Source organism: Nipponia nippon, unplaced genomic scaffold, assembly GCF_047370975.1.
Source record: "Nipponia nippon isolate SJK-2023a ecotype South Korea unplaced genomic scaffold, ASM4737097v1 scaffold_2, whole genome shotgun sequence".
NCBI classification, from domain to species: domain Eukaryota; kingdom Metazoa; phylum Chordata; class Aves; order Pelecaniformes; family Threskiornithidae; genus Nipponia; species Nipponia nippon.
The window spans coordinates 34,399,131-34,516,276 of NW_028262336.1; the positions used below are offsets into that span (position 1 = coordinate 34,399,131).

The 117,146-nt window shown below is 43.0% G+C and overlaps 3 protein-coding genes and 2 long non-coding RNA genes across 17 annotated transcripts; 2 read left to right on the forward strand and 3 right to left on the reverse strand.

Annotated features, from left to right (window-relative positions):
* Positions 1-3,354: 3,354 nt before the first annotated feature.
* On the reverse strand, positions 3,355-25,247 carry LOC148055732 (histone H4 transcription factor-like). The gene is made up of 9 exons (XM_087757952.1): positions 25,119-25,247; positions 19,893-20,046; positions 18,548-18,771; positions 14,473-14,584; positions 9,377-9,454; positions 6,587-6,707; positions 5,408-5,546; positions 4,461-4,576; positions 3,355-3,814 (listed from the first exon to the last, which is right to left on the reverse strand). The coding sequence occupies exons 1-9, from the start codon at positions 25,164-25,166 to the stop codon at positions 3,382-3,384; spliced, it is 1,425 nt and encodes a 474-aa protein (XP_087614078.1). The 5' UTR covers positions 25,167-25,247; the 3' UTR covers positions 3,355-3,381.
* A 417-nt stretch (positions 25,248-25,664) lies between these two features.
* On the forward strand, positions 25,665-30,092 carry LOC148055733 (uncharacterized). Its single transcript, XR_015704805.1, has 3 exons — positions 25,665-25,803; positions 26,833-26,916; positions 29,963-30,092. It is a non-coding gene; the product is annotated as an uncharacterized LOC148055733 (long non-coding RNA).
* Positions 26,123-66,552, reverse strand: PRDM15 (PR/SET domain 15). Of its 10 annotated transcripts, none has more exons than XR_015704804.1 (26): positions 66,478-66,552; positions 61,282-61,327; positions 57,833-57,926; positions 53,832-53,985; positions 52,712-52,964; positions 51,400-51,522; positions 48,681-48,779; positions 47,642-47,866; positions 46,820-46,955; positions 45,539-45,720; positions 44,782-44,876; positions 43,764-43,851; positions 42,193-42,360; positions 40,808-40,902; positions 39,559-39,690; positions 38,436-38,570; positions 36,351-36,514; positions 35,810-35,889; positions 35,086-35,205; positions 34,226-34,357; positions 33,639-33,722; positions 33,266-33,441; positions 31,996-32,076; positions 31,404-31,616; positions 30,320-30,898; positions 26,123-26,140 (listed from the first exon to the last, which is right to left on the reverse strand). XR_015704804.1 is itself a non-coding variant. In XM_087757943.1 (25 exons), the coding sequence occupies exons 2-25, from the start codon at positions 61,316-61,318 to the stop codon at positions 30,422-30,424; spliced, it is 3,486 nt and encodes a 1,161-aa protein (XP_087614069.1). In that variant the 5' UTR covers positions 61,319-61,327; positions 66,478-66,552; the 3' UTR covers positions 28,086-30,421. The 10 variants fall into 10 exon arrangements, 7 of the variants coding, with proteins under 7 accessions (XP_087614069.1, XP_087614067.1, XP_087614068.1 ...); XR_015704803.1 differs by lacking the exon at positions 26,123-26,140 and adding an exon at positions 26,159-26,238; XR_015704802.1 differs by lacking the exon at positions 26,123-26,140 and adding an exon at positions 28,086-29,358.
* Positions 66,553-67,765: 1,213 nt separating this feature from the next.
* Positions 67,766-71,405, forward strand: LOC148055734 (uncharacterized). The gene is made up of 2 exons (XR_015704808.1): positions 67,766-67,829; positions 68,711-71,405. It is a non-coding gene; the product is annotated as an uncharacterized LOC148055734 (long non-coding RNA).
* Positions 71,406-73,610: 2,205 nt separating this feature from the next.
* On the reverse strand, positions 73,611-111,381 carry C2CD2 (C2 calcium dependent domain containing 2). Of its 4 annotated transcripts, none has more exons than XM_087757946.1 (14): positions 110,951-111,377; positions 108,750-108,848; positions 98,463-98,582; positions 97,970-98,071; positions 94,002-94,124; positions 93,579-93,699; positions 90,374-90,482; positions 87,230-87,291; positions 84,685-84,824; positions 84,222-84,393; positions 83,333-83,446; positions 80,800-80,927; positions 79,344-79,656; positions 73,611-73,981 (listed from the first exon to the last, which is right to left on the reverse strand). In XM_087757946.1, the coding sequence occupies exons 1-14, from the start codon at positions 111,233-111,235 to the stop codon at positions 73,755-73,757; spliced, it is 2,115 nt and encodes a 704-aa protein (XP_087614072.1). In that variant the 5' UTR covers positions 111,236-111,377; the 3' UTR covers positions 73,611-73,754. The 4 variants fall into 4 exon arrangements, with proteins under 4 accessions (XP_087614072.1, XP_087614075.1, XP_087614073.1 ...); XM_087757947.1 differs by lacking the exon at positions 73,611-73,981 and adding an exon at positions 73,996-76,804 and having other exon boundaries at positions 110,951-111,381; XM_087757948.1 differs by lacking the exon at positions 73,611-73,981 and adding an exon at positions 77,487-77,527 and having other exon boundaries at positions 110,951-111,381.
* Between the last annotated feature and the right edge of the window lie 5,765 nt (positions 111,382-117,146).

Here is a 117,146-nt window from a genome sequence, read left to right on the forward strand (position 1 = left end):
GCACAGTTGTTTCTGTGGTATTAAGGAAAAGAATGCCTAGTCTTAAATTTTCATTCTCAAACCTCTGAGAGCAAAAAAGGTGTTCTGCATGAGTTCCTCAAGCTCCGTCTTGCTCTGCTTCCTGGCAGACACCATCATTTTTTAGGTACATTTTTTCCTGCTGTTAGCTGTGCTGCAGGGCACCATCTCCGAGGTCATTATCAAAGGGTTTCTTTGTCAGCCTGGCAAGCTGTCTCCTCCTGCCTCCACAAAGCCAAGGGCTAGTCCGGTCCCACCGAAATCCACAAAGGTCCCGTGCCAGAGCCACAGTTAGACATTATGCTGGTTTTACAGACTCGAGTGGACCTGTGCCAGTTTACCTTATCTGATGATCTGGCTCCATGAGAACAAGTCCCTAATGACTCACGTCCACCTCATACCTGGTGTGCACGGGAAGAAGTTGTTTTTCAAGCTGGGTCCCACAAATCCCAGCAAATAATGTCTAGTTTCTCGTAGAGCTTCTTTCTTTTAGGAGGCGCTGAATAAAGTATGTGTTCAACGAAAATATTTGCTTGACGCATACCCCATGTCACACCGTGTCATGGGACGAGGTGGCAGGGTGGGTCAGAGTGTTCCGTCCGCAGGCACCGTCTCTAGGCTCTTCTGTGGGGCAGCACTCGGCAACGCTTGCTGGGCAGAAAGCAGCTTCAGAATCACGTTGAAAATTAAGCAGAAACAGAAAGCTAGTTTTTGAAACTGAATAGATTTACATACAGTTATTTTAGTCCAAGTAACTAACATGAAAAATTTATAATTTGGTATCAAAATCAGAAAAAAAGCCTCTTTTCACCAAAGCGCTTTCATTCAGATGGATATTTTATTTTGTTCTGTACATGCAAACCAGCATGTATTCAATAGGCTCACACGAAGTTGTGGCAATTCAGAACTTGCAGGTCGTACCCTTGCCCTGCAAGTGTGGTTCCGCAGCTCAAGTACAAATCTATAATGCCATGTTTAAATCTATCATGTGAAGCCCTGAATGGGCTCCATGTAAATTAACCTTGGTACCTGAAAGGCAGCAACCTCCCAATCAGACAGGCATGGGGATCTGCCCAAAGGAGTAAATTGTTGGATATTGGATTAGAGCCTTCTGGTAAGCTGTTGTAAAAGATCTGGAAAAGACTCCTCGGTATTCTGGTTGACTAATACTTTCCATTATAAAGGACTCTTTCTTTGGGAAGCATTAACACCTCTGTTGTTTGTTGCAGGCCTTTGATATTTAGCAGGGGAAATCCCAGAGGCTATAGTGGTACCTATTCATTGCCCAGAGAAACGTGAGTCAGTTTTACCCATATTGTAAAGTATTAAAAATGCTGGGTCTCTGATTCATGCACAAAGGCAGATGAAAATCAGGCTGCCACCCACATCTGTCTGGCCTGCCCCCACTGCACAGATGGCTCAACTGCTCTTGAAACATCAGCTGAATTGCTGCAAATTACAGCCCGGCATATTTAATAACACTAAAACCTGAGTGCAAAGATCTCAGCTGCCTGCAAAGCAGGACCTTACAAGGCAGTAACAAGGTGGACATCTATGGGAGGAGATTTTTACAGCCATCACTTTTAATCTGCCTATATTTGTGACAGGGGTCTTAAATTTCTTTTCTGTCTCTGGCCAAGACTGCTAAACGTTGTAGACAACCTGGCCTAGGTGGTTAGGCTGAAGCGCAGTGAGCACAGCTGCCTGATCACAGGTGCACGGTCAGAGGTGTTACCTAGGGCTCCCTCTAGCAAGCCCCGCTCCCATTCATAATGCACCTGCAGCAAAATGGCACAGACCCTTCAGTTGGCTCGCTCTCCCCATGCTCTCTGTGACAGCAAAGGTAGGAAGCAGAAGGAACAGCTCGTGCTAGAGCGTAACAGATCCTATGCTGATACCACCTTCTCACCGGCTCCTACTGGCCTTCCTGAGGGCCCTGGGCAGAGCACTGTGCATCCCCCCAGCTGTGGGGAGGAGAGGGAACGAGTCCGTCCTTCCCCTCACCCCGCACACAGGCCCAGCGTGGCCTCGTAGTCCTCACGGGCAACAGCAGCCAGCAGTTAGATGATGGGGGGCCAGTTCAGGGGAGACAGTTTTCTACAGAAGATGCACAGTGTAAATCCTCCCAAAGAGAAGTGCCCCAGAATCCCCGAGGTTACATGGCAACCTCACTTCAGACAGCCTTTTTTTGTTCAAACTCTTCCCAGTCTGCCTGATACTCCATTCTGGTTGGCCGGGGTCTCACCCATGTGCAGGGTGATTGCTTGTCCTGGGCTCTCAGTATCAGTTTGTCTACATAAAAGAATGAACATTCAGTAAGCGGTGGTGATGCAATACTGCTCTGCGTACCCGCTGAAAGTTGCTTTCAAAGTGGCACAGCAAGCCCTCCAAGCATACCTCCGGGTCCTCAAGGGACGCTGGCTTGTAGTAGCTGATACAGGGTAAGTTAGTCTTCTAGATGACTTCTCATGTGTGTAAGTAAGTCTGTCTTACATATTTTAGTTAGAGGGCTCATTCAGTTCTTGTTTTAAAAAATGTTTCAAACGTAATTCATTTTTACTGTGATGAAAGATACCTGTCTTTTTGTCTATTCCCTTTATACAAGAATCAATAAAATGTCTTTGCCAAGTGCTTTTCCTAACAGGTCAGAATAACTATGGCTATGTGGAATTATTTATGAAAATACAGTTAGGCACATTTAGCTATGCTGCCAATAGCATTCATTTATTTTCTTGTCATTGTACCTGCAGCACCCAACAAATAACTATAAAATTTCCATTCTACCAAATGGTATATAAATACTAAAGTCAGCTCTGTGAACATCTTTAACTGTTTTATTTAGACATAACCTTCTTTTTTATTTAAATGTATTCATTTAACAATACATTGTAGCTTAAAAATCCATTATAATAATAAAGTTTCTCTAATAACTCTTGAAATAATTTAAAAGTCACTACGTAAAGCTAAGAAACCTGCCAAAATTGTATATTTTTTATATACATCTCACAAGCTGTTATCTCATTTCTAATAAACAACAGAGTGGGCTAATAAAAAATGGGATGTTTTACCTACCAATTCAAACTGTTTCTCCTGCATTGGCTCAACACTTTCCCCACGGGCTATGTTTTTTAATAAATAAGTAAATAGACACGCAGGCATATATATGCTATATGAATATACGGAACTTTAAAGTTTCTTCTCCAAAAGGCTATAAATGAAAGTATTATATGTGCATAATACTATATGTATCTTGCAGGTATTTTATAAGCACATTAGAATAATTTAACATGAAAGCTGAGAAAACACAGTATTATATAAAAATTTTGACAAGGATAAAAGTGAAGACTTTAAAACATATTTTGTTTAAAAAAATAAACCTCTTCTGAAGAGTATACTTTTCAGTTTTTCTAGAAAGTACTCTAGAGTTCCCAAGCCCAGCTCCATTTCTACTAGTTTTTCCTTCACATTCATTGGTGTTGCTTCATCAGCTTTAGCAGAAGTACAACCGTTTGCAAACGGCTGTACAGCAGTCTGAAGTTCAGAATACACAGGCTCTGGTATAGAAGTCTCTGTTTTTACCAGAACATTTTCTCCAGTAGCTTGTGACCATGGCTGAAGTGGTGTGAGAAGTATTTCTGCTGTTGAAGTGTCTCTTTTACAAGAGTCCCCTCCTTCCCTTCCAAAACTATTTTGATTTGGTGAAGACTTATTTGTTACCATCTTATTATTAAGAGCCTGACCTAAACCCATGACTTCTAAATTCAAACTCATATGACCCTCATCATCTTCTTTATATCTAAGGGAATAAAATTGAAAATACTGAAAATACAAGTTACAAACACAGTGTTCACAGCAGAAAATAAGAATAACATCTAAATAGATTGCCAAAACTGAGCATGTGAGCAATTAAGAGATTAATTAGATTGCTATTTATTAGGTGGCACTCAAACAAAAGACACTCTATGTGAAAGGACACCTGCAAGAGGGTTTCAATAAGTAGTTTTTATCAAATATACCTTGTGTAACAGAAAATAAGAATACCTGTTCATGATTATATTTTATTTGCTGGATTTTCTTGTCCCAAAATGGTAAGTATGGCTTGTTTATACTACAGAAGCTGTTTATATATTTATGTACTCTCTTTGGTGGATACAACTTGCAGGCTCAAAAAATTTCTTTCAACAATCATCTAGGTTACAAGATTTTCACAGTGGTAAAAGCTATAAAAGCAAAAAGACCTTTTTTTTGCTTGCTTTAACCATCTTTACACTAGATTTTCCATCATGATAGTGAAACCTAAGTAGTAAATTGTTTCACACTCGGAATGTTTAAAACTGAACCAAACTTAAGATAGCATTTAATTAAATATCTGGATCTCTTAAACAAAATGTTTAAAAACAGAAACCCTTTATGATCTGAACAAGAATCAGCTGGTAACATACCTGAAACGAGAATGACTGCTGAGTTTATGAGCTTTTCGAAGATGTAGGGTCAATGTATAACTCCAGGAGAAACATTTCTGACATATGTGGCATTTGTATTTCAGAATGCCATTATTCTTGGAAAGAAAGACAGTTAAGAGTCATTGAAGGCTTGCACATATATGTGACAAAAAATAATCCTTTGTTGAAAAGGGGAAAACTACACTAGCTAGCTGAAAACCTTTTTGAAGTTAACTTCCTAAAATGTTTAAAATTTGTAGTTTTTAGAACGTGTCTGATTTGGGAATTCCAGTGAACATGGAAATTCTCTTCATTGGCCATCAGTACTGCAGCTACCTCCATTAGCAGTGTGACACAAAGCTTCCACTAAAATATATTCATTTTACAACATAGCAGTAATCCTAACTCAGAAAGTTGAAGAAACAGGCAACAAGCATGCATAAACTACAGCAGCCCAAACTATATTTTAATGTTGTGGCCAGACTCACCCAATTAAAAGTGATGTAAGCTTTACACACTTTATAGTTTCTCTATTTTCAGGTAACATATTAGTTCTAAGGATGGAGTACCAACATGAGGAGAAAGGTGACACGGGATTTTAATCCCCAAAATATTTTGCTGTTGAGATTAGGATTGGCATGTTGGTTTTTTTGTTGTGTTTTTTTTTTTTTTTAAAAAAAAAAAAGGAGGGATGGATTTGGCCAGAGTTCAAGACTGTTCGTATGCAACTGCATGCACCTAAGGTAAGCACACAAAATCTATAGGTGAGGATGAGTCAGTTATTTGCATAATACTTGCAAAAGTCCTAGAAATGTGTGCAAATAAATACTTGATTAGATGCAAAAATGACACATTTCATTAATTCACAAGAAATTAAATGCACATAAATTTGAAACTTTAGTCTCATTTATAGCAATACATTTTATTCTGCTATTTAATATACTCACCAGATGCACGCTCTTGTAATGCTGTCTCAAAGTTCGTAAAGTCCGTGAAGTAAAACCACATCCTTCAACATCACAGCTGTAGGCATCTGAATCATTGTGTGTTTCAACATGTTTATGCAGATCATACGCGTTCTTAAAACTGAAAACAAGGTAAAACAAATAACAGATATAATAGTACAGAGGAGTAGTCTTGTGGTTAATGTTTAGGACTGGGAGGTAGTAATTTTTGGCTCTGCCAATGACAAGTGAAAGCGGAATATGTGTAAATCACTTCTCTACCTCAGTTTTTCCACCTGTGAAAAGGGGATAGTACAGACATCTCTTTGATGTGCTCTGGATTTCATTTTCCATTCCCTCTTTCTTCCCACACATCCACACCATGCCCAAATCTAGGTCATTTTTCCACAACTGTGTTGCAAGGCACCACCCTCTCTTTCTGTTCACATAGAGAAAATTCTTGTCCATTATTGATCAGTTACTTCATCCTCTCTGGTCTAGAAATTCAGATTATTTCCTTTTGTTCCCCCCACAGCATAAACACAAAAGTCCTTAAATATTTGTTCACTTTATCCCACTTCCAGCATACAAAAGCTAGACCTCTCATCTTGTCTGGCAAAGTTAAACATAATTTGCCAATGCTTATATATGCAACTTGGTCTATCACATCACAATGCCACTTTTTTTTTTTTATTATTATTTCACTGCTGTGTGGCATCATATGGTGAAAGCAGAAAAGAAACCACCACAGAAAAATGAGAGCGCAAGACAGCAGAAGGTATAGTAAGCCTGTGGCAGAAAAGTCACTCAAAGACGACTGTGACTCTCCCAGCAAACAGCCAGAAATCACTTAGAATGGCAAACCGCACAGTTTAAGGCACTACTGCTGCACATCTCAACTTGTCATGATGACTATTTCGTAGTACGCAGTCTTGCAAGAAAATTCACCTTTTAACACATCAGTCCTACTTGCACCAGAAGTTCATGAACTACTGTTCGTGTCTCAGCACTGTTCGTGTCTCAGCTGAAGGCAGATGAACAGCAGGTGAATCTATTATAGATTTCTTCATTGATTATTTGATTATTTTTGTGGCTGAAAACTTTTCTTTCTTTACTAACTCCTATGTAAAATCCTAACTTGGCAGTTCTGCTCATATACTTAGGCGCCTCAAATTTTCTCACCCGCTGTCACAGAGGTGACAATGGAAAGGACGTTCATCACAGTGTCGGAATCTGATGTGTGCTTTCAGTGAGGAGACACTTGTGCATACCGTATCACAAAGGGCACATGTAACATGATTAACTAGAAAAGATAGTAGAAAGATACTTTCAGTTCTGTATCACGACTTCACCAGGACATTGTCTGCTATGACATGTGACCAAAAATGTCATATTAAAATTAACAGATTATAATACAATTGGGAATAAACTATACAGAGAAAAAAAAAGATTAAAATGGCGTGCAGATACAACAGAGTAGTGAAATAATGGTCAATCTTACAATGTTTCAAGTTACTTTCAAAAAATAGATGGTAAGGGAAAAAGAGGTAGAGGATCACGTTTCACTCTCTAGGCTCTAACAAAAAGGATGATTATCGTCTTGCCCTTGGCACTTTGGGAGGATTTCTAAAAGGTGGATGTTGTCTGGAGGCCTTCTGACAGACAAGCACTGGCAAATCTACTTTTAGTGTTTAAGGTATTACCACTCTTAAGAAGGTGGCAGAAAGAATACGTGTCTGTCCTCCGCCCCTCCATTTCATATTTGGATATATTTGCTTAAGGCATAATAATGCTAGGTGCTTGCTAAGCTGCCAGACTACAAACTGCAATGGCTGAGACACAGTTTTGCTCTAATGCCTCTGGACCTGGGGAGAACCTCTGGCAGGTTGGCAGGCAGGACTGTAACATCTTAAGCTGAACAAACGCTTCCTTTCCTGCATGTGAATCAGCAACCTGATGAATGCAGTAGGAAGAGTCTCAATAAAGAAGTTGTGGATTTAGACAAAATCTGTTATATTTAGGACTTTGAAACAATGCATTATCTTATAATCAGCCCAGTGCTTTACAGGTGGCCAAAGAAAAACATGCAGTTGAAGTGCTCATGTTTTCTCAAAAAAAGGAAGTATAATGCACTGTAACTATTCTGGAATCGCTCCCTGCATAGGCATGTTTCCTCATTGTGTTAAACCAGGAAAATTTTTTTTTTTTTTGTCCTCCCAAAAATAAATGGCTTCATGTGGAAAACTAGTCTGGAATAACTTAATCTGCAGAACTGCATCAGTGAAGTTCAGCAGTCTTTTGAAATAGAAGTATCCAACAGTTTACTTAGTTGTCTGGCATGTAAATATGTCCATGTAGGGAGTGATTTCAGAATACCTACAGCATTTGCGTTCACATCACAGCTTATTTCAGAATAGTTTCTTATAGGTAGGCAAACTCTTTAAAAGAAAATTTCAATATTTATCTATACCAGCAAGCTATTATGAAATACGCTGGGGTAAGAATCTGAAAATGTCATGTCTGCACTGGCAGTCCGCACTCACATGCGCACATGTATGCTGCCAGAGTTTTTAAAGAAAGCTGAACCATGAACCGGGGAAGTAACTGGCTCTAATATCCAAAGGGATTTAGATTGTGCCTAAACAGTTGGACCCAGGAATGCCTCCCAGCTCCCTCAGCCAAGTTCACATTGCAGCCGGTTCGCTGTGGCTTACTGGGGCATGACACAGGTTCACATCCTCCTTGTTCCCAGGTCCAGCCACCTTGTGATTTTCCCTGGCTATGCAAGCAGAACACAGTCTAAATTATCAGGCGACAAGGACAGCCAGGCACATTGTATGGTTCACAAAGGTTTAAGTGCAGCCAGAGTGACCAGAAACAAATAGTTCAGTTAGCTATGTGCTTTACTTAATATATCAAATCTATCTTAATGTGTGTTATGCTTTAATTTTTAAAAAACAACAGCATATTTAAACTGCTTCATTAGCTAATAAAAAAAACAAAAAAATATTAATTTGTGTTTATTTCCAATTTCTATCCAAAATCACCTTGAGACAAAGGAATAAAACTAATCTAATAAACAAAAATAATTGTCTATTTTCTAATATAAAATATAAAAATTAAGATATTTTCATCAGATACATGTCAACTATAAAACCATTTAAATACGAACACGGTCAGTCCTGGTAGCTCACGGTAAGCTCCAAATCAAATGCATAGTTGTTAAGCATCAATGTGTTGACTTGCACACAGTGAAAAATCATGTTTCCTTAAGAATGCAACGAGAAAGTAGAATCTACCCTGACTGAGCAAGTCTGCACAAAGCTACTTGGATGTTTATACAACCTAAATGACTGCTGCCCAGGTCTGGCTACATGGTTCAAATACTCCTATTCCCAAAGCAAAGACCCACCCGCCTCTCGGCTTCTGCATTTCCTGTATGTCCAACAGCAATATCACATGTTTCCTTGTGCTTAGATGCCGTGGGATTCTTTCCCAGCAAGTCATAGCTGTTGTAGTATAACTTGTGGGAATAATTTGGGGACCTCAGGGAGATTGTGGTTAGGTCAATGAAGGACTACACGATTTGAGTGAGGCTGATGATGCACTGCAAGGTGAGCAGAGTTGCAGCCCAAGCTAAAACATAGCTTTGGCTTTAGCCATGCCCCTAGTCATGAAAGCGAGTAAACAGAGATGCAAGTGAAGAGTAAGCATCTGCACAGGAGCTACTGCAAAATAGAAAAGCCCCTTAAACTTTTTGATCAGAAGGCATGGAGAAGGGAATTTCCATGCTTCAGAGGGACTGGCAATAATATTCTTACTTTCCAGCATTTGTTACACAGTTGCCCTAGTTTCGTATATTAATTTTCTTAGCTGATATAATGATACTTCTACCTCCGCAGTTCATCAAAGCTGTTCGGTACAAGGTGACCTTGAGAAAAGTATGTTTTATTTTAAAAAGCTCTGACTTACCATGTCCCCTCATGTGATCTCGTAGCAGCCTTTCATTAGCAAAATGTTTCTGACAGTTCTGGCAAACAAATATTTGTTCTGAATTTAAATAGAAACTATTTAGTGGCAATACAAATAACTTACGAGAGATTTATTAATTGATAACCTATAGCTGTCACTTTCATGAATAAACTAATACAGCATTGAGGCAGTTTCAATATTCTTTTTCATTATCAATACTCTTCAGAAGAAAATTTAGTTTAGGCTTAATGAAAAGGATTGTTTATCAGTAAGTTAATTTTATCCTAAACAGAATAACAATCTGTTCAAAACACTAACAGTTTGAAATTTGAGCTCTTCTGTTACCTAGAATGCACCTACTTTCCATCACCAAAACATCCATGATTCCTAAATATATTCCAAGCACTTAAAAACAGAAAAAACAACCACCTCTCCCGTCCTCTTCAGCATGCAGGAAAGCATGCCAACTAATACACAGTTGGTTGAGGTAGGGAGTGTTCTGGTGGAGAAAATACTTACTGGATAAGCAAAGCTGAAGAGAAAAAAATTGCCTTTTGCCCTGAAAGTAGTTAAATGCTCATTGGGATTACTTGCAGAGATTTTGTAATCCAAGCCTGGCTCTTGTGGAGGTTCTCTCTTCAATAATCAAAAGTCTTTCCTATTCACAGGCAGTTCCCCAGCGTCAGTGGAATGTCACGCTGTGCTACGGGCACCAAGGGAAGAGAGGCAGTGTGATGCCATAGCTGCCAAGTGAATAGCTTTTCTGCTGAAACACGGATCTGAGGGTGTTCTGTTGCTCACTTTCATTACCCTAATTAATCAGACATGCAAAGTTGAGAGAATTTCTATGCTTTATGAAAACAACTGCCTTCCTGGAGTAAACCGTGCTTTCTTGCTATTGACTTATATGAAAAATAGAAATATTTATGAAATTACACATGCATATTATCACAAAGCACCTTAAATTAAAATCTCTTAGAAATATAAACAGAAATAAGAGCATATACACTTACTACTTTCTGAAATTTGTCTCTTTGCATGATCAAATAACTTAGTGTTATTGGAGAACATTCCTCCACAAGTAGGACATGCTACAACTCTTTCTTGCGTGTGGGTTCTTAAATGATCCCATAGCTTATGCTTTCCTTTAAATACACCTAAACAATCTAAACCAAACAAACAGAAAAAAAGCTGCACGAGTACTGTACTCTTTCTTATGCAGAAACAGAAAAGGCTATTACATACTTATGTCTTACTGTTACATTTTTAGAAACACACCAAAAAGCTTCTTCTAGGAAAAAAAAAACCAGACTGGTACTATTACAAACACCACGTGACATTTAACCCCACAAATATCCATGCAAAAGCCAGATTATTTGTCAGTAATCAGGTTTCTTCAAGACACGTTGGGCATGTGTGTCTCTTACAAAAATTTCAGTTTTTAATCAGCAGAGAGCATGCTTCTATACTTTCCACCCTCATGTGTGAAAGTTTTTGACGCCACATGTATGCTCATACAGTAGAATAGAGATAACGTTCATGGCTATTTCTGTTGTGGTATTGTTCCCCACCCCCCGCCCCCATCACAGAACTCCAGCAATCTTCATGGTCTCTGGAGAACCAGGAGGACAAGATGGGGTAGTGAATACATGCCTACTGTACATCTCCAAGAACTCTGCTTACCGTCCCCTTTTTTTTTAATCTTCACATTTTCTATCTTTCTTTCTTTACATCTTTCTTTCTATCTTTACATACACATTCACATAGTGGTTAACCACAAGCAATCAGCTATCCACCAAACAATCTTTGCATATAAATAGCTATGTCCTCAGATCTCTTGAGCTCAGGAACAGTCCGGTACTGCGGACACAGTGCAAGTTTTAACAGCACAAGTAGAAAGCTCTGGCTATTGACACGTGACAAATAAGGGGAAAATCCCTAGTAGGTTAATGTACTGGTGTAAATGGAGCTAAAGAACTACTTTCAGGAGACAACTTCAGTCAGATGTGAAGGAATAGCCTACCCTCTCCATAAGGAGAAGCAGCAACGAGTTTCTCTCATCTACCTAACAAAGGTAACAGCTATGCAGAAAGCTACCTTTTTAGAAAGGTGAAATAATAGCCCGGATGCAGTCAAAGACTCTTAAGAATCAAGAGGGCTAAATTCAAGAGCAAGAGGAAGGGGAAAATAAAAATATTCTTTTGTGGATGGCACATGATAAGAGTAATCAAGTGAATCAAACTCAGTGACAGGCTGGATACCTTTAGGTCTCAGAAATTAATAGATTTAACAAAATTCATTTAACATTTTTGTTCATTTAACAAAAAGGATTTGCCTAGTTCATTTAACCAAATAGGTGCATCGTGAGTTCCATCTCTACAATCCATCAGGACATTCTCTCAAGTCGAACAAGAATGCAATAGCCTTAATAGCAACCCACATCCACTCCAACGGGTAGAATATACGCAGCTTGTTGGAAAGGAGTTCTGAGCTCCAGATTAACGTACTCAGTAAAGGGACAGAACTCTAAACTCTTTATTAAAAGACAAAGGAAATCCTAAAACCTCACCTTGCCTACAATGAGGAAACAGGATCATCAGTGTCTCTTTCACCTCTACTGTGTACAGGATACTACTGATCAGGAGGGGCCATAGAAAAAGGACAAGCTCCCATGTCTAGATCAGAAGCTGGAGGACTGATTATTCTTCTAGTGCAACATGAAGATTTCTGTCTGGGTTTAACCGCAGATGGAAAACGTGACATACAGGACCTCAGATTGAATCTCCCTTTTACATCCTTCCTTTGTGAACTCTGCCAGGGCCCTGAGCATACCCAGAGCCTCTGGTTGCCCTGACCACCCTGTAGCCATTGTTCTCTGTAATCCTCCTCTGCAGCCAATTCCACCCCACACATCTAAGAGATGGTTGCCTGTGTTTGAGGTCTGCTCTAATATGGTGACACTGTTCAAGCTTCCATCACACTTCTGTGAAAAAAGGTAAGTTGTGAGAAAGAGCAGTGAGAACCCTCATCTGGGGCCTCCGCTCACACACCCTGTGCTCTCTGGCTTGGGAGCTGTAATTACCCACCCCATAGGCAGGTATGCTGCGCAGTGCCTTACACCTCAGGGGCCCTGCCTCTTGACTTGCTCTCTGGACTTCCTGGCTTGACCCGTCTTGTGACAGTGGACTTGGCTGGTGATCACTGGGCTGCTGCTGACCCCAGCTTAGCACCACCAGACCTGCTCTGTTCTTCTTGTTCAGGTTCTGTGAGACTGCACCCTGTCAGCGAGGTCCCTGCCTGCCTGTCACCCTTCACTCCCGGTTTGCCTTCCCTTGCAGAGCAGCCTGCTCTTGCTGTGCCCTCACAAATTCAAACCAACTCAGACCACCAGCTAGTATACTGAAGGTCCCTACAAAATACTGATCACTTTCGATCTGTTGTCCCAGTTCCATGACAACTGCTTCCCCTCACAGAGGTGAGCCCTTACTGGCCTGTGCTTGCTTGTTAAGTTAAGGGTGTGAATGAAAAGCTGTTTTTCACTGCCTGGACATTATGATTCTGCATATCACTTTCAAGTGTATAGCACCACCCTGAATGTCAAGATCACAGACTACAACAGACCCTATAAAACCCAGGACCTATTCTTTTGTTCCGAGGCAGAATCAATTATACCTTGGTCTCAGAGGAGGTCTTCTCAGTTCCCCAGTGACAGACAACCTCCATAGTTTCAACAGGCAACTGCTACAGTATTTTAAAATACCCTATTAAAATGGCTTTCCTAAGTTATAACTTGCACCTCTCTTGTTGCAACTGAAGCTCGTTACTTCTCATCCTTCCTAGTGCAGACATGGAGAACAGATGCTTTCTCCGTTCCTAACAGCAGGGCATTTCTTAAAACATATTTGAAGACATACCATATTCCTTTTCTTCTGCATTTCCTTTTTCTCCATTCTGTTATTTAGGCTATACAGTCAGAGGAGTCCCTTCACCTGTCCTGATGGGCTATGTTTTCTAAAGCTATGATCAGACTGATGTGTGATTTTGGTTCCTCTAAGGACTACAGATTCTACGCTATCAGGTCGCGGGAGTGAGTTCCCCAGCCAAAAAATAGTGCATCTGTCAGCTAATCTCAAGAGGGAAGAGGAAAAAAATTGTATCGCCTTGCATCCACTGATGGGATTTTTTCATCATTGCAGTGAACAGCTAAGGCAAAAAGTAACTTTAACCCATAAATTGAAAAGACACCTATCTAGGGGGGGTTCACCAAGAGGATTCCAATCAAACCTGGACTTTATTGACACACTTTACAAGACAGAGACAAATTGGTTTAAAGCAAGCACAGAATGATCTGTTCCAGGACCCGCAAGTTGTCTCACTACTCTTCAGCAGAAAGTCTTTTCTTCTGGAGAGGTTCTGCTCATACACTTTGTAGGTCTCAAGCTGAATGGCATGCATGTCAAATGGCAGTCCATAGTTTAGCCCTTACTCAAACAATCAAGACATCTGCTATGAAAGACTGTCAATGGAATGTGGCTTCTACAACAGAGCCAAGGGCAGAACATCAGCTTTGAAGCCATGACAGTAATTTTAACACAAGAGGTGGCTAGCAATAGAGAGAATGCATTAAAAATGCTCTTTCTCACCACAGAATTGAGAAAAACTAGGACGGCAACAGGTGTACTTCCCTTGATTTGAAGGGAACAGGAGAGGGAAAGCAAAGATTAAGCTAACCATGAAAGATTATTGTGAGGGAGACAACCCTGATCCTGAGTGGTAGAATACAAGTGGAAAGTCTGTTTGAATGGTATATCAATTATCGACCATAGGCAGAATTATGAGGAAATCCAACCCTGTTCAGTACTGGCAATTCTCAACTTGGGAGTTGAGGGCGTTCAACCCCATGGATGATAGGAACTATTCTACTTAAATCATGATGCCTATAAAATAGAAATGTTTCTGCAACTATTTAAGATAGATGAAAAAATATCTGAAGATCTCTCACAAGTTCCTATGCAATATGTAGCACTAAGTGAATTTTATAAGAAACACTGCAGTGAAATACTTTTTGAAATAGATTTTTTTTTTATATGAACTACCTTTCCAGTGGCAATAAACAGCTTTCTTCTGATCTGTAACAGTTTCTTCCTCGGTAGCATAGGCATGAAGAGCAACATGTTGATAAAACCACACTGGGTTATTAAAGGTAGCCTAAAAACAAAATAGAAGCATGGAGAAGACAAGATAGCTTTGGCAGGAAATCAAGTGACAGGAACATAGAATTAAGTGTTTTTAGAAACCAAACAGACACCGGTAAATATTGCAGTAACGTTTAATTAACTCACCCCAACACAGAGACAATTACATCAACTACAAAAATGTAGAACATTCTGCAGAATCCACCACACAGACCAGGTTCTGAATTTTCACCTACCATCCAGGAGGTGAAAAGTTTGTCTAGACTAATTGAGTGAATACTACCCATTCTTTGGGGCAGGGATGTGTTTGTTAATGTATTTCTGTTGATTTATTTCTTTGGTATATTTTTACGTTCTCCCTTTCCTTCACTTCTGCTCACCTGCTCCTACTCACAAGAAGGCTATGAGGGCAGTGCAGGTAATTCCAACAGAAATGGGAAGGCTGCACAATGATTAAACTGAATTAGGTGTTATGGACACAGCACTCCACGAGTCAGTACTTATGTGACAAGGGGGACTAAACCTTAACTAGCCTCTGCCTCACTCCATAAAAATCCACACCTGCAGAGTGAAAGTAGACCGCATATTGCATTTTCTTCAAGTAACACAGGGTGTTCTTCAGCTGCATACTGTCATCAGTCGCAATTCAAAGTATTCCTCTCAGTTCCCAATAATTTAACCCCTTAACCTCTCTGTTATGCTGGCACAATTTTGTAAGGCTACACATTGAATTGGGACAAGGAATTGATCTGGCTTTCAACCAAACCAAAACACTGGGGAGAGGAAATGGGAAACAGGTGAAAGTCCTTAGGCTGATATTGCCACTGCCGATAACGTACAGTTGATTCAAATTTGAAACAGCACTGTTGTTTTGTTTTGGTTTTTTTTTAAGAAAAATATATAAATGAAAAAACCCTATTTATTTAGTATTATCTGGTTTTAATCATCCTAATCTTAGTAGAGTGAATTAAACTAAGCTGCTAGGCATTCTGTGTGCAGAACAGAGCATTCACATGAGGAGTTAATGCAGGCAAACTGCTGCATTTTAAATTCATACTCCAGTGTATTTCACAATAGCTCCCTCAGGGAGACAAGCCCTTATTTCCTCTGAAGGGCTTGAAACATGATCTGAGAAATCCAAGGTCTTGTGTATATGAAAGCATACAGGCCTATTAAGGTGAATCAACTAAAAGTATTGAGCTAGACAGTGATCGAAAGCCTTCTCACTTCTTAATCAGAATAACAATAATGGGTGTTAAACCCATTTTAATTTGTTGGCACCATTTCTTTAAGCGTTTTGCTGGAACTTTCTTGAATATATCTTTCTATGTAAATAGGAGAGAAGTTTTTGGGGCTGTTGCCTGAGTCAGAAGCTTTACCTTTGGGGAAACTGAATCTGACACAGTAGGAGGCACCACAAGAGTCAGGGGAAGATGTATGGGTGATTTTCAAAGAGAATTATATTCATAACTGTGGGAACATATTTGCAGGAGAGCGGGAAAGGTAAGCAGTTTTCCCTGCCCTCAAAGTTCTCCTCTTTCGCAGTGTGCCCTACCCCACCTCCTGGGTCTAGTCTAGCTTGCCTACTAAGTTGGGAAACATTCTTTTAATTAATAAAATTCACAACATAGTTTGAACTTGAAAAAACACGTATAAAAAGATTTAGCAAAATGCTATGGACTAAAGGATGCCACCAGCCAAAACTGCCCACTTACATAAATGAAAAATGGAACATGAAATCAATTAACGGGAAGCTTTCTCTTCTGTTTTTTAAGCATGTTTTTCAAAAGACTGTGCTTACTGACAGATGCCGCAAAATCAAAATCTGAGGGCTTTTAAGTTTTTCTGAACCTCTTCAATTTTAAAATAAGCAGACCAAACATAGCAGTATGCAAGTAAAGACTGATTGGTATGTATCAAAAAGCATTAATCACAAAAATAACTACTGTAAGAAATATGATTCCTATAAGCTATGAGACATAACAGTAATAAGATTTGTTTGTACCAACAGTAACAATTTTTGATTACAAACAATTGTTCGTATCAATCAAACTATGCAAGCAATCCAAAAGTTATCATAAATAATGTTCTGTATTATGTGTTTAGGCTTATAGCTTTAAAAATAAGAGAATAGGGTACTTCCATGCTTAATCCACTAGTAAATATAAGCCTTTATTTAGAGATACAGTTTCTCACAGATTGACTCAACCTCTCTCTATAAACTTCACTCTCAGATTTTTATGTCGTTCCTTATTTCATGTAAAGAAAAATTAATGAAAAGAGACATCAAAGCATTATATGAGTATAGATATTCTAAATTCAGAGCCGAAAGAGCCAAATAGATATTTCTAGACATTCTGTCCAGTAATAACATACCGATGAGGAGGCACTCATGGCACAAAAAATCTGTAAGCTGAAATGTTAAGAGGAGACTGGAAATAACTTTAGACCTGGTAAGGAGAAGGTTAGCAAAGCAGAGCATGGGCTATAACCACCATCAGAAAATAAAAGTAATTTCACTCCAACACTGCAGTATATTTACTCCAACATCATGCTGGTTCGAATTCAACAATATAAGGCACATGAGGGATACAAGACCTAAGTAAAGCACCACCAGTCTGACATTCCCTTGCATGGAAATATTTTCATCCTCATTAGTGTTTGTTTATAACCTCAAAATGCATAGTTTATGTCATGAATTAATTTTATCACAACTTTGATAGGAAAAGTCATAGATAATAGAGAACTAGGATTTAAGGATGATAACCCATGAATCACTGAAAGGCCTAGAGAGACATAAGGAAAAAAGGATCGAAGGCCTTTGAAAAACATTAAAGTTGTTTTTTTCTATTTGTAGTTCACCTTTACTAAACCTACATCAGATTTGCCCATATGAGCTTTGCAAAATTGTTTGGTTTTACAGTTTTTCTGATTTCCACAGTACAACGCATTTCAATTGTTTCTTCTTCACCAATATTTTGTTTTCAGTTGTATCATTTAACTCAAATGAAATAAAAAATTCATACAACATGAAAAAAATTAATGTAGACCAGCTAGACAATTTTCCTGCACTACTACTTTCTCTGAAAACTATCTTGCTCAACAGTTACACAAAAGGAGACGGTAAGATCTGCAAGGCATCACACTTGTGGATGCCAAGGTAATGCTCACTATCCATAAATAACAGCTGAGGTTCTCAGGCCAACAGTGACAGAGAAGGTGCTTCCTTATAATATCATATAAATATGAAGCCACTTCTGATCAGAAATGAACACCTCCAGGAAGCAGAAAAAAGATTTATATAGGCAATACTATTTATGTTAACATTGTCAAATAAATATAACAACTGCTAATCATCTTGGTTTACTTGATGCAGAAACAGCACAGTCGAAACTGAATGGATAATGATTTTATTTAATACAGGACACCAAAAAGTGGTCAAGATACAAACCATTATTAGTTGAAAGCAATCTTGGCCACATTTGGACATCAGACTTACATGAACAGCCTGTTGCAAATGTCTGATTTCTGTCCTAGTAAAAAAAAAACAAAAACATTTCCAACTGACCAAGGAAACATCAGATATTCTGTTGCCTTTCTTCAGACAGTAAACACTCTGGACCTCTCTAGACACTACCAAGTTCACTAATTTAACATTAAACTGGGTATATTAAAGTTTTGCATATAAACTCTTAAAACATAAGAAAAGTTTCACCTTTGTCAAAAAGATCATTTTAGTCACCACAAAAAGAAAGAAAATTTGAATTTAAGGTCACAGATGCTATGCAAATATGTTGTTTACATTTTTGTGAATGCTACCATAATAATTATCATGTATTACTTACAAAGATAGGGGGGAACATTGTTCAGAGGTAAGATTGAGCAAAAATTCACAATAGTGAGTCAAATCCAAAGAATGCTGAGGTGAAGTTAGGAAAGGAAAATAAATAGCAACATCTCAATGTATTTCACTTACATCGCAATTCTCCCAATGGCAAACAAACTCCTCTGAAGTCTTTGGTAACTGATGCCAGCTACAGCTGTTCCGCAAACACGCTGGCAAATCGTGGTGCAATGCCCGTAACTGAGAGCCTATGAATTTCAGTTTGGTGTGGTAACTGTGAAAATTGACATGCGTTATCAGCTCTCTGGGATCTTTCGCCCCGAATTCGCAACTTCTCCACCAACACCGGTACTGCTCTAAACACAAGAAAGAAGTAACATTTTACAGAACACTGCATGAAATCTACAGCCATGTGCCACAACAGTAAGAATGCTAATAGTACTTATATTTGTAGTAACTTCACAATCTGTAAGTAACCTTAGCAGAGAAGCTGGTAATTGCCATCTACTAACAATGCACTAGATAAAACTGGCAAGTCTCAGTGGCAAACAGATTTTCCACTGTCTCACAATTGCATCAATACTAGAGTGCTTTGTACCTTAAAACACAGCTTTTTGCAGAAAGGCACTTCATAGATTCCGTAGGAAAATTTTGTAAAAGTAAGTATTTTCTTAGGTATATACTATAACACGCTTCAGCTTAGGTCACAGAGACATTGTTAATGTTGGTCCAATTCTACTTTTTTCACCTTTAATTAAAACTCATTCACCTTTAATTAAAATGTCTACACCTGTAATTATACTTGATTACAGTGTTAAGAATAAAGAGCAGGATACACAAGAGCCAAAACAGCTATATTAAAAAGTCTAGTGTATTATTGCCATTACATCCACAGAGACTGCCTATAATTTTCTGCAGAATTGGATTTTTTTGTTTTTTTCCTTTTAAGTACATTTAATATTATTAAAGAGATGTAAAATACAATACCTGTCATAAAATAACACCAGTGTATGTATCCAAATAAGGCAAATACCATACAAACAATAAAAGTTTCCATTTTTCTATAAAGATTCATACAAGTGCTACTTTAAACTTAGAATTCTTAAGCAGTAGGCCAGTTCCCTGAAAGGGAAGAACTCTGCCATTAAAAACCAATTTGCTAAAATCTGTTTTAGACAATTGCATCTGCTGAGGCCCTAATCTTAGAAAAAAGTCCTCAGCAGAAGTTCTCGTGAGGTCACCTCTCTGGTCTCTTTCCATATTAGTAATTGCTATCAATACAAACGAAAATCCAGGACAATCAGATACAAAGCAAAAAGCTGGTATAAGCCCTTGTCTAAGGGCTTCATGCAGCTGGGCCTTAGAAAAGCTGTAAACATCTGCAGTGCAGGTAAACTGAAGTCAGTATTATTTTCTAGGCTAGGAATAATCTTCCAAACCACAATGTAATCTCTGTGACAGACGAGACATAAATGACCTGCTGTTTCCAGTGGGTGCTGTAGATACTCTTCCAAGTGTTCCGCAATGTGATTACAAAATTCCTCCATGTGTTTCCCTACAAAGCAGCATTCTTTCCATTCACATGGTAATATTAATTCAGCATTCTTAAATTTGCTTCCAGGGGCCATTGCCTAAAATTTTCAGAAGTACAGAGAAGTTTTAGTTATCATATTACATTTCTGTAAATTTCTCTTGTAAAAATAGCAGTTAAGATTCCAGGCTCCTAGATGACATGAACATTTCTTTTTTTGTTTGTTTCTTTTTTTAAAAATTACTGGATGCATTATTTTAAAGAATCTAAGGCCATATTTTGCAAACATTTACACCTTGCCAGAAGCCACAGTTGTAACATTTTCGTTGCAACCATACAGTAAGAGTCCTGTGATCACCATCCCAAACATCTGCTGAGGATGCCTTCATTGTAATTTAACTCCACGGCAGTACTGTGAAACCTCTTTCCACACAGAAAGCCAAAGTAACCAAGAGTGCAATTCCACAGTCACTTTAGCCTGACATAAGTGTGGGCTCCCACTGAACAGGGCTGGTTCCTTCTTGTTCTTCTCAAGATCCAGCTCTGGAATTGGCACAGCCAGCCACTAAACTGATGAGAAAACTGATCCAACTGAAAGCTAATTCTTGGGGGGAATGACAGACAGATGGCTAAATCAGTTTTCTGCTCAACTGGATGCATGTTTATATCAGTATAAAGGAAGCAAGAGGAATATAAACCAAGGAGAAATAGTTCTGCTGTTTTTTCATGACTCTGAACAGCTATAACAATAGCAAACTTCATTAAAAACTACTGGCCTGTTCTCAGTGGTTTTCCACCCCCCCGTGTTACGAGCTTCAAAGATCTGCCAGTTCAGCTGCTCAGAGGACCACTCCCTAACTTGCATTATTCCCAGCAATCTGAATTAGTTTTAAGAGTTTAAATAGCCTCCAAGCAGATCAGCTGAGGGATCTCAGTCAGCAGCAGACTTTGGAAGGAGGATGGTAACAAGCAGCTGGGAGGAGGTTCTTCATTTTCCCATCAACGCACACAGATCTGGAAGACAAACTCTGCCCAATAGCCTAAAGCATCAGTATAAAAGTCTGACTCTGTCTTTCCTGATGCTCTTACTGATTCTGTTGATTAAAAAAGTCAGGCACTGACATAACACTGGGTTAAAAAAAATGGCGTGCAAGTGGAAAAGCATGCAGGAATCAGTACGCCAACTCAGTGGTGTTAAGCAGACGCTGTCAACATAGCTGGCACTATCTCTGTACTTCCAGCTACTAAAAATACCAATTTGGAAGCATTCCCCCACCTGCAAGTTAATTACCAGAAAGCTTCTGAGAGAACCGATCATCCTACATTGCAAGTGGGACTCTTCTCACATCGCAACAGTTTAATCCAAGCTGCTATAACCAACCCTTTTATTTCACCAATGCCCCATCCTATTGACCTGGAGCAGGAAATGCTGACATCCCTAAAGACAGACTGAAAGGTAAGAAGGCTACCATTTATGCTACACATTAAATAATCCATTGTCAAGTACTTTGTTAAAGTTATTCCAGACACAGTATTAATACTACTGGAACAAAACATTCCAAGTTGTAATTATTCTAATTGACTAATGCCGGTATCCACAACATCCTAACACGCAGACTAGACTAGAGGCAAAAAAGACCAGAGAGAAGACTCGGGGAGAGACCTTGAAACCCTCCCGGCCGTACCGACACGGACCCTCAGCGCCTCCCCGCCCGCCCCGCTATCCCCGCACCCCCCCTCAGCCGCCCCTAGCTGCTTACGGCTGGGCGGCGGGCGAGAAAGCCAGCCCCGCCGGGGCAGGGAGGCTCTCTCTGCACGCCTGACCAAGGGCACTAACCGGCCCCGGGGCGGGGGGAACGGGGGGACGCTGCGGGGCGACACAGGTAAGGCCGCGCCCCTGCGCCAGCCGCACCCACCGGGGGAGCTGGCGGGGCTCTCCCCTCGCAGCGCGGAGGGAGCGGGCGCGCTCGGGTCACCGCCGTCCTTCTCCTCCAGGGGAAGGCGGCGCGGTGGCCGAGCCGAGCCTTCGGCGCCTCTCAGCCTCCCCTTCCGCGGGTGGGGCCGTGGGTTGCCCCGCGCTGTTATCCCCCGTGGTTTTACCTGAGGGCAGAGTTAGCGCGCGCGCGTGCGGCCCGGCGGCCGTTAACGGCCGCGGCGGCGATCTGCCCCCCGCCTCCCCCGGCGCGATGTGCGGGGGCGGCCCCGGAGCTTTCTTTCCCCCATTTCAAGCCTTCCCCCGTTAAGACGTTTCCCAGCCCCGAGGGGTGCGGGCACCTGCCCGGTGCGTGGGGACGTGCCTCCCCCGGGCTCGGGCCGTTTTGCTTCCTTTGGGAGGCGGGATACCGAGTCCCCGCGGCTCGCCAAGTCCCGCAGCCTCAGAGGGGCTCGGGGGCGGGCAGGGGCCCGTCCCGCAGGGGCCCCTTTCTGGTACCGGAGCCAAGGCTGAACTGGCAGAGCGCGAACAGGGCTGGCGGAGCTGCTGCTGGGAGGCGAACGTCCAGAGGAGAAGGGAGGCAGGCACTGGGCTGCAAGGGCATTTAGGGTGGTTAAAACACATCTTCCTATGACTGCTGTTGTAGCTACCACTGAACAATCCCACTCACCACCGCCCGCCCTCTAATCCTCCCGTTGATAGTGCTGTTAGTTTAGACTAAACCCCACCGTTTTCAATATCCTTCGCACCAAACACAGGCACCTTTAAAGGTAAGAGCGTATTAGGTGGTAATGCGTGCCACTGAGAGCTGGAAGCCTTTGTAGCCAAGTGTAGGAGACCACACGCATTCAGGTACCGTTTCCAGACTCTGATAAGTGTCCTGTGCAACCAGAATGTGTGACTTCTTGCAAGCATTCATTGATTACAGCAAGTTCTTGTTCTACTTGAATTACTTCTTAAACCACTCGTCATTTTGATAAAATGCTTACACTTAATTTCTAGACATTTTTTAAAGTAGGTAGACTCAGAAATACTGGCTATACTGCAAGAAGACAAAGTAAATTAAGAAGGAAATATTTGTGCTGTATAATTAGAATGACAGCTATCCCTTTGCTAACTAGAAATGCTCTCAGGGGTGACTGGATTACTTTAAAACAACAGCAGTAAATAGAGCACTCTTTTCCAAGACTTTTCTGCCAGGAACACCTCATATCTCTATTCAACCCACTTCTTACTTAAATAACCACACAAGTATATCATGCCTGGAGGAAAACTTAGTGCATGTTGGGATTTGCATGTATTTCATGGGAAAAAAAGTAGTGGAAGAGGGAGAAGAGTGAATGAGAAGTAGGTGCACTTGCCTTCAGGACAAAGTTTCTCATTTTTCTCTTTGATTATGCAATCTAAGCTCTTCTCTTTTGCATCTTTAAAAACTGTGCTTTGTCACCGATTCCACTGTCTCTTCAGCAAAAATCTTCTGTTTGCGTCAGCATGGACTTCACAGGAGGGCAATAAAGCAACTACTCATTACTTTTTAAGACACGCACCCCCCCCAAAAAGAACCTGCCCCTGCCCAAATGCCCCCGACCTATGTACCCGTATTTACTTCAAAAACCAATCCTGAATTCTGTGTCGTAACTAGGGCCCTTGGGCACAAGTGCCATCTGTACCTCAGTCAGACAAAGGTATTTATTCCTTTGAAAGCTCAGACCAGGGGCTTAGTGCAGGCACAGGTGTGGAGAGAAGGAACGAGGAGCTCACGCATGTGGTTGATTTATTTTTTACCTACTCACAACACAGCCAGTGTAACAGATGGAGAGCTATTCTTTTTTATCTCCCTCGCCTTGGCACAGCAAGGAACTGGGGTTAGAGCTTCCCCGCCCTTTCCTCTAATGAGCTGATTTGATTTGTTTTGTTTTTCAATTGTAAAGCACCCCTCTCTATCCCAGTGTCACCCCCTCGGTGGCACTCCTGTGTCCCACCTGCATGCAGATAGCACGTACACAACAGAGCAGGTCTGTTCTGTGCGTGAGAAAGGACAGTCGCTCTTGGGAAAATGCTGCCCACAACCTTGCTTTCGCTCTTCCCAAAAGTGATGAAACGTGGACCTGCTTCATTCTCTTATCATTTGAGCATCTTACCCTTTGGTTTCTGCACGTTGCTGCATATAACACACTGAGCGTGTTTTACGTTTGCATTTAATTTATGGTAAACGGAACACACACTGACACTTTCCCCTATACAAGTAACAGAATATAGGTTCTGCTAGAAGAAAGCAACTGAATGCAGTAATCACTAACATTTAGTTAACGGCCCTGCATCCACCACAACTTGCCACACAGTTCGGTACAGCAGGCTAAGTATGTGTTCTCCCAGCTTTTTTTTTTTTAGCTGTACTTCTAATGTGTTTCATTGCCTCTCAGCTCCCTCTCTCTCCCCAGTTTTGAATCTGTTTCTTGACGTTCGCTACACGTGAGGGGTACAAGTCTCAGAGACGCTCACGTTCCTGCGGGCTCTGTGAAAACAGCCAGCTGTGTCGGGAAGAGATACTGCAATGAGCACGTGGCTGGAGGGGAAGGCTGGCAGAAGGCGGCTGGTATCTGCTCTCATTAACAGCACCCAGCGCATCAGTCCCTACACCGGGAGTTCTGGCAAACGAGCCAGAGCATGTGTTGTCTCCTTCCTGAGCTCGTGTCACGGCAAGAACCTCAGACTCACGTGGGTAGGAGAAGGGCGGAAATCTGTAGAAAATTAGTATCATTAGTTTCTCCTAATTTTAATTCCTCATTCTGCCATTACGACACTTCTTTTTTTGTAGCCATTTAAATTTTTGCTGCATTTACTGAACACCTTAAAAACTTTTGAGAATCAAAATCCACAAGTAAACAGAAAAAGAAAGGAAAGCACTTGACTGACAGCAAAAAGACATTAGAACTTAAAAACTTTGCTTTAGATGAAATAAATCCCCAAATGCAGTATAATTGCTTTTGACATCAGCTGCTCTAACAGCCATTGCAACTAACAACCGGCTTCTCAAAAGCATTAGCAACTAACCAGGCACTGTAACTGGTCAAAACAGCTCATGGATAAGGCAGAAAGCAAAGAGCATTACATGACAGATGTTGATGAAATCCTGACTCTAGGGGCGAGACTGAAGTCTCCTGGACAAGCCTCGCCTTCCCTGCCCCACTCGAAGCCCACCCGCTCTGCCCCTTTCAGCTCTGCTGCTGGGAACTTACGTTTAGCAACAGCGAGCTGGGACTCTCCAGAACAGCGATCCAACCCATCAGCCCCTGTTGGGCTGTACTGCGGCGGCTCTCTGTGCCCAGTTCCCGTCTGAACTGAACTGTGCGCTTTGTAGCTGGCAGCAGGACACACGCAGAACAGCACTTGAGCACCCAGGAGGGAAAATAAATCCAGAACAGGTTTCTCGGAGCATTTTAGAGCAAGGAACACATTTTCCAACCATGGTTACACTGTGTGGTGAAGTACCTCTGGCTTTTTACAGTGTTCCAACATTTGTAATCAAGAAAATGTGACGGCTTCTTGCCATATACAGTGCAAACATCATAGTAGCATCTCAGTACTGAAGAAGATCGCTCTAAGATGAGTTGATGACAAACATGATGGAAATAATACTTTTTTCCTTTCTCCTGTTGCCTACAAGACACTTTGGGTTTGCTACAGGGCAAAAGCCCTTATGCGAAAACTAGCCTTGGTAACTAATCTCACAGATGCAAGTCACTCGGCTGCACCGTCTGTCTCCAAAACTACTTCGGGCAGAGCTTTGCTGTGCATCGTGATGTGGATCAGCAGCATCCTCCTCCGATACGTTTCCTTCTCCCTTTGCACCGGATGAGGCCAACGCACAACCACCGTGAAAAGGCATGCGAAAAACACAAGGGATTAAAGATTTTCCAACAGGTATGCCTGTATCAATAATAAATGTAAGGCCAAAAGTAATTAGAAGGCGTGACATTATTATTACTTTAAATAGCACCAAGGAAATCTCATTACTGAACAAGAATTCACAATGCAATACTAACAAAGCTATTTACCCCATCCATTTCCATGCAGTACCTATAGTTTTTAGGATTGTCATCTGGATGTATGGTATTTTTTCCACTCCTAGTTTTCAAGATGAGACATTCAGGCATCTTCATGTATGCAGAACACGAGCAAATCACTCTGACAAATGGACAGAAAATTCAGTTCTAGAAATAAATTCAACTGTTACCTGGCTGTTAACTTCAAACAATTTCTGGAACAATAAAAAGGTACAGAAACGTAGCCGGTTAGATTGATAGGAGACTGACTGGTAGGCTTCTGCAAAAATACTCACTTTTCATACTGGCACATCTAAAAAGAAAATTTTAATTTTAGAGAGCGCAACAGCACTTGACACAGTAGGTTTTCCTGAGAGAACTCAGCACAGACCACAGCCAAGAAAGATTCAATCTCCTCTGCTTTCTGTTATTATCCAGTAACAAGCTATAGAATAAATGTTTTAGGATGCTACCCCATGTTTCTGTATATTGTGGGGTGTACAAAGTTCTATGGGATAACAATTAAGGTTACCGCTTTTGTAGCAAGTCCACGTGATTTGAAGAAAAAAATGTTTGATGAGTTAATTAAGGAACAGAAGAGAGTAACACTGGTAGAGAAATGGTTCTGTACCTTGATGTTCCTTTACTTCAGAGCCCATGTGCCACAGACAGCATTCAATTAAATAATAGTCTTAGCAATAAACAATTACAATACACAGAACACTACACAACATCACTCCTTTGGCTCAAAGTAATTCCAGTTTGTTACTGAACAGTTGTTATGCAAAATCTCCAACACGTGGCTGAAAACAATAACCTTCACATCCTATAGCTGAAAAGGCTAGTAACAAATTGACAAAGGAAATTTAGATTGCACATCCCTTACATAGTTTTATTTCTTGTGCAGTTTGAAATGGCATCAGTATAACTTTGGTATTCATCTGAAAAAGGCTGAGTTGGGAGAGCAGCTGGCAGCCACTGCTTGTCCAAGGTAAGCTCTGCCTGAAAAGGCATCAATTTCCAACGTCTCCAAACAAAATAGTTTGTTTGAAACAAAACCAAACAAAATAATTTGTTTTGAAATTTTTCATGTTGCAGCACACCCAAGATACAGTTGTGTTCTCATAGGGATGTTAGTAACAGTAGTAATAATAAAATCAGGCTGAGAGATGATGAGGTACTATAGCAATGGTTGCAGGGAAAGTCAAGATCATTTCTAAAAGGAGTGCTCTGAGAAGATTAGCCTTTAGAGAACTTTCTATTGCCTGGCCTAGTCAAAGCCTTTCCAGTGGTTGTATTTTTCCCTCCTGAAGCAGAACATTATATAAGATAATTTTTACAGTAAGAACAATCATCCATTGGAACAACCTCCCCGGGGACACGGTAGAGTCCCTGTCACTGGAGGTTTTAAAGATGGAATTGGACAGGGTGCTAGATAATCGCATCTAGGCTCCCTTTCCCAAAAACAGTTGGACCAGATGATCTTTTGAGGTCCCTTCCAACCTGGGCTGTTGTATGATTCTATGACTTTGGAGATACTGAGAGACTGAAGAGAGACATTTCTATGTGACCACCAACATACAAGCCTTTATTGCGTGATCATTCCTTTTCAAATCCGCTAGAATCAATCATTATCAGAAAGGTAAGATGCTAACTTGCCTGGATGGAATTATGCAGGCCAGTTAGCGTGGGAGGGATGCTCAGCAGCGTAAGAGTGCAGAATATCAGAGGATCATGTTGGTATAAAGAGGTTTTGTGAAGTCAGAGAGGTCTCCATAATGGTTGATTACCTCCATATGCAATTCTTATCAAATAGGCAATTACCTATGTTAAAATTACTCAGGTTGATTCAATGCATCATGAATGCTACTATCAGTAGTATTAACATAGAGCAGATGTACTCACTCTGCAGCTAAGGCAAAAAAACCTCTTCTTCCCCACTTAAAAGTTTAATCACCATTTACACGTCTAAACAAAACCCTGATCTTCTAGAAACTCTATATGCAGCACTGTAACCCTCCATGTGTGTGTGTGTGTATATATATATATATGGATTTTTTTAGATGTTAGCCGTCTTTTATTTACCGTAACAACTTGACCTAGGACCTCTACATTTGCTTTCCTCCCCGCCCCCCCCCCCCCTTTTTTTTTCCCCTCCAAAGTACCCTGCCAAAAGATAATGTGCCTTTACCAATTAGGCACCAAACACAGGAAAAAAAAATTCAAGTACTTTCAAGTACATAACCAACATATTTAATAAATAAAACCTAGCTTCCTCTTGACCAGTGGGTTTGGTGTGAAGGGGAAGCATTTGTGGACAGGACAGCTGAGGAGAAACTTAACTGGCTCAAGCCAGTGGTGAAATAATCCAGGTGACTGAGAGGCATAAAACTGTACTTCTCAGGATACTGGGAGCCTAATAAAATTACAGGAGCCTAATAAAATTACCATTACAATCATGGTATTGTGTGAAAAGGATCTGAGGAAGACAGAAGAGGCTAGGGAATGAAAAATTCTTTCCCACACCCGTAAAATATTTTCTCTTTCTGATATGTATCCTTGTCCCATCAAATATAGGTCCCTCTGATGCATTTTATAGGCTTGCTGACATTTACAGAAAAGTAGTTCTGCTCCTCTGACACAAAAAAGCTGTCACCAGAAACCCCTTTCCTACTCATGTCCTCTTGCAACTAAGCTTTGCACAGAGCCTAACATAGCGAGCCTCTGGACACGGCTATGGCACCAAGAAAACCACTGGAGGTTAATTTTAATACCCAGACATCTATACTTTGGAATAATTTGTTGTAGAGATTATAAGGCATCCTTTAGGGGTCAAGTAGTCCATGTTAATACAGACTTTCAAAGCTTAAGTCACTCCTACTCATATTTTTGCTAATACATAGAATGTTTTCATAAATACGATAGGCACAGACAGGATTTTTACAACCATCAATCTATCTTCACTGCCAAACACAGCAGCTGCTTTATCTTCAGCAAAAACCTTTAGCACAGTTCTGTGGCTCAGTCTGCTGCCCCAAAGGACCTTGTTCTTCAGCCGTAGCTGGAAGGACAGATTTGCCTTTCAGGATTCCAGGCAGCACCATGTTTTTTTAGTTTATTCCTTTTTGATATCAGCTGCTTTTTCTCTGTGGGAAAGATACTATCTTCTTGACATGCAAAAGTCCAGACTGCACATCAATGTATGGAGAATGGAATGAAAGTGTAATACCAGCAATGACGTATTAGACCCAACCCACTATTTATATCCCCAACAGTCATGCAAACCTTGCCCATTATACGCTAGGGCATGCTGCCTCCACGTGGCAGAATATGCTTCAGACATTCTTTTTTCTTCCATTTCACACAACCTTGTGCGGCTATGAATTTTGGAAATAGTTTTGGAAACAGAAGGAATAGAATCCATACATTATTTCTGTAAGAAAGGGCAAATATGGGGATGAAAAAATTAATGCATCATATTGATAACAGTGTTTTTCACACAAATACTCACCAGGAACACACAGTAAAGTACAAAGGCTATATATATATATATGTGTGTGTATATATATATAAAAAGAATGCTTTCTCAAACGTTTATTACATGATGAAAGAAGACTAATTGAAAAAAAATTCACATCCTGAACTTGATCAAGGGGACTGATTGCTCTTCAGGCCTATTAGCTAAAAGCAAGATTGAAAGAGCAGTTTTGAAAAATTACATAAAACTTTATCACATTCTTTTTTCAGTTCATAACTGGTTTGATTCAAACTTGACTAGAAGACCATAAAAGTTGCCTTAGCATTAGACCAGCTATCTGATTCAAGTAGCACTAACACTGTGTTATGGGTACAGGGTTTTTCCCATGACTAAAATGGAAATACTTTGTGAAATTGGTATATTTTCTTCCACACCACACTCATCCCCACCCCAAAGCCCCAACCTCCACCTACTTTACCAATGTTGTTAGATACAAGACCTAAAGAAGAGAAAAAACAAGACAATTATTGTTTTGCTCATTTGTGTCTTTACATTTCAGTCTCTACCAGCTGACCACAAGTGCATTCCACCTCAGTGTGAACAAGATCTTCATATGTAATTTCCAGGCTGGAAAGAAGTGACATGGTATGGCTGAAAGGGTTTTGTAAATCACCAGTGTCATAATATTTAGGGTTTCCCTGCTTTGGTTAAGATGCATTATGATGCTCCTGTCAAATCTCAATCTTACTGCACAAAATACACAGTGCAAGGGGGTGTTAAATTTATGGTGAGATTTTTTTCCTTTTTTTTTAAGACAGCGCAAGGTCTAGAGACAGCGTGAGAATCTCAAGATTAGGGTGTTGCAGGGTGCTATGCCAATTTTAGTTTACATTTCATTGTATAAACGTTTTCCCACCTCTGTTTGGTATCCAGCAAACAATCCTATTAGAAGTTTTCCACACATCTGTGTGTTTTTGTCTCTAAGTACTGTCCATTTCAAAACTTTTCGAAGTATAAATTAGTAGCTATACATCTGTTGTTGTTGCTCTGTTTGAACCTGTTGCTGTCCTGACTGCTGTTGCGTTGGCTGTGCCTGGGGCTGCAAGACATCAGTCTGAGGCACTGACCTCCATGTCAGAGGATGCTGTTCCGTTATCTGGTTCCCTAGAGGAGCAATGGAGTTCACCAAGGTGGTCAGGTTTATAAAATGGGCCACAGACTGAGGATTGGCTGCCTCTGGCTGCGGCTGGATCTGAATGTCATTTTGGCGGTTGTGCAGCATGGCGGAACCACTAACGGTGTCAAACGTCACGGTGAGAATTGAGTTGTCCAGCTGTAACTGGCGTTCAGGTGCAGTCAGATGGCCCACAGCCACTGGCTGGAGGTTTGTGAACTGGGTTCCAGCTGCCGTCGTAATGGGGGTAACAGTGATATTTGTCAGCCCGACAGAACTGGAAGGGGCCGTGACATTTGGGTCGCCAAGGGTCACCACCACCTGAGGAAAAAGAGAACAGTAACCTCAACCTTATATCTGGCAGCTGACTACCAAATATCAAGCATCAAGAAAGACCACCTGAGTGCTGATGGGTCACATGTTGCTACTGCCAGCCAGAGAAGTCATACGCACCGAGGGGAACATAGAAAGCTTGGAATATAACAACTTCCACATACAGAAGTAAGAAGGTAATGGGAGGGAGGCATATGCAACATTCAAAACAAGCAGCTGAATTAACTTTCACACTTTTAGTCACAGCTTCAGTCAGTTCGTGGTATCTGGCAAACGACGAGATGGTAACACCAAAGGAAATGAAAACAATCATGAGGAGCTTACTGGTCCAGCTCCTTGTTTTTTTAAAGTCTCTCTTCATCTTCGTATTACCACAATTTATCAAATTAGTTCTAAATGTCCTGATCACTCTTTTGTGTTTGCTATTAGGAAAAAAGAAGGGTTATCCCTCTAAGCAATGCCTGCTACCCATCACCCTGCTACTGGAGCTCACCTGCTGGATGCTCTGTACAGCTGAATTAGTCTCATCTCCAACATTCCCTGTGAATTCACCTTCCTTCTCTGTGTATTCACTGAAGGCAGGGTCCTCAGGCACTTGAGCTTCCTCCTCCTCACCGGACTTTTGTTTTCGTTTCTGGCCACGTTTAGGAGCTTTCATATGCTGTTTCCCTTCTGGTAATTCTCCCTGTTCCAAGGCTAATTCCGGCTGGAGCAACACATTTCCAAACAAAACATCAAGTCATTTTGCTTAGTGAAGTTCCAAGCAAGAGGCTATCCCCTGAAGTTGGTTTACTGTCGATTCTCAAGCGAAGAAACAAACTTTATCAAAAACCTGATTTCAGGGAATGAGACCTTACCCTGTAATTACCTGCATTTTACCAGCACCCATATTATACCACAGAACAGATCAACAGCTTGCATCTGCTTATACACGTTAAGCTGGGGCTGACTCTCTAAAAAAGCACATTCCTTGCCCATCAGCCTATGCCCAGCTATGTTATGCACCAAAAAAGTGATGTCCCCACCTCACCCTCCAGTAGGCCTGGAACCTAGCTGCCACCAGAATTCTGCAATGACGAATTTACCTGAACAATCCCAATTGAGGAGGCATCAATGGTAGTTGTCTCTGGCAGCTGCTCTAAATCATCAATCCTCACCGAAAGAATCTGTAGACAAAGAGGTATCAGCTGGTGAGCTGCAGCAGTGTGTACCACAGTCAAACAATACGGCATTGCCCTAATAAATCCTGTCACAAAGCAAAAATGATGTAATCTAACATTTTACACATATCATTTCATACAAGGGGTTTAACCATGGCTTTTTTTTCAATAACCTTTTGGCATATAATCTTTTCCTTCTTGCTGAAAACCGGCAAAGTTTCAAGACAACAACAAGAATTTGTTTATTTTCATATTCTAGACAGAACACAACCCACTGGGAAGTGATGAGTTCTATAGAAGACAGACAGTGTGTTTGAAAAAAATATTATTATTTTAGCATTTCTGTTTATAAACCTATCAACTCTGTCCTAGTCCGTTATTTTCAGCTGAATCTATACATCTCAGCTTATAAAAAAACAGAGACAAATTGCCCTCTGGACTGAAGATATGTAGCTGCAATTTTAATCCAAAAATCAATAGACAAAGCTTTTTGTTGACATCCTTTCCAGTCATCATGATAAAAAAATATTCACGGCAAAGCAATACTAATGATAAATTGGTATTTAAAAAAAAAAAAAAAAGCCTCAAAGGGAATGGACAAGCGGACAAGCCTTAGTCAACCTAAACAAGAAATGCTGAGGAGAAACACAATAGCTATTCAGAAATTTAGAACACAGAAAAAGCCCCGTTGGGGTCAGACAAAACATTCCTCTAATCCAGATTCTCTGCAGTCAGCATTCATCATCTTTAATACTAAGAATAATTTTGTATCATCAGCAGATGCTGCCATCACCTTTCTATTTACCACCTCTTTCAGATCACTTCTGAATACAGAGAACACAATGGGGGAAAAAGAATCAATTATACTCACTAATGGATGAAGACAAAACATGAAAAAATATACATTTAAGATGAGGCAGAAAAAGAAAAGGGATTTAAATAATCAGAAGAACTTCAGTTTTAGGGACAATCAGATATGTTTATTACTGAAACATAACATAATGAAAGGGCTGTTTCAGTTAAGTGCATGCTTAACAGACACCACCTAAAATTGGCCCCAAAAGAACAGAAAAAAGAGAGAGAGAAAAGAAAAAGTAATTCCTTTCACATCACTGAAGGCCATGAACTTTTTTTTAAAAGAAACTAAAAAGTCAAACCCAAATGACCCCACAATCTACCTGCCAAACTAACTCACCTCTGGATGTTTACGCCGCATATGTCGACTCATGGATGCTCTGGTAGAAACCTTTGTCCCACACAGTTGACAGCTCTGGGCTTCTACCTTATCATGTGTGAGCTGGATGTGCTTCTGTAGCATGTAATCAGTGACATATTTCTTATCACAGACTGAACATGTCCACTGTTTTCCTACTGGTGGCAGATGGAAGGAAACACTGTTAGCAACAGCCCCCAAAGATGAGTACTGTGTTGTCAACATCTCAACAAGAATAACAATTTTATGTTGGTAACATGATGTGTAACACTAGTTCCAAGACTGGCAAATCTAAAGCAAGCCTAGGAACAAAATTAAGATGCTGTCTTTGGATACTGTTTTTTAGAGGACTTACCTGTATGAATCAACTTATGAGTCTCCATTGTATTTCTTTCACTAAATGTCTTGCCACAGAGCTCACACATGAAATCTTTGATTCCTGCATGAAGAGAACATTTAGCACCAGAGTGAAAACAGTCTAAGGTATCTGGGACAATTCTGAGTCTCATATTATTAAAAAAAAAAAAAAAAAAATCACAGCCAGACAGGTAGAAGCCCAGCTTCACCAACTGTTTTTAGCCATGCCACTATATCTGGCAGAAAATGAATCCAACAGAAATTGATGTGGGAGGTAAAATTTTGTTTTGGCAAATGAGAACCTGAAGACTAACTTAAAACAAAACCAAAGCTCTAGACCTACTGTAGACCAAAACAACCTCTCTTAAAAAAGCAAAACATGAAACCAACTAAACTATATATCTTAACTGTGTAACAGTTGGTCTTGGCTGATGAGAGGACAAAAATCTCTCTTTTCAAAAAAGCAGAATATGCATATTTTTTTAATTAGTGTTCCTCATACTCTCTCACTGTTCTAGATAAGAGTTCTCTCAGGAAGCATTTAACTGATTCAGTGCAAGTTTAGTACATCTTTAGAGACCTCACCCGTGTGTCTTTTGTAATGCTTCAGCATGTTGACTTTCTGTGCAAATTTTCGGTGACATTCCTTGCATTCATATTCTTTAATCCCTTTGTGAAGTTTCATGTGGTGACGAAGTGCATGTTTTGTCTTCATTCCTGTGAGACAAAAGATACAGCATGACAATTAGTCCATTGCTCCCACCTTCAGAGGAGAACTCAGGATGATCATGTTGTTAGCCAAGAGCTCTAAGATTATATTTGCTGCGTGTCCACAATTGCATATTTTTAATTGTTTAGGTAGCAGTGCACATTATCATTATTATTTTAATTCCAGGAAAAAGCTCTGGAAAACATCTGAGTAACCACTGAGGAAGAAGCAAAACAGCAGGGACAAGCAAAGACAAAACATCATTAGAGATGTCAGACTTACTGCCTTCCACTAAAATACCAGTTCAGATTTGTTCAAGTTATAACACAAACAATTCAAAAAGCCAAAGCAACTTTGACTCTTAAGGCTCTTACAGAGAGAAATTACTCTATTTCTTAAGCCTGAAAACAGCCTAGAATGAAAAAATTAACTTGAATTCACTTTTGTGCTGCAAATGCACTGGAACTCAGTCAGGCAAGCACTCCTCAATCTGACAGAGGCAAATTTTATTAAAATCAGTTTTGTCTTGCAGGCCATGAAACTAAACTGTATAAAATTAGGGGTAGTTTATGTAACCATAAGGCTCCTGATTAATACAGTTTCTGCCTCTCAAAAATGCAGGATTTACAGCACTCCGAGGACCTTCCCAATATTCTAAGAATGGAAGTAGTTTTAATTCAGATATTCACCTGCTATTCAGTATCACAATTAATGGAAAACAAGGCATTAGACATACCTTTGCCACATTCTGCACACAAGTATTCTCGGATATTATCATGGACTCGCATATGTTCTTTTAACATGTCTTTTCTAGCAAATGATTTGCCACATTGCTCACAAGCATGACTTTTTACACCTTAAAAATAAATTTAAAAGACAACATAAACAAAAAAATGTTAATGAAAAATGTGCATCTCCTAAAAACTGACTAAACTGGTGAATTAGAGGGCAACAGTACACCTGTGTTGTCAACCACATCTTTCATGCATATTGTAGCCCAAACTAAATTAGAAGACTTTGGAGAGAGAGAAAAGCTGGCTTTTTACGTGAGATCTGAAAAAAAAGATAAAGCCTGAGGCAGGAAAATACTGAATAGCATGAAATAATAATGAGCTGTTAAAAATGATATTGCAATAGCAGTATTCAGCCTGTGTAATGGTGAGAAGGTGGCATGGATAAGAATTTGGGGAAGAACAGAATACAGAATTAGGATTTTTAGCAGGTGAATCCTGCATCACATTAACTAGGAATCTGGATTGTGTGCCTAGACCAAATGTTTTCATTAATACTACCTGCTTTAGAAAACCGGTCTACCCTAAAAGCATAAATGTAACATTTATCTTATTGTAACTTACAGTAAAAACCCATAACTTATTTCCTCCTGAAAAAAATAAGGCAGGCACTGGCAACAGAAATTTCTTTTTAATATTGATAATAATAACGAAACACAACATTTTTACCTGTATGTATAAGCTTATGTCTTTCCAGATTTCCTATACTGTTAAAAATCCTTCCACAGATTTCACATGGATGGATGTATCTGAAACCAAAGAGACCAAAAACTGTGATTCTTTTCTTGAGACAGAGGTGGTTTTCAGGCATCTCTGCCAGCAACTGTATTTCATTTACTAATATTAATTACTATAAAATTTCCTTGAAATGTAAACCCATTTTTAAAATGAGCCTTAAGAAACCCATAAGTTCACTGCAAGCTTGGAGCAGTCTAGCGTTGCTATATCCTCAAATCAGAGTTTTTAAAAAATATTTGCCAAAATAATAAATGTATACTTTACAGAGCCCAAACTGGGAGGCTGTTGACTAATCATCTGTGTGAAGTGAATCATTAGTGATATATATTTCAAACTTTTAATAAACATTTTAATACCCATTATACAGTTTCAGATACTTTAGTACAGCCCAATTTTGTAAAAGCATCAGGTGGCAGAGCCACTGTAACTTCAAAAAGATAGCTCCTCTTATCAGTCCAACATGTCATCTTACTTCTGCACGTTAGGATCAGGCAGGTTCTCCCGATGAATGACCATGTGTGCATGGTAAGTTGCCTTCAAGGCAAAACGTCTGTTACAAATGCTACAGCCGTAGCCTTTCTCCTTGTGCACGTCCATTATGTGCTTCAGGTACTCCTTCCCTCTGCCGAAAGTCAACTGTGGAATGAACCAATAGGGAATGAAAGGCGAAAAAAAGAGCTCGGGAACAGCAACGATCTAGTAACGCATTACCAGGATCTAGAGTCAGAGCTAGCAGACATAGATACCCTGTGTATCACTAGATGAAACATCTGTGAAAGCTGGATTTAGGCCTGAACCTTTCTGGTCATTACAAGCACACTAGCTTGAGATGGTACTTCTGCTTCTTACACTGCACAGAGAACCTCCAATTATTTGTGCACTAAGGAAGAGCCTTGAACAGAGCCACATCTAACCTCCACTAGCTGTCAAAGCAAGGACGCCACAGATGGAAAAAATGTCTTTTGGGCTCTAGGGGCACGGTAAGCTCTAGTCTGCACAGTAAGCTTTGGCACTGGCTCCAGAAGAGCTGGTATTTCTAGGGATTGCAGGACAGTGATTCTAGCTCAGCTCCTGGAAGTGCTACAACTACGATAGACAGGTACTCTGCTACTTAGCTCCCTGGGCTAAGTAACCCTGCATAGACGTATATGCTCCAACATATTAGGGCAAAGTGCCATAATGACATGATCTTTTGCTCCAATTTTGGAACTAGTTGGAGTACTTCTGATAGCACTGCACAGCTTGGTGAAGGTGTGCTTTGGGATGAGAAAAAAAATAGGGAGAGAGATTCTTAAGGGCTCAGAAGAGATATTTCACTGAGACTCATTTGTATGTTGCTCTCCCATAGGAATGCGTGAACAGATATTTTCAGCCAAAAAGAGCCTCCCCATCTCATCACAGGTAATGTTCATTTTCTACAGCTGCTGCCTTCCTTACACAACTGTTTGCTTCACAAACATGTGCAAAAGTGCTAAAAAAGCCAGCTTCCAAAAAGAGCTTTCTAATTTGAATGGCACAATTGCCCTCATTTGGAAGCATACAATTTTATATGTACCCATTAAGTGTCAGGCATTAAAATTACCACAGTGAAAGCAAGCACGTGATTAACTGCTGTGGTACCACATCATCTTATGCTTACTGACATAAGCTTCAAATCAGTTTGCACTTAAAACCAGTTCACAAGTAAGAACAGAAAACTGAAGTATTATCTCCATGTCTTTAAAATGAAGATAAGCTAAGCACTTTCACCACATTAAGTGCAGACTGTGAAATAAGCTCTGATTTCCAGGGACCAAGTCAGTGGCTCACCTACCAAAATTCCCCTGTCCGTATGTCAGTTTGGCCAGTTTTGCTGTTCTCACTGATTGCTTTTGCATCCCCCCCACCCCAGCACAGCGTGCTCACCCAGTAAGGGCACAGAATCCCAACAGGCCTTAAGGACCCCATTCTTCCCCATTACTTCTTTACAAAATGGCAAAAGCCATGCAGTAAGAGGTTTAAAAAGCCTTCCTCTCTCAGCTGACAAGTGAGTAAAATATGTTCCAGCAGTACTTCTAATGCCATCCTTTTAGTAATAGAGTAGGCCAAGAATAAGCAATCACACTGAACATAAGCAGCAGTCTTAATCCTCCAAACTGGATATCCACTAGAGGACCATCTGATCTCATCGAAATTAATCAACTTGTGGACTGTATCATTCAGAAATGCTGTAACAATTTTAATTTGCACATAATTAAAAGGTAGTGTAAGATTTGAATGTTCCTTTATTGTTTCTTCCTCCAGTTTTGCTTGCTTCGTTGCACACAGGTAAGCGTACGTGTGTGTATTTCTCTTTTTAAGTGTTTAGCATTCACCTTGCAGAATGCCACCTAAAGTCTTGTAGAATAGCATCACTTCATAGATCAGTGGTAACAAGCACTGCACAAGAGAGCAGACCTGTGGACTGGCCTTCTCTTTGTGAACCCTTAATGTTATTTAAAATTCTGAATGATTTATAGACATCTCCACTCCCTCCCCCCATCCCAAAACAAGTTAATTTGAAAGTATTTAAAGCTACCTGGCACCTTTTGCAGCTATACTTGTGAGGCTCAGAATCTGCACTTTCATCAGAGTTGTCATCGTTTTCCTCTGATGAGATTCCAATTTTACCAATGAACTCTTCTCTCTGGTGATCATCCATTAGTGCTATGTCCTGTATAGGGTGGGAAAGAATATTCTGTTTTAATAGATTAAACTTCTATTTCAAAAGGTAACACCTAGTCAGCTTTTGTTGCCATGCAGACAGCCTTGCATTAACAATTGCTGTAACAGTATTTATTTAAAATATCCTCCTGCTTCATTCAATTCAGGTAAACAAAGTTCCTCTGTCCATGACTAAACAAGGAACAACTGTTTATCCAAACAAATAATACTGAAGTTTTTGTGTATAAAAGGAACTTTAATGTAAACAGAGACTCAACTGGTATTACATCCATAAAAGCATCTTTATGAGCACACCACTGAGTGATACAATTCCCTTTCAATTCAATTCCTTACAATTCAGTGTTAACCTCGTTACATCAAAATGTAACTGAGTCTGATTAAGCACTATTAATAGGGTTTCTTTTTGTGATTTAGAACATTTTGATAAAACCAGGTAAGGAACTCAATACACAGGCAATTATGCTGGCATACACAAGAGAGTCACAATCACTGGCATGGAAAGGGCAGTTCTCTTGGTTTTATTATTAGTTCTCGTTTGTTTTTTTCCCCCCACAAAGAGAGGGGATGACAGTAACCCCTCAGCCCAACGAAACTACAGCTGGAACAGTACATCTGTCTGCAGCCTTCCTGTTCAGCTGTTCTCCCGGCTTTAAACTGAGCAGCCTCTGTGATTCACCAAGGTCACAGAGGTGGCTTTCCCATAGCATTCAGAACAGTGTTCTGCAGCAGTAGCTGAAATAACTTCAAATATGATAGTCCACATACTCTGTATCAATCCAGATGTAGAAACAGAGCCATGGGTAAATCAAGAGCACAATTCAGGCTAGGCTGCTGTAGAAACATCACTGCACAGGGTACATGATCACTGTTGTGTTGGCAGTATGAACACATGGCCATAACAGTCTCAATGTATTTATTGATATGTTTATGTGTCTGCTAAGTAACATGCTTTTTCTAATAAATTATTAACACAATACCTTAAAATGGACATGAATATGATCTCTCAACACATCCACCCTGAAAAATTTACGTCCACAGATTTCACAAGTGTATTTCTTGTCTCCATGTGTTAAAAGGTGTTTGTTCATATTGCTCCTACATGAAAATACCTAAAAGAAAAGAAGGAAGGAAGGGTTTTTGTATCATGTCCAGCAGGGCTACAGTTCTTTGCAAGTTATCCAGTGGATAGCACAGAACGTATTTACTGTCCTGTTTTATTCATTCTGGCCAGAAACATGTAGCAGCTCCTGTTATCCAGCCAGCAGGCAACCTCAGAAACTGCTGGCACAGCAAAATACAGGTGTACGGTTCCAAGGAACTGACTGAAATTGGCCATTCATCAGAAGCGGACTTCCAAAAAAGCTGCAGCAGAATTACATAGGGTAGATTTAGAAATACTTAGACAATGTCTTTTGAATCATGAATGTTCCACCTATCTATAAAAAGACACATCCACAAAATCTACCTCCATTGATAGGTAACATATCCAAAGCATCAAAAACAAAGGTCTGCACACCAGCTGAAGAGTTGCTTGAGTACACCTTGCACCATGAGTCATTAAACATTTATAAAATCACTAGTTAAACCCCCAGACTTTGTACCTGTAACAACAGCAACTTAAGATCATGAGCGTTAAACATCCAAATGCAACAGTGCCAGGAATTTAGTTTGATTTCTAATAGAAAATTATTCCCAATGCACACAGTCAACTCCAGCTGTTTACATTCTGGCAGAAAAACTTCACTCTAAATAACATAAGCCATGAGAGTTCGCTAGCAGACACAGTGGCCATGTTACACTCTACATTGAGCTACGTGTCCTGAAAAAAGTCTAGTCTGAACTTCAGTTTTGTTCTTATCTTTGTCCTAACAGCTCCCACCATCCACGGCCACAGTGGGCTTGGATATATAATGGAGCTAAGGCAGTTTAAAGGGTAACATCTCGGCTGGGCGACAGGGCTCGCTGGTAACTAACCACGTGCCTGTCTGAGTTGCGAGATAATCTGACTTGGCACGTACCTCTGTGCAAGTCATTTACCTCAATCTTTTGGCAGGCTGTGTGCCTACTCAAATAGGCTGCTACTGTGGTTTAATACACGGGTGGTAACTTGCTAAGCTATGGTAACTCGTTTGGAGTCGCCGGGTTGAGGGGCGCACCGTACTCCTGCAGTATCCTTGGAGCTACAATGCAGAGCTTCACATGGCACATGCTGGCAAAGACGCCTACCTTCCCACACACGGGGCACCCCGAAGGCTCCTTCTTGTAGCGAACCATGTTTTCCGTGCTGTGCTCGAAGTCTTCTCTTTTCACACGCCTCACCCCTTAACAGAACAGTCCCCATCAAAAAAAACAAAACAAAACAAAACAAAAAAAAAACCAACCATGGTTTTCCACTCCAATCTGCATGCCCTTTCAGGTGAATACTGTAAAGAAGAGTGAAACACTGGGAAGAGCCTCAATGCAGAAGTTAATTGCTAACAAAAGGATAATTTCTAAATTAAAACGGTGTCTTAAGAATATAAAAGCAGTCTGCCAAAGTGATGTATTATGGCTTAGTGGTTATTACACCAATTGTAAAGTGTCTGAAAACAGACGTTTACTGTCAACACCTGGAAACAGGCAGATCTAGTAGGCCTTGGCACTTCGATCAGATATCTGGCCCAGAAATTCCCCCTCACAGTCTCTAACGAGAGAGGCTACCATCTAGCACCACCTTTAATGCTCAAGGAGGATTTCAGACCTCTTTCTCTGCTACTTTCAGGAGGGAAAAGGGCTGCTGCTGTTCCATGACAGCTAAACATGAGACGCCTTGCCATTGCCATTCAACCCCTCGTCCTCTAGCTCGTCACACAAAGGTCTGAATCACCAGAGCAGCCAGTGATGGTCGGCTACGCCCAGAGCACCAAATTAGACAATCTGGCTGCTTTTTTAAAATCACCTTTGGTTTTATCATCTGCATCGCTAGAGGCATTTTAATACATATTTTGGCAATCTACCATCACCCAAGTTTTCCCAGAGTCTTTGAGTGCCTATAACATCCTTAGATGTTTGAGATTTTGAACAGTAAACTCTTATAACCTCATTTTCATATATTCTCAAGATTTTTAAAGATCGCATCACACAGCATTCCATTTACACTATATTTTTACAGTAGTCACTTTCAGTTGTACACTGCAAGTTAATTCTCTGCCTTCAAATTTTCAAGTTAGCAAACATTTTTTTTAAAAAAGAAAGAATAGAATTCAAGGAAAGAAAAAGATATAATTAAAATCAACTAGTCTAAACTACTGCATAATAAGCCAAGCAACTTTCACATGACTGTTAGTAGCACTGGATCCAATCATGTGAGGCTGGAAAAAAAAAAAAGGTTAAGTGCATCTCCTAGAAAGTTTTTCATAGAATTAGACAACTCCCCTCCAGGATCCATTACTATTATTTTTAATAAATGTCACACTTTGCTGAAACCTGCTACTCCAGATCAGGTAACTGACAAAAAAAAAAAAAAAGACAGCTACCATCCAGAAGAATCTAATGCGTAATCATTTCCTTAACCTTCCCACCTCTACTGCCGTTTCAAGAGTAATAATTAGGTTGACCTGCAGTATACTTACCTTCCAAGTGTCGTCTTTGATGGTCTAGCATGACATCCTTCCGGTAGAACATCTTATTGCAGATTTCACATGCAAACTTCTTATCCCCATGCTTCTTCTTGTGTTTTGAAAGATTACTGTTTGTAGAAAAGAATCTGAAACACATCTCACACTGGAATGTCTTGTCATCTGTAAGCAAGAGAAACCATGCAGCTCTTTACAGATGAAAATAGGTTTTGTATGTTTGTGAGATAGGTAGTTCTTTTGTTAGATCTGAGTTTTAACATATAATCCATCATTATATGGACTGAGGAGGGAAATGCAAAAGCATGTGTTTTTCTTTGACTTTAACCATTTTTTCAAAGGCAATAAATATATATGATTCTAACTTGAACATGGAGTCTAGCATTGTAACTTCCTCACATGGGCTATTTCTGTTGTGGTCTAGCATACATTAAAATTATGTTTGGAGTGGATTCTGTTACAGCTGATTCAAGTTTTAATGTTGGTAAAATCACTACACATACAGCAACACAGCATCACACGAACAGCTGTGTCTGAGCACCAGAATACTTCTGCCAGCACTGGCTCCTAATACCAGCCAGTACAGAATCCTTCAGAAGAAAGTATAAAATCTCAAAAATATACCATTACATGACAACAGGCCTATGGGGAATGTGCTTTGTATTCAGTAGTCGAGACTCTTCTTGGAACACGAAAGCATGGTCCTCTAGATGGAATCTGCCAGTGCTGCAGCAATCACAAAGAAGTAACAGTTTGATGCCTTGAAGAGCAGAGCAAAAACTGCTGCTCGTTTTGGTCAACTCAGAGAGAAAATGAGCCGCTGCTTTTAAATAAACAGAATACTGAGGTTACTTGGCACTACTTTCCGTTCTTCGTAAGGCTGAGTTTTTATACAGGCTGTACCCTCTGAAAGGAAATGAGAAAACCTACTTTGAATGGTGCTGTAAGGGGCAATTACCCCAGTGATTCTGGACTGACAGTTATCATGGGTCCATAAAAGTAACCCGGATGTCATTTTCTAAGCATAAGATCACTCAGCATAAATAATATGAGTAACCACAAGGGATGGCTATGGGAGAAAAGGACAGGTTCTAGTGATACTAAGAAAAAAACATCTAAGAAACTACTACAAGTATAAAGAAAGCATGAGAAAGCAGAAGAAAACTGTAATCCCAGAAAACTACAAAACTATTGACAGTACTGGCTCCCTTTCCAGTTCCTCTATTTCAGTGAAATGAGGTGAAACCTAGTTTCAGGAAAGAAAATTAAACAGGGATGGTGACAGCTTGTCTGTGAACATACAAATGAAATACCAGTGAGGATATTAGTCAGGTGAGCAGAAGATACTAAAAAAACCCAACACGTAAGTGGATGTGTTGCTCTACAGATTGCTGGTTATACTTTTCTTATCAGAAAAAGAGTTTTTTTGAAGGAAGTGGGGCAGGTTGCTTATTGTGATGATGACAAAAATTTAAATTCCTACTCCCCTTCTGTAGTTTCTACGCTGAGACATCCTCCCAAAACGGAGTAGAGATGCCAGAGGAAGTGGAACAGTTAGCCTTTCTCACCTGTCCTGCAGTTATGGAATTCCAATGCGCTCTCTATCCGAAAGGCCTTTTCACACGTGGTGCACTTGTATCTGTACTCATTGTCAACCTGAGGATTGCAAAGAGTAAGTGTTTAAGCGGGGAAAAAGCCAAGTCACGTCTGACAGAGAAATTCTAAATCTCAACTACTTTTTCTGTCTCTTCCAATTTTTCTTCCTCCAACAGGACATTTAAATAAACATTGATGCAAAATTCTGATGCTGTATCATCCTGCCATGTTCCCACATCTGAGCTCTATTTAAAAAAAAAAAGTAGACCATGCACCTTTGTGCATGTAACAGTCTTCCTGATAACCCCTGGTCCAACACAGAGACAGTATTTTTGGGAAGCAAGATGTAATCTGACTCATCCTCCAGCTCCAGAACAGATGCCAGCAATCTGAGAGCTTAGGACCTTGATGCCAAGCTGCAATGGTTGCATATTCACTGATAAGGCCCCACTACAGGCATGTTTAATATTTATGTAGCAGCAGCGCTGAAAGGCCCTCACCAACAGGCACGGTGATGCTACTGTAAGCACTGTGGGTTTACACATGTGTGCATAGCCCTTAATGACACAGCCTTTACCCAGAGAGTTCACACATTAAATGACACTATAGGTGGGGATAAATGAAACAGGACAAGCAAACAAGACTGGAACAATCCTATTTATTACCATAAACTGAAGTCAGATCTCACCTCTAGATCACGCAGGTCCAGCTAACTCCAGCTTGTCTTGCTGTAACTGATGCCTGAAAACAACTTTCTATAGGAAATTCAGACACGAAAAAGGACTTGCATGCTCAAAAGCGTGTCCACACTTTGCAAATTCATCAACTGTTCTAACAGAAGATGTTACCCCTCCCTATCAGTCTTGTATCACTTATTCACACAGATATCCACTCAAATATAATTGACCCAAGCTCCCCGGCTAGTACCTGGAAGCTCACTGTACATTTTCACCTAACCTCAGAAACAGCCCGCTAGTCATTTCCACTCACTTCATTCCTGCTGTGCTTGTATGAAACATGCTGCTTCAAGCTCTCTTTACGGCTGAACAGCTTTGCGCATTCCTCACATTTAAATAGTTTGTCACCTGAGGGGATCAATCAAGATAAAATAAAAAAAAAGTAGTCAGCGACTGATAATAATCAACTCCAGGCAAGACAGGGGAAACCAAAGCACAAGCAACCACAAACGAACAGGCTAGTGATCAGAAGCTTTAGTAATTGAGGAGATCCAAATAGAGGATTTTAACCTTTTCCAACAATTTTGACAACAGTTTTGTTTGGTTCCCCCACCCTTTGTCAGTGATTATTTTTCACAGAATCCTTAGAAGTAAGTCACAGACCCCTGGAACTGCAGATCGCAAGTTGAAAAGCACTCAGCTGACATTTACACAGCAATGTTACCCATGTGCCTGTGAAGGTGGAGGGTGATATATACGTATATATTTAAAGGGAAGAACAGTTTTGGAAAAAACCATCACATGCTCACCCCCATTTAAAATATATACCTAAATTCAAATTTTAAGTACTCAACTTTCAACTATTATCCTCTCATGCTTTGGTCTGCAGAACTAAAAGAGTTCCCTAGAGAAAGTTTAAAAAAAAAAAAAAAAAGAAAAAAAGAAAAAAGAAAGACGACTTCTATTAAAATCACATATCCCAATATCTAAGAATAGCTTAGCTCTTTTACTCAAAGGTGGAACCACGAAGAGACAAAATCAATACGCAAGTGAGGCAAAATCAAACCCACCGTGAGAACGGATGTGCCTGCTGAGGTTGCTGCTGTTCTGGAAGATCTTACTGCAGATACTGCATTGATAGACTCGCTTGTGCTCCCCAAGTTGTTTTATCAGCTTCCGCCGTATACCATGTCTACTGGAGAGAATTAAACTTCTTTTGAGGGACATGGTGTTTTGGTGATGAGCAAACCTACTGGATTAGAGAAAGAAAGGCAGGGACTGAAAGGTATCCCACAGGTTGCAAGAAAGAATCCCACCAGCTGGCAAAAGCTAGAGGAGTGTTATGCTCAGCTTCTGGCAGGAGAGGGGGGCCTGGAGCTTCCTCATTGCCAAGGCACCCTCCTGGCCACCCCCTGGAAGCAGGAGATGTCAGAGTGGGCTCGCTCCAAATTATATTCACCCAGCACAAACAAGGAAAAAAGCAGCAGCCACCAGCCTCAGAGATTCTCTTTGCAGGCCCCTCAGAAGAATATAAAAGGATCTGTTCTGCTTATCCTCTGAAAACATTAGCATTATTTCAGCTTAGAAAGCTTGGCAGTTTGCATGCAAAAGGCGTGTATGATAAGAGGGCAGCAGGGCGCCGAGAAGCAGTACTATTCTGTTTCCCAGCACAACCACCTGCTGGAATGCATTTTTGATGGCTGTGTGTCTGCTAAGGACTTCAATATATAGCTTTACTAGCCAATTTTGAAAAGTCAAGTGCTTTATTACACAAAAAATAATTCAAAAAGTCAATTTTACCAAGACAAAAAGACATAAAAGAATCTAAATTAATCAAATGATGTTTAAGAGTCTCCCTAAGGTTCTGTTATACAGAATTTTTTCCCTCCCACTGCTCTAAGTCTGAAGTATCACAGGCACAAATCAACATGAAGTCATTCATGAGTTAAGATGACAAGCAAGACTGAATAATAATGGTTAGCATAATTTTTTTAGCAAAAATATCTTTGCCTGTTTCCTCACCAATATTCAATGGGAGTAACATTTCACCTTGCAGCTGCAGGAGGCTTTTGGAACCACACTGAATAAAAGCAGTAACATGATGGAAAATAAAATTGTTATGGTTTATGCTCCAAAATTCTACCACCAATATCTCACCATTTGTGCACCATCCTCTAGTGCACAAGACATCTTTGTGGCACTCAAAGTCAACTCTTGTAGCAGCAGTAGCATCAAACAATTTTACGCTAATAAAAAAAAGCATCTGTGGGCCCAGAAGTTCAGCAGAGCTGTTACATGCTACATAATCTTAATTAAGCCTAAGAGGAAATTCTGCATCCCAGAGCACTTACTTTGTCACTGAACTGATGTTATTCGTGGTGCTAGGCATCTTTCCTAAAACCAATTCCATAATTCTTTCTTCTGCAGCTGAAGGCAGGGCTACCTCTTCTGGTGGGACCTCAGTTACAACGTCAGCTACACGTTCTGCTGCAAATGTCATAAAAATACAGGGTTAATGTGGATAGCTCGAAATAAAACCTCAAATGCAAGAATTTCCGCTTGTAATGAGATGTGGCACTGAACATATTATTTGTCCATGACAAATAATGGATTGCTAATGAGTAGGTAGCACTTGCAAGATAGAGAAATTGGCTACTGAATGACAAGTAAGATGTAGCCAACATCTCTTACGGAGGTGTAACTTCTTACTTTTCCAACCTATTACTAAGGGGTCAGTTGACTATGCATCATGAAATTTCCTACTAGAACTTCCTTTAAAGGAAGGTAAGGCCCTGTAAAAAGCCCCTTTCAAGAATAAACCTTAAGGTAGAGAGAGGAAGGTATCTCCTCTTGAGGAAGGATGCTTTCTCTCCTGTTCCTTCTTGCAGAAAGCTAGGCAGGTCTCTCATAACCACTATTCTGTGTTTCTCTGGGCCTGTCTATTACTAAAACTGTCACAGGAGAATGCAGGTAATCTAGGTGTAGGTGCTGCAACATTTAGCATAAACAAGGACCTCAGAGATAATTAACAAACTTTGTAAATCACCTGCTTTAGTGATCTAACTAAAAACCTCCATCTTGTCTCTGTGCTAGTTTTTAGGCCTTTCTGAGAAGGCATCAACACAGACACATGACAGGGTATGCGCTTAGCATTTTCTTAAGTTTTGTTTTACCTGCAGAATCTTTCTCTTCAACAATGACAAGAGGTGTTTCTGCTTTTGCTGTTTTGGGCTTTCTTCCCCGCCTGGCCTTCCTCTTTGCGTCTGTACTGGCACTGGCTGTATCACAAATCACTGGCTGATCCACAGGGGGAGCCTCTGCTGCTTTCTCTGCAACAGCCTCATGTTGGCTGGTTTGAGGGGCACCTTTGGCTTGTTCCAGGTGACTCAGCAAGTGCTCTGGGTGGATGGGAAAGAACAAGAGAGTAAGGAGGAAAGACAGTGTCACAAAATACTCAAAGGGATAGAGATCCAGCTGAGCCTATCTATCAGGTCAGCCTCACTTAGCACAGACTCACTTCAAATTATTTCAAAAGCAGTCGCAATACCTTCCTGAATAAAAGCATACAGTCTATTAAACATTGAAATGATTACTCACAGGGACTGAATTTTTTAAGAGACTTGTTAGATATTACTGGAAAAAGGTTGCACCCCCTGAAAATAGGCATATTTTTCCAAATGCCCAAGTTATTTAGCAGCCTAAGTTATTTAGCAGCCTAAGTGCCCTTTTCAAAAATGATTCATCAAATGGTCAGAGCTCTTAAATATTCTAAGTTCTTTTGAAAACTGCATAAAATAGCTGCAACGGAAATGCAGGAAAAAAAATATATTTCATTACCTTTACTAATTCTGTGTCATAAACACCAGACAGACAATATCACTCAGTATAAGCTAGCATCACTGACCTTATACACTGCTCATGCAGTTCCCCATCATTGATATTCCTAACATTCACATGTCATCTTCTAGACAACAGTTTCATTTATTCTAGAGTGAACATCACAATTGTTTGCCTAGAGATTGACCACTGCCATATCCAAAATATCACTGTTTTACCTTTCCTGCTACTCTTTGTCTTAAAGGAACACAAAAATCAAAACCTTTATCTTACTGCATCATGGAAGGGTTATGGCTTCACAGCATCCTGCTCTGGAAGAGCAGAATTCTCCTGATGCTTCTCAGTACTCTTTCATGAATTTCTAGCGCTTCTTACCTGTCAGCAGCTGAGGCTCCTGGAAAGCAGACGAACACACTTTACATGTCCACTGGCTGGACTCTGCTTCTGCAGCTCCACTGCCTTCTGGCGTGTTCACTAAATCACCACAGGAAGAAATACAGAAAAGCTTTGAAAATGGGAAGGTAGTAAATCCCTGTAGCTTTGTTTATCTTGCAATAACTCCCTGGGTATCACAAGTTACGATTTAAGCAATAAGAGGCCCACAGGGGCAGCTGGGACCACTTCAGGATTTTCCAAATATAAACACTTGAAACATCAGAACAGATGAGAAGTCAGAACAGAAACTAAATGACGCCAGGAACGAATATCAGTGCTCTTGTAAAGTCTTCGGGGTCCCTTTATCACTTTCTAAAGAACTGTGATTATCAAAGGCACAATATAAAGCAATTTTTAGCACCTTTAAAACTGAGGTTACCAGTCCTCTTCTGGGTCAGCTGAGGACAGAAGCAGGAGAAGCCTCCTTGCTCTCTGTGAAGACCATTGCAGAGCAAGAACATTTGGATTAATGGAAGTAAAGGGCGAGGACAATGAAAACCAGGTTTTGAGCAGTTTCATTAATTAGATGTTGTATGAAACCACCATATTCATGTTTTAATTAACATATCAGCTCATGCCAGATTAAAAAAAAAAAAAAAAAAAGGAGAAATTAGGGGGAAAATGGAACTGGAATGAAAAAAAAAAAAAAAAAAAAGAGAGGAAAACAGTTACTCTGTTCACAGTCCATTGTCTTTAAGTCCTTGGATGATAAGTCTAAATCTGTCAAGAGGATCTGATAAATCTGGACTGGTTCGGAGATTTTTTGGTATACACAAAGCTGAATATTCCACAGTCTACAAGACTCGCCCAGAGGAGGATGACACTGAAACTAGGTTAAGTGAACGGCAGCACAGGAGATTCAAACTGTACCTCAGTTTCTGCCACAGACTTCCTGTATGATCATTAGCAAGTCATTTAATCTCTCTCTGCCTCATCTGTAGATGAGGACCTCATCTGTAATGGGACGATAAACTTACTTACTCCTTTTCACTGTTGTCTCTTAAACCAAAATAAAAGATTCTCTGAGGGAGAGGTTGTTCCCTGCTACAAATTACATTCAATGTTCAGCACTACAGAGGTGTGATCTCATGCTGTAATAAATAAATAAAAAATGACTAGACAATTCAGCAACAGAGATTCCTTCTTCACAGGCTACATAAAGAACAACTTCTCTTGAGAGCTCTGTCCGGGAGGCCAAAACCAGCAAAATTAAACCCCAAGATTTTGCATAACTTTAAAAAAAATAAAAAGTCGGATTGGTAAGCAACATGTAAGCTACTGCATCTGTCTCATGAAGTTGCAGGCTAGTAAAACCAAAAAAGCACTATCTGCAAAACTGAAGTCTCTCTTAGAAAATTGTCCCCGACTCTGCACTTCCCTTACTCCTTAACTGCCTCCAGCAGTAAACCTAGAAACCCTAGCTGTGCACTGGTTTGCCAGGTCCTCATTAGGTTCCCACTTCTTCAGGCTTCCAGGGCAGCTGCAGGGCAATGTAGTTCACTTGGAAGCACAGATCTGTCAGTTGGCAACAGCTTTGTACGACTTGAGGCAAACAGTCAGAATCAAGAGAGGCATATTTTGTTTTGGAAACACCAAAACACTACATCACTGGGAACACTTTAGGCTTCCCAAAGTATAATAGGCAGCATTTTGTTTCTATTGTAGTTGGACTTTCAGACAGTAGAATGAAGGATGTAGGAGAGGCTGTTCAAATTCTTCATAGTTGTTCCCCCCGCACCCCGAAAAATCAATGATGCCAAATTGAAAGACAACTCCCCAGTCAACTTCACATTTTAGCTATGACAGTATCCAAGTTAAATGAATGGTTCTTCTGATGAATCGCTCTGTACACATCTGCAACAATTCTCCTCCTCCTGGCTACTTTTAGTAGGCAAAATTTAGCAAAGTAACCTTTTGAAAGAACAGACCCAGAATGGTTGTCTTTTGATCCTGATCTCCACACGACGTACTCTGAGTTTACTTTTAGACATGGCAATTTGTGTAAAGTTGGTTCTTAATATCATCGTTCCACTTAGCAGAAATTAAAGCACAGGGGGGCATTGCTTCATAATCAACCTTGGGGACCAAGTTCCTATGACACCATTAGTTATTTCCTGAGCCATATGTTCTTCTGCCAAGAGTCTCTCCATTGCTTTTAAGTTTATCTAAATCTGAGTTCCTGTAATCAAGTACAGTCTGAACCCTAATAGGCTTCTGGTATTATTGTAATTTGGGGATGGCCAGTGTTCTTGTCATTTGCAAACAGCACTGTTCGTACATTCATTCACAGTCTCCTGTTTTCTTCTAGGACCTGATCATTTGAACTATTACGCTTTGCACAAAGAGTCTAAATATTTTCTTTGGAATTCCCCCCACCCCAACACTAACCACCTCCAAAGTCAGAATCAGTTGTGGTTTTCATGAAAACCATCTGCCTAAAGGTTTATCAGCCCCTCTGTCACTTTTTAACGTGCATATGTATTTTAAGCACCGTGCCCATGAAAATAAAAAGAAAAATCCAGATTTTCAAATCCTCTCTAAATTAATATTTGCTGAAAGTTATATAACCATAATATCTGCATAGAAGTGGTACACCTAACAGCTCTTTAGATCTATATCTGTCCTCTATTTCCCTTAAAAATACCGTAATTTTGCATACCTGCTGGATCAGCTGCTGGTATGCTGGATTTCTTTGGTTTTTTATGGGGGAAGACAGCAGACGAAGGTTTTGAAGAGATTTTATTCCCCTCTTTATCAGATTCCATCACTACCAAGCACATATCTGTGAAGAGGAAAAACAGTTCCTTTACTTTACTTTCCAGGCGCTTTGATTTTCTTGCTCTGTGCTGAGGGCAGTAACCATAGTCAGAAAGTTTTGCCTTATAGCATTCCTGCAAAAAACATTCTCATGTAAAATCCTAACCAGGACATTCTTATGCCTGTCATATGAATGTGCCTGTCATATTCTGGAGTTTATAGTGAAAGGGCTGAACAGAGAAAGCAGGATGTAGCTAAACAGTATTTTTTAATACCCATATGCACACAAAAATACATGAACAGATTAAATTAAAGAGGAAAAAGATGAAACCTCTCAGTTAACAGCAAATGAAAACATCTTAGAATTCAGAAACCTGTTAACCGCACTGATTCAGCTGTAGCACTTAAGACTGTGCTTACCATCAAAACCAGCCATAAAGCATGCTGATGGCAATGGCCTCTCCCCAAGCCATTTGTCACCCCAAATTATACTCAGCATAGCAGTAATACCATTTGGGGAGTACTCTCAACTCAAGATCAGAAACAAAATGCCCTTGCAATGGTAAAGGATCATGCCTTTTAGCTGCAGAAATACAAAAGCAGAAGAAAATGAAGGGGCAGAGGAACAAAGACTTCTGGCAATTCTAATTCATATTCTAAAAAATCTGCTGCTTTTCTTTGCCAACGCACAAGCAATCGTATGGAATGGCAGTTCACTCTTGAGCTTATCTTATTCTAGTCAGTCCCACGTAAGGCTGCATAAGATAAAAGTAGTATTTTAGAACTGTATAACAGTTCTGAGCAAAAGTTAAACGTATTCGCAACAACTGAAGAAGGATGACTTCCTTAGCAAATCTGCATATATGTTTAGATTTACACTGACACTTGGGTTCCTTTGCTCTTCTACCCAGAAATGTTTTTGATGTAGCCACCAGTTCTTTAGTTAAGAATGATTTATCCAGTTTGCTGACTCTGAAGAGGCTGAATCACCAACTAGGCCATCCGTTTTCAAAACCTCAGACATATCATGGTGAAGAATCTATGCTTTCTTCTTGTAGGGCAACCACATATGAAGGCTAGCCTGACTTTAAAGGCTAACAAATTCAGGGTTAGAGCCTAATTGATAAACAGCACTGTCAACTACAACAGTAGTGGACTATCAGTCCCTATCAGGACTGGGCCCTTAAGAAGAAAAAAAGGCCCCCCACACATACCATTGGCAATACTAGTGACCTGCTTCAGCACTGGCTTTTCCATTTTTTTGGCGTAAAAAGCTGCATACCACACTCGCAGCTCAGTTCCTGGTGGGATGTCCCGGGAGGTGGTGAAGTAAATATCATTGTCATGCTGGAAGGCAGTTAAGTTTTGATGCTCATACTCGGTGGCTGGTCGCACCATCATCATCCAGTTGCAATCATCTTCATTTGAGGTGTCAAAATACACCAGGGGCCCATCCTTCTGGAACACCTGCCAAGCAAAATATGCATATAATAAAACCTAACAAATAATACAAAGTTAAGAAAAATTTTTATTTTCTGCTTTTGCAATGGCTTCCATTCAACATACATCAGAGACAAAGCAAGCCTCAACACTTGCATCAAGCATATTTCATGTATCAGTCACATCTTCAGATGAGTACGTCTGAGACAGACTACCAGGGGCAGGATGGGAACAAACTGAACTGCTATCTATCCTAAGAATTCAGGCTGTAGCCACCAGTTTCTCACAAAATTTGAATGACTGAATACAGGAGAATGCAGGGGAATCCAAGCAGTACGCCGTGAAACACCCATCATCCCACGTCACATTTCTAAATCTTTACTTCTGAGTTAGGTATTATTGAAAATGTAAGACTGAATTAAATTCTTACCATAGCATTTTTTCCACCAAAACTTGTTAAGAGAAGATTAAAACAAATGCAAGACAGAAAAAAAAAATTATTCTGCATGTTCCATAAACCTAATACATATGTCACTCATTAAACAAATACAATCAAACTGAAGAGACTCATTAAAACAACTGAAATGAACTGCCATAGTCATTGTCCCTCTTGTATCATCACATGCAGAAAGTGAAAGACAAGCAGTCTTGCTGACTGTATCCTAGCCCTGTCTCCTATAAGGGTGTTCACTTCAAACATGCAGAATGAGCATTTAGTTTGGTTCTTCTGTATCTTGCCCAGAGAATGCTTGTTTAGGTAGTCCATTATAGGGCATGCCTAAAAGATGTCCCAAATAACCCCTCTACACACATCTTTTTCCATAGTGGTAGATAGCATAAAATCACCATGGGTAAAACTGACTCTGTTATTGCTTTTCATGTGCCGTGTCTTACCTTCAGGGGAAAAACTGATTCTTTTTCCAGCTTGGCAACTCTCTTGGATTCGAACGGGCCAAACTGGGTACGTTTCACTAGCTGAGTCAGAGCAAATACTCCTTCAGTCCCATCTTCCAATTGTCTTATCTCCAAATTAGAAGGCAGAGATGATCTAAGAATTGAAGAGAGAATTGAGGAAAAAAACAATTACACAAGGGACAAAACGGCAGGAATCCATGGAAGAAAGAAGTCAGTATCTGTTTCTCCAATCTCCAGTGACAGAAAATATTTTTTCTGATTTCTACAAGTATTTATAAATAAACAGAGGAGAATAACTACCAGCAGTGGAGGAGGGCTGAGTCAGTGATTACTTGAGAAAGCCATCTAAGCCCAGGGACCTGACAGGCTGCACCTGAGGGTGCTGACAGAGCAGTCCAACACCATAGTGAGACTACTCTTTATCATCTTGGAAAGATCATGGGCATCAGGGGAGGAGTCTGATGACTGGAGAAAGACAAATGTCACACCCATCTTCAGAAAAGGCCAAAAGGATGATACAAGGAACTACAGATTTGTCGGCCTCACTTCAGTCTCTGGGAAAATTATGGAACAAGACCTTTTGCGAGGCATTTATGGGCACATAAGGTGAAGGTGACTGGAAACAGTCACCATGGATTAATTAAGGGCAACTCATGCCTGACAAACCATTTGCCTTCCAGGATAAAATGACCAGGTTTGTGGATGACAGAAGAGCAGTGGATGTCATTTCCCTTGACTTTAGTAAGGCTTTCAACACTATCTCTGACGATAATCTTGTATCCAAGTTGGGATGTTATGGTCTGAATGGGTACACAACTACTAGAGTAAATAACTTGTTGGGTGGTCAGGCTTAGAGAGTCATGGTCAATGGTTCTTACTCTGCCTGGATGCCAGTAACAACTGGGGTATAGCAGAGGTTTGTGCTGGTACCTGTCCTGTTTAACACCTTTATTGATAATCTAGAAGGGGCAATGGAGCGCACTCTCATAGAGTTTGCAGATCACACTACCTGAGGGGCGCAGTCAATACATCTGAGGGCAGGACTGCCATCCAGAGGGAACTGGATAGCCCAGAGAGAGACACTGACAGGAACCATATGAAATTCCAAGGACAAATGCAAAGTCCTGCACCGGGGAAGGAAGAAGCCCTGGTGATGGTACTGGCTGGGAGAAAGACCCTAGGGGTGGTGGTAGGCAGCAAGCTGGACATGAGGCCATAGCATGTCCCAGCAGGAAAGAGGGCCAAACTCATCCTGAATGGTATGAACAGGAGCAGCCAACAGATCGAGGTAAGTGATTGCCCCCTCTGCTCTGCACTTGCTAGATCCGATCTACCAGTTGCCTCCTGTTTTGGGTCCCCCGTAGGGGAAAGACATTGACAAACCAGAGCAAGCTCAGGGGAGGGCCACCCGGATCGCCAGGGGCTAGAGTAGTCACCCTGTGCGGAGAGGCTGAGGAAGCAGGGGCTTGATTAGCCTGGGGAAGAGATGGCTGTGGGGGCCCAAACAGCCACCCGTGCACACCTACAGAGACGTCACTGAGACGAAGGAGTCAGGCTCTTCGCAGGGGCGCGTGGCAGGAGCAGAAGAGACAATACACATAAAAATGAAAAATGAGCAGTACAGCCTGGATATTAGTTCTCATTGGAATATCCTGAGACTTCTTCCAAAATGAATTATCCTGTGACTCTACAGAACTTTGGTTTCGATCATGCTTATTTTAAAAAATAAGCTATATTTCTTCCCAAATTTTAAAACCTTACATACTTAATCAGATCATAGCCCTTAAGATGAAAGCCCTGTAAATTTCCTTTCTGCCTTTTAGCCCCCTTATTACAAACACTGATCTCAAGTGCTTCTGTGCTCACTGCCTCTCTCATTTACCAAACAAGCTTCTGAGAAGAACTATATGTAGTAAATATTGTTACTACGTATAATACACAGAGAATAGCTTCCAAAATAAGTGGAACCACCCTATTGGTTTTACAGACAGCAAACACAACCCTGTTTTTTCAGCTCTGTGCTAACAGATGAAGAGCTAAAAATAATCAGACAGGCTACTGACTACTCTATAGAAGTTGACACTGGCAGATCCGTTTTCCTGTCTAGATGAAGAGAAATACAAAAAGATTGCAATCTTAGTGATAAGTAAATGAACTGAAAAAATGCTTTCAGTTTTAATAACAGAATATGCAATGTTAGAGACAGTGAAGTTCAGGAAACGTTTCTTCACACTTCCTTTCTAACCATAAAGTATTAATTTTATCTTTTTAGTAGGACAGAGGAAACAACGATCATGTGGTTAAGCAACTAGACTGATTTTTAAGAGATTCATATCCAGTTTGTGGTTAAACTTGCCCTCAACCTCAGACACCTCACTCTCTCAGCTACTCTCCCCCAGATGTAAAATAAAGGCTGCAATTACATTTCTTCTTTCGCTTTCTTATCTTACCTGTTTTCAGCTGTAAACTCTTCAGGAAAATAAATACACTTTTCTGTAACACGGCCATTTTTAAACTCTGCTTTCACATCCACTACCCAGCAGCCAACACTTCCACTAGGAAACACTTAACACATCTGCATGTCAGAAAAAGCTGAAAACCAGCTTGCACCATATTTGCAAATGTTCACAGTTGGAACATCTGGACACTATGGTAATTCTCCACCACACAAATAAATAAGAGCATTAAATTGCAAGGAAAAAAAGAAAAAAAGATAAAAGGTAAGAAATAATAGTTTAACTTGTCATTGAATCTGCTTAGTATGGGCTAGAGACTTACTGCACTGCCTCGTTTCCACATATAAGAAAAGCACGTCCATCACCATTTTCTATTACTCCTATGGGCATTTTGAAATTGCACTCAAGAACAAAGCATCTCTAGTGTCAGGACTTTTAAAGAGAGTAATCCCCACTAACACTTGCTGCAGGAGTTCATCCGCAGCAGGTTTCCAGACATGGGAAGGCAGTGCCTGGCAGGAGCTGCGGGGAGCTTCCTTTCCTGGGAAGGCCCAGAAAAACAGCTACAGCTCGTGCACACATACAGCCAACATACATTGTGGGACACCAAAAGCATCCTGCCCAGGCAGAGAGGGGTCATGGCACCCGCGTGGCAGACCCAGCACATTCAGTATTTGTTAGAAAATGATCCTGGGAATACACAGTATGGCCTATGTAGCCAGCATGTGTCAGACTTGCTGCCCATGTGCCCACGTTTTCTGTCCGTGACTTCCCAAGAAGAAATATGGAAGCCCTAAACACTTTACATAATACATGAAGCCATTTGAACTTTCTTCCCTTGTTGGATTTGTACTACATCGTCACGATAGTTGTTTCTTTTCCTTAGCCTTACATTTTACACCTTAATATGAATTTTGCTGACAATGCCTCATTGCCTTTCTCCGTAAAAATCACTACTCAGTGTTGTTTTCTCCTAATTAGACTTAGTTTATCTGTGTCTTTTGATCAGCACGAATGTTTCTGCTGTCCTGTCATGGATTTTCTGACAGAAGCATTACCCCTAAACATTCGTGACGACTCACAATAATAACAAATTGTTTTGCTTCTCAGTGGAGGAACTACAGAGGTTATACCAAGCAGGAGGACACAACCATTCATACGAATGAGAAATCCTTACACTCTTTTCTGAAACTAATACAGTACATCTCAGGAGGGGAAAAAGTTGCAGGTACTTGCCCAAGACAGAAGTCATCACCCCATCAAGCACCACCTGACTTCTTGCCAGAAACTTCAGCAAAGAAGCCAAGTCCTGATGAGCAGCAAGTTATTTTTTGGCTTCAATTCAGTAGAGCGTGTGCACTTAAGTGTGTGCATCAATTTTTCTATTTAATCAAGGCCACGTGCTTTCCACAGATTGGGACTTCACTTTTCAGCTGTCAGTGCGACACCCATTAAACAGCAAATATGTTTTAAAGAACTAACATGGGTGTTGGGTCAGTCAGAACTAACACAGACGTTCCTTACCTTGCCCTGCTCAATACAAAGGAGTCTTTGACTGTCACCACCGGGCCCAGCTCAGGACACTCTGAATCATGGTACTGCCCACAGTCCTCGCACCCTGCAAGGAAGCAGACAGCATACAGAAAGGTTGATGGAAAACACTTTTGTAAGACAGCTGTCTCCTTTTTTCAGGAGCCAAATACAAAATTTAGCACCAGGCAAAATACATACATACAGAAGCAGATGTTTATTTATATTGCTTAAAAGAACATGTATAATTGAACATCAAGTTGATAGCTGGCACCTGTGCAGGTGAGATAACAAATGCTGTGATCAGTACTATCAGGGGACAATTGTTTAAATTGTCTCTCAAAAGCAAGTAATTGCCTTACATCCACAGTAAATATTCTGCTTCAAGATGGCATTATTCTTCAGATATAACACCTGGCAGCTAAAGAAAACCACACTGCTGCCTTCACCAGAATCCAGGCTTTTAGAAACAGCTTGGGTAGCGTGGTCTTTTTAGCAACAGCAGCAGAACTGGCACAGGGCCTCAGCAGGGCACAAGCACGCAGTGGGAGCCCAGCTCTCCCTGCAGCTGCACCTGGCCCACTCACACTCCTCACCCACGGCACAGGGAGAAATACCTCCAAGATACCTTCTGGTGCCTTTCCAAACAAGTCAGCTGGCTGCACAATACACTTCGGCCACTTCTTAATTCACTGTCAGCTTACCTAAATTAACTTTTAGTTTAAGTAGCTGTAAATTACCCAGAACTGAATGGTTCCCAAGAAACAATTTTCAGACCAGGATAACTTGAGGCTTTCTACAGGATTTCAAATGCATATATATTGCTTCACTATGAAAAATAGCTGTCAAACTGCCCTGCCTGGTCAGCTGCTGACACAGCTTAAGAAGAGATCATCGCACGGGGCTTGTATTCCTATAGTGTGATTTCCATCTGAGCTCCACACTCACAAGGGCAAGTCAGGTAACCCCAGTAAGGATGCCAAGTAGAGGGTGGTTACACCTTGTTTGGAAAGAGAACAAGACAAAAGATATTTCATTCCAGGGTATGCCCCCCCAGTAAAGCTACTCTACTCTTAACCGGAAAATTCTCCCTCCCAGTATTTGTCCCAGTGAACTAACAAAAGGATTTCTTCTAAGACGTGGAAAAGGGATCCCAAACTACAATAACACAGCTCCACGTTGTTTTTTCTCTGGCAACAAAAACAGCTTAGTAGTGAAAATCCACATACATTTGACAAACGGCAGTACCAGCTCGTGCAACCCCCAAGCCTGGCCGCTGCTACCCGTACAGCTGTTTGTGCTGCCTTCTGGTGAATCAAGGAGCAAAACAACCAGCTTTTCCCATCAGTTTATTTTTCAGCTGAATGAATTCCCCAGTCTAGTTTGCTGTACAGCACCAGATAGCTGTTCAGAGGAAAGGATCAGCGGGCAAATGCTATCCACATAGCACCAGCACTAAAGCCAAGCCTACAGCAACATAGCCTCCCCCGTCCTGCGCTGTTTACCATGCCACCTGTGTGCCTGTAGCTCACACTGCACTTAATATTACTGAAATAATCTGGGCTAAATACAAATTTCCAAAACCAGAGAGGGTGGAGGAGCCACAGAGGAATGTGTAAACCAGGCTGCTGAAAAGAACTGGATTATCATCCACAAAGGGTTGTCATAACCAACTGGGACAGGAAGGAATAGCCAGAGTGACAGCTTCTTATACTGGCTTTGCTGCCAAAGGAAACGAAGCACTTAGTCATTCCCCTTATCTTTCGACTGCACATAGGCACCCCTCACTTCTGCAAAGATAGCCACCGCACAGGTTCAACAAGGTGCAGACAGCACTGTCCAAAACTACATGCAGGAATAAGCTATGCATTTCTCTCACTCCTTTGCGGATGAATGATCAAAGCAAGGGGAATATGATACTGACACTGTGTAGCATGTCTCTCAAAATCTAAGGGGTGCCTTACAGCAGACGTTCCCCGGGGCTGTTACACTCACCATATGTGACACTTTCAAGAGATTACAGCCACAGGAGAAATACAAAACTAAGCATGGGGATAAATGGTAAAATACCCTGGGGGGAGTATATTCACAGACTTCTATAAAAAATATCCCAAAACACTCTTATGTTTATGAAATACATATTCAATGATGTTAACTATGGGAGTGCACGGTATCATTTATTACAACTCACTTTTTCAGAACATAAGCAGTCCCCATAATCCCATGGGAAAAACTCAGAGAGAGCACAAGAAAGCTCAAGAAATTCAATGACCACAGTCTCCACTGGAAGGGGGAAAATCATGTTGTGTGACACCTTCTATCTGTGCAATTAGGGAACGGTATCACATCCCAATCCTTGTTGCTATCCACCAGGGTCTTTTTATGAAGGGGAAGACAAGGTAACTTCACCGCTGGTATCTGCAACTCAATAAAAATGCCTATTGAGTCCACACTATTTTTGAAGGAACCCTGGTGAATTTGTGGTGGAGGGAAAAGTGAAACTTTCTTTCCGATATAGTTGCCATAAGGTTAATGTGCAGCTGTGGAGCCATCAAGGGTAAAAGACTGTGGATCCATACCACCAAAGACACGTGCTCCATTCTGCTTTTCCCAGATTGGATGCACAATATCTGGGCCCTCTCTGCTCATACAAGTAGGTAAGCAGACTCTGCATCTCTTAACTTTTTTCCACCGTAACACCAGATCCTGCACGTCCAGGCTGGTGACAAAGGAGAGTCTGCAGGGCTAGTATGCCACTGGGAAACAAGCCTACTAGCCAATCTCCATCAAGCATGGGACTCTGCCCACCGCACTCCCTGGGCACACCACTGCTGCAGCCTTTCTTCATGTGCCGTGACCCCGTAAGTCCAGACCCCAGATCACCAAGCCCAGTCTGGCACACAGGGTTATGTAGAAGGCAGATCACAAAGCCGAGCTGCATGAAACGCAGGCCTAGCCGCAGGGGCACAAGAAAGCACAGTGAATACCATGACTGGAGACTTGTCAGGGGAGTCAGTGCATCTCAAACTGTGCTTGTCCAGAAGGAATAACAAGCTTGCATCCTCCTCCTGTGGAGGTGCAGATCTTCAACTCAGGCTAGAGGTCAGAGTTCCCCACAGACACCTCTGGTTGCTAAAGCTGGCTGTACAAATGAACAGCTTAGACTAGTGTTAGGCCTTCAATTTCACTTACTTCAACCATGAAAAAGCTGTTCTGCTAACTCACATTCAGAGGTCTCTTTGTGTGTTTGCCAACAAAACCAGGAGAATGTGTATGCTTAAAATTAGCAACCTTCTCTCTACTCCTCCATAAGCTGTTTGAGCTTCCTTTACATAAATACTTTTCTAAATAAAAACTTAATCTGTTTCAGTCTTTAATTCCAAACATTCTGGGTAGACAAGTCGCATCATGAGAAGCAGATCATTTTCTTTTCTAATACTTACAAATAAACATAGTCTCATCACTGCCATCTTCAGCCATTTTTTAAACCTGCCAAAATACAAAAGATTAAGTTAGTTCTGAATGACTTTTGCTTTCCATATGATTGAAATATTCCTTTACAGAGCAATGATGCTGACTGACCCAGAGCATACCCAAACACATTACTGCCCCTGCAGGAGTATCAATGGAACGTTAAAGAAATTCAAGTTGCTAAAAATCCCCCAACGACTGCTGTATCATTACATATATTGCTGAAATCACTACCAAGAAGCCTAAATGTCTGCAGGTTCACAGGCATTTCTCTCGGAGGCAATGCTGCCTCATGCCATTCCCCATCCCTCCTCTCGCCAACCTCCAGCCACCCCTGTGTGTCCCTGCACCCCCTGCTATGAGCTCCTGTGGAGCCTCAGAACAAGCAGGGCCAGAGGACTAACCAGGCCAGCAACCACCGCTGCAGAAACAAGGCCCATCTGGTTCAGTGCAACATTTTATTGAACAATAGGTTAAAAAATTATCTCTGAAAGGTGGATTACTTATTTAATAAACACAATAATCTTAAGAACCTAAAAACTGCAGACACAATCACCGATTTGTTCCAAAGGCAAAGGTATACTGTGGTAACAAGCATCAGAAAACCTGGGAAAACAAATCCCATCTGTCACTGATCTTCTATGAAATGGTAACTCACCGATTTGCTTTCACCCGTAAAATAAGGATAATCTATATTCACTTTTACTAATCAGTTTTGGCAGTATGTATTAAAAACTTGCATAAACACTATCTATTACTCCTCAATGACATCTAGACAATCTAACTTATGGTTGGCAAGTAGGCTGATTATGTATGGCTAAGATCATGAGACAAGCAGGATCTAGAAGATAGTTTTCCCTTTTCTAACCACGAAAAGGCTCTCCTCTTCAAATAAGCAATTTTCCCAATGCCCCAGCACGAGGCAAAGCAACATGTAGATCGTGACCCAAGTTTAAAAGAGAATGAGGCTGCAGAAACAGCAAGCACATCGGTCAAGAAGAGAACAGGAAGGAGTAAGAGACTGAACCGGTGAGAGGGAGGAGGACAGGAGAAGAAACATGACCAAAGACACACCAAGCTAGCAGAGCCCTGTTCAAAAAACAGATAAAGCATTTGCTACTACAACAACAAAAGCCAAGCCAAAGATACGCACAAGCACAGCTGTTACCCAGGATCAGCGTAGGAGCAGGAGTCACTGTTATGAGTTTACTTTTGAACACTGATGCTTCATATGCTCTGCGTGGCTGAGCCCTGGAAATACGCCTCAGGCTGCAGCCCGGAGCAGCAGCTACTTCTGCGCAGGTACTGGCTCTACTGACTTGTCAGCACAAGTGAAGTCCCTGTCCCAAACAACCCCCTTCCCTCTTTCAGGAAGGACTCCATACTTGTGCTCAGTCTGCTGCTAACGACATGACGGCGCCTGCGCGTGCCAGGGAGCAACGTCTGATCCACAGCCTCCACCAGCAGCAGCAAACAGGTTCCTTCACCAACCCGTAGGCTACTCCCAATTAGCAAAGGACAGTCTGTTACCACACAGAGATGCGCTGGGTGGGAAGCCAAGCATGTCAACTGATGCGAATCCAAAGGGACACCTGGTCACTGGCGCTCTTGGGCACAGCAGGAGGGATCCTGCTGCTCAGTTATCTGGGCAACAGCCTAAGGAGGATTTTGGTCACCAAGTCTGGGCACCCTGGCATTCCTCCACAGCCCACCCCAAGCACTGCCTTTCCCAACTCCACCAAACGTCAACAGCACAATCCCTCCTAACACCCGCTTCCCCAGTAAGGGGCCAGCACTGCCCATCTGCGGCACAAGCTAGGCCTTCCTTGGCTATGGCTTTTGAGGACTAAACTCATATAATAAAAACAAACACTTATACAAAAGCCCAATGTTGAGCAAGAGCAGCAATTCAGGGAATTTCCCAAAAGCTCTTTTCCTGAAAGCACTGTAAACAATGCAGCAGGTATTTAGGGAAACCCAGAGTATAATGGTGCAAAACAAGCCACAGAAAGTGCATTGTAGGTTGATGTAAAAAATGGCTTGTTCTGCTTTTTAACCAAGATATTTTGGGGATGCTCTCCACTATTTCAAGAGATGTATATCCAGTTATTTTTAGATAGGTTGTGTTCTGACAAGACTTTAATCCTAAATATGGCTGAATTAACAAATACTCTTCTTGGTCAATGGTTCAGATAAACCAGGGGACACAGCGCAGCAAGACCAGCAATGCTGCTGTGTGACCTGCTCGTCAAAGGCATTCACCTTCTAGGACTTTGCTGTGTCGCATTCTTCACAAACAGCAGATTGATGACATGCGGCATTGCAGAAGCAGCAATGTCAGTCTTGTTCTAGGGGCCGTCAGATGAGAATAGCAACAAAGGGGCGGAGAAATCATAGTAGCATAAATGTTGTTCAAGGTGATGGGGAGAAACTGGAAAGGTCACTCAAATGTACCTCACATAGTTGATAAGGACACTATGACTCAGTCATTATCTGCATTAGCGTAATTTTCATTTTTGTAGCATGTACTTTCATTTTCCACATTGCAAAATTTCTGATTTGTCATCCATCTTTCCTACGCTCAGCACAATGCCCTGCTATGCTCTGAAATAAACAGGAACGGGTGACATATTATGTACCAAATAAACTCACACCTCAACACGCAGGTGCAAAAAGAGGACTACCTTGCATTAGTATTTGCACCTTGTTACAAATCCTGCATGGTCTTTACCCTCCTCCCCCTTCCTACTTTACAGAAAGCATAGGAAAGGAAGAACTGCAGAAGTGCATTTAACAATTCTGTTTTGCAAACACATACTACTTCTCACCCATAGACTTCAAAACTCCTCACAAATCTCAACTGTATTTCCCCAAGAGTTTTTGAAATAAATGACATTATGCCACCTGTTCCAGCTGGTAAATGGAGTCACAAAGCGCCACGCTAGCTCACTTGATGGCACTGAAAACAGACTTCAGAGCTTTTTACCCTCACCTGCTGTTGTTCTGGGCCATGTCTGATTTTTTTTTCTTTTTTCTTTTTTTCTTTTCAAGCATTTGTATCAGAAAAATATTCCATTAAGTCACTCATCCTACTGCACATAATTATGTTCTTCTCTTGCAGAGATAATCAAAGCTTCTGGGAATTCCAGATATTTTTATATAAAACTGAGAGCAACCCTTAAGCAGTGAATAATCAGGTGAAAAACTACACAGAAGAAATTAGACCACAGGTACAAGGCCTAATTCTGACTGCAGAAAAAGAGCAGAAAACCAGAATTTTCTGCTTGTATAATTAACTGAGCGACTTTGTGCCCGAGAGTAGGGCACACAGCTAAGCACACAAACTCCAGCTGCATCACGGGCCTCCAAACACTGTTGAAACTCAAGGGAACCCAAATGAAGACACTGAGGGGCTGCAACGTCACAGCTGCCTGGTTGCAGAGCATGACATGCAGCGTTAGTGTCAGGGAACCGCTCCAGCCACAGGCTATCAAAACATGTAAGACCTGGTGTAAAAGCATACTTTCCCCTCATAAACTGCTGAAGAAAGAAATTAGGCTCTGGTATTAAGTTGAGTAATTCTGATTTGCAAACGGATTTAAAAAAATAGGTAAGAAGAATTAAAAAATATACCCAATCCCTAAAAATATGTATTTGAATTTAATGACCAGTTTCGCTTTCTTCTTTCTTCAGTTTTCCATTGAAGTTCTACAATGGGCTTCTACTAGTGTGAATAAGTAACTTGCAAACACAAGCGGATGGGTACTGGAAATACATGGGCACAAGCAGAATGCACTTAAAAATACCCTTTGTTTTCTTCATGATGCAAGTCTAATTTGTTCATGCTGAAAGTAATCGGAAACTATCTGGCAGAATATCTGGTAAACGACAGCGAGGCCTTGTATTTCTAAGAAATTACGACCATTCTATCAGTTACTGTTGAGAGGGGGAACCATTTCAGTACCAGACAGGGGGAACACAGAGTAATGGAGCTGACTTGATGCCACCTGCCCTTTCCAACATTTCCTGCGACCATGTTCACCCTGCCTAGGGTGAATGAAGTATATTCACCTAGGGTGAATGAAGCATATGCACAGTTTAACGAACGTGAGCAGAAAACGAGCGTATTGCAGGAAAAAAAGTGTGTATGAAGCACTGCAGACTGGGGCTTTCACCCTTTCGCCTTGCAGTCAACACACCCCACCGTCTTCCAGAAGGCAGGCACCGGGACGGCCGGGGCAGGGGGAGGGCAGAGCCGCCAGCCGGCGGGTCAGCCCTCGGCCCCGCCGCCGCCAAGGGCCGGTTCCCACACTGGGTAACCAGAGCTGCCTCCCTCTCCCACCCTCTCCCGGCTGGATGGCGCCCTCGCACCTGGAAGCAGCCCCGGCCCTGGCTGCCGGCGGGAAGACGCCGCTGCCCCCGGCACCGGCACCAGCCCCAGCGGGGCCCTTTCCCTCACAGGGCCCGCGCGCTCCCCGGACCAACGGCTTTACCGGCCGAACCCCGCCCGTGGGGCCGCCCGCTCCCCCCCGCCCCGCCGTTACACAGCCCCAGTGCATCGCCCCCGAACCGCCGCCACCGCCCGGTCCCCGCACGGCGCCGCGGCTGCCCCAGCCCGTCTGACACCGGCGAGACGCAGCCCGGCGGCGGGGCCGGAGCCTCCCGGCACCGCGGGGCGTGTGTGCGTGAGTGTGTGCGGGGAGGGGGGGGGGGGGGATGTGAGGCCTCGCTGCGGGCACAGTCGGCGCTGAGCGGCGGGACCGCGCCGCAGTCGCCAAGGAGGCCGGCGGCCGGCGGGGCCCGGCCCGGGATCCGGGAGCGGCTCCGCCGGGTTTTGCCTCGGACCCGCCTCGCCCCCCTCCCTACTGCCCTCCCTCCGCGCGCCGCGGCGCGGCCGCTGTAACAAAGAACAGGCGGCATGGAGGAGGCGGCGGAGGAGGAGGAGGCGGCGGCGGGGCCGCAGCCGTCGCCGCCGCCCCGGGAGCACCTCGCCGCCGCCCCCGCCTCGGCCCCGCGCGCCCTCGGGAGCGGCGGGGCGGCGAGAGGAGGCGCGGTTGGCCGGGCCGCGCGGGCCGGGCGCGGGGCGGGGGTCCGGCGCGGAGGGTGCCGCGCGTGGGCCGGGGTGCGGGGGGCGAGCGGCGGGCGGGAGCGCGGGGAACCGGCGTTACCTGCCCGGGGAATGGCCAGACCCGGATCGGATCCGGACTCCGGGTTCCGATCCGCTCCGGAAACCACGCGCCACCGGAAGCCCGCGCGGCCGTGCCGCAGAGCACGGCGGGAAGCGTAGTCCGCCGGCGGCGGGCGGGGAGAGGCCGGGGAAGGGGCGGGGGGCGGCGGCGGCTCGCCCGGCGCCCTCATCGCCCTGGCTCGCCTCTGGTTCTGCCCGGCGGCGGCCGGACCTTCCGCTCCGCGTCGCTGGGGTTCCCCCCCTTCCCCAGGCGGGCCCGTAGCCGGGCGGGTACGACACCTGTGGGAAGGGCGGCAGCCCCCGCGGCGCTTCGGGCCTGGGCTGGGCCGGAGGAGGAGGGTGGCCGCCATTGAACTTGGCTTAGCACCCAGGTTCCCCAACCTGGGTTTTCCCTTCTCCTTCTGGGCGGTGTCAGCCACGAGGCAGGAGTCTGTCCCGCGAGCAGTCTGTCAAAAGGCCTGAAGGGCTGAGGGAAGCGCCAGGTCAGGCACACAGCAGCGTGCAGGCCCTCAGAGTTTTCTTCAGCTAAGCCCTGAGCAAGTGCCCGAGGGCTCGTGTCCTCTGTACCTAAACCTCGTGGGGCTAGCGAGTTCGGTGCTCCAAAGCCTCGTCAGCCCGGCGTTACCAGGATGTTAGCAGGGCCCAGCCCTGCTGTGCTCCATAGCGAAGAGCCCGGCCACACGTACCATTCAGGAACAACCAGCAATGGTTGTTCACACCACACTGTGGTGTGACTGGCCAGTCTTCACAGAAGGAGCACCCCTGAAGACTCAAAGATGATGGAAAGCAGGCGCCAGCTCTGTCCTCTCCAGGGGACGTGCTCTTCTCACGGCTACATCTCTAATAGTTGGCTAAGGCCAGGCCGTTTCTCGCTTCTCACCTTACCCATCCCACACCCCCTTCTGCCCAAGTACCCCGTTTCAAGGCGGATGTGTAGACAGTACTGTGACTCTCTTCTTGTTAAGTGCTTGGGTAAACTGAAACAGTGCAGCATTTGAATTTTGAAAATGTTGCTTCTTGGCAAAACAGTGTTAATTTAAGGAGGGGGAACTGTTTATTCTTTAAAAATGACTCATCAGAAGTTTTTCAATGAGCCCAGGAGTAGCAAGGGGAATTTTTCAAGGATCTAAGTGCACGTACAGGTCATTTGCTTTTTCAAAGACCAAAGCTGACTGGCTTTTTGTTTTGTATAGTCTGCTTTTACTTATTTTCCCTGTACATCTCGGTGCATATTGACATTCACAATGCTGTCTTTGGGCCTCCGTCTAGGTTTCTCCAGCATCCAGTGCACAAGGGTGGTTATCCTACTTGCAGTGCATTCACTTTGTCAGAGTAAGTATTAACTAATTCAGAATAGTTATCCGTATGTTTCCTAGCTGAAGCAATCTGCATTTACAATGCATGCGAGTCTGGATCCTGCATGTCCAAAATGATTTTTTGTTTGTTGTTTTTTTTTGTCAGTACTCCCACTTTTCTGCAGAGTTAACATCACACTGTGAACTTTCATCTTACACCAGGCTTGCTGGGGTAGAGAGATGAAGAAACATGAAAATCCCTTCCATTCATTGTTTAAGAACGATGAACTGGAAGAAAGAGTATGGTACCAGACTTAGTGCTACGTCCATTCCTGCTCTCGCTCTGATAGCTCTTGTCACTTTTGCTAGCGTACACAAATGGCATCACACAAGTTAAAAAACCTCACCCAAGATTAGAGCAGGAAGGAAACGTAAAAAGGTTTTGTTGGGAGACTATTACGAAATTTCAGCTAAGCACTTCAAGGATATGAAATAAACAGGCATAGAAATGTGGGCAGTAAGGTAACATACAATTTCCTTGCAAAAGAAGGTTCAGTGCTCACTTTGGGAAGGGAAATAAAAACACCATCATGGCTATTTTCATTTGAATGCCTGTTTTTGGTGTGTGTTTGTTTTGGGTTTTTTTCCTCCGTCTGGTAGGGCTTTGTGGCAGCATTAATGTAGAACACAGCTTTTTCAGCAAAATGATCGCAAGAGAACTTTATTCCCAGGCTGTGCTCATTTTAGTACTGGTGTCTTCTATATAGGATCTAGGCCCTAACACTCCTCCCCCTTTGCTCCCAAAATTACAAATGGTTTCAGGATAATACAACATAACTGAGAGAAAAAATAACAAGTAACTACAATGAGTTCCACAATTCCTTCGTCCATTAGACTCCCACTGAGTCCATGTTTCAGGTGATCTCTCAAGGCACAAGAAGGGGCTACCATCATGGCTGGGGTTATCAGAAACAACCCATGGTGTCAGCACAGCCTAGGTGGAGAGCTCTGCTCCTGAATAAACCGGTAAGTGGACTGTGTTAAGCAACAGGTCAAATTAGTGAAGGAGAGTAGAAAACCATCTGTTATGCTTGGCTGACTAGGTACGTAGGACAGCACACTACACAGAGACAATTGGCTTTTATTGTATGTACAGCAGTAGTTATTTCTTTAAAAAATCCTCTTCTCAGGCTTTTTAGTGATATAATAAATCTGTACATCATAGACTTCTTAATTGCACCAACTTAATTTTGCGTACACACAGAGAAAAGAAAAAAAAACCCACCACAGAAGAAGTGACTATCACAGTTGAATGCTAGAAAAAAATGGTTTACCCCACCTGGAATATCAGAGCATAATACATTATTGGGAAATACAGAGTTATAGTATTGGAAACACCTCAGACCCATCCTTCCCCGCTATTTTCACACCATGCCAGCACCTTGCTTAGTAGCATTTTGAAATTATATTCACCCTTAACTTAATCACCCTTGTTATATAGTTAATATTGAGTTGTTTGTCACCAAGGCTGTGGCTTAGCAATGTACAGAAGCATATGCTGACTTTAAACACATGAATGAATCCACTTAGGTCCTGTGGCAGTCAAAGCATGAGGTCAGCTGTTCCCACTCACACTCGGAATGTCTCAGCCCGGAGCTATGGTACAGTTAATTCTGTGCCAGGATAAGCACTTATCGCAAACTTCAGCTTTACAATTCAAAAACTGCAATAAACTAAAATGAAAAAGCCATGCGGCTCCCACCTTGTCTAGAGCTCTTGCTCCTTGTAACACCTAGAGCTACCAGAGCTGAAAAAGATGTTAAACAAGAGCAAGATTCTTATTTTGCTTCCCCATATGCATTTGGTAGCATTTTATGTAGTGGAGTTTGCTTTTTCCTATGATACCTTGCATATCAAGAACACCAGAACTTTACAGGAAATACGCAGCAGAAAGCTTTCACTTGAAAACCACCTACAACCAGTGAGGAGATGCAGTACCAGAAAATGCTGTAAAATTTCACTGATCCTCAAAACTGGTGTCATTGCCAGGCCGTACAACACCTCGAAAAAAGCAGCGCTGGAAGCCAAGTCCTCTCAAGAGCCAGACAGTAACTACAGGTCTGTGGGACCTGGAGCCCCAACCTCTCTTGCAAAGAAAGAGCAGGGGAAAAAGAAAATGTAACAGAAAGCATAAGAATAAAGCCCAGTATTTATGCCTGCACAGCTTATGACCTGTCCGTTAAGTCAAAGAAGTTTGCCAAAGGTATTTTGCTTTTTAAATGAATATGAACTTTTTTCCACTATGGCATTCCTTCTCCTTCCTGCCGCCTAAGATACACAAGTTTCATATATAGTTAGGAGTGAAATGACTGTCGTTTCTTCCTAGGGTGAACTGGATATGAAGTACTGGTGACCTAGGGATAAAGGCTCCCCTCCTCTTTAAAGTGACTTTTAAAGTGATCTCAGTCATTTTAAGAAAGTTACCTAGCTTGTATTCACACTTGAGATATTAGGTAGTTTTATCGCTTTAATCTACAAAGAGAAATTTAACTCTTGTACTAGTTAGTCAAAATTCACACTAAAGCCAAGGCAAATCTTGGTTAGGTAAGGATGCAGGTTGTCTCCATCAAGGCAAATGAAAAGCTAAAATGCGATAAAGCAAAACAAACCACAAACACAGAATAAGAAGGTTCAATTACAGGCAGAAAAATTCTTTAAAAAGCAAAAGCAACCCTTCATCTCTTAGTTCTCATAAAATAAATACCATGCCTTCTTTGCTGTACAGAACATCCAGAAACATAAAAGTGTAAGAAAAGGGGCAAAAAGGAAGAAAGATTTCACATGTTGTTTCCAAGCTATTGTTCTGAAGTAATTAAATTGGAAGACAGAAAACAAGAAGTTTTCAGTGTAATATCATGCAGAGATTTGTTCTACTGCTCAAATGTGTAGTTATTAAAATTATGAAGATTGTGAAACATAAAAGAGCAAAATGATCCCCTCCAGCATCCTTCGCACAACTGCACAAGCAATATACAGCACCTGACAGGATACGTCGCAGTGTTGGTTATGCCAGTTTACAAATCCAGTCTTCCCAACCCAAACCTGCAGCATAGCTCACGCTGGTTGTCAGGACCCAACTCACACCTAAACACCAGTACACAAAAAATGTACATACTCAGATCTCCTGATCTCAAATGACGACCTGATCGTCTCGGAAGGTGGGAATGGGATTCAATATTAGGGGCCTTTGGGGTTGTCACGACTGAGCAACTCAGTTCTCCCTTTGTGTTTAGTACTTTAGCTTGTTTTTAGAACAGGACATAAATTATTTGTAGAGGAGTAGGAAGAGGTGAGGAACACACCAGCCAGATATGGAGGTCAAACATCAAACCAAACGATGTTTATTTTCCTGAGGAGTGAAGGCAATTAAAAAACAAGATTCCCTTTTTGCCTCAAATGCCTTGCTTTCCTCATCTTAAGAGTTTATTCTCCCTCAGTATATGCGAGCCCAAACCTTCACACAGTTTGCAGTACAGAATGTTCTCGTTCCCACCATCAAGACACACATTTAGGCAATCACCAAGACCTTAAGAAAGAGGAACCAAGAAACCACTTCAGCGCGTATCTGTTCTTTGTGGTAAGCTACAAGCAAACCCTACTCCTTGTTCTGCAAGTTATTCAGTGTTATTTTCACCCCATTCTACAGTACACGATAAAGCTTCTGTAAATTAAAATCCCAGTTCCATAATTTAAGATGACTTCAAGTAGTGTTACGTGCTCCCTTTACATTCTCAATTTCACATCTCTTCGCTTTTAGTGTAAGGGAGTGCTACCCATGGAGCTCAGTCTCACTTTGATTTCTTGAACTCGGTGACCAGTTGTGGTTTTCTCCTTCAGCAAACGAGACTGAGCATTTAAAACATGGCAGGGACTTGAGCCCCCACCCTGCCCTGTCAGGCAAAGAGCTCCTAGTAAACTCAAGGGAAAAAGTGTATGTTGAGAGAACATAACATCAGGTTTGTTAATGCTGATATCATGAACCACTGTAGAACAAATGAAGAAACCTAACTTCTACTTTGTATTAAATTAACAATAAACAAAAGTGTTCAAGTACATTCAAGCTGGACAAACCTGTATTACTGAACTGGGATTTCTAAGCATGTTACAGCTCTAGAAGACTCATCTGTAACCAATTTTCAAAATACAGAATATTAAAATGCCTTCAAGTGTTTTCATAACAAGCAGCATGCTTAAACGCACAACTATTTGATAGTCTGGACTGCTGTACTACCACAGTGATTTTAGGAGGTTACACATAAACAGTATTTTTAAACAGTAGGCTCAGTTAAAAGATTTTGACAGTTCATTTCTTCTAATATTTTCTTGGTAAAAAGAAACCAAAACCCCTCTACTTTTATATTTTTTGTAAAAGTATTTACAAAGGAATCTAGACTCCCTTGGAAGTTTGGAAATGTATTTCTCTTCTTCAGTGACTTTCTATTTTTGAAGAAAAGTTGAAAGCCTGAATATCTGCCAAAGTGTTGGATGTCTTAAGGGGAGGAAAGAGGGGAGGGGGAAATCACTGTTGGCAAAGCAGGGGCAAATCTATCATCCATTCACGTCAGTAATCTAAATGGAATGGATGTTTCTCCTGGCTAAAGAAAACAAGATTGGTCCTTTGTCCTCAGCAGGAATGTAGATGATGGAAAAGTACAGCTATGCACGAAAGATGGTACCTGTGAAATACTGACATTTTACTCCTCTTAATAGCCAAAACAAGAACTATGCCTTTACTTTAATTTGCTTTTCCTTTTAATTTAAAGGAGCCAACTGCAATATTTAATGAGGAAAAAAAGTAAAAAAACTCACCCAACCAACCACTCACCACATGACAACACTGGTAGATCTAAAAACTGAAAGACGACTAAGGGAATTGTTGTTATTATTTTTTAAAAAGTTCTCTTCACAACTGTGTTTTCTAAGATCTCAGTAAGTGGCAAGTAAAACAAGCTGTCTAATGAAAAGCATTATAGGGTTAAATATGCTCTATTCATCACTTATTGCTCCTAGCTTTGCATTTGATATGATGGTTAATATACTTGTCTAACAAGTACTTCGGAGGAGGAATTAGAGCCCCTAAGATAGGTTTTTGCATTAGCAATGCAGCTTCTCACACAGGGAAGAAAAGCTACATATAAGAATTTGTAAATGTTTTGTTTGCAAGTAGACTCAAGTAGACTTTAAAAAAAGTTCTGTTTTTTTAAGCATAACTTATGCACAGAACATTGAACAATATGCTAGTATAAGTATTTGCATAATTTATTGATTTATGGCTAATATCGAAGGCATCTCTCCACCTACATGGACTGAGCAGTTATTACAGCAGGCTACAGTTATTACAGTAGGCTATCTTAATCAGCACTTTAGTTCTGCTTCTGAAAACTTACCCGTTTCCAAATTACAATACAAACTGGATCTGGGTCTCTCTTTTCCCTTTCAGCCTGACTAGAAAAACAAGTTGAGACTTGTGTTGCTACTAGTCCAGGCTGCAGTAAAGCAGCACAGTGGTATCTTCTCTCTTTATAGTGGTTCAGCCATATAGCAGGTATGAGGTTTCAGTTCTTAGCTCCCCGTTAATGTAAACTAAGTGCTTACACACAGGTCCTCCCCACCTGCACCATTCCCCATCCTCCCTCATCTTCTACAATAAACCACATGGTCCTCCACAAGCTGCCATGATACAATTAGCGCTGCTTGTATTTGGAGGAGCAACTTTATAACCAGAGAGAAAAAGCGTTCTGGAAAAATAAACAAAAAAGACAAGCTTTCTGTTTATTCCTGGACCACTGCATTAGTGAACATCATTTTACGCAAGTCATCAGCCGTATTTGTGTTCTGTAGTACTGCTCTGTAAACAAATGGTCAACTGATGTGCAAGTATCCCATCAGAGAGTGTTCAGTCTTATACGTATGGTTCTGCCGAAGCACCATTCAGTTTGTTCTTGCTTTTGTTTTTGGAAAGGAGCTTTCTGTTCAGAATACGTGAAAGCGTGCCTCCCTTCTTGCGTGTTTCCTCTGACAGTGGCTGCTGCAGGTAGACAAGATCGTTGTGTGACTGACTCATTCCCGGATCCTTCTGATGATGCCGCCGGCGGAAAAAAAGCTTTGCGCTTTTTTTCAAAATCCCACCTGCAGAAGCAAACAGCAGATGTGCAGGACACTTTAGACAGAACAGGTTGCTTTCCTCTTGGAGCTCAGCTTTAACTGTAACTGCAGCACGACTGAAAAAAGCCTTGGTCTTAACATTTCCAGTGTAAGCATCACCCTGGTAACTATGCAAACAATATTAGAAAGCTAAGAGCGTGGTGAATCTAAAGCAAGAATATTGATGGTTTGTAACCTAGAGGCCACAAGAGTAGGAGTTCCACCTTGGAACAAGTGATCTCAGATACTGGCAAATGCAAGAAATCGTCGTGCTTTCAGCCAGAGGCAGACATACATACACTACATGCTACCGAGTCCTCCTTGCCCCGCTGTTGATCCAGCTCTATCCCAACTGAACACCACTGAGAAATTCAGACTCCATGGAAGTGTGTATTTCTCCGCTTCTCCTCATTCCATGCAAGTATCATGCAAACCAAATCATGACAGACTGTGCTAGTTCTACATCTATGCATATACACACACTTGTACAGTTAGCAGAAACGTTCAGGAGAGAAGAGCTCACATACACTGCTAGAGGAGCACTAAAGAAAAAGGGAATTTTCCTTTTCTTCAGAAATGATGCCACTGAAAAGAAAGGAAAGCTACTGTGAAACATGCCTATGAGCAATCAAATGTTACTCCTCTGATTTCAGCTTCTAAAGTCAATCCACACATCTTGTGGAAGTCTCCTTCCTTACACTTTATTAGTTTCAAATGCTCTTCTGAAAGCCATGGTAGTGTTCATAGACATGCACAGCGTTTGGTGTGGGTTGTACACTGGGTTCTCACACGTCAAACAGGCATATCCAATCTTTCCAATACAATAGAAGTACAGAGTATTTTATAAAAAGAATGAAATAGAGGAAGTAATGTTACTCTTTGTTGTTTCAGAGATCAAAGGAGCTGAAAAGAAAAGATTAGCCTGTGATGCACAACATGAAGGTGGCACTTTAATTTAAGGTGAAGGACACTGTTGGTGCCAGAGAACAAGTACCTGGCAGTCAACCTGCATGCAGTAGGCCCATACAAGCCAGACAGCATGTATTCTATACGAATCCAGTAGCACCACCTAGAATAACAATCACGAAGCATTTGCTCTTTTAAAATCCTGGTAGAAATAGCAATTCACTTCAAGCAGATTGAAAATAATATTACATCTGCTTCCAATAGGTTCAGAAATTTGCTCAAATCCCTTCTGCGGTAAATTAGGTTGCTTTATTTTGTTGTATTCCTTCCCTTCATCCCATGTAAAACCTGTTATGCAGCCAAGGCAATTGCAGCTGTCATCTCATGAGAGCCTCAAGACTCAGGCTGCCAACACCAGCCACCAGTACTCTTCTCTTTGGAAGCTCGGGTTGTTTGTGCAGCCACCATTCTGCCAAATTCCACCTTCCCTTTCCACATGCACACATGTGCCTGATGTGTAAGGCAGCTCGGTGGCAGCTGGCAGGGACACCGCTCTGAGCTACCAGCAACCCTCTGCCTGGTGTCAGTACATCAGCCTAATGTTAAAATAGCAACAGTTTCGTGCAGAATTGGGTGGTGGTGTTGTCCAAGTGGCAGGAGCCAATCTGAGCGAAGGAGGACCCAGGTAGCAAGCCAACACAGGAGCCTTCTGGCAGTCAGACTAGTATGTGAGGACAGTCATCTCCCTGGCAAAGCTTCCACACCTCGTTCCCGCACCGCTATCAGGTTTCCCGATTCTTTTTCAGTTCAGCTGTTAATTCCTGTCACCGCACGGTCTTGATTCTGCTTTTCCTCCCATTGCAAATGGATACAAAAAGCAACACACAGATTAATTCTTTCATGCGATGCTGTGCAATAGCTAGAATTACATATATGTCCCCCAAGGACTTGACACAGGCTGTGTCTCATTTTGCACAGCGACAGCTGCAGCACAGGTATTTCATGGCAGCTCTGTTGCACGCAGCCAGATGCTTCTCTGGTCAGACCAGAGCAGTTACAAACATGTGCTTGAGGTTATTTGTATTTTAAGGACTAAGCACTCATGACCTGGGAGGATATTCTAGCATGTTTTGTCGTGCTGCTGCTGAGATTTTTCTCACAGGGCACGATGGGATGGAAGCAGAAGTCAGCTGAAAGAGACTGGAACTCATGGATTTGAATCTTGGCTGCCCTCCCATCACCCTCTGATTGATCTTTTTGGCAAGGCAGTACCACTTCAAGCTGTTGTCAACAGCATAAAAGAAACAGTGTTCAACCCCACGATGCTGACAGTTGTTAATATGCAAAGGCTGGGGGGGATTGATGAGGCCTTGCTGCTGTGCGGCTTTTGTTTTAGCAGTCAGCTGTTCTGCCCAGCAGTCTTGGCAGCTGCAGCTGAAGCTGTGCCAACAGAAGGAGTAGGACAGAGGGGTTTATCCGTAAGCAGCTATTTAGTCCTATCCATTCAGACTGATTTCCCATACTAGGAAATCAAACCGAACCAGGAATGCTGCAGAAATTGTGCCAGTGGCCTGAGACAACTCACTGCAGCTGCAAAACTGCAGGCAGCGCTTCCTGAGAGCAGCACAGACTCGGCACAAGCAGCAGCCCCCCAACATGACAGCTCTCTGTGTTTTTGGAGGTACTGAGGTCACTGCTACCTGGAAGCTTGCCACATCCCTGCTGCCACCCATCAGTCTCCAGCCAGTTTGGTACGTGCTGCCTGACAGTGGCTCCAGCTGTTGCGGAGGCATGCACCCCTGCTAAGAAGGCAGGGTAGGTCAAATCAGAAGCTTGGCGATGCTCGTGCTATTTGCATGCTTACTTCTGGAGTGCAACAGGATCCATATGCCAACTCTGCCCCTAACACCAGGAGATAAGCAGAGAGCATGTCAAAAGTGCTGTACAGACTGACTAGTCTCCTGTGCACTAGTTTAGGGTGTCCTGAAAATGCTTGTGGGGCTAGGATCACTTCTGAATCTCATTTTTGTTAATGAAGAAAGATTTCCTTCCACATCTACAGGGATACGAATAGAGAGCGCTTTTTCCATTCCTTCCCAACTTCCAAAACAGTTTTTATCCAGGTGGTTTTGTAAATACCTGCTAAGGTCCTTGTAGCTCTACGAGTTAGGCTAGAAAAGAGATCTAGAAAACTGTAAGCAGCAGGTTTTAAAATAAGCATTCTGCATATCCATATACAGTTATGGGGTCACACATGGTTTGCATGAGCAGATGTCGGATTGATAACCAGATACTACAGGAATGGGCATGACGGAGAGAGATCAGTAATGTCGAGCACCCCTCCAAGCCCTCCTTGCTGTCCATTCTGCATGACCCACCTGGACAGCACGACCACCAGAAGAATTATCTGTTACAGCAGACTTGTCTGCTAAGACACCTGAGCACGGGAAGGTAATCTTGGATGGAGGAAAGAAATGGATGGGGGAAGAAGAAAACGGGTGCCAAACTATGTTTTGCTTCAGTTTTTACAATGAGTGTACCATTGTAAAGCTACATTTTCTTAAAAAAATAAGACAAAACCAACTTACTGTGTAGGTAATTAATTCTGGTTGGCATAGTAGTCCTCTTAAGTTTATAAAAGGGAATAGGTAAGAAAGAGGAAATCAGAAAGGTAAAAACCAAAAATACGTAAGAGTAGAAAAAAAAAAAGACACAGTGCTAACTTTAAGACATTAATACCATACACGAGGCTTTTTAAAGCAGAAGGGGTTTTGTTTTGTTTGGGGCTTTTGGAGTTTTTTTGTTGTATTTGGTTTTGTGTCCTTTTTTTTTAAGGGAAAGTGACAAAACAGAAACCTTGAACTATTCAAAGCTGACTGAGGGCAGAGGGGTGGAAATGTTTTCCTACCTCACTCCATAAAATGCTCCTCAGCTATGACAAAGCAGAGATACAAGACTTCCATGAAGAGATCCATGTATGAAGAAAGGGATTTGAGAGTGGTTTTTAAAATGTTTTTTTCAAGATGAGACAACTCTCAAATATAAGGCATACTTTGCACTTTTTAGCAGTTCTGGACTACACCGTGTAAACAGGATCTTTAGAAGCCTGATCTCTTTGCAACATACTGCACAGGGAAAAACAAAACTAGACAACAGTTCACATACAAACTTCCACTTGCTTATTTTAGAATAACATGTCAAAGAAGAGTCCAGAGGTTTTGCAAAATCTCATACAGCTTCCTAAACTTTTCCAGGCTCCAAATGAGACATCCCTTCACAATTAACCCTCTACCCCCACCCCAAACACAGTCAAAACTTTCCAGTGCCCAGCCATCTATGTCAAACTGACTGTGGCTGTACCATCCTGATCTATCACGTGGAGCAATACAGCTGTGAGAAGGCCAGAAAACCTCGATGCTCTAAGGAAAAGCCTTGGCAAAGAGGTCCAGTGTATGCCTTATGGGGCGGGGATTACAAAAATCTAGTAATATACTGAGGTTTTGTAGTAAGCCATTTTACAGTATCTCTGGGTAAGGAAAGAATAGAAAATAATAACGCGACAGAGGGATGCGTATGGGTGAGAAACACAACAATTTTTGCAACTTCAATGTGCAGCCCATGAGACTTGTGTGCCACCTGTTCAGGACTTAGTCCACTGCACTGGCTCTTGTGTCAGACTTCCTAACAGCCCCTGTCCTTACCACTTAGCCACAAACCAGTACTACAGCCTCAGAGGTTAATGGATTTATAAGGGAAACACAAAGAATCCTAAGACATTTTCAAACTGCAGCTATCCAGGTGTGTAACTACATGAGCAAAATGATCTGACCCTTTATTTACTTATTAAATCACCCTTTATTCCATTTTCTTTAGCAAACTACGTATTAATAAAATCAGTGAAAAGGCAGAAACTGTTCACAAGGCAGTTATGAGTGAGTATACTTCTGGTTTAGCCGTGGTCCTTCCTGAACACATGCCTTAGTGAGGGCAGGGGAGTCCTGTGCTCAGAGATGTGAAGAAGAAGAAACGTACCAGAAAGCAACCATCGAACCCTGCCATTTTCACATTAGTAATGGGGCTGCTAGTATAGCGCAAGTCCTTGTTTACAAGAGCACGGTTTTCATCAAGGAATTGACAATGTGCCTAGTTATTTCTCTCCCAGATAACTGAGTTGGGCTTAGTGAGCTGCCCTTCAACTTCTAAGGGTGTGCCCTTCTGTTTCCTGATGGAGGGGAGCGTAAGAGAGCCTGCCATGTCTTGCAGAGCCAGAGGACTGAACTCTTTATGGCTGCTGGTAAGACAGCTTCAACCAGCACCACAATCACAAGGAGTTTAAGGACAAAAACCAGTAAGAAAGGATGAACTACTACAGCGTTGCATGACAGTGCCAATTACGTAGAGAAAGCAGCCATTCACTAAAGCGGAGGTAAGGATCACATACCTTTAGATTTTTTCATGCTCCCAGTTTCTGAAACACTTAATGAGCTCCCAGATATTTCTTCACAGGTCTGGTCTAAGAGTGTGTTGGTGTCCCACTGTTGGCTGCCATTCTCCAAACCCCAAGCCTTACGGGCACTTTGCTGGGGGTCAGTGTCGGGTACTATCTCTGAAGCACCTAACGATAGCTTTTCATCAGAGGTGACTTTTCCAACAGCTTCCTCCACAGTGGGTGGATCTGCTTCCTTGCAGGAACTGTCCATGGCTGCAGCATAGTCCATCATCAGTGCAGCTTCACTGTCCTGAGATAGAGAGGTCTGCCCAGGGAAAATAAGAGACAACACTGACACAAGCCACTCTGCTGGAAAAAAAAAAAAGAAGCCTCCCTGCAAAAGTTCTCTTCTCTTCTTTACACTTTTACTTGTATTGCTCGAGGCTATCAGAAAGCCACTGTGAGGCGTCCTTAGCTCCTCTAAAGGAGAGGAGCATATAGCCAAAGTTTAATAATGTTGTTAATGCCAAATGACTGGAAAACCCTCCCACTTATCCCCGGCCCCACTGCTAATAATGGGACTCTTTCCTACATGTGCTGCTGTAATGGAGTATCAGCATGCATAGACAATAATCTTTTGGTCTTTTTAAGAAAATAAACATCCAAGTGTTTAATCTTGTAGAAGGACTTCTTGGCATCTCTATCAGCTAAATACAAATCCACGCAGTCCCAGTGCCCCCATTTCCCAAGCAGATACATCCATCACTGTGGCAGCTGGTCCTCATTCCCCCCGCTCTGCATAGCAGAGTGATCATGAGGAGATCCATGCCCACGGACTCAACTTTCACTCAGAGCTCTTTAGGGGTCCTGTGCGTAACAGGAAGACTTGACAGCAAATGTCCATACAGCAGCCTGCAGGGAAAGGACTACAGCCAGGCACCAAGCATCAGATGGGAGACTGAGGCTTTGGATGAAGAAAGTCTGGAGGAATGCTATATACCATGTAAGAAACAGTCTTCTGTTTGCCTTTCCTCTGGAACAGAGCCCAGAGGACTAGGACGTTTTTCAGAGGGTTTTGTTTTAACAACTTTGAAAAAAACAGAAAAATCTTTCATACTTTTCGTGTGCATCTTCCCTCCATAGGCAAAACACAGAGAAAGACTAATTATCCTCTGTTCTCACCTAGACTTTCCCAAATCCCTAATCATCCCGCTCCCATCCAAGGACACCATGCATTTTTAGTCAGGCTGTCAAATCTAACAATCAAAGACCAACACCCTCCCCAAAAACCCATCCTGATTTGGCTTAACCTGAAACAGCTACTGAAACAAACTGGCACACAGACCTAGATCCTCCAGTGACTGCTGAGCGGGAGACAGCAGAACGCATGTTAAGTTAATGTCGTGCTCAGTGGAGCAAAGAGTTTACAGTACTAAGCATTAAATATAGGCATTTTTTTCTGCTCTACCTTGGACACCCCTGATATGATAATGGTGCTTTTCTTCCTAGGAGACTTCAGCTTCTGCTTCGCAGACTCGCTTAACTGCCGAATGGCTGCTTCTGCAACAGGATCGGTGCCATTCAGTACCAGCAGTTCTGAAAAGAAAGCATTATTTCAGAGGGAAGAAAGAAAACCAGGACAAAACAGAGCAAAGAGAGGCAGAGTTTGTTCTTGACTTAAAATTCAAAGAAATTAGCAGAAAAGGTATAAACACCAGGCATACCAAAACACCTTCCAGTTCACCACCCAGCTTCTAGGTCTTGTCTTTCCCTTCTGTTACCCATTCTTTTGAGAAAAGGTACCTAAGTTGCACTTACAAACCCTTGCCCTGAGCACACAGGAGGTTTTGGAAGCCTAGACAAAACATCTGATTATTTCAATGCATTGCTACGCTGTGGCGACTATAATCCAGAAGTGGTGGGTAGAGCATCGGGTATCACAGTCACGAAGAGCCATATTTCTAACACGGTACAAAGCTGGCATGTGCTACTACTTCTTCAGGTAGCTATTTTGCTCTTTTTCCAGGCATCCTTGCTCGGCATTTCCAGATTTGCAATGGCAAAATGATAGAATGGGGAAGGCAAAGTGGCAGTCACTCTGCTCTATCAGCTGCTCCCAAAGCCTGTAAAGTGCACCTCCTTTCCCCCCCCCAGCATTGCACAGGAGTACAAAACCTTCTTTATAAAATGCTCTTTAGTGACAAACACAAGTTTATTTTTAAGTATGGCCATTTCTGGCATCTAGTGTGCAAGTACTTTGAGCACAGCAAATACACTTTAATCAAATTCATCAAGCTTAGGGACAAACACGGCTAAGAAGGTTAACAAGACAAAAATCCCCACATTTAATTGTCTCAGGCGGGCTTTTCTGTTAAGATTTTTAACAACAAAAGAATACAGGCAGGAATAGCACCAGTGTTAATTACACTGAACAGTGTTCTTTGGTTACTGTGACATTAATGCAGTAAAAGATGAGGCCTGACTATGCTGCACCAAGTGTCTCGGATACTTTTGGAACTTAAGAGTGTGTGCGCACAAGGGGTATGCACGTCCACGCACGTCGGCACACTCATTATAAAACTCTACTTTTCCATCTCCCTAGCCACTGCAAAGCCCCCAGGAACAGCTGAGAGCATCCAGGACAGCATCAGTGGCACTTGCTCATTTGTATTGTTGTCATCACTTAGAACTATGGCGTGGCCACGGCATCTTTTCCATAGTGCTTGTTGCTATTTTGGCATGATGTTTGTAATAACTACTACCTAAGTTACTGCCATACCAAATGCTCCTTTGTATTTCTTTCATTTGGCTTAAACTTTCGTTCTAATGAGTAATTCTTCCTGCTGTATTGTATAAACATTTTTCCCCTGCACTCCCATAAAAACATTGTCCATATCAATGTGCTCTAAGTTGTCTTCAGAGGAGTTTTCCAGTAAGTGCTTTGTATCTTTAATATCATTAACAGTTATGAGAGCCAACTCAGAAGTCTAGCACTATCTTAACATTTCCGAAATTGGCTTAGTAATACCATGCTGCTTCATGGTACCAAAGTGCTTCTTAGTCTACAGGTAGGGAAAGATTCAAGTGCTATTACAGCTCTTCACTGTTACTGGTTCATGCTCTTCCCCAGATTTCTGTCTTTTGGTCAATACATTCCTCTCTCTCAGCAAGCCTTCTGACTGTTCCAGGAGAAGCCTAGATCATCTCCAGATTGTCCCATCTCCACTTAAATCTGTAGGAAGAAAACTGGACTCCACATCATCTGACATTTGCAGCTAGACTGGGTCACATTTTTCATTAATGTTGCTCACAGAGCAAGTGGTGACCACACAAAGGACTGAAAAATATGCTGAAGATTCAGAGCTGCAACTCGAAAAGGTAAAATGCCCCAGAGTCAAAATCAGGTTTAATACAAAGTGAGTTTATAATTAAAGTTATTATCAATGCCATCTGACACTCTGAAGGCACTTCAGCTGTATGCCAGGTGACTTAGGAAGGTGGACAAACAGTCACAGTAAGATTGTGTATTTGCATTAGCACAAAAAAGCCCAGTGGCAGGGCTAGGAAGAGAATCCAGTCTTCCTTATGTCAGTCCAGCCTCCTGCCTTCTGTTCAGACGGGGGGACTTCACAATGGCCTTAGAGGTAAGTTTCACAGGCTTTTAATTTTCTGCGGTATCCCCCATGCCTTTATAAAGGAGGAATCTTTCATTCAAAAGTAAGAGAAAAGACAGCCTGGCTTTTCTGCAGTCACCTCCCCTCTCCAAACCACAGCTCATTGTTATTTATTGAAAATTAGTAATTTAAATCACCAATTAAAAACAGACTTCAATTGCAAGACTGCTAAATCCCTAACCACAGTACTTAATAACATAAACATCTCAGTGCCTGTGGAAAGGCAGTAGCCATATGGGTTTACTGTTATTTTAACAGGATTACATTAATCCCATGTGCAGCAGAGAGAGACGTATTCTCTTTAGCAGCTTTGAACATTTCTATTACCTGTATCTGAAGACGATAAAGTTTTGCTGACTGGAGCACCATGAGAATGGATAACTTGAGTAGAGAAATCCTTTTCAATCACCTTTACTTTAACTGGAGTTTTCACAGGAGAATCTGAGAACCAAGGGTTTTGGTTATTTAAACTATTCAAGACATTTATTGTGAAAATAATAAGAGTTTATTATACCAGTGTTAAAGCCCGTTCAAATCATAAGTGTTTGAGAAAGTGTTGTTTAATACAAATTCTCAATGCATGTGCTATGGTAACCTGACCCCAAAAGACCTGTGAAGTGCAGGAATTTATTGTTTTTAAACATTTTACTGTAATATCCTAAACAACACCCACTTCAGTAAAAGATCTGTTTTAACAACTTAAAAGAATGCAGCTCTTTGTGAGACTTCACACAAAGGCTGTTGGAGGTTTTACTTTCACACTTATCCCAAGAAGAATCAGAGAATCTACTCCTGAAAGACATGCTGAAAAAAAACCTCCCATGTCACAAGATGACACCAATCTTCATTAGAGATTATAATACAGATCAAGGTTAGAAGGCACAGGGTGGTCTGTCACCAGCAAACACTGTAAGAGTCTGATACTTTTGTCATGTGGAAAACCGTCCACCAAAACCAAACTCTTCTGCATTATCACTCTACCATGAAGTTTTACACTGTGTATTAAAAGGAGCATTAAACCGCTCCTCTTGTAAGAACAAGGAGTCATGAAAATTAAAAACTTGATTCTGGAGAATACAAACCATGCCCCCCTGCCCTGCAACACATCAGAGAGGTCTGGACAACAGCGCCTTTCCTTACATCCCGCCCCCTCAACTCCTCCTGGTCCCCATGGATAACCCTGAGAGTGAACACAGGAAGAAGTGGGCTCCCTCACCTGTGCTCAGTGGAGATGATCTCCCTTCTAGACGAGGTTTGGTTTTCACAGCAGTTACAGTAGTGACCACAGTCCCACAGGGCATCACGGTGCGATCCTTTTCTATCTTAGTAGCTGGCACTGGAGAAGAGACCTGCCACGTCTTTAATTCATTGGGTTCTATAAAAGAGAACTAAGAAGACAAAAAAAATTCACCTTAGAAGCACAGTCAAGTAAGAAGGACACTAACATTTCTAGCTAGTACTCCTTTAACGTTTTTACTAACGTTCAAGAGCCAAACAGCTAATTCTTTTGATAAACACAAATACCGTGTGAAGTATCACCCTGCAATCTGAATGCACTACTCCAACTCGGCGACAAATGGCACTGCGCTGTGAGCAATAGTCCAAAGCACAAGATGAGCGCTCGCAAGTACTTTCCACAGTAAAAGATCCACTGTAAAACCATCCAAACGCAGTAGTACCTCTGCACTAATGGATCCCAGCCCGGGCCCCGGCTCTGAGCTGCTCTCACTGGCCCTGCTGTTCAGTGCAAAGCTTTGCTGCCCAGACGGTTGCTTCCTGAACAAGTCTAGAGGTACAGTCACCTTTGCGGATAAAGGACCTAGAAGAAATAAAATCAACAAAATCAGCATACATCTGAGCTGTCAGTACGTTTAAGGGTGAGAAGACGGGAAAGGAGGAGGAAGAACACAGGCAGCTAATTGCAAGAACTGGTTCTACACCACGAGGCAGAAACATGGCAGTTTTCAGAGCTTTCTTTCCATTTTACAACTATTCCTCAGCGTGGCCTAATACTGTGCAACAGGAAAGAATGGAGTCATGAAACATTACTTATCTGCCACTATTCCTGGCCATTATTTTTCCCTGTATATGCAGAATGTTTAGAGGAAAAGAAAACATCTAGAAATATTACTGTTAGGTTCTTGAACAATCTCCATAACCAGCTACCTGCATCTTTCATTTCAGAGAACACTCTGGATTCCTGGTAAACTACTTTATTAGCTACACTGGACTGCAGCAAACTATTAGCGAAATTACTGCACGATTTCAGAGATTAAATCCTAGTTTTCTGCGAAATTCAAAGACAAGTAGAGATCTACATTACATTCACATTACTCAGCTCTCTCCTCATTAATATGATTCTACTTTGAGCTTTCTATTCAAATTTTTGGGAGAAGAACAGCTAAGGTGGGGGGCGGGGGAGGACCATGACTGTGAGTGCAATCAATTGGGACCTTGTTCTTCAGGAAACCAGGCTGGTAGTAACACTCTCCGTAGGATGTGGAACATTACTGGTACTGTTTGAAGGATGCATTACTAAAGATGCTTAGGTACAGACAAGACTAAACTTTATGTAAGAAACAATATACATTTGCTGACTGTATATAGATCCCATTTTTTTGTTAAAAATAAAAAAATAGCATCCATATCAGAGAAATTTTTTACAGCATTTGCCTACATTTGACTTCCCAATCCCTCCAATAATCGCAGATCATATGCAAGCTATTACACAACTTTGTATATCTAAATTATTAAAAATAAAAATAAAAATAAATACAGTAACCAAAAACCAAAAATCAAACACAGTCCATTTGTCTATATTACTTAACTGTGGCTCACATAAAATATTATTACCTAATAAATTATTGGCCAAGCCTTCATCTACTATCACAAGACACCATGAGTAAAAGCACATTTTTTAAAATTACTGGGTATTAGAAACCACATTTAAACCACTGGGTGGTAGAGCTTTGGCCAATACTTTATAACTTTTTCCTGAACTAAGTTGCATATAACTGATAGTACTAAGCCACAGAGAAATAGCTGAGTGTCAAAAAGTAATGTTTCTTCTTTGTTTATTTTACACCTGAAACCTGACATAAGAAGGAAAAAGCAAATGGATCCAAGAGGTGAAATACAGTTACTATTTCTGGCTACAGCAAAACTCTGTATCAGCAAAATGACATGCAGTGTATATGAGAAGAATTTATGATGTTGTGTCATCACTTCAATAAAGCCCAAGTCATGAAGTACTTGGAGCAAGTTTACAAAGCTCATGCAAGCACCTCAGCATGCTGTCTGGTCTCAAGCGCCCACCTACCCCTTACCCCCACTAGGAAGGTAATGCTTCTCCAAATAAACCAAAGGCAATAGTTCAGTGAAGAGGTTTTCTTGCCACTGAAGGCTAATTGCAAACTGCAACAACAGAATTAAGTAGTAAAAATGTTTCAGCCCCCATGTTTTATATTTAATCCAATATAATCAGAATTAGTGTGTTTTATACCTGGTAATTGCTAGGCAGCCTCTGGGGCTTGAAAAGGGAGGATTTAGGATTAACACCCATCATTCCCCTTCAGCCACAGAAAGACCTGGAAAGCTTAATGTGAAACCAAAATTGCTCACAGTGGTTCTGTTAAAAGTTTAGAAGGCTGAAAAATTAGGATATCAGCACATGGAAGACTCAGTATATTGACAGTCCAGAAAGAAACTCGAGGTTCCTCTGTAACCTTAACTTAGAGGAGGACAGAGACACGTGAACAGTGTATTCTCTCTTCTGTCTGTGATTACTGATGGAAGTAACGGTGTACATAGACAGCACTTAACCCAGATCAATCAGCGTTGCCCAAGAACTCCGCAATTTTCCATGGACTTCAACTCTTGGACCTACATTCGAGGACAGGCTTACAGAGTTTAAAACCACAAACTTAAGTTATAGATTTTCTCCAAGCTGCCCATTTCGTACAAGTTTGGCTGGCTACTTTCAGCCGATCTCCCTTCCACAGCTGTTCTTCCCCCCAGGGCTGCCTAGAGAGCCATGCTTGAGGCATACCCAATTTCACTAGCAGGACAATTCAGCAGAAGACATCGACACTTTAATGCAGGTTCAGAAATCTGACAGTTTCTTGTTTGGCTATACAGCTGGGTAGAACTAAAAGAGGACTTATGTCAACATTTAGCAATGCTCACAAGCTGATCACGCAAAAATAATTCCGCTTTAATACTTACTATCCAACTTTCCATCTTCTACTATTTGCAGTTGCAATGCTTTTGATTTGGCACTTAGTTCACTGTGAAGTAAATGAAACTATGTTAGGTCTTTGCAGGCAAGCAGATTTTCCTTCCCACTTAGGTCTTCCCCTTTCCCGTTCTGGTTGCCAACACCCTAATTTTTCTCGGCCCGCGCTAAGCCAGGCAGTACAACTTGCTAAGCGAGGCCGGCAGCACCACACAGCAGCACTGCCAGGCTGCTGGGTACGCTGCATGCGTAGCATCTTTCTGACCTCAGGTAAGACTGACTAAAGGGATCATAGTCAGAAAAACTTGGCTTGCTTCTCTCCAGCACTGTTGCAGAAGTTTGATTTCCTAAAGTTTCAGCGGCTTTTCTTCTCCCCAGTAGTTGACAAACACTGCCCTTCAAGCTGATGTTGGTCTCTAATCCAACTGCTACACCACAGCACTAAGAAGCTATTTTTTCCTGGCAGGATCAAATCTGTAAGTCAAGATGCTGGAACAGGTCCAATCAACAACCCGTTCAAAGCTGTGGGGTATCCTGTCAAAGCAGGAAAGCGTCCTGCAAAAGCTGGATAGAAGCAAGTAAATAAAAGTAGTTACAGTCTTATGTGAGGAGAGTCAGTATTACTTTTCCAAAATAAGACTCAAGGATGTTGCAAGATAACAAGAACTAGTTTCTGTGTGACAGAACCAACGTGAACTATTAGCAGAATTACTGGCATGTGCAGTACTTCATAAGATGGACTGGACAATAGATATAAAATCTTTCCTCTAATTGAGACAGTGAAGCCAGCTGGGTACCTACTGAGGAACCTTCCAGTAAAACTTGATTCTATAACCTTCTCAGTAGGTGTTCTGCCAAAAACTTTAAGGGCACACACGTATGTATTTTATTTTTATGTCTCCATTTCAGGGTGGTGTTGTTCAGGATCTTGGTTGCAGGCATCCCACCTCCATTAGATGCTGTGGGACATCACCTATGCAGCAGCTTTTAAGCTCGTCCCTGCCACTCCCATCTCCTCCCTCACCTCCAAAACTTGAAAGGAAGCACCTTGATGGTACTATTGCTGCTCTTCCCATGAAGCTAAGGCAGAGCCTGACATGGTGGTCAGTACACTGGTCTTCAGACTGGTGGGTATTTTCATTTTTGAAGAAAGAAAAGGGGGAGGGAGGATGTGGACTTGAAAGAAGGTATGCAGCCAAATCCTGATCACTCATCTGTAAAAGTCCCCAAGCTTACCTCATGCACTTCTGAAAAGCAGCCAACACCATGGAAAACCCAGCATTATCCCTAGTGTCAAGGCCAAATTCCAATCAACTTAATCACATCCTGCCTGCCCTCTCTCTGCACTTTCAGTTGGAAAGGGTATTATTCTGACAAATTTCCTGTCCGAAATCGCTGGGAACATGTCTGCTCTGCAACACCGAGCATGGATGCTGTTCTACCAACAGATGGCTGAAGCGATTCACAGACCCAGTGGCTGAAGCACTTTGAGATGCTCTAGAATAGAAAGCTGCTAGAGAAGTGCATTTTTCCCCCCTCTTATTGTGAAGAAATCACATCACATTAATCCTTAAGTCTTGATGGCAATGCAGCACACTGTCACAGAAGAATGTTTTCTGATCTGTGGCTTTCCACAAAAACTGTAGGTCCTCATAACTAAAATCAGATGTTATAAGTCATTGGACTGTGTGTGTCTGAAGGAAGAGTGCATCCTATCTGGTTTTCCACTCGAGAGCAGGATGAGAAGCAGTTGCATACACCTCCATCAGACCACACAAAAAGGTGTGGCCTTTCAGTGTTGTTCTACAACATCAATTTTTCTTTGCTAACTATAGTGACTTCTAATCACCTCCACCCCCTACACACCCTCAGAGGGGTCTGGTGTTCTCCAAGTCCTGTACAACTTGTGACGACGAATCCTGGCGCCTTCCTTCAGATCAAACAGCCCCTGTCGGCTTTTCCCCTCAGCTCTCCTGTTTCTGCAGCGCACGCTCCCATAACATTCACAGGCGTGGTCCAGCAGACTGTGATGAGGAGGCAGAAAAAGATCTGTGCATTGCACGCTCGCTCCCCCTTCAAGTTGAGGAGGAGCACGCAGAAGTGCACGCCACTCCTCAAAGAAGAGAGCACTCAGCACGGACAGGCACAGGTCTGAATACACACTCAGTTCCTTGTAAGCTAAGCCTCTGCTTTGCAAGAGAAGGAACAGATACAGTGGATGCCAGGCTGTGACTAGACAGTGAAGAAAAACATCACACAAAACCAACTGAAATACTACTCTCTGAAATATGTATTTTTTCATATATACAGAGAGAGAAATGGAACTGAGATGGGAGAGGAAAGCTACAGAAAGAACTGCACATGAAGTGCCTTCCACATTAATAAGCTGGTAGAAAAAAAAAGAAAGCAGTATCTGCAGTATGTTGCAAGGCAGCATCTCTACCCCATTCCCCTGGGAAGGTGCTTCTGCCTGCGTGTGTGTTTAAAGCCACTGGAGAAACATCCCTTTGACCCACCCCGCCATCAGTGACTAGCCCTTCCTCAACTCATACAATACAGAAGCTATCAGATGTTTCTGCTCTGCTGCTAGAAAGTAGAAATGAAAATAGTTTTAGAACTGCTCACTTTTGACCTTATTCACAGAAGCTGTGTGAATCACAGAATACCGTGCAGGCTGCCCAAAAGTCCCATTTTTGTTCTACATAAAAAAATCTAGTTAGTTTTACACTCCCTTTTTAATCATAGCCACCATTCTTCTAGATGGTCAATTTTTTTGCATGTTTACATTTCCCACTCAGGAGAGGGAAGGGAGAGACATCAGATATCCTCAAATGCAGTTTTCAAGGTAAACTGACTTCAAAACCTTGCTAACACGTTTTTTGACACCGTAAGAAAGAACAGGGTGATTTATTATGCCTGTTACTAGAATTTACTAGAGTCAGATATCTACCAGGGAAGATCTAGAGACCTATTTGATCTCATATCCATGCAGAGCATAATTAGATATCCTGAATTTCTGAAGCCACCCGACCAGACATATTTCAAAATGCCATTCTTCCCTCAAAAACCTCACATAGTTTAAGTAAAAAAAGATGCTTTACTATACAAGTATTCTCAGTAGGTAAGTTACTTACAAGATAAACTCTTCCTTCCAAAAGGGATTTGCAGCATTTTTGGCTACAGAGCTGGAAAACTTCTGCATAGGGTCATTCAACTGAACTATACACACAAGGTTTGTGCTGCCTGTAAGGGCAAGAGAAATCAATATCCAGTTATTAATATTCCATCCCCAGGAGGCACACTGACTCAAAAGAAAGTGAAGAACTCCCTTCCTTACATACTGTGCTTTTGAATAGGCTATTGGAAACACTTCCTCACCCACCCGCAGAATAAATTTCTTCCCTCCCCTCAGTTTGTATACCATCCACATTAACGGTGATGGTCAAGATTGCGTCATCGCTGTCCTATGCACAGTTCTACATAGCGTGAAACACGACAACCCGATTTAAATTCTGGCATGAAACAAAAAAGTGCAGGCATAAAAAGTTCAAAAAGGATGGGGAGACAGAATGAACAGCAAGGAGGTGGCGGTGTGGGTGCGAGGGGAGGAGGGAGTAAAGTTCCTTTCAGCTGCTTTAAAAAAACCAGAAGTTTTCCAAGTTCCCACTGGCCACAGTCACAGTGGTTTCTTTGGACATCAAAGCAAGCTGCTTCTGCTAGCAAGTGAATGATGACAGTAGCGTTAATTAACCATGGCTTTGTGGACTGCAGTTTTTAACAAGTTCATGGCATTTTGTAGTACTGGTGCAGAATTATCTCTCCCTTGATCTTGGAATTTGATAGCGTGGCAAATTGGCATATTAGAGTAGCTATATTGCTGCTCCAAGGGGAAATAGTTTGCACGATGTGTAACTCTTAAAACAATTTCTGTGGTATGGCTTTCACAGCATCAGAAACCATTTCAGTCCCAGGGTTCTAAAATATCAAGGAAAGTGGCAAAAAGCTCAGTATTGACTGTGTGCAAAGCAAACAAAAGATATGCTGCCTCCAGTTCTCCAGAAGAATCTAGGTTTATTATCTACTATCATCAACTCTCAGTTGTCCTCTGGTGGTGCATCGGGGCTGCGGATGACCCCTACCTGAGGCACAGAAGCAGCCTGGGCCTGGCAAGGTTATTAGAGGAGACAAAGCACTAGGTACACGCAGCTTATTTGGGATCCAAGCTAACCCTGGAGTAAGTAGTTTAGCTGCTTTCACAGCACGCTGAGCCCAAGTTAATGAACCTGGGGTGGTTTTCTGTTAACCCAGCCATATGTCTCTGCAGCCTGCTCTTGCTGCCAGCAGAGCTCAGCAGCCCAGGGCAGAAACGCCTGTATAGCTCTGCCTGAAATTACACTGCAGCCACTGACCGACTGATACTGAACAGGGTATTCAACATTTCTTCCCCTGTACACCCTGATGTACACAACTACCAATTTTTTCCTTAACAGCAGAAATCACTTTTGCCCTAGATGATACACTGTGGACCATATAGTACTACATCTAGGATAATCTTTGTTTACATACACAAACTAAGGAGATAAAAATGGGCACAGCCCATGAACAGAGGCCAGTTCTGCTACTGGTTACTCAGCAGTTGAACTAACATATCTACAGGAAAGACACAAGCTGCTATAAACCATGTTAGCACCCATGGCTTATAGGATAATGATCAAGACAGACAAACTGCCCCTCCCCAACCCTCTGTCTGTCTATCTATGCAGGTTAGCCTGCAATATCGCACACTCTTATTGAGTTGCAGCAGGATAATTAATTATTGCTGCAAGATGAGGCCAGGAAAAGGGAAGGGAACAATCATTGAAAGGCAGCAAGCTATGTCCAGAAGCTAGCATCTTCCCAGCTGTGCAGTACTTCCACTGGATTTTGAGTGTACCAGCTAAACCCCACTAAGAAGCTTTATTTCTCATACTCCGTTCCAAAGCATTTACGCTCCCAGAGTTGCTAGGGAACCGGCAAAATTCCCTCCATCTCCTTTTAGGAGAGCAAATGGCGATTTTGCCCCGCAATATATGGGTTCCCAAAGTAGAGCACATTCATTGTCCCCTCTTCCTCTCATTTTCAGGGAGGGGGCAGAGAGGCTTCCCATAAGATGAATCCTCTGTTGGATGCACTGTATGCACACAAAGGTATCTCATCTCTTGAGTTTTAAAGGCAGCCAAAATGATCTGCTCTTTTGAAAAGCTTAGTTTGCCCTACAAAATTGTACAGCAATAACAAATTCTGAATGAGGTTTTCCTGCAACCTACAGTTTCCAGCACGGTTTTATTTATATAGGGCATTTCACTTCAAAGAGTTCCAGAACTGCTATAAAAATAATTTGTTTTTAAAAAACAGTCTGCAGAAAGTTACAGGGGAATCACTTCCAACCAGGATGAGCAAAGCAGCATTATGCAAGAGTCTGGGGCAGAAACTTTTTACATCTAACTGAAAAAAGGAGTATAGCAAGTAGGATATATTTATCCAAAATCAGTGCCTTGCCCAAATTAGCAGCCACAAGCTTCCATTAAAAAGACGGTTAGGGAATTGTTAGTGACCATAAATAACAGAGCCTCAAATTTGTGTTTCCGTTGACAAAATCTGAAATATGCTTGCTCATGCCTCAATCAGTGATGCAGGTGTGCTTGCACTTGAAGAAGTCTCAATACTTGCTAGTCAGGCTTGGTGCTTCTTTCCAAAACCAACAGTGCAACTTCACTAGGCAGTGACCTCCTTTTTGGCTTCATTCTCCACTTGCAAGAGGTACTCCCTCCCCGACCCAAAGAGGTACTTTATTAGGGGGAAAGAAAACCCCAACAACAAAACACCATCTTTGAGGAGAGTTTACATAGAGGAGGAGAGTTTTAGATAAATCAGCAAATTGCTCAAAAGTAAAGAAAAGCAGCTGTAAAAATAAGGTAATACTGAACCAAACCAATGTCATTGCTAGCAATTAATGGAGAGCTGGATTTGAGCCCCTCATCTTGGGTACACTCAAAGTGATAACTTTTAGAAATTAAAACTGAAATCCAGAAAATAATCAACCAACTTTACAAATATGCTCATTTCAATTTGTTTTCAACGATGGATTTGTTTACAAGATCAAGATGTTTAAATACGTAAATAAACCAAAACATACACAGTTCTGTACAAGCATGACTAAGCCTGTTTCTCAGAGTACAGCAATTTCTTACCCCTTCTTTTGAGAGAAGGTTGTAACCCAGAACGTTCAAATGATTTCAGCCGAAATGAAAAAAACCCAGCCCTGCTTGAAAACGAGCAGCATCGCATGGGCTACGTTACCTGCAGCACTGTGATCAGTTAGGTTTACCGCAATGTTCTTTACCAGCAGTTTGAGTTCATGAGCCCTTGGAGGTTTAGGCGGACTAGTGCCCTGAGGGAGAAGGCTTACATTCTGTACATTCTGTGAAAAGCAAGCAGAACAAGAGGGATCACGCATATGCAAATACAAAATACTTTTAACTTCTGTCACATCGATACAGGGAAGCAGATGTGCAATGGGGCATAACATCAACAGATAGCCACACGGGAGTTATGATCACAAAGCCTTCACTGCCAAAGGCTACGTTGTTTTAAAGAAGGCATTGCAGCTGTTTCTGATCACCGAATAGTGTTAAACTCACTCATTTCTGAGTCATGAATATATAATAAAAACACTAAGCAGAAGGACGCTTCTCAAAAGATTTAGGTAGGAATAAGACTTACCTGAACCTCCTTTACATCTGTAGGCCTTGTACTCAACACTACAGATGGAGCAACTGAGCTAAAGAGGTTCTTCAAAACATCTCTGAGTGTTTCAGATATTGCACATGTCCCTGCTGTCTGTCCCTAAGAGGAAACAAGAAGAAAGAAGTTGAGGCAAAAAACAATTTGGTATATCTAAACCACCAAAGCTATCAAACATGAACTTTGTCAGAGAGAGACATGGTTTCTGTTGCCAACCACAAAACGTAACGAGATCATACAAATAATTACTTAAATTTCTATATTATGCATTAAAGGAGAACTAGAAATATACACTGAAAAAGTCACCTGCTGTTCTGAGAGCTAGGAAGACACAGCTATTAGCCACAAAACCAGAAGTTTCATTAGCAGTCTGTATCTTATGATGGTGTTTTAAAGTTTTTGTACTGCTTTGCACCCCACTGAGAGAGCAGATCAGGTCATTAGATAAGCAGATCGGCACTGTTCCACTGATTTAATTGGAGTTATGCCAGCTTGCAACAGCTGAGAAGAAGATAATCCTGTGCTGCACTGAAAAAAATATTATAGCATCTCTTGGAGGTCTTCAGTCTTTCTGAAAAGTGCACTGTGTGGACAGATAGTCACACTGCTCTGGGGGACTGACTCATGCGTTTGTCCATTCAAAAAATCTCATGGCAATCCGCGCTTCGCACCACTATCTCTGAGGGATTGGAACAGACCACAGATTTTGCTTACACACGTAGCTTCACACGATTAATTGTAAGGTGTATGAAGATGGTGAACCGCCCCTGCCCTCCCTGTGCTCCTGGAGAAGCCTGCTTCCCATGTCACGCTCCTCAGAAAGCCTCTTCTGCTCAGTCACCTACAGGGAGTGGATTTTTAGATTAAGGTATCACAGAAAGGGCAGTCTGATACCCAGCTGCTCTGAAGGTAGCACAGGAGAAATCTCAGTGAGGTTTCTTTTCTAAAGGGAAGACTGAAGTAGGAGACAAAGATCTGACCTAAACAACAGAGGACTCATCTGTCTTTTCTCACCTGATACCACACCTGAGAGACTTTACCGAACAAGACTTTAAAAGAAAGGGAACTGATTTCCAGATACAGAATAGGTGGAGAATGCAATAATCGCACAAAGCAGAAAAAAGGTACCCTTCTTCATGCTGCTGACAGGAGCAGGCCTACAACCGGCATGCCACGGCCAACAAACAAGGCCCTGCTGCAAACACAAGGCACACTGATGACAAGGACACCCAATTTGCACCAGCAGGGAGATCAAGTGGGGGACTGAAGGCCTAACGCTGGTAGACTGCTTTGATAGTTCTGTGGCTGCGCGCCACCAGCTTTCAGTGCTGCCCGACCCACGCTGGTGCAGCCACGCAGCACAACGAAGCCGCGAGGCAGTAGCAGCTCAAGCCTCAAACAACTGCATCTCTGCCAACGCGGCAGAGCACAGGCTTTGCTCTGCCACCCTGGACACCCTGCACCACGCTCCTCCGTTACAGAGAGCTCTCGGCACGAGAGGCAATCTATCATTTCCAAAGCCTCGGTCCTTTCTTAGGTGTAGGAGAATGATCGTGCAATGACTTCTGCACTCCTTAAAGTACGCTTGCAGCTTGCACAACAGGTCAAACAGATTTGGAGTAACAGCCCTTTCCCAATTACCCCAGTGTTACAGAAACATCTTGGGTGTTCCATAAAAATCCCAGGAATGTTGTGTACAGAAATCCTGTTTCACCGCCTCCTTACCTAAGCGCCCTTTGATGACAGGTCGCTACAGTTCAAAACATACAACAGCATTAACCAGTCCCACAGAAACTCTGCTTTGTTCACACCGCGCTCCCTCGAACAACCGCCGAGGACAGAGGCAGCAGCACATTTCTGCAACTTGCAGATAATACTCTTTTACTTTAAAAAATATTAAAGTAAATTAGGCTGTCTACAGCCTCAGTGTCAGTAATTTCATTACTTATTTAAATAAGCCGATAAATTGTGGTTAGTTTTCACTGGTTTGGAGGTAACTTCCCTCCCCTGCCCTTACCTAAACACTGTTTGATGAAGAACACTGTCAAATTGTAAAATCCCAGCCGCCTCTCGCTTTGCCATCAACCTAATCTGACATTTGTTATTTAACAGTAACAACAGCAACAACAGTCATTGGACTTCCACTCATGGGTATTCTATGACATTTCCATAGTTATTTGGAAAGCAGTTTGGTTGAGGAGCCTGCTGTCAGCCCAAACTCATTTTTAGCCATACTTATTTGGAAAGTAATGCTCCCTTCCGACACCTTCTACAAGGCAAGCCATAATGGCTTAATCACCAACCAAAAAGGCTTAAGACAACGCGTTTCACTTTGGGTTTGACAGGGGCTAGGGGCGTACGGCCAGCTACCGTGGCCAGCTTGGGGCACACCAGCACATGAAGCCACAGCAGCACGACCGCGTGCAAACCCAAGCCCCGCCACTCAGCCAGGTTGCCAAATGCAACTCAGGTTCACCCAGCTGTTATCAACAGAAGATGGGTTATTATATCCACTTCGTTTGAGTGATGACAAAACCGCTGTGTAGATAACCACAAGCAATTAAAGGTATTTATTTGTTCCAAAAGAGGAAAAAACAAGACACAAAAGCTGACATTTAAGTTTAGGAACTGAAGCAATTTCCAAGGTGTAGGTGGCTCACAGGTTTCAGCTCTTTGTTTATTGCCTCCCCTAAGTGCTAATAGAAACTTCAAAGTGAAAATAAAGCCCTTAGCTATTAAGAGCTTAACAGGCTCATTTTAAAAATGCCGGCAAAGCACAGCAAGTTACAACTCCTTTGCAACTCTGGATTCAGTCATCCCTCAAAAAGCAGGTTATGAAGTCCAGTGAAGTCCAGTGACTGTACCAGAGTCATCTGCATTTGCCAGTAAGTACTTAATGACTGTTCAATATGTGGATAATCAGCATGCCACCCCAACACGTGAAGGTCATTTACACTGCTATGCACGCACAGTAAAATCTACATTAAAACACACTTCAAAAGACTTGTCTGTCTTTAGTTATGAGTTTCACATTTTTGTGTACAAAAACTGTGGTAATAAATTATTACAATTCTATGTCACTCAGCACAGGTCTTTAGAAGCAGCTCTACTATACAATAAACCTATTTTTTAACGAGGCTTTCAGTCAGAAAACCAGCTTCACAAAACACAAGCAAGTGTTCAACTGCTGTTGTAAGAAAGGACTAAGTCACCACATGTGTGCCAAAAAAAATATAATTGTGAAGGGTCAAAGGCAAAAAAGAGTCTCAGTCATGAAGAAACTCTTTCAGGGGATGTCCCAATAAAAACCCCCCAATGAATCAGTGTTTATACACTAAGATAAGGTGCAATTCCAAAAGCATGAAGTATTTTTAGATCACCCATTGTTTCCTTAAATAATGGTGTTTCAGAGCTGTTTCTGATTTGTTCCGATACTGTTGCCAGATTTCAAAATTGATTTAAGTTAAGGAATGGGCAACTATGTAATTACTTTGATGGGAATATCATTATAATTGGGTTTTTTTTTTGTTATTTTAGAAGTGCTCTGAGAGAAGGTATTTAGGAACAGACATTTCTCACACCTTTGAATTTGGATGAAAAATGTTTGCCAAGTCATTTGTCTGTCAAATACAGACTTGATTTATCTTTAATGCTTCAGTAATCTTGAGAAATGCTCCTAGATTTCAGAGATGTAGGGTTTTGATGGATAAGCCATGGCAGATATCACTGAAGCAGTTCAAGACAGCACTGCCAACGGGTAACTGCTCCACACTTCTACCGAAGGCAGCCCACAGAACGGCATTTTTGCTTTAGCTCTTCCAACCTCACCTGATACCTTAGCTCTAGGTACTTCTACTGCTAACCTAAAGCATTACACTGGGTTTTGCACCAAAGGGATGGAGACTGATCTTCTCTACCATTACAACAAATAAAACTTACTGACTGACCTCCTGCACTGTTGGCTGGATTTCAAAGTGGGTTTCATTGACGTTAATGAGGAACCACTCCACTTTGACATCTTCTCCTTTGTCTTTCACATAAAGCTGAAGCTGTGGATAGGAAAGCAGTTATTGGAGAGTGTTCTGGTGTCCTGTAAAGAAATTGTAGGTCATGCTCCACACAAAGGCTCACCAAAGGAAGGATGATACCAGTTTCTGAGTAAGTAAATTCAAAGTGACAGTCTAAGAAGGCAGAAGTTACCCAAGCTTTGAGACTGCATGCCAGTCAAAAAAGGATATTGTTGTTCTATACACCCAAGTAGCCTACCCAATGTGTTATTTATCCACAGTTTCCTAAAGAGGTGGCTTAATTTATGAATTTATCACTTGCCTAAGAGGGAAACATGAGTTTATATGCATTTTGCAAACAGGAGGTTCAGCTCAGCTGTGTGATGAGACAGAACAAAAGGAAGAAGAGAGAGAACAACACTTAACACGTTACCTGCAAGTGAAGTGGAGACAATTTCACGCTGTACGACTGACCTTCTGCAGCCGCAGGCGAAGTATCTGAGACAGTGACAACAAATTTAACGGAATCTCCCACAACATTACACGAAACCACCTAAAGAAATGAAAGGGGGTGGGGGGGAGACAAAGGAAGGGAAAAAGAAATAAGTCTTCAGAAGAAAGTTTGGTGAAGGCAAGAAAGGAACTAAGAAAAGGAAGGACTTTAAGCTACCAGAATTATGCTTAGAAATCTCCCACCTGTGGAATTTAGCAAATTCATTAACATCCCTACCTCCTTTCACTTCTAAAAACCATAGTTCAAGTGTTCGCTTCTGGACACAGAATTTAATACCTGAAAATTCTGGTATTTTCCAAATTTCTTTTGTGTTGTTACCCAATACAAAAGTAAATCCTCAGCTGACAAAGACTCCTTTGTGTTTCACATATCTATATATTAAAGGCTCAAAGATCACAATTTTGCATAAGGGAGACAAAGAAGTTTGCTCTTCCTCTTCTGCTCCGAACTAAGTAGCCTACCATAGGACAGCTGGTTTTACCAAACAATATTTGGTTTAGCAGTATCCTACAAATGTGAAACTTTGGCATAACCCTGCTACTGCAGAAGAGGATTTTGTCTAAGTAATTCCAGTTCCTAGTGGGGTGGGAAGGGGCAGGAGCCTTTAAAAGCTTATTCAGGTCTTTGACCAAACCAAGAAAGACCCTCAAATTTGGTGACAAAGCTAAATGTCTGGGAAAAGTTTGTATGCCACTTGACTGCAATAGACTTCGTTGAGTACACTCCCTCACTTTTACGAGCAGTAATTTAACTTATTATCACACTGAGTTTACAAACACTGAATGTTTTTTCCTCAGTCTCTGCAAACCGACCGAGGTGACTGAGCTGTGGTGCAAACTTCCCCGAGTGTGCAGAAAGCGCCTGGCGGCACAGGAAAAGCCCAGGTACCGGAGTCAGAAATCACTCATTATGCCAGAGAGAGAAGCTCACTTTGCAAACAGCTCTGCTGGTTAAAGACAGCTGCTTGTCACTGTCCCTCTGTGGTTACTGTCCCCACAGCTCCACCATTAGATTGCCCTCCTTAGATTGACTCAGGCAAAGTTAACCGGGTTAATGCAATGTGCAAACAAGTAGTTCCCTGAAATATTTGTAAGATGGAGACTCTGCATGTATGCTATTAAATTATGTTTGCACGCTTACTGCTTCACTTACGGGCACTGGATTGAAGCTGAAAGCTTTAAAATGAATCATGTACCTTCTGGAAGATCCTTATCAGTCTCTCCTTAAATATATTTCATCTCCCTGGGCTCTATTTTAAGAAGCACCAGAGCATTACCAAGGGCTTCAGAGCACATCCATTAATCTAGAGACTTAATTACAAAGGAGCGGGGTGAGGGGGGTGGACATGACAAATAAAAATCTCCACCACACACAAGCAACAAGATTTGCCTTTTCAGGTTTGTCTTCTGCAAATTATAGTTTAGAAGTGGACAAATCAGTTTCCCTCACCTCTCCCCTTCCCCAAAGTCTAAATTCCTTCAGAAGTGATTTCTGACCCTTAATCCCATATAATCAACATGAAGATCCACTATTACGATATAACATAAAGGATTTTTAAGCATTTTTAATAATTAACAAGACCGAAGAGCCTAACTGCTTATTTTACTTGTAGTTGAGTTGAAACACAGAATCAGCCCTTTCACGAGGATGGATTGGCACGGTGGCTCTTTAAAGACTTTGAAAATGAGTAAGTTCTTCCCTCTTTTTTGAGGGCAGAGGAGGGAAAAGGACAGGTCTGATGCAAAAGCTGCCGACACTTGCATGTCCTAAATGGTTATCATCCATGCACATTTCATCCACACATGCATAGGAAGTTCAGTGCATTCAGAACAAGCTGGACTTGCTGCACATGCGATGCAGAGCTGTTTGTCTGGAATTTCTGGATGTGTAAGAGCCAAGATTGCCAGGTACGCGGTTGATGACTGCTTAAAAAAAAAAAGCGTGGCAGGAGAGTTGGTAGATGAGCTCACGTGCTGCTTTTTTCTTAACCGTGTTTACTTCTAAGTAAAGGATGGAAACAGACACTGCAGGTGGTGGAACTTTCACTCTTCTTTCTACACCTTGTCAAGAAATGCTAAATATTTTTTTTTTAATTTGTTCCTTTAGTTTAGGAGCCCAAAACAGTAGGGTTTGGCCTTTTAGCCTCCTTGATTAGTTTATTTTCTGCCAAAGACATCTACCAAGTCCCACTCCCCTCCTCCCGTCACTTTTAATAAAATAACTGTGGTCTTCAGGTACAGAGGTCTTTTAATTTGTTAATGGAAAATAATATGTCTTTATATCAGGTGAATCTCTTTGTTCTGGGAGCAGGATGGATTATGGAGTCAGAATACCGAGAGAAGTAGAATCCTGGGCTAGAATTTGAAGAGAAAGCGATTTTGGTTTCATCTAAGATGCTGCAACAAGTGGTGAGAAGTTGATTAAAGAGACCGTAACTGCCACTTCCCTTTTTAAGTGACATTCCTTTAGAAGTGTAGGGGATGATTTTGATTGACCAGAGCAGAAATATGTAGGCCATTTTCCCCAGAACAGTCACATGAAGAAAAATACTGAAGCTTCCTGTGCTACGCTCCTCTTCCTCCATGCCCCCATCCAACCTGCTTCCTCAAATTCATTTTCTCTGCACAGATGAAGAGCAGGAGAAGGGAGGGTCAGGCAAAGCATCCCTTTCTGGTCAACAGGAGAGAGAAAGAGGAAAGATAGATGTTCACAAGAAAACAGTAGAACCTGGACAGATGGGAAGAGAGTTGGTCTTCATTTAAACTCCTCATCTCTCTCTCCCACCGCTCCTTACCAGGGACATCAACACTTCATGTTTGAGAGTCTAGAAAACCTGTCATTTTCATAACAAACTGCCCTTTAAAAATTAAGCCCTTGCACCACTGCACAGCAACTGTAGCCAGCTAATTCTGGGCTCCCAGAGGGGTCACACCCCAGCTCTCTTTTGTCATCTTACATCTGGACAAGCAAGACCTCCTGAATTAGCAGAAATAGGGTGAGGTGAAGTAGCAGCGCAAAGAAACCAGGACTCTTCTACCAACGGGACCAAGGTATTTTCTCCCTCCAGCACCTCCGTAGCTCTACCCTCCCGCAACACAAACACCCCGTCATCAGCCAAGGTCTCCCCAAGCACTTTGGGGATCTCCCATGGAAGGGGCTTCCAGCCCTTCCTCAAGTGCCTTCGCTGGCAAGGCTGCATCCCCACTCCTCCTCTGTCATCCCTTCTCACACTCAGCTGACTCCTGGTACTTGATCACCCCCGTGCCAGGGCTATTCTTGCTATCTCAACACCCTCCAGCCTCGCCCCTCACCTGCCTCCCTCCCTGACCACACCAGCCCACGATGTGGGTGAGCTGCCGTGGCAAAACTCCCCAGCCCGACTGGGCTCTGTTCCCCTTCTGCCCGACACTGACACCCAGCTCCAATGAGCTGCAGATGCTGTAACACACCTTGCTTATACGTATCTGAAATTGTCAGTACAATTATCCTAAAAAAAAAAAAAAAAATTATCTTTCAGGTAAACAACTGCAGGAACGAAGGAGACTGCAAAAGCACTACAGTTGGAGTAAGACAAATATTTTTCTGAGAAATTCGAGTGTTCAAACTTGTGTACCCACAGCTATTAAAGCCCTTTCCCCTGCTTTGCTCTCCCCCTCTATATCTTGACTTTTTCCCTTTGCAGTTCCTCTGGACAGAGCTGCAAAATTCCAGTTTCTTTCCTTCCTGCAGCAGAAGATGCTTCATCTCAAGGAGAACCGAAGCGCCTTTGCTCCTCACACGTGGTGTCCTCTCGCCTTGAGAGGTTTCAGTTTTGGCACTGGCACCACAGTGATCTGTGCATTACACACGGCTGCTTTGTTACTGCTCTGGGACAGTCGTCCTCCCTCCCCTCTCCACGTGTGGCAGCAGGTTCCCTCCCATGGGCAAGTGGCGGGTGAAGGGCTGTGACTTCAGGGGGAAGTTCTGACAGCCCTGCTGGGGAAGGCCGTCTTCGCCGTCCCCAGGCCCCAGCTGCATCAGGTGTGCACGTAAAAATCTTGGCATTACAGGCCTTGATTGCTTTTTTTCTGGAAGGAAATCAGTTTTACTGCCCTTGGTATTTATTTGCAGAAATAGCAGGTTACTCAAGGTTACTCAGCAGTATGTAAGTAATAAAAACCTTCAATAGTTTGCACAAGAAAATGAGTATATGAGGCAGCCACACAGTGAAAGCTGCCTTGATCTCAACTGTAGGGACCAGTATGCCATTAGATTCAGGACCCCCACAATTTCCCATGTTTGTTTTGGAGTGCTACTCTGAGAAGGAGAAGGCTCTTTTTTTTGGCATGGAAAACTTATCTTGTCAATGGTCACACAGACAATTTGTGTGCTCAGCTTAAAATCTCACCATAAGAAAATTTTCCAGTCAGAAACTTCTGCCTTTTGATAGTCGTAACACTCAGCTGTTCAGAAGAAGAATTACATGATGTTCCTTGGTTACCAGAGCCTATGCATTAACTTCTTGAGGGGGTTTCTGTAGCTTCTTCACCATTTCCTCTTTACGCAAGGGATTTATGAAGTAACACAGAGAAACTGAAGGAGAGAAGGCAAACGCAACCTCTAATCCAGACACAGCTAGGAGCAGATTTTTAGAAACTGGTATCAAAGCAAATTTGCCTGCAAATATAATGAGACAACCCCGGAACAGTTTTCCAGAACGATGGTAAACACCAGGGTGAAGGCAGGGTGAGTGATGGAATGAGTGCAGGAGAGAGAGAGTTACCACGTCAGCAACAGAAACAAAGCAGAAACTGATAAAACATGTGCATTTATCCACTGCTTTCAGACCGACAGACGTACAAATTCAAAAAAGTGGAAAAAAGGGGAGGGGGAATAAAACAAACAAGCAGGGAGTACAAGGAGACAGGATAGGAAGAATTTTCAATCCGCCTATCAAGTTAAGTGAATATCAAATGGTGCAAGGACGGGAAGCGGTACTTATACTTAAGAAGGGGGAAAAATAAATAAATACCAGAAATAGGCTTGCTAGTTTGGCTTCACTAACACGCAAGTCTTTACAAACCATTTGAGAGACAGCATAGCTGAAGACATGGAGACCAACAGAAGACTACAAAACGCAGGAGAGGTTTGCCAGTTTGTGCTACAGTAGCTTGGAGAGAGACTCAGTTGCGGGGACACAGGCACGTCATGTCATTGGGGTGCTAAGGCATCCCTGACCCCTGCGCCGAGCTGGCAGATGTGGCACAAGCCTATAGGAGGCCTGTGCACATCTGCAGTAGCAGCTGGAAGACAGGCAGGCAACCTGACAGTGACAAAAACAGTATTATCTCCACTGAAGCAAACAAATCCCCACCCTGATGTCTTCCTTTGACAAGACACTCAGTTCTTAAGTAGGTTAGATCCACTATGTTGTCTATTTTAGTAGGGTCACCCCACTGGTAATTAAGCTTGTACTCCATCATTCCCATGTTAGGGTGAACGGGGATGTGTCTGAAAGGGAGAGGACAGTACAGCGGGCAGGGAGGTGAAAGCTGGAAGCAAGTTACAAAGGAGCCTGTCAGGCACCGACCATGTTGCATAGTTAATGTCCAAAATTCCTCAGGAGAGATCTGAAAGGAAGCGCGATGCTGAGGAAAGCAAGCTGGGAAGCAGCAATATAAAGAAAATCAGGACATCACACAGAAAAGCTGAAAAACCTTGAAGACTAGAAAGGAAATGCAATTCAAAATACACAGCATGTGTGTATGAGAATTAACAAATATTACTCCTACAACGGGCAGCCCATCACTAGGAGAACACCAAAGGAAGAGAGAACTGCATGCATCGAGTCAGTCACAGCGTGGAGCAGCCACAGGAGAGGCTGATCAGAAGCCTAAAATGCATCAAGAAAGTACTTTCAGAGACACAAAGAAGAAGTAATCTTGCACGGTGAGACCTCATCTGTAGCGCCATGTGTCACTTCAGCCATCAAGTTCAAGAAAATGGATTTAACTGGAGCTGCTGCAGAGAATGAGTGCACAGGAGTGACTTATGAGGCAGGACAACATCGTGAAAGAAGACTTAAGTAACAACTTATTTAGCCAAGGTAGACAAAGGCTGGAAGGAAATGTAGTTCCTTCATGATGTATTTACTGACAGCAAGCACCATGGAAGAAAAGTAAATACATTAAGGATAAAGGATTATATTAATACAGAAGAAAAAAAAAAAAGGCAGGCAAAAAAGCTGCATGGGCCATGATTCCACTTCAGCTTGTAAAAAAACCCCAGTTACTAAAGCAGCAAAGCTTTGGGACAGCTTTTCAAGCAAAACAGGGAGTTAAAAGACAATAGAACCTGCACGTGATGGTCAGGGCAGTTCACCCCACCAAAAATAATCAGAAATAAACACACGTACGTAACTAGGAATGAGTCCCAGTTAGTACTGTAGCGGTGACAATGAGAAACCAGTCTTTCCTGGAGCAGAAAACAGCCTTTGCTACATAACGTCTCTACCTGCTTCAAAGCAAGCGGAACTGGAAGCCCTGACGCCCCAGCGCGGCACGAACGCAGGCTGCCAGCTCGCAGCAGGGTGGCTGCAAATGAAGTGATACCAAGTTGAAGCTACAACAGCTGTGTGAGAGAGTAAGACCTTTTTGGGCATGCTGCACAGCTCATGGGAAAACAGGACCTCTCACAAGCCCGCAAAACAGTCCTCCTTTCTCCCCACCGTTTTCCCCAGCAAGATTCATTACACAAAAATTAACATGAAGCTTTCATATTTGCTGTTGCCTGTTGTGATCCAAGACAGCCATTCCTTGTATAGCAACTTATTATCACTCATTAATGGAATGGCACTCTCAGGGCATTTTATTTCTATTTAAGCATGAAGCAGACAAAGAAGGGAGACTTCTGTTGTAGTCTTGCTCCTCTGTGCCAGGTCCCCATCAAGAGAAGCATCTTTTTTGTTGCCTGTTTTTTGTTCTTGTTGTGAAGTTCAAAGCCTCTGGAAATAGACTGCAGTAATGGAAAGGTTGGCAGAACTAGCTAAGAATATTGCTAATGCTTACTTTATTAAAACAAAACAACCAACACCACACAATGAAAACAGGCCACTTCGTTCTATATATTTAGGCTCTGGCCCAAAATTGGAGTGAAGGCAACGTATAAATAGAGGCGTTGTCAAGAAGCAGCGTGGTGTAACCTTCAGCCACAGAGCAGCTCTGTTCCTATCACAACGGCTTTGGCCCAGCTCACAGCCAGCAGCTTCCCCAACCGTGTCTGCAGCGCTGCACTGTGGAGCATACACCAGTTTTACAACTTTCAGCTTCTTCAAGGCAAGGACAGCATGTATATACCTACAGATTGCACGTGTCAGCATGCGTCCTGGTCACAAACAGAGCTGTCAGCAATAATATAATAATTACAGTCCAGCTGGCAATCCCGTATCGTTTCAGAGCAAGACTGCATGCGAGCCTCCCAGGCAGGAGGGTCGCTCCCAGCACCAGGCAGGCTCATCACCTGCCTGTGCTCCATGGTCCAGCATTCAAGAGGACAGGGGACCACCCACCACAAAAGACATACCACAGGGCTCTATCAGCATACAGCTGAGTTCAGGTATTACACATCCCATGTTTACTGCTATTTTGATCTCTCACCCTCAATCCTCCACTTGCTTTGATGACCACAACCTCTCTGATGCAAGGTCAAATACATATTTAAAACAACGTGCAATAAATCACGCCCTGGCTGCTGAACCAAGGCACCTACATGCTCTTGCCATACAGATCACAAGTAAAGCAGCATGTTGAACCAGCTGCAGGAAAACAGTCTTGTGCCAGCTGGTGCCTCAGGCAAGCGCAGAGCTCTGCAGGATGCTACAACATCGATAAACATGCAGCATATGGTCACAAACTACATTCAGAGCCAGTCACACCAGTAGTGAGTTACAAACACGTATGAGAAGTTTGAGTTTGGACAAGCTGCAGAGAAAGATTTCAATTTCATATGCAAAGATTAAGAGTTTGAAGAGCGGGTGGGGGAAGAAAACACCATTAAAACAAACCCAAACCTTTGGACCCTTGGTATTATCTGAGGAATATATGAGAGAGACAATTACCGTATGAGAGAACTCCTGAGGTGTTTAGAGAAAGATATGCATTTAAGTAAGGAGGGAAAGTAGCTACCAGAGTGCCACTTTAAGGTTATTATATACTGAAATCCAAATAAATATTCAGGTTGTACCTTAACTGAAGCAGTAAAAATAATTCAGAGAAATTTTTCCAGCAGCTGTGCTGGATTATGGAAATGGGTTTTGGGACAGTTCAGAACAAGCCAGTTTATGTAAGCAAACCTGTTTTAATCCAATACATTTTAAAATGTGCTTATATTGGTTTAAGCTGCTGCGAAACCACATTAAATTGCCAGCTGAAGTATAACAGCTCGATTAACACACTGAAATGGCTCAATCCAAGGTCAGACAAGGACCAGAAACTGCACAAGGGAGGGTGCCGGATCACAAAGTCACAGGTAGAGGAGAGCAAGAGAACAGCCCTACAGCAGCCAGCAGTTCCCCGGGCTCAGGCTGCCACAGAGCCAGCACTCGCTACCTTCTGCTGCCCAAGCTTAACCACAGCAGGTTAGGGTGCCCACAGGGCACCGCGGACGCTAACTTACCTTGCTGCTACGGCAGTCAGAATCTACAGTTAAACAACACAGAAGTTAACCGAGGACTGCAGCAGAGATGTTCCCAGTGGTACAACATGACTCCAGGGAAATCGAGGACTGCAGCATTGTGCCTTGGTTCTGGCACGCAGGCAAGACCAAAGCCGGTTTTAGCCTTGAGACGCTGCTCTCATTGTGATCCAGCCACTGGCACAGTACTCCGAGCACAGAGCTGGCCCCACACACCCCTGCTGAACTTTGACACTGGCCAAGGGCAGCCAGCAGACCCAAACCTCCTGGCCATCTCCCACGCAAACACATTTGCAGCCCTGCCTGCCTTCCAGCAACATTTTAGACACTGCACTGCAAGACAGCTGTTTTTTGTGCTGTTAGTCGCGAGCTTTTATTTGTAGCAGATCTCCCTCAGCTGCTGGCTTCGCACATTATACAGCACACCACTTTTAGACCTAGCAGTCCCCTCTACCTTACAGTTTCCCATTGTGGTGTCTTCCAGTGGCACTGAGTAACACCAGTGCCAACACTACAGCCCTACCAAATACAGTCTTCTCTAGTCCCTCTGCTGGTGCAGGGATCCCTGGTAGGGGAAAGGAAAAAAAAGACAAAAGAAAAAAAAAAGAGAGAACAAGTGCACAAACAACCTTATATGTTGGCAATCCGCAGCTGCCACCGATCAGGGTGTGCCTGTAAGTTGTGTATCACGCGCATAAGCACACATAGTTTTCAAAGGAATCATAGTAGAGCTGCTTAACATCTAAATCAGACAAGCAAACCAAAATAACAAAGCAAAACAAGAAGAAAAGCATTAGGCTAATTTGATGCAGGTGCCTAAAGCTGAGCGCCAGTTCAGATGTGACTAGTAGTTACAGTCATCACCAGGATGGAAATGCAGAAGTTATCATTGCTAATAAGCATACGTGCATTTTTACCCTGTTCAAGAGCTACTTTCTGCCTTATTGTCATTTTACATGCCCTAAGCATGGGGAAAACCACTTCCCAGTATTCGGGGTGGGGGTGGGAAAGGAAGAAAGACACCATTCACTCCTTACTGAATACAGGATTCAGTAGAGTCAAGGCTTCACCCTCAGGACTTCGCAGTGTTCCAGCAAACCTGTAATCAGCCACACAAACAGCAAGAGGCAGACAAAGATGTTCTCCTGTCCCAAAGGAGAAGTGTCCCTTTCCTTCATGAATTTCCCTTCCCACGCTTCAGCGATAGGATGGGGAACCATCATACCGACGGTGGGGGGGTGGGGGGAGAGGGCTGCTGTACGACATCATTGAAGGCATACCTATGAACTTGGCATAACCCTGGTTCTTGTTCATTTGGTAAAAGCCCTGGAGCACATTCTGCTCATGACTTGCAAAAGAAGTGAACCAATGAGAAGAGTTTGCACAGGTTCATGAGAGAGGCAGCCTCTTACCAGCCTTGACAAACTTAGGTCGAGGCTACAGAAGTACTGACAAATAAAACTCCCACTGATGCTAATAAGAAGTTAACATTTCCTGCCCAAAAGTACACTGAAACAAAACAAACCCGAAGTTTACCTTCTCTTGAGCTGACTTCACAACACTAATAACTTCTTTAACTGCTAGCTCAAGTGGTTCTGGTGGGTCATCCTCCTCAAATGTAAGCAACAGTGAATCCTAAGAAAGAAGAAAAAAAGAAGCATCATCAGGTGACGAACCCATCGCTTGAAAACGAGTGATAAAAATGCACTGCCAGTGAGCTTCCTGGAAGAACCGGAGACAGAACTGCAACTCTGTGTCAAAACTTGTATGTATTAATTGCACGACACCTCACTGCATAATACAGAGTAGAGCCTGAAAACCTATACTTAGGACATAACTACAGGCCTAATCATAACTCATCTTTCTCTGTAGCAGAACGTCCAGGTACACAGCACAGTGCAGAGCGAAGCCCATGAGCAGTGACAGAGTTCAGTGAAACTGCTCTTCTTGAGTAAGGATTAATCAGCACCATAGTTTTAAAAGGCATTTTTGGTTTGGCCTAGTAATACGGCTGCACTAGGCTATGCCGAAACTAAGAAAACCCAAATCTCATCTTGCAGAGGTGAGGAAAGAAGCCTTCCCCTCCCCAATCATTCCTCGTGTATGACGGCAGGCACTGATGACAGCTACTCAGTCTTCACATAGACAGCAAGGAAAAGACAGCGTATACGTGTTTTGGCAGTGAGGTCATACTTTCAGAGACATCAGCACTCGCATTCTCCACCTGCTGCCCACACTGAGTGGTCAGCGCCACTTCCCTCGTCACCCGAGGTTGTTCTGCACGCAGGAATTTCATTAGCAGCGTGCTGCTGACATTGTTTTGGGAGGCTGACAGCGGGAGCCACGCCACGCCGCAGTGCCAGGCAGTGAACTCATCGCAAGGGATGGCTCCAGCTGCTCTCCCGGGGAGGGAGGGTGCGCGTGCCCCCGTCAAAGTGGCTTCGGTCTCCAGCCGGGAACGGGAAGCTGCGGCTTGTTTCTAGTTACGTTCAGTTCCTAGCACCTGTGCCCAAGCTGTTTGGGCTCTCCTCTTCCACAAGCGCAAGGCAAACCTTTGTTTCTTAGCACAACCCATGCTTTTCTGAACCGCACCATGCAATTTGAGAGGGCAGACGGAGTATTTTCTTTCCACTGCCCCAACTTACGGTGATGTCTGGCAAGTGTTAAACTGCTTTCCTTATCTTTCACACACACGCGTTGCCCCGCTTTTCCTTCTCCCCCAGCCTGCCCCCTGACACGTAAGATGAAAGCATGCTGCGGCCACCGGGAAATGAACCTCCTAGACCTAGGGAGAGAGCCGCGCACAAATTCGGAGACCTGGGTACACACTGCTTCCTAGATAGTTTAGCCTCAGCATTTTCCACTGACACGGCAAGGGTTCAGTCCTCAGGACCAGGGAATTAGGTTGCCATGGCCTCACCTAACCTCCTTGCCTCTTAGACCCGGGCATACCATTACAAACCACCGAGCGGGATGCTACGCTGCACGCTTTGCAAGAAGGGCCACCACGTTTTGTGCATTTCTCTGACCCGGGTTAAAAGCAAACCGATGAAAAACTGAGAAGCCCACCATCCCGTGGCGGTCTGGAGAAAACTGGCCCTTCAGCCTGACGCGCAGGCGGGTTCAGCATGGCCTGAGACAACACGAAGGAAGCCCAGCTCTGGGAGTTATTTGCCGAAGGACCGGCGGCGGGCCCCGCGCTGGCGCCCAGGCCAGGAAGCCTCCATCGCTTCCTCCTCCCCGCGCCCGAACAACGTTATCGGCGGCGAGAGCCCCGGCCGGGGCCGCGGGGCACGGCTCTCCTCCCGTCCTTCCCTGCTCCCACGCGTGCGCCCGCGCTGCGCCTCTGGCCGGCTCCTTCCTGCACATTCCTGCCGAACGGCAACCAAACGTATGTCCATACACGCAGGCGTGTATGCATACATATATACACACACACACGTGCACACGGAGGGGCAGTAACACACCGGCAGGCGCTGCCAGCACCCCGTAGATCTTTGGAGCAAGCCCCAGTGTCCCTACAGCCGCCCCTCGCCCCGGGCGGGGAGAGCCCCCGCCGGCAGAGGAGCACACGCCGCCCCCGCCCGCCCCGACCCGGCGGGACGCCCCACGGCCCCAGCCCGGCGGGCGCGGGGGAGCTGCCGGCGGCGCCGCCCGGAGCTGCCCGGCCGGGCCCCGCGGCGGGGCGGCCCCCGCTTCCCCGCCCGCCGCCCCCCACCCGCGACCCCGGCACTCACCGCCCGCGCCGCCGCCTCGGCGCTGAGCGCCGCCAGCCAGGCCCGCCGCCACTGCCGCCGCCAGCTGCCCAGCGACAGCGCCCAGGCCAGCACCGAGCCGCCCTCCTCCAGCAGCTCGTCCCGCCGCGGCGGCGGCAGCAGCGGCGGAGGCGGCGGCCGGCCCCGCCGCAGGGCCAGCAGCGCGTACTGCACCAGGTAGACGGCCAGGGTGGCCAGCGCCGCCACGAAGAGGGCGACCAGCGCGCACCAGCGCAGCTCGGCCAGCCCGCCCGCCAGCCACGCCATGGCTGACCATAATGGGAGCCGCGCTACCGGCGGCGGCGGCGGAGCCGGGCAGCGGCAGCCCGCGCAGGGCCCGAGCCGGGAGCGGCCGCACGGCGTCCGGCCGCCTGCCCGGGGACGCGCCGCGCCGCGCCGCACCGCCCACGGCGCAGTCACCGCCCGGCCCGCCCCTGCCGGCGGGGCGGTGAGGGGAGGCCCGGCCCCGGCCCCGGCCCCGGCCCCTGCCCAGCGCTGCCGGCGTGGGCGGCGGCGGGGGGGCTGGCGCGCTGCCGGCGGGGCCGGGCCGCGCATCGCCCGGCGGCGGTGGGCGCTGGGCCCGCGGGTCCCGGGGCAGAGCGGGGGGGGCCCGGGCGGCGGCTGCCGCGGGAGGGAGCGGGGCGCGGGCGGGGCGAGCGGGGCGCTGGCTGCGGCCGGGAGAGCGGCTGCCGGGCGGGTTCGTGTGCGCCCTGAGCCGGCGCTGCTCGGAGAAACGGTTTGGGTGTCGGGGGGTGCTGTGGGCAGAGCGGGACGAGAAGAGCGATCCCAAGGATGGGCAAAAAGGGGGAGTCTCAATAGAGACAGCGGGGCGGGAGAGGCGTTCAGAGGCCCGGGAAAGACACAGGTGTCAAGCTAATAATTTTCGTTGTTCTTCATATAACAAAAGGTTTCCCCTTACGTCAGTGTTTAGTGATGTCGTTTGCACACTAAGAAACAACTGCAAATGAAAAATCAAGTGAACAGGCTCTCTCATCTTTGCACACAATAGACAAACGTGTTAATGCCTGCTTGCGGGCAGAGCAGGAGTCAGTTACAAAACAGGCTTGATTTTTTTCCCCCCAAAAAAGATAGATCATATAACCTTTGTGTTCCAGAGGCTGAACCTAGTTTATGTCAGCATTACAAAGTCCAGTGGATAAAATTGCCACGCTGGCCTTCAGTAGCAAACGGGTGTTTTGTGAAGGCATCCCTTCACCTAACAGGGCAACAGTTGCGGGTCTGCCATCGGCCTTCCCGCTCACCGCTTCACAGCGCTGCGGGAACAGCTATGGAGATTGCCTTAGGCATCTTATTTTTCCCTCTGCTTCCTATCAAAGGGTGAAGGCAAGCTTCCCTTTTCTTGCTGGTGCCGCAGCATCTCCTCTGCTGCAGATGTCAAACTCCCCGGTAGGAGGAAAAAACACTTCTGTGTTCCACTGTGATCTGCGGCCTGGAGCGTAAATTCAGAACTAAGTACTTTCTGCAAACCATGGTGAATGAGTGTGTTATCAGTAGGAGGTTTGTGATAAAGGGGAGGAAATTGTCTTTTGATAGTAAATAAAAGTTTTATAATTATTTATTTCTGTCACATTCATCTTTAGTAAGTTCCTGTTTGATTTTCAGAGTGCTACCTTATCAGCTCATCGCTATTTGTGCCCTCATTTTTCTTCTGCTTTTCTTTGCCTGCTCTGTTTCTTTCATAGTGACTTTCTTTACCTGTGGCAGCTCCCAGCTGATGAACATCACTTGTATTTTTTGCCCAATCCACGTACTAAAACAACCAGCAATTAAGTCCTTGAGGTTGGTAGTGAAATGTCATTGTAAGTTCTTGCTCCACTCGGGTTTAGGCTATTGCCACTGTAGCCTTAAAGGGCAGAAACATCTTTTCCTTGCTGGAAGCTGGAATTCCAGACCATCAGAGTGTATGCCATAGATCACAGAGGGGAATTACCGTGGGTCCCGTGGTGCCTGGCTCTGGCGTGCCTCCTGCGGGAGCCGTGTGGATGGCAGGTGCCGGGGCGCAGACGCCGTGTGGGCTCACAGACCAGGCAGCAAATGCTTGTTTGCTGGACATTTTCAAGCAAATTCATGGCTATAAGCGGAGGTAAAAAGAAAAGGGAAGTGAGTGCATTACGGGATCACTGAACGGTTGAGGCGGGAGGGTCTCTGGACGTCATTGGGTCCAACCCCCCTACTCAAGCAGGACCACCCAGAGCTGGTTCCCAGGACCATGTCCAGACAGATGGCTTCTGAATTTCTCCAAGGACTACAAAACTTCTCTGGGCAACCTGTTCCAGTGCTGGGTCACCCTCACAGTGAAAAAGTGGTTTTCCTGATGTTCAGAGGGAACCTCCTGTGTTTCAGTCTGTGCCCATTGCCTCTTGTTCTGTCACTTGGGCACCACTGAAAAGAGCCTGGCTCCATCTTCTTTGCACCCTCCCTTCAGGTATTTATATACACTGATAAGATCCCCCCCTGAGCCTTCTCTAGCCTTCCCCCCCCCCTCCCAGCTCTCTCAGCCTTTCCTCATAGGAGAGATGCTCCAGCCCCTTAATCATCTTAGTGGGCCTTCATTGGGCTCTCTCCAGTGGAGACCCAGCACTCCAGGTGGGGCCTCACCAGTGCTGAGCAGAGGGGAAGGATCACCTCCCTCAGCCTGCTGGCAACACTCCTCCTAATGCAGTCCAGGATGCCATTAGCCTTCTTTGCTGTAAGGGCATGTTGTTGGCTCATGTTTGATTTGCTGTCCACCAGGACCCCCAGGTCCTTTCTGCAAAGCTGCCTTCCAGCTGGTTGGCCCCAGCATGTACTGGTGCCTGGAGCTGTTCCTCCCCAGGTGCGGGACTTTGCACTTCCCCCTGTTGAACTGCATGAGGTTCCTGTCAGCCCAGTTCTCCAGCCTGTCAAGGACCCACTGGGTGGCAGCACGACGCTCTGGTGTATCAGCCGCTCCTCCCAGTTTTGTGTCATCTGCAGACTTGCAGAGGGTACGCTCTGCCCCACCATCCAGATCATTAATGAAACTGTTGAACAGGATTGAACCCAGTATTGACCCCTGCTGTACACCACTAGTTACAGGCCTCCAACTAGACTTTGTGCCACTGACCACCACCCTCTGGATGCAGCTGTTCAGCCAGTTTTCAATCCACCTCACTGTCTGCTCATCCAGCCCATACTTCATCAGCTTCTCTATGAGGATCTTATGGGAGACAGTGTCAAAAGTCTAGGTAGACAATGTCCACTGCTCTCCCCTTGTCTACCAAGCCAGTAGTTTCATTGTAGGAATTTATCAAGTTGGTCGAGCATGACTTTCCCTCGGTGAATCCATGCTGACTACTCCTGATGACTTTTTTGCTCTTCATGTGTCTGGAAATGGTGTCCAGGATTAGCTGCCCCATCATCTTCCCAGGGATCGAGGTGAGGCTGACTGGCCTGTAGGTCCAGGGTCCTCCGTCCTGCCTTTCTTGAAGTTAGGAGTGGCGTTTGGTTTCCTCCAGTCCTCAGGCACTTCTCCCAACCACCATGATAATTCAAAGATGATCAAGAGTGGCCTTGTAATGACATCTGTCAGCTCCCTCAGCACTTGTGGGTGCATCCCATCAGGGCCCATGGACTTACGTATGACCAGATTGCTTCAGTATTCCCTGAACTCATCCTCTTCCACCAAGGGTACATCTTCTTTGCTCTGGACTTTCACCTTGGGCTCTGGGGCCTGGGATTCCTGAAGGGCTGTTACCTCAACATTTATTACAGTATTTATGAATATGGGGGCTAGGCCTCTGGGAGGAGGAGCAGGTTGTTGCCTGAGAAGTGATTTGATCATTTTGTGTTGTAAATACATTGTCCACATTTGCACCTTTAAGCTGCAAACTTGACAGGGCCAGAGCATGGTTTTATCTGCTGTAGTGAGGTTCCTGTATGGGCATACAAAGAATGGGCTACTCAGAGGTCAAAGCACTTGCCTGGGACACAGGGAAATCCCGCGCTCCGTTCACTGACCAGCTGCCTTCTGCCTGCCAGGCAGGTGACTTACGAGTACACCTACGTGATACCAAGGAGCAAGCTGCTGAGATCTCCAGAGATCCACGAGAGCCATATTGCTATGTTAGCATAGCACCTTACGGAGGTTAATTGACCCTGCCGAGAGACCAGTTTTATTAGCTGGGCACATTCATTTTAAGATCCAAACCAGCATCTTTGCTCAGTATTGCACGGTGCTCTACCAGCTTGTCTGCAGATAGCTCAGGGATTTCTCATACAGCACTGCACTGTGGCAGGCAAACCTGCCCTTATCTTGTCCCGTGTTCCAGTTCCGCCTTGTAGACAATTTTCTTTAACTGACGGGAATTTTGTGAGTCTAATTAGTGAATATGAAATGACAAGACAGAGTGAAAGATTACACTGAGATATTAAAACAAGTTTTCCTTTACAGAACTTTATCAACATTTTTGTTACTAGAAATATTTTACTTTTCCACTTTTGAAGTATAGCAAAAATATGTGGCAGCTAATATTTAATTATTTTCCTTTTTCGTGCACCTGTGAACTTGGAATAGCCCTCTCTGAACATTCAGGATCTCACCCATCAAAGCATAGCTCTGGGGATGCAATTAGTAAAGTAATTAGTTTTTCATAATTCCATGTACTTTGAAGCTGGGAACTGTGATACTGACTTGCTCCTAGGCTCTGCTATGTGCTGTATTTCTATTAAATAACTTATGTATTTCCCAAATCCCAGCTTTTCTTTTAATTAGCAAGTGTATATCTTTGTCAGTGATGGTTGTAAAGCAAGTTTAAAAAAATGAAAAGTGAGTGAGATTGACACAGAGTTGATTTTACAAGGGTTTTGGAACAAGAGAGTTACAAATGCATCATTCATCGCAGCTACCTCACATGTCCTGTTTTGGTCCTTTGAAGTATGAATTTTGTTAACCATTTCACTCTGTGTTGCAAAGGCAAGAAGAAAACTGCAGACCTGTAGCTTACTCTGACCTAGTCTACGCTAGAATGTTTTGCTGGTAGAGCTACCCCAGGCACATGAACAACAAAGAAGCACCTCCCCTGTTAACTAGTGCTGCCAGGTTCATCATACATCTGAGTTTCCAGAGATGCTCTTTTTCACCCCCCAGACAGAATGTGGGCAGAATTGTAGGACCTTGACTATTTGTCTGAAATTTCCAGAGTTGTTGGAGGTGGGTGGTGCTAGATCTGAGACTACCCTGAGTCCCATGGTATAGATACAAGCAAAGGGAGCAGGATGAGGTCATAGTTATTTAAACAATTTCATTTTTAAAGCTGTAAGCAGAACAATGACCAAAACAAGCCATAGGTTCAATCACTGCAATTAAGTGATCACTTAGACAATTACAGTGCACAGAGATAAAATCTGTCCAAACCTTTCCCTCTAATTCTCTGCCTCTGAGCCCCAGCATATTTTTTTACACACATGAAAGAAGGAGAAGGTTCGTAAGAGGAGTCTAACATGAAGTCTGAAACAAGTGCTTTGTCAGGACAGTACAAAAGTCTAAGAGGTGCTTATTTTGGCCAAACTGCACTTTGGCCAGCAGAGCTTTTCCCAGTGTCCCAGGACTCTGTGTGATGCCACCTTTACCTGTGAGGTGGCTATAACCACGTCTTCATGATGAGATTTTGCCAGCCTAACAGTCAGCCTGAGGTGATACCACTGCACACTCTTCATTGATGGCTCTGCTGGCAGAAGTAGACCTGCTAATCTTCACACCTGAAGTGTGACCCCTCGGCACATTACTTCCCATGGAAGGGGTGGACCATGTCCTCTTTCACATGTAGCATTTCAGCCTCTCTCCCACTCTTTTGCCTGCTGTGCCAGAGGCAGGTAACAGGCATCTCCTTCTACCTGCTGACCGTGGGAAGTTTGCTTAGGAGTTGTGGGGCAAGGAGAGGCACAATGCTAAAGCCAGAAGATGAGTTCCTCCATTTGGTCCTGCCCTTACAATACTCTCCAGTCTATTTTCTGTAGCCCCTTCCTAGGTGAGATTCAGCACGTGTCACCCGTCTTGTCTCATGTGACTTGACATACCAGAAACGTTGTCCCCTGCTTTCCGACAGCTGTCAAAGAAAGCGAGTGATGGGTGTGCAAAGGGCTGGAACAAGGGCCAGGTGGGATGCCCAGAGAAGCCTTGTTGGAAGACGGTCAGCAG

Bases quoted from the DNA above. Each gene is read 5' to 3' on its own strand.
- LOC148055732 (XM_087757952.1), bottom strand. From the start codon at position 25,166: ATGGGTTGGATCGCTGTTCTGGAGAGTCCCAGCTCGCTGTTGCTAAAC. The intron at 9,455-14,472 runs GTAGTTCATATA...ATTTAAATTCAG, and splicing joins TGTTTATTGCCACTGGAAAG to AACAAATATTTGTTTGCCAG. The intron at 4,577-5,407 runs GTGAGTATATTA...TTTCTTTCCAAG, and splicing joins ATTACAAGAGCGTGCATCTG to AATAATGGCATTCTGAAATA.
- PRDM15 (XM_087757938.1), bottom strand. From the start codon at position 61,318: ATGGCTGAAGATGGCAGTGATGAGACTATGTTTATTT. The intron at 46,956-47,641 runs GTAAAACAAAAC...TGACATTTGCAG, and splicing joins TGAAGAGAAAGATTCTGCAG to CAGAACGTGTAGCTGACGTT. The intron at 44,877-45,538 runs GTGGGTTTGATT...TGATCCCCTCAG, and splicing joins CAGGCACATCCGTTCTCACG to GTGACAAACTATTTAAATGT.
- C2CD2 (XM_087757946.1), bottom strand. From the start codon at position 111,235: ATGGCGTGGCTGGCGGGCGGGCTGGCCGAGCTGCGCTGGTGCGCGCTG. The intron at 80,928-83,332 runs GTAATAGAAATG...CTTTCTTTTCAG, and splicing joins TTTATCGTCTTCAGATACAG to AACTGCTGGTACTGAATGGC. The intron at 79,657-80,799 runs GTAGAGCAGAAA...TTCCCTGGGCAG, and splicing joins TCATATCAGGGGTGTCCAAG to ACCTCTCTATCTCAGGACAG.